The 102,586-nt window shown below is 39.3% G+C and overlaps 3 protein-coding genes across 8 annotated transcripts; 1 reads left to right on the top strand and 2 right to left on the bottom strand.

The window, feature by feature from the left end:
• Positions 1-493: 493 nt before the first annotated feature.
• grk5l (G protein-coupled receptor kinase 5 like) lies at positions 494-64,572 on the bottom strand. 5 transcript variants are annotated; one of them, XM_084388419.1, is made up of 16 exons: positions 63,882-64,572; positions 28,423-28,518; positions 27,079-27,191; positions 21,275-21,352; positions 21,071-21,168; positions 19,801-19,893; positions 18,976-19,039; positions 11,267-11,407; positions 10,811-11,001; positions 10,667-10,704; positions 10,079-10,168; positions 9,554-9,762; positions 6,063-6,200; positions 5,043-5,180; positions 4,459-4,658; positions 494-3,030 (listed from the first exon to the last, which is right to left on the bottom strand). In XM_084388419.1, the coding sequence occupies exons 1-15, from the start codon at positions 63,931-63,933 to the stop codon at positions 4,470-4,472; spliced, it is 1,728 nt and encodes a 575-aa protein (XP_084244545.1). In that variant the 5' UTR covers positions 63,934-64,572; the 3' UTR covers positions 494-3,030; positions 4,459-4,469. The 5 variants fall into 5 exon arrangements, with proteins under 5 accessions (XP_084244545.1, XP_084244544.1, XP_084244546.1 ...); XM_084388418.1 differs by having other exon boundaries at positions 4,527-4,658; XM_084388420.1 differs by lacking the exon at positions 63,882-64,572 and adding an exon at positions 60,456-60,686 and having other exon boundaries at positions 1,190-3,030; positions 4,527-4,658.
• Positions 64,573-69,204: 4,632 nt separating this feature from the next.
• Positions 69,205-87,791, top strand: bag4 (BCL2 associated athanogene 4). Of its 2 annotated transcripts, XM_084388704.1 has the most exons (6): positions 69,205-69,223; positions 72,788-73,049; positions 81,016-81,135; positions 81,224-81,415; positions 82,681-82,938; positions 85,526-87,791. In XM_084388704.1, exons 2-6 carry the CDS (start codon positions 72,912-72,914, stop codon positions 86,003-86,005), a joined length of 1,188 nt encoding a protein of 395 aa, XP_084244830.1. In that variant the 5' UTR covers positions 69,205-69,223; positions 72,788-72,911; the 3' UTR covers positions 86,006-87,791. The 2 variants fall into 2 exon arrangements, with proteins under 2 accessions (XP_084244830.1, XP_084244829.1); XM_084388703.1 differs by lacking the exon at positions 69,205-69,223 and having other exon boundaries at positions 72,674-73,049.
• On the bottom strand, positions 70,261-72,136 carry lsm1 (LSM1, U6 small nuclear RNA associated). Its single transcript, XM_084389949.1, has 4 exons — positions 71,945-72,136; positions 71,532-71,600; positions 71,023-71,138; positions 70,261-70,850 (listed from the first exon to the last, which is right to left on the bottom strand). The coding sequence occupies exons 1-4, from the start codon at positions 71,988-71,990 to the stop codon at positions 70,680-70,682; spliced, it is 402 nt and encodes a 133-aa protein (XP_084246075.1). The 5' UTR covers positions 71,991-72,136; the 3' UTR covers positions 70,261-70,679.
• Positions 87,792-102,586: the final 14,795 nt, after the last annotated feature.

The following is a 102,586-nucleotide window of genomic DNA, read 5'->3' as shown; positions in this document are numbered from 1 at the left end:
GTGTGTGTATGTATGTGTGTTTGTGCGTGTGCATGTTTACATTGTGTGAATGACTGAAGTGACAGACAAAGTGCAAACCGTATCATGAGCACTAACCTGGACTAGACTACTAAAAAGGAGGCACTTCATTGGGGTTTTCTATCTCCAGAATGACCTATACAAAAAATGAATCCAAAAGAAGCCATGTCCTCAAAACCTCATCTTCTCTAATTTCAGTTTTCACTTGCCAAATAAATATCACTTCAGTTCCCTAGTTTGGTCATTGTTTTAAAGGCAAAGTTCCCTTTTATGCAGCAATTACATGTGTCACCACCAGTTCATTCATCACATTGTTGTACATATGGAGGACATACAGGAAGTATACATAAGCAAAGCATTAACTCTTAGTCTGGGAAAAGTTCATTTTTCTAAACTTCACAGCTGTAGAAATATAAACCAGTAAGTTTGAAGTTTAAACCACCAGGTCTTCAATTTACAACCCTTTTGTTAAATAAAAAAAAAAAAAAAAAAAAGTGGCAAACCTTTCCTTTATGTTTCCATAGACCAAATCAACATTTACTTGCTGATATAGCATTTAATATCAGTTTAGATCAGTCCCTATTCATGATATAGAGTGCTAAAAACACTCAATGAACTATTACAAAAATAATATGCAGTTTATCATTGCATACTTGTGGGGAAATTCTGCTTCAAATTCACTGTAAAATGAACCAACTGTGGTAAGAAGATTCCCCAATTTAGATACGCAACAAAGTGGCAAAAGTGAAGAATATTCCCTGTAATGGTAAATAAAGTACTTCCTAATAAACTGTCAAGATTGGCCACACATTTTTTTAAATAGGAGATATGCATTAACATGAATCTTTTCTAAATTTCACCTGAAAGTGGCGTATAAAGTCTCACCACAGAGAACAACAGCATGGCACTAGTATACACACAGATCCGACCCCTAAACCATTAACCTTCTAACAGACATTGGTCCCGCTCGATGAATAGTTGATTGACCATGCAGTGTGCAGTGCAATTTATGTAACATGTCATAATACAGTGCAATAACCAGTTATTACACACACTTCAGATGAGAAGTTTGAAATGTTAGAACCTACACTAAGTATACACTTTTTCGCTTTAAACCCTTCAGAGGGAATTTCTAGCACTGTAAATTAATGGCATAACTGATGCATAATTTGGTAAACACACATCAGTTTAATGATTGGAAATTACATGGCACTTAGCATACGTACTCGTGAAACAGCTTCAAGTCATCATTTTAATACACTTGATTTGTCTTGAGATTCTCTATTGAACTTTGAGGCGTAAAAAAAAAAACCTTGGAATGGTATTGTAAATGCAAGATTATGAGGTTGAGATTCATATTCTATTCTTTCTTGAGTCGCTCCGTTTGGTTACATTCCAAAACTATCATGTATTCTCTATGCACGGGATATAAATGTATTTTTAGGGCTGTGTGTTCTGGATTCCCATGATGTCTATACAACTGAAATCCTGGACACTTTAAATGAGTAAATTTAGAGTTTGGGAAGATGAATGAAATGTCTTTCTACCAGTACATCTGATTGGAAACTGCATAAACATGAGAAAACAGCTGCTGAGGTATGAAACTTCCTGTATTGTGTGTGTGTGTGTGTGTGTGCATAAAGGCTGAAGTGAAGTGGTGCAAGTTTCAGTCTATTAGTGGTTGAAATGTGATTAAATGAAGGCATATTTACACACCGAATCTGGGAAAAAAAGCTGTTTTGTTGTCCTAAAAAGTGAAAATCCTTGACTGTGCAGATGTATTATTAAATGGTCAATTCTATCTCCTCTTGGAGCTGCCGTGATACAAATTCAGCTCATTTTTTAACTTTTTCACATCAGCAAAATCTCACAGTAGCTCAGATTGAAGAGTCCAGCAAAATCCTCTAATTCAATGTCAAATTGCCTCTGAAAATCTGAAGTATTATCATCTATTTTCTGCAAATCGGGGTAAATGAGCCACTTATGAATAATGCGTTGAAATGAGAAGAACTCCCTGACTGATTTGTTGTGCTGTGATTGGCTACCTACCCAAAGACCACGCCCACTGAGATGGCTCCGCCTTTCACTACAGTCAATGGTCTTTACGCACAAAGGAACTGATACTTTTAGCTTATGTTTGCAGACCACGTAGTGTCCGGCGAATGGAGCAGATGAGATTTTAGAGTGGACTGGAATAGGCGGAAGCTGCCAAATTGAGTTTGGTTTTCAGTGATATCACAAAATTTGCAGATGACATGGGAAGGAAAGAATATACAGCTCCAATGAGCTCCTATTTCCTTGTGCTTTTAGGCCTTTCGTCACTCTCTGCAGCGAAACATGGCAACGTTACTCAAATACGTGTCTTCCTGTAATAAGCTCTATCTTTGGCCTGAGAGGGTTGAGGTTGGAGGTGTTACATGTCGATGGAAAGATATATAGGGGTGGGTAGGCAGAACGAGAGGGATGGAGGAGGAAACGAGAGTGTGCGTGTGTTTGTGAGTGTGTGCGTAAGTCTCTTAAGTTCACTATATTAGCTTTCCTTTGCAAAAGAAAAATTAAAAAGCCCCCTTCCCATTCCCTGTGGAGGCCTCTCTTTGTCAATAAAATCCCCTGAATAATATGAGTTAATATTCTGTCATTGTCAGTGGCTCTTTAATGTTCCAGCAATCCTGAGGGAGCGTGAGGTGAAGGAATAAATGTTCTCCTTTCTGTCACAAAACGGATAAATAAAGGTCTTTAAACAGGAGTTTTATTTTGTCTCCTGGCGGGGGCCGTGGATGGATAGTGTGGGCCAAGGCAAGGAAAACGGACTCTTCCACGCTCTGTCGACTGGTCTTTAAAGGGCAGGAGGAGTTCCTCACTCTTATTCTTTCCTCTCTTAATCGCTCACTCGCTTTTGTCCCCTGCAGTCCCGCAGCGATCTGTCCACTAGGGGGCAGAGTGTGACATGGAGTCAACAGAGTTGACACTGGAAGACGAGACCCTGCTTTGAGCGATGGTCACCTCTGGATGCTGAAGGATGAGAGAAAATGACAGAAAAATAATTCATGTTAGTTATGATTTATAAATTCTCTCTCACATATAGACATGTACAATCAGGGTCCAAAATTAACACTCGCCAGCAGTGTTGGGGGGGGGGGGGGGGGGGGTTAATGCACATTACTACACTGTAAAAAAATATTTTCATGATTTGTTATGATTTGATTGATTTTAACATGATTTTGTTATCATAACTTTTGTCAAATCAACTTAGATAACTAATGTGGATCAGATAACAATATTTTGAGTTTCTACCAGGTAACTTTGTTTTTAAGTTAAACCAATGAAAATTTTTTACAGTGTAGTTATTTTTTCCTAAATCAATTGAAAAACTCTTTCTTTTCCATTTTTTCTCAAGAAATGGGTGCTAAATGAAAATAAATGAGTGTGCTTTAGTTCAGTTGTGCTTGTTTATTTGTAGGCAAAATATCAGAATGTGGGTATTGCCTCACAACATAGATCTCTGCATGTGTCGCTGTCGTTTTGAGAATCACTTGCATCTTGGGCAAGAAAACACAATACAAAAGTAACTTAATGCATTGCTTTCCATAAAAGGTGATTAGTTATCTACGACGCCTAGTTATTTTGTAGTTTATTTACAAAACACTTACACTACCATTCAAAAGTTTGGGGGCAGCAATTTTTAAAGAAATTGATCAAAAGTGACAGTAAAGACATTTATAATATAACAAAAGAAGTCTGGAGTAATTCAGCTTTGCCATTACAGGAATAAATGACCATTTAAATTGTTAAAACAGAACACTGTTCCTTTGAATTGTAATAATATATGCAAAATGCAAAAATACTTAATTTTAAATAAATTAAAAAACTTTATGATCCCAAACTTTTTGTGTAGTGCTTGTAGTGTATTTCTCACAGTAAAAAAAAAATTAAATAAAAAAATATATTGAACAAAATCATGAGGTGTTAATGTTAGCAGTTTAACAGCTAAATATTACAATGTTGATTTTGTCTCATTAAATATTGTCTATAAATGTGTGTGTGTGTGTGTGTGTGTGTGTGTGTGTAATACAGCTTCATGGCCAGTATGAAATAAAGTGAAATTTGAAAAATAACTGAAAATATAAGAATCAAAAATCTAATTTAAACCCGGAAATAAAAATAAACTTTTAGGATTTTGAAAAAAATACCACAAAGAAACATTTGAATGTATAATGAAGAAGAAACATAAAACAAAACTTCACTATTTCTAGGTCATTAATCAAATAAATAAATTTGTGAAACTGATCATGTGTTTTCCTGTGTAGAGACTGAAACCCCCCCATTACATTTTCTAAATTAATGTGGCAAAGTTATTTTTGGCCCCTGGGTACAATGCTTCAGTCTGATCCTTGCTGCTCTACGTGTGTGAGCGTGTGGTGTCCTGATGGGGTGTTTGACCTGGTCTGTAGTTAACTATTGTGTTCTCTGGGGTGTTCCTCTGTGGTGGAGGTGGAGGGGATCCTCACATGTCTCCTAAAGATCCTGTCCAGCAGGCTACGCCGAGGAGGCTCAGGAGGCTGGTTCCAATCCAGGTCAGGGGGCCGTGTCCCCTGAGGCCCGAATACATTAAGGTCGCTGAAGCACTCTGTCTCGATCATCTGCAGGACAGAAAGCAGACAAAATAGCAAGAGACAGACAGACAGATACAGATAAACAAAAAGAGAGAAAAGATGATAAGAAGGTCAAATAATCCTTATTTTCTAACATCTTTACAGAAAGGACCATTATAGTTCTGGATGCTGATTGGTCAATACAGCCTTCCAGTCATGCTAATATACATTATTAACAGCTATACATTATTAACACCTGCTATACACATAGGGGTCAGCAACCTTTTAATTTTTTTCTTGTTCATTACTGTGCCAAATGGAATATTAAAGATGATGCCAGGTTGAATGATTCATTCTCATGTTATCTGATTTATTTTTTATTTTTTGCCATATGGCATTACGTTGGCAGAAGATTTTAGCACAGCGTTATACCTCATTTTGCCATGGGATGGAGACGCTGCCAGTGGCAAACTTGGAGTAGAAATCATTGTCTGTTTGGTCCAGGTTGACACCCTTTACGGTGGAGAACTGCTCAATGTCCAGAACATCTTTACAGTAGACCGCCCTGGGCTATGAAATAAGCAAAGAAGAGAAACAAAAGTGAAAAACAGAGTAATAAGAGAATTCAACCCTATGCAAATTTCCAAAGCCTTGAAATGTTCAACATTAACTTTCTTTAAAAACCTGTTATCTGATTGATAGTTTATACTTTTTTGTAAGTAAAAATCTTTGTAGAATAATTGTAAAAACACCTCTCCCTCTTCAAGTTGTGGTTCACGTGTCTTTCTGCTGTGAAATCTTTACTGATTTTTAAATGTAAATGTAAGAATAACTTTAATAGTGTTGGTAATGTTTCAAGGTGAACATTTGATTGGTTTACTTTATTATACATGCATAATTTTTTTGAAAAATCATGTTAAAATGTGAGTATCAAATATGATACATCAGGATTTTGAGGGACGTTTATTTGAACATCTCATGTTGAACGTCATTATATTGCATTGCATCATATGTTTTGCCCTCAACAACTACAGAGCTTTAATCATAAAACAAGGCATTTTAATACCACCTTACTAAGACATATTATTGAGCGATACAGAGTGACAACTGATATGTATATGCATTTTATAGTAGTCTGCAATAATCTCACTGATTTACATCATAAGCTATCAGAATTTCATTTTACATTTTGACCATATAAATATGAGCAACTGCACTAAATTTCATTTTTGGTCAGTCTGAGCTTCTGAATAAAACTGAGGTGTTTTTACCTCCTCGAGAATGAGCTCCATACCCTCCTATATCCAACTATATGAGCCATTAAAGACTGATGTATCAATCGTGATACTCAATAAAATAAAATAAAAAGGTAAGCCAACTTTATCTAAATAAAAATGTCTAAAAGTTTGTATTTACAGTGTTAACATCAACTACATGAGAACAGGAACTCACATCAGGCACAAAGGAAGGTTCCAGAATGCCGGCCTCCAGCCTCTTGAAGTTGATGTTCTTAAAGAACGGGTGGGCTTTGACTCCAGTACCTTCATCCGCCTGGCAGCCGAGCCTCTGCTTGGGATCTTTGGCTAACAGCTGCGGGACAAGGAGAGGAGAGCAGCCAGCCAGACATTAGGAACACAGGTTTGTACATTCTTCAAGAATGGAATGTAAGAGGCAAAGCTGGTCAATGGCTTCGAAACACTAGGAAAAAGAGCTTGTGTGCCAAATTAAGACATTTAAATGGGGCAAACATCCTAAAACTAGGGTCAGCAATCACAAACCAGACATCACAAAACCACACACAGGAACGAGTTAGGCTGGGAACTTTGTGAGCTAAGATGTGGAGGCCATTTTTGCATGACGCACGCAACATAGAATTTCAAATTAAAATTGAAAATTGTAATCATTCACTTATCTTCATGTCATTCTCCAACAAAACAAGTACTCCATTCGATTCACTAGCTATTATTAAGTAATGCAAGTATGTTTTGCATGAAGACCAAAAGTCTCAAATCAGATGAGGGCCTTAGCTTCTTCAAAAAACTTTAGTTGGGTCACAGTCAGTTAACAGAAGATTTCAAGCTTCTTTTTTTTTGCCAAGGACTCCCAAAAATAATGATCCACTTTTAACACTACCGTTTAAAATGTTAGGGTCAACTCTCCCATTATCTCCACTAGGTAGGATAAACACTGTTAAAATGAACATTCTGCCAAAATTTCTTTACCTCTTTCAAGCTATTCCTCTGTTTTTACCCAAATCTTTCTTCAAGAATATAGACAAACTAATCTCTTCATTTATATGGGCAGGAAAAACTCCTAGAGTTTCCAAAATTTTGCTCCAAAAAAGTCGGCTAAGTGGAGGGCTTTCCCTGCCTAACTTTATGTATTATTACTGGGCGGCGAATATTCAGAAATTAGTGATTTGGGTACAGACCCCCTCTTTACCATGGTGCCGCTTAGAAGCTAAGTCTTGCATTTTAACATCTCTCCCTGCTATGGTATTCTCTTCTCTCCCTATGTCCCTTTCACATTACACAAAAAACCCAATAGTATGCTCTTCTCTCAAAATATTCTTTCAATTTCGGCGCCATTTTAAATTTACCTCAGCATCAACCATGGCTCCTATACGAAATAATCATCTCTTTCTTCCTCCCATTTCAGATTCTGTATACTCTCTTTGGGAAAAGAAAGGTCTGAAATGCTTTGAAGACCTTTTCATTAATGATGTGTTTGCAAGTTTTTCTGAATTATCTTCATCTTTTAATTTGCTTCCTTCTCACCTATTTCGTTATTTTCAAATTAGGCACTGTGCCTCCTCTCTGTTCTCCGGGTTTCCCTCTCTGCCTACAAAGTCTACATGGGAAGAGGCTTTTAAACTGAATCCTCACATGGGGGGGATTATCTCAAAGATATATGCAATTATCTTGTCAAAAGATAATGCTCACAACATCAAAACTATCAGGGCTTGGGAAGAGGAACTTGAATTAGAGTTTGAAGATGACTACTGGAGTAGAGTATTAGACAATGTACGTACCACTACTTCGTGTGCTAGGCTTAGTTTTATACAATTTAAAACTATTCATAGAGCTCATCTTTCGAAGACAAAACTTTCTAAAATGTATCCCAATGTTTCAGATTTGTGTGATAAATGTAAACTTTCACCATGTAACCTCAGCCATATGTTTGTATTGTGTCCCAAGTTACAAAACTTTTGGAATTCTTTCTTTAAAATAGTTTCTGATGTCCTAGGTGTCAAGTTAGCGGTTTGCCCTTTGATTGCAACCTTTGGAGTTCCTTCTCGGCGTCAGCCTTTAAGCCGTAGACAGGCCGATGCCGTAGCTTTCGCATCTCTCCTCGCTAGGCGCAGAATACTGTTATCTTGGACCTCCCCACAACCCCCTTCTATTTCAGTTTGGCTCAAAGATTTGGTCTTTTTTTTTTAAACTTGAAAAATTAAGTACAATATCAGAGGTAGGGGAGATTCTTTTGGCAAAAAATGGCAAAAATTTATTACATTCTTTAATGACTTACCAACCTTAGACGTGGATTGAATGGGGGTTTAAATATGTGTCATCTCAGTTTTGTATGTATCTTTGCCTGTATGTAGATATACATTAATGTATGCACATATGTATTTTCTTTGTTTTTTTTATTTTTTATTTTTTTTCTGATCTTCAGATGTCCTGTTTATCAGATTGGGGATTGCTTTGTTGGGGCTGGGTAGGGTTGTTTATGGCGGGTGGGGTGGTATAAAATGTAAAAATGCAGTTTGCAACAATAAAAATTCTATGACAAAAAAAAAATGTTAGGGTCTGTAAGATTTTTTACATGTTTTTGAAAGAAGATTTTTTTTGCTCACCAAGTCTGCATTTATTTGATAGTAAAAACAGCAATATTGTGAAATAATATTGCGAAATAATATTGCAATATAAAACATATATTTTCTATTTTAATATACTTAAAACACAGTTTATTCCTGTGATTTTTGCCATCATTACTCCAGTCTCTAGTGTCACATGATCCTTCAGAAATTATTTTAATATGGTGATTTGATGCTTAAGAAACATTTCTTATTATTATTAATGTTGAAAACAGTTGTGCTGCTTAATGTCTTTATGGAAACTGTGATACTTTTTTCCAGGATCCTTTGATGAATAGAAAGTTCAGAAGAACAGCATTTATTTGAAATAGAAATCATTTTAACATTACAAATGTCTTTACTGTCACTTTTGATCAAATTAATGCATCCTTGCTGAATAAAAGTATACAGTATGAATTGAAGTGTATACTTTCATGTAAAAAAAAACAACCAAAAACATTTAAATTATACAAGTATAATAAGTGTGATACTGTAAGAATTTTGTACGAAAAATTGTTAAAATATTCTCTGGACATAAGTCTTATAGAGCAAAATAAAAGTAATTGTATCAAATTTGGTGAATGTATAATATATATAAACATCTTAAGGGTACTTGCTAACTTTCAAATCCCTAAAAATTTATTTAGTAAAATCTGGTTTAAAGCAACGTAAGGATGAGTAAATTACATATTTTAGTTTTTTGGGTGAACTGTCCCTTTAAGATTAACAGAAAGCCAGTCGCATGACACAGCTCTAATAAAAGACAGCTGAGGTTCTTTACAATACATTTAGAGTATTAAACAATACTGAACTGAGCTGTTCTCAGAGAGCTCATTATCAGCTTCTTCCCCAGCCGAAAACATGCAATAGCAGCCAGAAAATGAGCCAAAAGTACAGAATGGACTCGATTTGACCAGTTTTGTGCGCTCAATCAATGGACTCTTAATCAGCTTCTATGGCGTGTTTGACTGAGGAGATAATGTAGCTTTGGATACAAGCTCTTAGTTGTACTCGACTGTGTCATCTTGGATTTTGACCAGCATAGAAACTTCATTCTTTGTGTGTGTATGTATATGTGTGGCCTCACCATCCTGCAGATGGCTTTGGTGTCTTCTGAAAACTTGTCGCTGTACTCCTCTTCCTCCTCCTGCACCCTCTTCTCCACTTCTTCCCTCTTCACTCGCTCTTTGCGAGCACGGAAAGGCGATCGGCCAGCTGTCATCTCGTAGATCAGGCAACCCAACCCCCACCAGTCTGGACTCATGCTATAGCGCTCATTATTGATCACCTCTGGAGCTGTCCATCAAAACATATTCAGTTCATCAATCAATAAAATTGTATATCTAGTAGGACTGAGTGGTGCAGCTAAAAACAAAACCTGATATTTTTCAGCCTTTTGATTATAGCTGGTATTTACACTAGCATTCAAAATTTTGGGGTCTGTAAGTTTTTGTCATGTTTTTGAAAGAAGTTTCTTAAGTTCACAGTAAAAACAGTAATATTGTGAAAATGTATTACAATATAAAATAATTTATATAATAATATGATTTATTTATAAATGCCATGCAAAATGCTATTTTGCTTAAAACAATACAGGTAAAAAGATCATTACCCATGTAGCCCACAGTCCCCACTCGACCACGGATCTGTTCTCCATCAGGCACTTTAATGGCCAGTCCCAGGTCTGAGATCCGGATATGACCTGTAGGGAAATAGAGAGGGAGTAGTAGCAAACAAACCAGAACAAAACAAGTTAATGTAAAATGTATTTATTGTCCCATTTAACAATTTATTACACTTTCACTGACTGAATATTCAATTTATTTATATATGCTTTATATTTATATATAATGTTATTTATGTATATATATTGACATTGGGGGTTTTAATTAAAGATGTATTATTATGGCAAACATAGTCCTCAAAATCAATAAATAAATATTTAAACCTGTTACAAATGCTACACATTTTTGTATGCATAGTCTTTTTTTTTTTGTCTTTTAAAATGAAGTCATGTTTAGTTTGAGCTTTTGTGTGAACTGATAAAAAACAAATAAACTTGGTTATTTAGATGGAAGCCAGTTTCAGCCAGTATCGGTACATCCCTAGACCAAATCCCAGTACATCCCTAGACCAAATTCAATTTAATGCAATGTCATATTTAGCTCATTTGAATGAAAAACTGATCTTCTTGACTTACCATTATCATCTAAAAGTATATTCTCTGGTTTTAAATCCCTAGAATGAAAGAAAGCAAGATAAAAATGTCTCAACCATAGAATTTCATTATTATTTTATGAGGATGGGTGCATTTGAGGATGGTCACACGTTGGTTCCTGCCCACCTGTAGACGATAGACTCTCTGTGCAGGTGTTCTAGACCACAGCAGATCTCGGCCCCATAGAACTGCACGCGCTCCTTCTCGAAGCCCGGGGTTCCCATGTTATAGATGTGAAATTTCAGATCACCACCGTTCATTATGGTCAGCACCAGACACAGGGCATCTTTGGTCTCATACGCGTACGCTAAACTAACCTGAGAGTCAGAGAAAAGAGGATGCCGATTCTCAAAAATACATTCTTTCCCCCTTTTAAAAGTATACAAGCTGTTAGCAAGCCTTTATTGGACAAAATATTGGACAGAGACAGAAATGTACTGAGGAATAAAGATTTGAGGCTTTACTGCCTGGACACTTGTGACTGGATCACCCAAGATGGATGTTTAAACCAGGTGTAAACATGACCAGAGTAAAGAGAGGAAAAGAGATGAAAGAACAGAATAAATTAATGAATCCACTTACCACAAACCTGCTGTTGACCTTCTCCAGAATCTGTTTCTCATTTAGAGCCATGGCCTCCCCCTTTCTCTTCTTTATCCTTTTCTTCTCAAGCTTTTTACAAGCATACATTTTACCTGTGGCTCTCACCTGGCACGCACAAACCTGGGCAGGGATATACATATATTATCACCACATATATACACACACACACACGAGAAGTTACATGTTGCCTTAAGGTTGGGTCACAAGAAAATTGTGAGTTGTCCATTGTCAATAGTGTGCACAGTTCACACAATTCACTTTAAAACCAAGAAGCTTTTGTTGGTCAAAGCGGTGAATTCGGATGACCAACTTGAACACGAGTGATATCTGTGTATAGGTTACTTATTCACCTTCACAAGAAACTTCTGCTCACACAGATTCCTTTTGAAATGACTGGATATTGCTCGTGAAATTTCGCAGAGCAACGTTAAATGACACTGCACCATTAACAAGACAGCATCTTAACTTGAAAGTGACTTTATAAATTGTTCCCTTTCGAAAGGGAACTCGCACTACATGATTAACGCATTGGGGAATGCCTCAGGCGTGACAGGTGTCTGAAATCACTATCAAATCACGGCAATCACATTGACCGGCGACAGCTGTTGACTTCATTAACGTGCAACCCTCTTCTCGAGTGAAGAGGGTTCAGCGTTTGGACCTTGTGGTTCGGGTCCCGCTCTGAGGCAGAGCGGCGACGCGCATCATGGGGCTCCCAAATGGAGCTCGCTGATCGTCTTGAGAGGGGGATAACCCTCTCAGACGATTCGGCAGCTGACGAGGGTGAGCTGCAGGTGGAGGATTTCTCTCCTCCTCTTAGTCCAGCAGCGGGTGCTCTTCAGGATCAGCAGGAGATGGCTGATGACAATCAGATAGATTCTGAACCCTCTCAGCCACTCTGCCCGTTGTATGCTGAACTGGTGGATGTTATGGATCGCGTTAGGGGAGAGATCACTCACGGTAGGCTTGACGATCGGTTTCTCCCCGGCCATAAACCACCAGCTCAGGTGAGCCTTCCATTCCTTCCTGATCTTCATACTGAGATCGAGAGGGCATGGAAGAACCCATATTCTGCCCATATCCTCCGACATCAGCAGGCTAGTTTCGCTGATGTTGAGAAGATAGGAGAACATAGTGTCAATGCCGCCCATTGACGAGACATTTGCGAACTATCTCAGGTCTGAGCGGGCATCGACACAGAGCTCCAACCCTGCCATCCAAACCTTTAAAAGCAACATCGCGTTTGAATGGCAGAGCATACACGGGTCAGGCCGGTGCTGCCCTACATACCATGGCGGTGTTGTAGACGTACCAGGCCGATCTGCAGGGTGATCTCAAACAGGGGGCAGGGATATCTCCTGAGGCGGTTGCTGCATCGCACCACGGATCTTGCTCTCCAGGCCACTAAGCAAACTGCTGCTGCTGATCGGCTGAGCGACATCTATGGTTGAACCTGGCCGATATCGGGAAGAAAGAGAAGGGCTTTCTCCTTGATTCGCTGGTTTCGACCTCCGAACTTTTCGGCACCTCCGTGGAGGCGGTAGTTGGAAAGTTCAGAGAGGCAAAGGCGCGCTAAGTTGCATTTAGGACCTGCATACCGCTGAGATCCGCTTCCAAGCCCAGACAAGCAGGAGGGCCTGGCCCATCATGGTCCGAGGACTGTAGACAGGGCCAGAGAGCCAGCGTCACCTCTCGTGCCCCCTCCATGGAAGAGTAGGTCGCAGAAGAGGCGGGACTCCCGCAAGAAAAGGTATCTGAGGGAGGTGATCCAGAACAAACGCACACAGTGTCGGTGATGGATCACCTCCCTTGAGGGCGTAATTATTTCTTAGCCCTCTCCTCTCGTCCACGACTCCCCAGGCACTTCTTACATCAGGCCTGAGGCCAGACCCATGATGAGCAGAATACGATATTCTGATGGCCCGCCTTGGCTTGGTTAGTGAGAGTGCCTCTTTCTGGCATGTAATGGTGGTAGACCCCAGGTTCAAAGAGAACTGGGTGGTGAGTCTGCACTTCGCACGCTGCAGGTGTACAGACCATCATTCCCTGTGTAGAGTTATGGGGTCATGTCACTGGTATAAGGTAAGGTATGCTATTATTAGGGCCCTGAAGTCCCCCTGTTAAGTGGCTAGAACGATAGAGAGAAGCACCAGTTATATGGGCTTCATGTGTGAGTATGTGATGGCCTTCCCTTTTTGTGAATTCACGGGGTGTGCCACCGCTCATTCTAGATGTACACTATGTTAACAGCTAGGCTTCATCTCATTATGAGAGCATTTTGAGGCCGTCCGCTCATTTCTACTGGAATGTTAGCGGAGTACTAAGTGGCAGAACGTCATTTAAAAAAAGAATGGAAATGTTGAATCCTTCTGAAGACAAAGCTTCAGATAGATCTTATGTCCGGGCCCACGGGGCCGTCTGACATTTTCCTGAGTACATCGCTCCCTTGAGCTCTGTTTGGGTTTTTCATACAGGCTTAGCGGTTTTTGCAGCCTCTCATAGGATAAATCTTTCCTTGCTCCTCCGAGCCTCAGGTAGATCTATGCTTATAGGCTGGCCCTCACTAGGGATAGTGGAGGCGGTCTGCTGAAGCATTTCTGCCTCTGGCCTTTCAATATGTGAGTTTAGGCTGTTTTAGCATCCCTAGATGACAGCCTCCTCCCAATAGGGAGTTGTTTGGCCAAGACCCGCCCCTTCTCTGCATTCGGGGGTGAGAAGAGTAATGCAGATTGGTGTAGAGGCATGATTGATAAAGACTTAGGGTTAGGCCTCCAATAAGGCCTCCCCCAGTACAATGGGTATTTTGGGGCAGGGTTAGGCCATCTTTCACTCTGTGGAGAGACTGTTTTTGGTTTGCCCTGCCATGCAGAGCTAGCATATGGACTTGGGCCTCCAGAGTAGGCTCCACTCAGCTTGCTGAGCCACTGCTCAAGCGATGGGTTGAAGGTGGTTGGCTTGCAAGCAAGTCCCACTCCCCTAGGCTGGGTGCAGAAAATTTCTGTCACCTGTAAAGTCGCACCCTGTTAAATTCTCAGGGGCAGGTGGTTGGTACTCCCCTGTTGATACAGGGTAGTTCTGAGTACTCCACTCCAGGGTTTCCGTTGTCCGGTAATTGCCGTAATATCGATGCCGCAAGCCTGCGACGTGATGCCCTCGCTGTCATGACAGCGCTCCGTGGCTATGGAGGATTGCATTTCTCCACAGCCTGCGAAGTCCTCATATGTGATTTCAACGAAATGTATCCAGAGTGGACCAAGCTCGCCAAGATAGCCTGTGTAATCCCTGTCTCGAGTGTTCCTGCAGAGAGGGGGTTCTCGCTGCAGAATCGGATCAAGACGAAGCAGCGAAGTCGCCTTGCGGAGAACAAGGTTACGCGGCTTATGCGCATTGCAAGTTGTGGAGAGACACTGGGAAGTTTTGATTTTAAGTCGGCAGCTGCACAATTCAGCACTGCAAAACAGCGTAAAAAGTAGCCTAAAATGACGCAAGACAATGTAATAGGCCTAGTCATTTGTTTGTTCCAGTTCATTTGACAAAGAGTCATTTCACGGTGGCCAATTTAAATGTTACCAGCTAAATGAGACATACTGAGAGTGTATAATTAAGTTCGCTTGAGTAAAAACAATAGGCCACTATTCAGATATTTTATGTGGGGAAGGGGGATTGGTTTGTTAAACTATGAATGTGAAACCATAGTAAAAACAATTGGCGTTTAATTGACGCCAATCGGACGTTCATGTTTCCGTCTATTTGAAAGTTAGGCTACTTTGTATAATTAAGTTCGCTTGAGTAAAAACAATAGGCCACTATTCAGATATTTTATGTGGGGAAGGGGGATTGGTTTGTTAAACTATGAATGTGAAACCATAGTAAAAACAATTGGCGTTTAATTGACGCCAATCGGACGTTCATGTTTCCGTCTATTTGAAAGTTAGGCTAATAAACATGTTGCATTCTATACGGCCTGGTTATGTCATTTTTTAAGTTACATAGCCTGCCTCCAGTTTTCATCAACTTGACTAATTAAGAGGCGATATTTGACTGGCATATCATCAAAATGTCTGGAAAACGAAACCTCTGCCGGTCACTTTGACCGGCACCATTTTTTTCTAGCGGAAACTCTGCTCCACTCTTAGCTCTGTATCATTCTACCTCACACCACTATGTCTCGGGTCGAGCGGAAAGTTCTAACCTTCACTTCATTTTGGTTTTCGAAGTACGCTCCCTTGAAGATAGAGCATTGCCATGAGCTGACGCCCATGCGTATAGATGGTAGGCCCCTCAATCTGGGGCCTCCATTGAGGCAGGGTGGCATATATTGTACTTCCCTTGCTTAAAGGGTGTTGCGTTTTTGTTGAGTACACTGCCATGGGCAATGTGGTTTGGTACCAGGATACTGTAGGCGCTCTGTAAACAGCTTACCTGCCAACGAAGGCTGCGCTGTCAAGTAGTCGGCCTCACTAGGCCTCCTTGATGGGCAGCCCCCAAAAAGGGCTCTTTAGGCCAGCTTGCCTCAAGTGGTTGGCCTTAGTAGTTTGGGCAGTAGACTCACTGACGGGTAGTAGGCCTTAACAGGCCTCTTCGGAAGAGAGTCCCAACGTTGTGAGGCATACATTAAAGCTGTGACCAGGTAGCCAGCCTCAAGAGGCCTCCTGTGGGTGGCCCCAATATTTGAGTTGGTGTAGTATGGTTCCCAACGGTGTTGTGTTCATAGCAGAATAGACTTGCCATGAGCTAGTAGGCCCCTACCAGGCCTCCCTGAAAGCGAATTACCAGCATTATGGGTAGTTGGGTGACAGCACTGGCGTGCCTCAGGCTGAGTAGGCCTCTCATGAGTTTTCGAGTGACGGGGTACACAGCCAGCAGATAGGGTGCTTGGCTGTTAAATTCACTGGCCAATCAGACAATTGGCTTTAGTGGGCCTCTCTGGAGGCGAGCCCCGATCATGATCAGCCCAATAATATTTGCCACTGTATGGTTGGCCGTTTAGGCCTCCCAGAAGGCAAACCCCCAACAGCGTGGGTAGTTTTTGCCAGCTAGTAAGACCACTATCAGGCGGTTTGCCTTATCAATTTACCATGAAGCAGTCGCCAACCTTACTGGTCCATGGCAGTCAGGTTCTTACCTAAGAAAACTTTCGGGCAGCCGGGCTTAACAGACCACTCAGAGACTAAGCCCCAGGACTGGGCAGCTGCACTCTGGGACTGACATCCGGAATCGGGGTTCATAGCAACCAGTTTTCTAGCTTGCTATCAGGTGGTAGGCCTCTCCAGGCCTCCCTGAAGGTGAGTTCCCACATATGGGCAACTGGACAGCTAGCCTGACTGGCTATCAGGTAGTAGGCCTCACCAGGCCTCCCTGAAGGAGAGTTCCCAGGTATGGGCACTAGGTAACCAGCCTACTGGTTATCAGGTAGTAGACCTCAGCGATTCCCAGCGATACTGGGTTCTGGCAGCTAGTGGGCGCTGGCTATCAGTTCAGCTGGCCTTAGCAGGCAGCTTTTTAAGGCAAGCTTGCGCCCTAGCACGATTAAAGTGTTCACTTTCTGCTACTGGTACCCTCTCTCGGAATCTCTTTTTTAGCCTACAGCCTGGTTTGCCTACCAGGCAGGACATGTGCTCCCATCACTGAGGGTCATTATGAGTACTTGGCCACCTGAGTCTGGTCAGACGGTCGTAGGCCTCTCGTGAGGCCTCCAAGTTAGATCAGTCCTTAGGCCTTTTCAGGGTTGCACGTTAATGAAGTCAGTGGCTGTCGTCAGTCAATGTGATTGCCGTGATTTGATAGTGATTTCAGACATCTGTAACGCCTGAGGCGTTCCCCAATGCATTAATCGTCGCAGTGTCTCGTGTTCCCTGTTTTCAGGGAACAAAGGTTACAGTCGTAACCTGAGACGTTACACTATTGACAATAGAACTTTTTTGTCGAAATGTCACTAATTTGACTGCAGCTCTTCATAGGCAGCAACTCACAAATAATGCTCTTTATGTGAGTTAGACAGCACACTTGACTCAAAACTGATTCCAAAAGAGTTTGATGTTTGCATGTGGCTAAGGTGATAGCAACAAGTGAATAAAAAATTTTGGTTATTGAGTGGATTACAATGATGCAATCCTTAACTATTCTGGGACTACCTATGATGAGGATACATGCACTGCTTCGCTGTTTGGCCAAAATTAGTCATCTCAAAAGGCAGTATGATGTATTATTTAGATATTTCGAAACTGCCTTTGCTGAGCACACTTGTAATGCCCAAAATTACTGTCTAGGTCAGTGTTTCCCAACCACTGTGACAGGTTGTACCATGGAAAATGATCAAATTCCAAAAAATACATAAAAATAAATGCTACAAATAAGAATATACTGTTGCTGTTGGGTGGAAACCTCGTATCTCTATATTTTGTCATTTGTTTTTTTATCTTTTTAACAAATGCATGTCATTGGTCATCCTTTACGTGGGTTTTACAAATAGTTAACCAATGAAAAGCATTTAAAAGAGGTTGTGACTAAGCCTTGTAACTGATGCGTTGTCTTACATTAAACCAGTTATCACCATATTCCACTGAAATGACACCGATTGTGTGATGCAATTCTTTGTAATGATTTGCATTTTATTACTTTTTGTTTAGTTTTTGGTGATAACTCTCACACCCACTCTAATGTTTGCTTGAGGCATTTTTTGTCAAAGCTAACATGCAGTATTATAGACACAGACACGGTAAGCTAGGCTGAGTTTACTTTTTTCCCGATGAGGGAAGGGGGTGAGAGGGCCAAGGTTCGAGAGTCACAGTTCACTACTGATATAAATACATTTAGACCACTTAACTTAGTGATTGCTATCAGGATGTGTAGAGACTTTCAACCAGAATAACACAAATTGTTCCTGGAACAAATCACCTACCTCGCCTTTAAAGAGTGGAGAATAGTCGAGTCTGGTATTTGCTGTCTAGTTGAAGCAAATATACAGTTTTAAATATCCTGTGCATAGTGCTTAATTTTTTATATCATTAGATTGCATTCAAATGTTTTCAACAACAAGAAAAACTGAGCGCCCATATAGCTACAATAAACCTTATAACCTGTAAGTTGTTGAAAACAGATACAGCGATGCACTTACTGCCTCAGATGCGGCTGTTCCAGTAACTGACAACATATCTCTGTCATTCGCTGGTCAAAAACCTCGTAACTCCATTTGAGTGATCTTCATAAAATGTTACAATTATAATGACACGTGCAAGTGTCTGACCATATATAAAGCCACAATACCGACTTTGACAACACAGTGTTTAAAAAATACGAGGTTTCCACCTGACAGGGACAATATGTACATTTGTTGTATTATTATCCTACAACAACATCATAGCTACCTATATGACCTTATTGTGTACCTACTTGACTTAAACTCAATTTTCACTTTAATTGTGAGTACTACTTTTAATATTATATTCAGTTTTAATATGGCATTTAAAGTAATGCATTTTTATGCAAATTTGTTATATTTTAGTGCTTAGTGGTGTGTCGTGGGATTATTTACTTAACAAAATTGCCGTGGCAAAAAAAAAGAAGAAAAAAAAAAGGTTGCGAAACACTGATCTAATCAGGCAGCTCGCTAGTTTTTTTTATACAGAGCAAGTGAGGAAATATTCAGTATACACAGTACAGGTCATCACTTTTTACAATACCCTTACCTCTCCAAAGCCTCCTTTCCCCAGAACTCTATACTGCCGAAATGTGTCTTTTGTGATAGACTGTCTGGAAACGAAACCACAAAATCTGATATCAAATCAGTGCAGACAGGAACCTGAGATTTTAACATTCAGATCCATTAACAAAGCTAGGTGGAGCACAAGCTACATTACAAGTTATACACAACATTACAATTATAAAACACAGTCAATAAGAAACACATTTTCCACCTCATCTATGAAAAAAAGCCTTCACAGAATTGTGTTTGCAGAAAAAAAAAAAAAAATGGGAAGGAACACTTTTTGGTAACACTTTAATTTAGGGTCCAGTTCTTACTATTAATTAGTTGCTTATTAGCATGCATATTAATAGGATATTGGATTAATAAGCAGGAATTAGGAGTTTATTGAGGCAAAAACCATAATTAATAGTTAATTAATAGAGAGAATTGGACCCTAATCTAAAGTGTGACCAATTGTTCATAACTTTTTTTTATGGGCCACTATGTTAAGTTGTTCAAAACCGTTTATATCTAGCATAGGCTTGGACACTGCAAAGTAACTTGAACGTTTCATGACCCAAAACATGACTGTTTGCTTTCATGTGTTGAGCTGTTAACAATTACACTAACAAATAATTTAAACGGATTAGTGTCTGTACTGCCATAACAGCTGAATATGATTTAGCCAAATGAAACAAAAGCAGGATGTCTAGTTTAAGCAGGGCAAAGAACTTCCTCCAGCAAACTAAAAGAATGAAATACACAACTTTAAAGTAGATTAAAAAGGTAAAAGACAGAGGAAAGGGAGATAAAGCGTGTAACCAACCTTTCCAGCATTTTCCATTGGAGGAAGCGGTCGAAGTACATGCTGTTCTGATAGTCAGAGAATGGAGCACCACTTAAGTAGTCATGAAGAGTTCTGTGAGATTTAAAACAGCATGGAGACTGTTAGACCATAAGCAGCACTGTTAGTGCAGTTGACTTACTTTAGCTAAACAATGACACTGTTTTCTTTTTGCATCACTGAATCATTTTCCTGTTTTCACTGTAAAACTGCTTAGAAACAATCTGTATTGTATAAAGTGCTATATAAATAAAGGTGACTTGACTTGACTTGACTTGACTTGTACACAAGATAAAATATGCAACGGTTCCAGAAGTATAATGTTTGCTTCTTTAGGGCCAAAAATGCGTTCAATGATTAATATCCCAGAAAAACACTACATAACCCTTAATTCTGCATACCGTCTTTTCTTTAAAGTATTTTTTGAAGTATTTTGGGCTAATTTTGCCCTAAATGATTGTTGCAGTCTGTTCCAATTATGGCAATGCTTACTACATACTATACATTTCTTACTCAAAATCATACTGACCCCCAACTTTTTAACTGTAGGGTATTAGTTAAAAAGTTTGGGGTCAGTACGATTATGAGTAAGAAATCAATAGTTTTACTAAGCAAGAACATTGAATCAAAAGTTACAGTAAAGACTTTTACAATGCTACAAAAGGTTTCCATTTCAACTAAATGCTGTTCTTTTGAACTTTCTATTCATCAAAGAATCCTGAAAAAAGAAAGCATCATGGTCTCCACAAAAATATTAAGCAGTATGACTGTTTTCAACATTGATAATAATAAGAAATGTTTCTGAATGATGATTTCTGATTTTGACACTGAAGACTGGAGTAAATATACAGCTTTCCCATCTTAGGAATTAATTGCATTTTAAAACGTATTAAAAGTAGAAAACATTTATTTTCAATTGTAATAGTATTTCATAATATTATTGTTTTAGTTGTATTGTCGATCAAATAAATGCAGCCTTGGTGAGAATTAGAAATGTCTGAAAGGTAGTGTACTTCCCATCACTGGAGGAAAACATATCTTTAGCACATAGTGCAAGTATACAAACTAATATTAAACCATAGTAAAATCTTTACTTTAAAAATAAAAAAGTATTTATTTATATAATAGTTAATAACACTTTAATACAAATTTAAAAACACCTCAATAAATGTGTAACAAGACCGGTTGAATTTGCTTAGTTTAAGAGCAACAGAAGTCCAGGTGTTTACAAGCGTATTTGCATTTGTCTTACTGGCGACAGTCACTGAAGATCTCCTTGCAGGGGCTCAGTTCTAGATTTTCTCTGCAACTTTCAGCAAGACCTTCAGCAACATCCACACACTCAGAGGACTGTCAGAGAAACAACATGCTCTGATTACTGATGCCCACTGGGACATTTAATATCCAATATTAACACACACACACACACACTCAGTAAAGTTAAACCAAATCACACCTGCTTGGTGAGAAACTTCTTGATGATCTCATCTCCTCGACTCTTCCTCTTTTCATCTGGTGCCACCTCGTAGTCCTCCTAAATGACCAGATACAAACAAATTACTACAAGTTTTAACTGAATATTGAGACAAACAAAGGTATAACATAATCCAAAATATAAATGACACCTTATGACACAATGCACTTAATTTAGAAACTTAATTTAGTAACCAGCCTCAGAAGTCAGTCTGATTTATATTGCACATAAAAATGTCAAATTGCAGTTTGCTTAGGGAGAACAGGTTTTTAAATCAGTCGTCCACTGAGAAACAAAATTTGGTTTACAAGTTCCCAGCCCTTCCTGAGTTCCCATGGTTCATACCATGCAAGGGATAGGTCACCCAAAAAAGAAAATTCTGTCATCATTTACACACCCTCAAGTTGTTCCTTTATGAATTTACTTCGTCTGCTGAACACAAAAGGTGATGTTTTGAAGAATGTCAGTAACCATACAGTTAATGGGCCCCATTGACTTCCATAGTGTGGAAATAAAAATACTATGGAAGTCAATGTAGCCCATCAACTGTGGTTACCGACATTCTTCAAAATATCTTCTTTTCTGCTTCACAGAATAAAGAAAGTCAAACAGGTTTGGAACGGCTAGTAAATGATGAGAATAAATGTAATTGGCAATCAGTTGTTCTTGTTGACTAAAGCTAAAAAAAAAAAAACTATTACAATTTGTTCCAAATGAAGCAACAGTAAAATACATTTTAGATGAAATACTTCAACTTATTTTCATTTTGGTTAGTTGCTACCAAGACAACATTTCTCATTTCTGTTAAAGTTTAAGTACTAAAATTCCTAAAGCTAAAACTGAATTAAAACTGAAACTGCAGCAACCCGATTTTTCAGGGGTATTTCTTTTCACACCGCTCTATTATTTTTGCATAATCTATTTCAGAACCCAAAGCATGTAAAAACAACTGTGGTAAGTCAAATTATAATGCCAGCGAAACAATCTCTTCCTGTCTAAGGAGGTTTTTATGGTCATTATTAGCTGCAACATGGACCAGACTTTATGTATTAGGCAAAGATCTAGTCACATGAGACTAATGTGGATCAGACTTTGTGCCGATACTCACAAACCTTGAGCCTAATGAAACAGAGACAGACAGAGAGTATTAAGTGAACTCATATCACTTGTTCAACACTTGAAAAAAGAAACTACATCCAGTGACTTCACCATTACTGATGGTATCCATTTCTATATGCTGAATGAGGAAGAGGCATCATGTAATTGAGTCTGCGAGTGATTACACAATGAATGAGCTCCACAGTCTGGCACGTCCTTTCCCTAAGGGCCGTAGGTGTGCCTGTGTATGTGTGTGTTAGGGGGATATACTTGATGACACCCTAATCAACACTCTCTCCAGCCCTCGTGCTCTGTGGATCCCATTACGCAAGACTCTCCATGACCACCTGCCCCCCTCTCGGTTCCATCCCGAATGATGTAAACACATACACACAAGATCTCGCGCCCACAACGAAGCATATGTACCCACAAATAGGTTTTCGCACAAATCACGTGTCTGCACCCGCGTCACGGCCCGGCTGTAGAGTACGAAAAGCACATACACATATGCTTCGCGACCGCACACACATGCTTCATGAAGCCCACCATGTGTGACTTCAGGTTGCTTGGTAACCAGCCAGTCAACACGGCAGGATTCCATAAGGTCCTGGAGCGCCACAGCACGGCCCAGCAGCGTCACTAAATACATTGAACGTCATTACATAGTGGGGGATGTGTGTGTGTGTGTGTGTGTGCATACTGTGCCTCGACACATACAGAATGATTTCCATTCCCCTTAACACATTTGGCAACTCATCCATTGGAAGATTGCCGTGAGTAGTGGAGGAAAAGAATGTTACATGGAATGTTCAGAGTTCAATAGAAGTCAAGTTCTTTTGAAATAATTTCAACTAGTCCCTAAGTTAAAGGGATAGTTCACCCATAAATTAAAGATCTGTCATACTCATTGTGGAAGCTCAAACATGCTTGTGTGGCATGTGAGAACAAACCTCATTGGTTCTCGTGCATCAACCAAGCAAGTTTGAGCTTCCATTGACCATATTTGATGAGCTCCATGTATAGATGTGTAACAGTATAATGGATCCGTGCGTCAGGTCTTAAAGTTACAGCAGCATAATACATGCTGCCAAATGATGAGATAATATTAAAAATATCTATATGGCAGTTTTCCCCCATGGTATCGATGACAAAATTGTGGCCAGTGAAAATGCTGAGTGGCAAGTAACTTTGGAAAACCACTAGCCACAGCAGCTGGTGAGCAAAAAAGTTAATGTCAAGCCCTGCTAATGGCTATACTTGTAAAACAATGTTTATTGTCATGTTTATTCCCTGGCTCCATGTACATCCATTGTAAGCACTTTACTGGAACAGTAATTTTTGCTGGGTACGTGCCAATGTTATTTTTTGCAGTTATCCTACCACAAATGCTGTTGATTGAAGTTCATTTGTACCGAACCCAGAAAACATCTTTTTACACTGACATGTTTTTATATTTTATACTGCTGTAGATGATAGCGACATTAGGGAAGGGGACACTGCTTTATTTAAACTTTCTCTGCCATCTTTTAAATGGGAAATGATGGAATTTGAAGGGGAATTTGCTATGCCTGTATGTTAAAGGTCACTGCATGGAAAAAAGCAGCAAATACAAACACTCGAGATCTCACACACACACACACGCATGTTGGGTTTCCATGTTTTATGGGGACTTTCCATGGACAATTATTTTTATACTGTACAAACTGTATATTCTATCCCCTAACAGAGCGAGACAGAGAGAGAGAGAGAGAGAGAGAGAGAGAGAAGAGAGAGAGAGAGAGAGAGAGAGAGAGAGAGAGAGAGAGAGAGAGACAGACAGACAGAGAGAGAGAGAGAGAGAGAGAGAGAGAGAGAGAGAGAGAGAGAGAGAGAGAGAGAGAGAGAGAGAGAGAGAGAGAGAGAGAGAGAGAGAGAGAGAGAGAGAGAGAGAGAGAGAGAGAGATCCAATCATAATAGTGGTTTGAGAACAGACCTACGTCAGCGGCTCTGAATGGTACAGTAGAGCTACCAGGCTAAAACAAATGGCGGGCTGCCTCTGACACAGAGGAACTGGGCCAATCTGATGTGTGAGATAACATCGGACTATTCCGCCTCCACTGAGATGGAAAAACAAAACCCGGACCAAGAAGGTCAGCTGCATACACATTTCATTTGTCTTTGTGTACACTCAGACATAAATAATGTGTGAGGAGGTTTCTCACAATAAAGTTCTTGCGCTTCTTTCCTTCTGTCACACACACAGAGATCTCACACAGAGTAGACACAGACAGTGCCGTCTAACTCGCCACAACAATTGAGATCCCGCTACTTTCTGACGTCAGAGCAGGCCTCAAACCCCCCCCCCGGGCTCTTTCCTTATGGTGGCCCACACAAATACGCACATGCACATTTGCTGCCGGCAGAACATATGCGGACATACATCAAACACATTCAAGTATTTTCAGTTCAATGCATATCTGTGTTTACATTCAATTCGTTATTCAAAGCTGAATCCAGAACTCATTTTGATGCATGCCAGCCAGGTCATAAAGGGCACTTTTTCTTCTTCTTCTTCTTGACTTTAGAATACAGTTTAATTGGGTGAATCTCACAAAGCCAAGAGTATGCAGAGTATTTCACCCTATAAATCAAAACACATATTAAAAATACAATGACAACTTTTTAGGAGCATTGGGATTTCTTTTTATCTGCATTATTTTCATGAGAATTAGTAGAATTTGACCCTGATTCTCCTTACCATAATGTGTCTGGGTGCTTTATTTTTGAGTTTTCATTTCTTCCCATGACCTCAGTGTAATGCAGTAATGCAAGTTATTCTGTTCTCATACAATGATTTATTTTTAATTAAAATCAGCATAATACAATACATACATGTACTATCATGAAAAAAATGTAGATGAAATTCATTACTGTTAAAAATGTTGGGGTCAGTACATTTTTTGTGAGAGTAAAGACATTTATTACGTTAAAAAAATAGTTCTATTACAAACATATGCTGTTATTTAAACTTACAATTCATCAAAGACTCCAATGACTCCCAAACTTTTGAATGATAGTGTTTATTTTATTTTTTGGCATTACAGTAATAACAATTGTGGGGTTCTATTTTATTTCCTTCCACATTAAGATGGTTTAAAATGGCATATTTTACTAGTACTATGAATGAAGGGCAGTATCACTGATATTAATACTGATACTGATGTCTTTACCAAGCTCATTGCTTCTGCCTAAATGAATACATGATTGTATCATCTCAGAACTGTGCATTTCTGACATATGGACTTTGATACACTTCTGATAACGGATTACTCTAACATGTAATGTAGAAACTTGCATTTCCTGCAAAGCAGTTTTGAAACGATGTATTGTAAAAAAGCGCTATACAAATAAAAGTGGAATGAAAATTAAATGAAATGCAGAGAAGGAGAGCAGAGCCATTTTTGTAATGGATACTTTTGTGGGAAAACAGCTTATTTAGTGAATCAACAGCCTATTGGCTAATGTTTAACAAGTTTGCTATTAAACATTTGTTTTGGATTGATCTATTTTTAGAGTTTACATAGAAAAAATGCTGTTTTATAAGAGAAGTCACAGACAATTTTGCAACATGTAGGATTCAGTTTACGACACATCTCATTAATTTCTATCGTAACCGCAGTGATTGACTGTCGCACAACTTGAAAGATATTCAATGACGTCAAGGCTGTAATGTGATTGGTTATCAAAGCACACGTGATCCTAGTCGGCCATTACACTTTCTCCAATGGTAGAGCCACTTATTTAAGTACTTATATTGAACAAATAATTACTTCACGACCCCTAAAAAAAGTAAGTTCTATGTAGTATGAATGTAATCCGGACTACATTTGCCATTTTGTCATTGTCATGTGACCTACTTTCACTTTACTATCCCATGAGGCCACAGGACAGGATTTATGAAGGGCAAAGTGTCCATCGTATGCACACTTCAGAATCTCGCCTGGAAGTAGTAGGTCATCCGGGTGCTTTTTGCATACTCTTTTATGAGTACGAGGAATTTGGGGACAGTTTTTTTTTGTCACATACTGTTTTTCGCCTACTATAGGGTAGGGAAGTACGCGATATCGGATGCAGCCCATCTCTGGTAACCCAGATTGTATGATGCTTTTATGTTTAGGACATTTGACATTCAGACATTTGCACGAGTCTCTATAACACATCAGTAAAGCTTCCGCTATTCAGCTATACAGCGACACGGCACAAAGGGTTTTTGTTAAAAAAGAGGCGAAAGTTCCAAGATGAACACCTTTTCCATGTCCTAAAAAACACAAATATACTGCCCCATGTTTTATGATGGTGACTTCCTGTCATGGGTTTAGGTTCCTGGGGTTCAGACTGTTTGGGGTCTATAGTGGTGTTAGAGACCAGACAATGTCCTCATTCAGTGACCAGATGCCGGTACTGATATTTTGGGCTTTATTCCATGCTAGGCAAGCTAGTCTTGTGGGAGGCCTGTTGTCCAGGCCAGTGGAACATTGGTGGAGGGGTTAACAAGAATCCTGAGAGAGTTTGAGCAGGCAAGAGATTTTGAGAGAACCAGCAATTAGTGACTAAAAGCGGTTTTGATGATCTTAAACTAATTTTGTTTTCATTAGAACAAAGCAGGTGCATTGAGCGTTGGATACGTGTGTATGTGTGCCCTGACATACCATGGCATCCAGAAGTTGGATGCATCGCTGCATCTCCGGTCGGGTCTCACAGTAAAGGCGGAACAGAAGTCTCCCGATGGGCTGCTTCTCACACAGGCTGAAGTAGTCCCGCTCTAAGACACCAAAGAAAAGGGAAACTTTACAAAAATGTGCTTTGGTGGCATCACGGTACAGTGATTAATGGTGACTCTCATTAAAGATTACATTTTGTCCATACAATGAAAGCTAGCAGGTTCCAGTGTTGTTTTGAACACCATTGACTTTAATTGCATGGACAAAACAGTTAATAATACTACATGCAAAAAGTCATACAGGTTTGGAACAATCTGAGGGTGAGTAAATTACATCATTTTATTTTCATTATTGGGTGAATTGTTAAGACAAGTAAGTAAGTATTGGAAAAATCACACATGGACACCGCAGATCACTTTTTCTGCCAGCATTTTCATGTTAGTGTTAGCGTCTAGCTAAATTAATTACTTACTAATTAAAATTTCTCAATACTTAACTTTATACATGTATAAAGATTTATAATATACACAACAGTTTAAAAGTTTGGGGTCAGTTATATTTTTGTTTTTGAAAGAAATGAATACCTTTATTCAGCAAGGATGCATTAAATTGATCAAAAGTGACAGTAAAGGCATTTCTAATGTCACAAAAGATTTCCATTTCAAATAAATGCTGTTCTTTTGAACTTTCTATTTATCAAAGGATCCTGAAAAAAATGTATCATGGTTTACACAAAAATATTATGCAGCACAACTGGTTTCAACATTGATTATGATCAGAATTTGTGTTTTGAACAGCAAATCAGCATGTTAGAATGATTTATGAAGGATCATGTGAGACTGAAGACTGGAGTAATGCTGAAAATTCAGCTTTGGCATCACATGAATAAATCACAATTAAACATTTTCAAAGAGAAAACTGTTCTTTTAAATTGTAATAATATTTGACAATTTTTAAAAATGTGAAAACTAAGTCTTGAATTGGTTGTTACTGTTAAACAATTGAAAAGTTGATGGATGACAGTCACTCCTCCTCATCTGTAGCTCAAGAAATTGTGCACAATAATAGATAAAAAACATGCAAGGTTGGATATTTTGCAAATCTACTGGGATTTGAGACGCACCAATGCTTATCTCACATACTATTTCTCAGATAGTAAGCAAACTTGGATTCAGACAATGACAATGTAAACTCAGAGATGACTAAACAATGCTGAACTGCAAAATGACATCACCATTAGGGAAATTTGGCCAGGAGAACACCACAGCTGACAAGGAGCATGACAATAACAGGAAGTTCATGAACAAGACAAGTTAAGTGTCAATACTTTACCGATTGTTTTGCTCAATTCTGTGCACTGACTGATATGAGGAAAACGAAGAATCTCCCTCCATTTTTTACTTCTTCCTTTCCGTTTTCCTCCTCCACCTAGATAGGGGGAAAAAAAGACAAAATTAGTCATTTAAAAAATTCTAATCAACATCAATGTAAACAAAGAAAAAAAACTTTAAATTATTAACCCTATAAAGCCTGCTGTACCATATTTGATATGCAAGTTGTTTCTAAGGCCTTTAAATTATCAACATGATCAAAACTTTGCTGAAAAACCTGTTGTACACAATCATCTTCATGCCTTCTGCCCTCTGATTGATAGTTCATACTTTTTTAGCAGGTAAAAGGTCTTTCTATATAATTGTAAAAATGTTCAAGTCATGGTTCATGTGTCTTTGCAGAGAAATATTTACTGATTTTTATAAAGTAAATTTAAGAACAACAATTTTTTTTTTTTTTTTTATATCTCAGGATGAACATTTACTAGACAGATGCAACTTACTGTAGGTTTACTCGATTATTCATATATACATTTTAACATGACTTTTCAAAAAAAAACCTTTCAATCAAATATGATCAGGATTTTGAGGAAGGTTTATTTGAACATCTCTCAGTCATCATTGTATTGCACTGCATTATGTTTTGCACCCACTATTAAAACTACTGAGCTTTGATCACAAGACTAAACATTTAAATATCATTTTAATAATAAGACATAAATATCAGTCACTCTATCTCTGAATTATACGTATAAATATATGATATATTTTAATATATAATAGTCTACTATAAACAGCTATCAGACAGCTATTACAAGCTTTCATAAGTTTATCATAATGTTTGGCCATATATAAATAACATCTGGACCAAATTGCATATCGCCTATTTCATACTATATGTCATGAGCCATAAAAGCCTGATGTGTCAAATATAATACTCAACATAAAACACAGGTTTAATAAACTGTTCCATTTTTTAGAAAAACAATCAGACTATTATTTGATTTGTCAGGCTTTACAGGGTTAATACCTGTGCATGAGAAAAGAAAAATCATATGAACCAATAATAAAATTTCACAAATTCCAATCAAATCCCATTGAATAAGATACAGTTTAACAGGACAATGCGTTGCGAATGCCGTTTCATGCTGACTTTAAATGCCAGGATACTTTATGTGACCGCTAATTAGCTTTGAACCTCATGAAATCTCCTTGTGACTTTGAACATGTGCAGTGTAATAAAACATGTCAGCATCTGGTCTCTCAGCCTGAGAGTAAGTAAGCTCTAGTTAAAACGAGTATGTCATTTCTGACGTCAACACAGGTCAAAAATATGCATTCCCTCCCAAGAGAAAAGAGGAGCTTTTACAACAAACTATGTCACGCTCTGCAATAACGGTTTCCTTTTGAAACATTCAAACTCATAGAGGCCAATAAAACAGAGCAGCTTCTGCTACAGTTAGATACTGTTAGTTACAAAAGTGCTCTTTATCACTTCGTTCACTCTGGATTTAAGGAGAATTTGCTGTATGGTGCTCTGGAATTGAAACATGAAGCATTTGACAATTCCAGCATTGTGAACAGTGCTGAATGTTTCCAAACACAAACAACCAGGGAAGGTAAAGCCCAAGGCTGGTCCTTAAAGACATTCATCTCACGTATATGACAGGCCTTGCTAATTAGCCACAAATCAAATCCTTTCCCACCAAACGGCAGAATTTTTGAAGGGATGTTAGTACTAGCCAGATTCAGCCACCTTAAATAAATATGAGAGGAATGTTACAGTAAGTTGTTCACACTTGGCAGGGTGATTTCGGTGTGTGTGTATGTGTGTGTGTGTGTGTGTGTATTAACAATTCTTTTAATGTGATAACAACTAATTTAAGACATTACAAGGAATCTGCAAATATTATAATGCATTTTAACTTTGGTTACAATTATTTATGAAAATACATAATGCATTTTAATGTACATTATGCATACATGTTTTACATTCCCTTTAAATCTTGTTTATTTGCAGGAAATTCAGTTTAGTATACGCTCCTGCAAGTTACTGGCTGTAAATACACATCAAGTGCGGCATTTGGGACAGGACACTTCAACTATGGGCACTTTTGGCCACATTGTATCACAGGACAATTCTGTACATTTTCTGTAATGTCATATTTTGGAACCAACAAATTTTATTCTTTTTATTTTATTATTGTATATTATTTCTACAATTAAAACTTTACACCAGGTTTCAGTTGGTCAATGGTGCAGTCTATTTCATTTCAGTTGCCTCAAAATAGCAAACCAATGCACCTGCACACACCTCGTTTTCAGACCAGTTTTCGTTTTCATGGGTGATATTTTTTTTGGTTATTTAAAGAGCGCGTTAGTAATATGCGCCTATAGACGGGTCCACAACGCGCGTACACTTTTGTCCTGTAGATGGTCTGCTTGCGCTCTTTAAACTCGCGTACAAGCAGATCCGTTTCCTCGCTAGAGAAGCGTTAGTTTTTTTCTGCTTGCAAATTCCGCCATGTAAATAGCGAATCCGCCATGGCGCGAGCGCAACTGGCTTTTAAAGGGAATGGGAGATGAGACTCCAATTGATTTATTGCACGTTACGCCCAAAACACACCCATTACTCATTAAGAGAATAGGGGCAACCCTTTTAGATCATGCGCCAGGCGTGCTGACCATTTTTCCCGTCGTTAAACTAGCAAAAGTGGACACGACCTAAGTGCACTTGCGCAGTGCGCTTTAGACCATGCGCACAGATCGTTAAAATAGGGCCCTAAGGGTACGGTCACCGTCAAACTGATGAAATTTTGCAAACAAAAAAGCTTTCTTTACGCAGCGAAGTTGTTTGACTAACCCAATTCTCCCTCATGCGAAATTCCCAAACACGTGGATTCTTACTGAAATGCCGGGCTTTTGGAGAAAGTTACCTTTAAAAGTAATACCTTACAATATTGCATTACTCCCTAAAAAAGTAACTAACTGCATAATTGCATTTTTATGGAAGTAAAGTGTTGCGTTACTTTTGCAATACTATTTCTCATGTGGACTGGGCTTGCTTGATTGTTTTTTAACCCCTTACCAGTCAGGGATCACTGGTGATCCCAGATTATTTTAGTTCAAAATATGTTTGAGCTTATATATGTCAATATTAATAACAGTCTGGTTAATTTTGAGTCTTGAACTATAAACTCTCAAGTGTTGGCTTTCTAAATATATGTGTGTTATGTTTCTATTCAGAATTACTTATGAGCAGTAACCTTTTTATTTTGGGCATTTCATGTATGCAGCACTTGCCAAAATTGGGGGTGACTGGGAAGGGGTTTTAATTAAAAAAATTATGTATATGATGGCAAATGTAAAAGACTTTTCCCAACAAAATTTAAATGAATAAGCCTCAGGCTGAAGGAAATGCAAATTCCTAACTTTTGTTGTAAATTTAAAAGTAATGCGTTACTTTACTAGTTACTTGAAAAAAGTTATCTGATTATGTAACTCTTTGATTACTTTTAAAGGCACACTATGCAGTTTCCGTTTTTCTCAAACAGTGACCCCTGGAGTCGCTGTGGGGTACTTGTATTTAACGTTACTGTTGTAAATACCACTCACGCAGAGCCGTCTCTGCACTCTTCAAACCGCGCTTTCTTCGTCGACTCTGCCATGATTCACGTCTGAAATGCGTGCTAGTGTCTCCATAGAGGCTGCTTCATATGTTGTTGATGTATGTGACGTCGTGCCATAAAGCGAGTCGTGATTCTCGCGAGATTTGTTGGGGCGCCACCTCTCAAACTTGAATTGCTGATTTTGCCAGTGGCAAAAGGTCGCAAATAGAGGTCGAAAATAGAACAAGACGAATACTGTAGACCAGTGGTTCCCAATTCCAGTCCTCGTGACCCACTACTCTGCACATTTTATACGTCTCTCTTATCTGACACACTCAGTTCAGTTCATGGAGTCTCACCTAATGAGCTGATGATCTGATTCAGGTGTGTCAAATAAGGGAGACATACACAATGTGCAGAGCAGTGGGTCACGAGGACTGGAATTGGGAACCACTGCTGTAGACAATCCGCAACAAACAATGATCATGAGAATTTGCCAAAAACTTGCAGCTTACATAATCCTTAATGCATGTGTGTATGTAACAGATTAAGGGAAAGTGACAGCCACAGTAAAAAAACAACAGATGCCAATCACACCAGAGAAGAATGTTTGCTTTATCTTCCTGCCAGAGGTCTGTTCAAGTCAGAGCACGCTTCACGGGCCAGCTGAAGTCAATGCATCAAACAACGTAAAACACCTGGAAGAAAGTGGGTCAAAAAAACAGAGATGTAATTAACCTCCTTCCTTTCAGTCCATCTCAGAGCCAACTAGAAGAGTCAGATTGACAGAAAAGGTCAGAAGGCTTGATGCTCACTCATCCAAGTAATATAAACAAGAATCGAATTTGCTGAGAATGATATTTAGAGAGCTTCATGGAGCTCTTGCTGATTATTACAGCTGGAAAAGTGAAGTCAAAGCACCACCCTAATGACTGAAGCGGGATAGGGATCCGGTCTCAATATTTGGAGAGGTTTAGGTGGACGCAAGGCGTACACGGCCTTATGTAAATGTATTGTACATATGTGCTCAGATCAGCTCGACATGCATCAGATCAGAGGAACTGCAGTAACCATTTACTTTGTCTTTATTTTTTAATTATTGGGTCTCTGGTGTGCTTGACATGAGATGATGAAAGAGAGCATTGGTGAAATCTGCAGTGCTTCATCCACTTGCATTCCACAGCAACAACTACTCTCATATGTCTCCCTATGGCAAAACTACTAAAAACACTGTCTGAACAAAACAAATTTAATCATTTACGAAATGACAGTGCAGATATTCAGTCTTAACAAATCAGACAGTTAGTCAAATCTTTCATCTTTATCATTCATTAGTGATGACTACAGAATTACTCCTCAAAAGTCAACAAACAGGTCACATACACATACGGCTAAGCTGAAAATATTACGAAGGAACGCAGATCCCAGCGTTTAGCAATTACGAGGTCTTGGCAAACTCACTGTGTTGTTTTCATATTCAAAATGAGTGAGGATTCAGTCCAGGAATTCCAGTCATGGCACTGTGTGTGGGCCACAGCACGGTCAGGTGCTTGTGTGTATCTTTATTTAGGAATGGTATAAGCACCGTATTGTGCATTTTTTAGTTTCTCAAAAAAAAAAACAGCTTCAGTAATAGTTTAAAATAATTCCTCTGAATGAGTGAAAACAAATCCCGTAGGACTCCAAAAATGACCCTATTGTATACAACTGAATTTATATTTTAAAATGTGTCCCATGATGGCTGACCAGCAGGGTTTTGGTGTTTTCAGAAGGTCCTGCAAATGACCAAAAATTGTACTAGGATGTGCTTGATGTCATACACATTCACAATTTAAATAAAATCTAAAGTCAAAGAGACAGTATTAACATGGAAGGTCTGGACACTGAGAGATTTCAAAACATTATTTCAATCTGTCTGGATGGATCAGTCAAAAATTTGGACACACATTTGACTAAAAAAGTTAGTCTAAAAAAGTCTCATTATCTTAAAAAAAGCATGCTCAAATGCTGAAAAAAAAAGTGTATACACTACCATTCAATACATTTACTTGGGTCGCCTTATTTCATGGTTTTTGTGACTTAACATGTGGTAACCTGTTAGTTTATTTTGACAATAGATATCACAATTTGGCCAGCATTTATAAAGTACCCTCGATGAACAGAGCGATCAATCCACTAAAACAAACACACACCATAGAGAATGACAGGAAATCAATTGTTTGTCTCTCCGTGTCCTTACACACACATTAATGTATTTCATGTCAGAGACCAGCTTTAAAAAAAAGAAGAAAAAAAAAGGAGGCCATATAATGTTGAAGAATTAGTGAGCCTGTTTTAATTTGTTCCACAAGGCTCAGACTACACCCTTTTGTTTCATGTTCGTTTTTATAGATATGACCTAATGTGCACAATATAAAAATATGCTTCACAAGGGTACGCCATGCATCTGTCAGAAACATGGAGAGCAACGGCAGACACACATGACGGTAACAAGTCGTCATTTCCTGCACTGCAACTGTAGGCCGTTTTACAGTTGATTGTTTTACTTGGTGATTCAGAGGTGTAAGTCTTTAGAGAGCACATTAACAACAGTTATACAACAATTAAAATAATGGGAAACAGAGTTGTTATAGGAACGACAACTGTAAAATAAAACACTACAATAAATTGCAGAACCTGTTCAAGTAATTATGTTCACTCGTCTCTGAGCGTCACATTAAGGATTTGTTTATTGACCGCAATCCACAAACTGAAGTACAACCCATTTACAACAATTTTACACCACCTCAGTATATAAAATCCAGGCTGCTGAAATGCCAGTGTAGTTTCAACTTAAATATATTTACCATGTATAATACAGAATCTACAATGCTCTGTATTTCATATAACGCGTCAAATTACATTCTCATTAATTCTCAAATTAATTCTATGGGGATTCGGTGCTTGGTGCACTTCAACTTCACATTACGAACAACCAGAGTGCAACCAGGCCACATTTTCTGCAACCAGTGTGCTGGTGTTTTAGATGGTGGCGTGGTATAACAGGTATTTACTCGACAAACGCGGTGTCATGGAAAAACGAGTAGCCTAAGCGATTGCATGCAACACCTAGTTGACTTGATAAACAATCCATGTTCAACATCAGTTGTTTATAATGGATTATGATCAATTATTAACCTTTAGTCTTCATAGCTTGAAATCATGCCAAAATCCATTCTGCTAGCCCTGTTTCTAATGAAAAAGATCTTTTTCCTTTAGACTGTCACTGAACTATTCCATCTCACTCACTATCATGTTGTTCCAAACCCAAGGAAAACAAAAATTCAAACATGGCAAATTGTGAAACAGAAAACGTTGTGCTCTTTATGTGGCTGATTTAATTTAGTCAAAAATGATAAAACCAAAAACTAAAATACAATTATAGATAATAAAATATGAAATATTAAAATACTATGGTTTTAATGAACATTTTAATTAAAATGCACAGTTCCAAAAGATATTAACAACATAAAAAACATTTAAAAAAATTAACAAATGCACTAACAACGTTTTAAGAACTTATGCAAAATGTTTGGATTGGTTTATTTGAATATTACTGTATAATACAATTTTCTTTTTGTTAAATAAAATTGTGTGCCACTGCCATTTTAATAAAATTTACAACAACAACAACAACAACAAAAATAAGCAAAAGTGAACATGGCAGAGCGGGATCATTACAAACATTTGGCTACACCTGTGCAAAACTAAACTAAAAGACTCGTGACTGCTTGTAAAATTCACGCAGTGAATTAAACGCCTGCCGTCAGCCATCATAGTTTTTTTCAAAACCCCCAAAAGCATTTAAAAGGTTTGATTAACCACACTTGTATCATGACAGACTCGGTTTGAAGAGCTGCTTAAGAAATATTAAGGTGTGATACAAGAGGAAAAGAAACAGCCGACCAGCCACAACCTGGTTTCACTTTCTGAGAAAAAAAAACTGCGCTTTTTTACTTACTCTGTGAATGTGTGTGCTATACCTCTGGCTAAATATACATGACTGTGAGAACCGAAGAGGAACCTGACCGCATTTTGATTGACGAGAAATCTGCAACGGAGCAGCACTGATAGTTACTGTTTCCTTGTATGGTTATAGAGTCGATCTTTTGGGGAGAGGTTTTTCAATGATGTCTTGTAGGCCAGCTCACATCTACCGCTACATCGGATATGGCGGAGGTTACAAAGCATGACAGATAAATGAAGAAGGCCTACTGACCTAAAATGACAGTTGACCCAAAAAATAAAAATTGAGTTATTTTGTAATTCGTTATGTGTCATTTACTCATCCAAATGTCATTCTGAATAATATTTTTTAAAGACTTTTAAATACTATAGATCTTTATCAGTGACAACTCATTTTGTGCTTTTTTTTTTTTTTTCATACCAGCTGCAGAGCTTAGATACACAAGTGCATGCTTTTGCTGACTGCATTCTCTTGCTTAATTGTTCATCCACACAGACTGTTCACCAGTAAACCACATCCTGAGGAAGGGAACAAATCAGATGAAAAATAGCAGGCCCATATCATCCAGACAGAAAAAAACCAACTGTACGTGCACTGTATTGTTGCAAACATGAGGTAGTAGGTATATTTTTACAGCAAGGGCGTTTTCTCTGAGGAGGCAAGAGACATAGCCTACATGAAAAAGAAAAAAACGTGAATGAAATAAAAAAAAAAAAGTAAAAAAAAATTTTTAGATGAGGAAATAATAGACAATATACAACAACAACAAAAAAAAAAGTAATAAGAGATTAAATAGGTGTAAAAAAATATTTACACTTTTTTTTGATGGTCTGCTTTAGACTTTAAATTTTGCAACTACATGTCAACTAACTCTCATCAGAGTTTTAGTAGACTTTAGTAGATTGTTAGGTTAAAGGGTTAGTTCACCCAAAAATTGAAATAATCCCATAATTTACCTCACCCTCAAGCCATCCTAGGTGTTTATGATTATTATAGCCAGTGATTATATTATAGTCTATAGATATAAATAAATATGGATATTTATTTTTCTTACAAAAATGGATCGCTCGCTTCAGAAGGCCTTTATTAACCCACTGGAGCTGTATGGATTACTTTTATGATGGATGAATGTGCTTTTTTGGCTTCAAAACCAAGGTACCTTAAAGGGATACTCCACTTTTTTCGGAAATATGCTCATTTTACAACTCCCCCAGAGTTAAACAGATGAGTTTTACCGTTTTAGAATCCATTCAGCCGAACTCCGGGTCTGACGGTACCACTTTTAGCATAGCTTAGCATAGATCATTGATTCAGACGAGTCCAGTAGCATTTCTTTCAAAATGACCAAAGAGTTTCAATATTTTTCCTATTTAAAACTTGACTCTTCTGTAGTTAAACCGTGTACTAAGATCGACGGAAAATGAAAAGTTGCGATTTTCTAAGCCTATATGGCTAGGAACTACTCTCATTCCGGCGTAATAATCAAGGAACTGTGCGGCTGTACCATGGGTGCAGCAGGCGTAGTGATATGACGCAGCGCCTGAAAATAGGTCTAATAGGTTAGACAAACTTAGTCCCGGTCACGTTGGAAGAAGTTACCGAGCTGGGGACTATTTTTAGGCGCTGCGTCATATCACTACGCCTGCTGCACCCATGGTACGGCCGCACAGTTCCTTGATTATTACGCCGGAATGAGAGCAGTTGACAAACACACCAAGTTGCTTCATTTGGCCAGAGGGGAACTGGCCCCCCGACTGAGCCTCGTTTCTCCCAAGGTTTTTCTCTCCATTCTGTCACCTGATGGAGTTTGGGTTCCCTATCACTGTCGCCTCTGGCTTGCTTAGATGGGGACACTTAATATTTAACAATATTATTGATCTAACTGCACTGACACTATTGTATGAGAACTGAACTGAGCTGGACGATGACATCACTGTTTTCTGCAGAGCTGCTTTATAGCCAAACTGAACTAATTTAATAATTGATTATTTTTACAAAGGAACTGAATAAACACTGAATTGATTTCAGATGAACAGTGACCCTTTTTTTCTTTTTCTTTTTAGAGCTCCTTTACCGCCGAATTGATCTATGTTTTCATTGTTGAATCATTATTTCCCTGTTATCACTGTAAAGCTGCTTTGAAACAATCTGTATTGTATAAAGCGCTATATAAATAAAGGTTACTTGACAATCAATTGTTAAAGGAGCTGTATGTAAGAAATGTATTTCAATGAATCATAAAATGGCCCTGATATGTCACTAGACATTAACAAATCATGTTCATTTCAAATACTTATATCACTGACAACAGTAGTCCGGCCAGGATATTGTCATTTAAAAAGTGAAGTTGCAGCCCTCAACTGATGTTAATGTTGTCATGTTGTGTTTTGGCCTGAAGCGCCACCCTCCACCTCTCTACCAATCACGAAGTCAGTAGTGTTTCGGCATTCGGGTTGCCAGCTCTGCTCTAGTTACCACAGCTGCAGCTACAAACGTTCCTGCTGGATCCTGCAGCCTATCTGGCAACCTCGAGTCAGGGGGAGGGGGAAGGGGATACACCGCTCTACAGTAATTTGAAAGTGATTGCAGTACCAGTTTTGGCCACAATCTTACATACGGCTCCTTTAAGTACTTTAGTTAGCAGATTATCTAAAATGGACCATCGAAATAAAGTGTTACCCATTTTTTTCCTGGGTAACCAGATGCGTCTCTTTTGCTTCACTTTGAACTGAGAATGTAAGGGGAGAAATACAGGTGAAAAGTCTCATATGAGAAGGCTATGGAGTGAAAACAGTCTCAAAACCTTCCACAAATGCACACCAGAGATCCACACGCAAAGCAATCCACAAATGCACGCCAGAGATCCACACACGCAAAGCAATCCACAAATGCGTGGATTGCTTTGCGTGTGTGGATCTCTCGCATGCGTTTGTGGATTGCTGCGCGCACATGTGGATCTCTCACGTGCATTTGTAGATTGCTGCGCGCGCACATGTGGATCTCTCACGTGCATTTGTAGATTGCTGCGCGCACATGTGGATCTCTCACGTGCATTTGTAGATTGCTGCGCGCACATGTGGATCTCTCACGTGCATTTGTAGATTGCTGCGCGCACATGTGGATCTCTCGCGTGCATTTGTAGATTGCTGCGCGCACATGTGGATCTCTCACGTGCATTTGTAGATTGCTGCGCGCGCACATGTGGATCTCTCACGTGCATTTGTAGATTGCTGCGCGCACATGTGGATCTCTCACGTGCATTTGTAGATTGCTGCGCGCACATGTGGATCTCTCACGTGCATTTGTAGATTGCTGCGCGCACATGTGGATCTCTCGCGTGCATTTGTGGATTGCTTTGCGTGTGTGGATCTCTCGCGTGCATTTGTGGATTGCTTTGCGTGTGTGGATCTCTCGCGTGCATTTGTGGATTGCTTTGCGTGTGTGGATCTCTCGCGTGCATTTGTGGATTGCTGCGCGCACATGTGGATCTCTCGCGTGCATTTGTGGATTGCTTTGCGTGTGTGGATCTCTCACGTGCATTTGTAGATTGCTGCGCGCACATGTGGATCTCTCGCGTGCATTTGTGGATTGCTGCGCGCACATGTGGATCTCTCGCGTGCATTTGTGGATTGCTGCGCGCACATGTGGATCTCTCGCGTGCATTTGTGGAAGGTTTTGAGACTGTTTTCAGAAGGCAGTGTTTCCATGGCACTGTGATTGGCAAATTTCTTCAACAATACGATATTGCATATCAATCATGGTTGCAAATGGTCAACAAAACGTCCCGAAAGGGTCACACTGGTGCTATGGTGATAGAAAGTTTTTCCTGATAACTGGTTCTTTAGGACAGTTAAATTTCAATTAAAATTGTAAAAAAAAAAACACAAAACTCTTATCCTGGCGGATGAAAATACATGTCAAAATGACTTTGAAATGATTTAAAAAATGAAATGATCAGTGAGTGGGGTAGTTTGGGGAACATTCAGCTCTGTAAAATTAAAACCGATTTTCATGACACCTGCAAGTGTTTACAGAGCATCTGAAGACTGTCATCAAATCTTGATGTTATTTATATTTAATTTACTTATTTATTTATTTATAAAAGCTAAAGAACAGTTAATAATAGGCTAACTAAATAGCTACACAAAATACGCTTTTTATTTTGAAGCAATTTAAACGTGTAAAAGGCTTTTACTATCTTTATAAACCATTACTAAATATTACAGTATTGGTTGCTTGCTGACAGTGTATCAAACATCACATTCTTATCTAGCATCTCTTGTGCTCTGATGGCTGACAGCAGATGTCAAACCGGAAACACTGGCAACATTCAAACACACTATACCACAATAATAAACTCCATGTCAGAGATCAACATCAAAAGCACGCATAAGCAAAATGGTGCCCGTTTGGTTTGCATGCACACAATGACAGAAAGACTACCACATAATCAATGAATTGAAAGATGACGTTGATCACCATTAAGCTGCATGCAAACGCAGAGGTGAATGAAGAGAAAACAGACTTCTCTTGTGATGGCACCATGTCAGTTTCTGGAAAGCGCTTTGCATTTACACCACACAGTCAAATAGTGCAAAATGCAAACCTCAGTGGCATGTAATCATGCAAAAGCCTAGGGTTTTAATTTGTAGTGCTTGTTTGAATGGCATTCTTTTTTTTACCTCAATGTCAACCCAGCTTCATAAAAACTAATTGAAAGCACCCAAATGCAGACAAAATCTGATAATGTAGCACAATATCAAACATTTTCAAGACTAATTCATGTTCACATGGTGACTGGACGAGACATAATGTGTAAGAATTCTGTTTTGGACTGGTATTCTGTTATACAGTAACAGTTTCTTCAATTGTTCAATAATATATATATTTATTTATTTTTATTATTTGTTCATTAAAATTATAAATATTACAATACATCTATTGGTTTTAAATTGTTCAGTGGAAATGGACTCCCTTGGTCTGGGATAAGGGAAAATAAAAACTATACATAAAAAGTATATTGAAAAAGCAGCATAACTAAATTAAGGCATGAAAAACAAAACAAAAAATCAAATAGTATGACATAAAAATGTGCTAATGGTTGAAGACAAAACCATAAATGTGTCAAAATTCCAACACTCCGTTCTGTTGCTATGTTTTTCCATTTGTGTTTATTCACTTTCATGTTTTAAGAATGAAACTACAGTCACTGAATTCACAGAGTTAGCAAAATGTTTGCAAAGCATTCACAGACTTGAACAAAAAAGGAAAGAAAGGAAAAAAAGGCCAAACCTGCCTTATATCAAGTAAAGAGGATCTTCTTGGAAGACAAGAGAGAACGCTGTTTATACTTATAATTATAGCATGCCCATTAAAGAGATTGTTTTTTTACAACGCCGTGTGTGTTTAACCGTCTGTGTAGCACTTTTACAATAATGTCAAACAACTCAAATAGCCATTATAGGTAAAACAGAGGTAAAACATAGCATCACTATATATACACCAATGTTCTCTCAATTGGTATTTTAGAAGAAAAAAAACTAAACAAAACAAAAATCTAGTTTGTAGACCCTTTTTGGGTAAGAAATGGTGGGCTGTGACCCGTGTAAGAAATTAACCAGGCCTTGGGGCAAAAATGCCCAAGAATAAGATATATAAAAATGTGGGGATGAAAATGCCCTCTCAGTGAACTTCTCTGTTTTTCATCCGCTATCAATGTTTCCTAATAATGTATACCAGGTGTATCTACCCAACTGCTGCTGGTGCTCTCGCCAGAGCCATTTGGGGGAATCTGCGAACCACTATCAAAAACGTGACTTCCCATAAATACAAATACTGCTATATCCAAAGTAATTAATTAACCAGCAAGGGCATAACTGCAGCAGAAGAAAGAAATTCATACAAGTTTGGAACAAATAATGACAGAATAAAATATTTTAGATGAACAATCACTTTAAATGTATTGTACATTTGTACATTTTAAATGTAAGTATTTGACATTTACCGTTTAAGAGTTTAGGGTAAGTATGATTAAAAATAAAATAATAATAATAATAATAATAATTAAAAGGTGATGATACACAGGGCAACGTTTTGAGCAATGTGGCTGGGCAATCTTGCCGAGCGATTGTTAATTGGGCACTTTCCCATTGAAAATGGGCAATAAATTTCTATCTGGATCATTTAGATCGGTTGTGGGCCCTGTGTGTCATCTGGTTGCCCGTTGACGGCAACACTGCCCAGCAACACTGCTCAAAAATTTGCTCTGTGTATCATCACCTTTACACTTTTATTCAGCAAAGACACATTAAGTGGATCAAAAGAGACCGTAAAGATTGTTACAGAAAAATAATTTTATTTAGAAATTTCTCGTCACAGGAATAAATTACTATTTAAAATATATTAAAATAGAAAATAGTTATTTTAAATTCTTATAATATTTAAAAAAAATTACTGTATTTTTGATCCAATAAATGCAACCTTGGTGTGCATAAGAGATTTCTTTCGAAAACATAAAAAAAATCTTACCTTTCGAACAGTAATTAAATTGACTCAAGCTGTGTGTTTTTACATGTCTAGGAAAAAATGCCCTTGAAAATCAATTTCGGGGCAAATATTGTGTATCAATAAAATAAAATAAAATACAATACATATTTGAACCTTGTTGTTACCATATATAGAGTGATATTAAGGCACCAAATTTTAAAATGTGTCATAATAAACAGCGTGAAATTATGTTTAAGTCATGGCTTTATCGGGATTTATGTCAGTCCATGTCAACATAAGTGAGAACACACAACTGGTTTTCAAAAGACACCCAACGTGTTAGAAACTACCAAACAAAACCTCAGCATAGCTGGTGTTTATTTAACTCTGCTTTGCCACGGTGCGGGCTACTAACGGTAGCCAACACAGTCTGGGTACAGAAAATAAAAGTGACACGACTACCTGTGTTAAGTGAAAACAAACCTGCTCTATACATAGTTGATCTTCAAGTCCATGTGCTTATGTGTTTAAGGACTTCTCCAAGGTGTGGCCCCTCAAACTACAACAGAAGCCTTTGTGCCACAGGATGTAAAAAAAGTGCCGCCTTTTCCAAAGGTGAAGGCCAGGACTATTGGAGGAAGAGGCCTTTTGTTGAAATGTTCCAGTGCGATGCGGTCATTTGTCTTTTTATTATCGCTTTAAAGGCACTGGCTTCAAACAGCTTTTAAAAGAACTCAAGGAGTCATGACCAAGAGAAACTTAGCAATCAGGCCATGCTCACTTTGGCTCAACTTAACAGTGCTTGCTTTGTAAAAGATTCAACATAAAGTCTGCGCCATTTAAAGGGACAGTTCACCCCAAAAATAGAAATGTTGTCATCATTTACTCACCCAGGAATTTCTTCACAAAAGGTCATTTTTGGAAGAATGTAGGATGAGGACAGTCAAGCTCCAAACATGGCAAAAATCACCATAAAAGTATTATAAAAGCAGTCTATACAATGTCTTTGCTTCCATGACTTCTGAAGTCATATGATAAGGAACAGTTACAAATTTGAAACGTTTTCACAAAGAATCTTGACATAGGTCCAACCTCTTTTTGGCACATTCATGAACTATTAGAGATGTCCGAATCATGAACAAATCTTTCTTTTGAGTCATATCTGCTTTAACAGATATTTTGATCCAATCAGCAAAACCTGTTGTAAGACGCATTTACGAATCAGACCGACCCACTTCTCGAAACTCAGTAATCCAGATTATCTGTGATTAACAAAATTTTAGTCTGTTTATTAAACAAAACATTTCTATGGCTTCAAAAGTTACAGAAATATAGAGATTTTATGGTACTGATGAGTACTTTTTGAAGGTCAGTCTTCAAAAGTGGCCAGGATATTCTTTAAAAATTATATTTTGTGTTCCACACTGATTAAATAAAATCATAATGGGTTTAAAACAATGTGAAGACAAGTAAATAAATGACAGAATTTTCCTTTTTGAGCCAATGACTGTCAAACATGAAACAGGATTCTTGCTGTACTCTGATAAATACAAATGGTGTCTTCCGTTTTCTACAGCTGTACAAAGATTTCAAATATTTGTAATATTGATTTTTGATATCTAGAGCATCCTCAATGTGTTTATTATATCAGAACATAAACAGAACAACAGAAAGGCAGTTATCTATATTACAGGGTGTTCGTCATCAAAAACGTTTTTTATTGAAAGTTCAAAAATATTCTACATAAATGACTAGCTCGGTCATAGAAATGAGGGTTATGAAGTCACTATTCTTTTGTTGTCTGCCAGTATCTCAACACATGCTCAAGACTTTAACTACAACTAAGTTAAGCATCACTATTACGATTACTTGTATTAAGGGTAAGAGGTTTAGAACAAGTTGTTGAGGATAGGTAGGCTAAAACTTTTCTAAGGGATCAAGTTTTTGCATTAAAAACCAAGCCATATCTAGGGACCAGAATATTATAGAGACCATCGCTGCTTCTGAATATGCCTACTTCCCTTCTGTTTAGCATGTCAAAAGCAGTAAGTCAAATGAATAGTATGTCAAATGGGCAGAATTCATTAAACAGCTGGTAAAAAAATTAAATAAATCCATCCCAGAATCTAATATGTGCATCTAATAGACAGTTTCACTATCCTATGAGTAAAAGCAGCACACATGTAAGCCATTATGTTAACGCCTTAGCAATGGCATTAAATAAACAACACCCAGACTATCTTAGCAACTGCATAGCAATGCCCTGCCAACCACCCATAACAATCTAGCATCATTCTGGCCTTAAAAAAGTCCTTCTGAAAAACCGAGCTGCTGTTTTGTTGCTGCAAACCTGAATGCAAACTTTCTGAATGCAAACATAATGCAAATTTTGAATTGTCTTTGTTTATATAATGCATGACTTTAACAAATTATCTTTCTTGCATTCTCATAACACACATTTGTTTAAAAGGCAGATTTATCCAGCATGAGCTAATTTCTAAATTCTAGGTCCAATATATAAGTTAAAACTGGTGTCAGAATAATTCGCTTGATTGGGCATTAATTTATTACACAACTAACATAGATGACACTACATTAGTGTTTGAAGCCATGCATACTTAATGTGACATTTGATAATTACCAGAATTAAAAATAGCTTTTGAGCTCGGGGGCAAAATCTGTTGGCGCGCGCGCACACACACACGTCAGATGGGGTCTGCTGCAAGTACGTCGAGTGGGAACACTGTCGGTCTAGTGTGTGGCCTTAGAGCAACTCAGCAGTGATTGTGAATCAGGTTTAGTCCTATTGTACAAAAGTCAAACAAAACGTTCTGCTGGCCCAATAAGACCAGTGGTTCAGACAGTACTTCCCCCATCATAGATAAATAGTACTATTCATAAACATACATTTAAAACTCTTAAATTATTCCAAATCAGCATATTACAATGATTTCTAAAGGATCATGTGACACTGAAGACTGGAGTAATGATGCTGAAAATTCAGCATTGCATCACAGGAATAAATTACACTTTTTTTTTGTAATAATATTTCACAATATTACTGTTTTTACTATATTTTTATTCAAATAAATGCAGCCTTGGTGAGCACAAGAGACTTCTTTCAAAAACATTTTTAAAAATCTTAATTCTTCCAAACTTTTTCACCAGTAGTGTATACTAATAAATAATAACTCTATAATAAAAACTCTAATCTACATAAAATATTGTACAATTAAATTAAATAAAAAATAAAAATAAGAATATATAGAAGGAAACAAGTACTATAATCTATATTCGCTTTTTGAGTTGTCTGACATTATTATTATTTTTAAATCTATTATGTGTATACGTTACATATGCAAAATATTTTAAATATATACAGTGAGGAAAATAAGTATTTGAACACCCTGCTATTTTGCAAGTTCTCCCACTTAGAAATCATGGAGGGGTCTGAAATTGTCATCGTAGGTGCATGTCCACTGTGAGAGACATAATCTAAAAAAAAAAAATCCAGAAATCACAATGTATGATTTTTTAACTATTTATTTGTATGATACAGCTGCAAATAAGTATTTGAACACCTGAGAAAATCAATGTTAATATTTGGTACAGTAGCCTTTGTTTGCAATTACAGAGGTCAAACGTTTCCTGTAGTTTTTCACCAGGTTTGCACACACTGCAGGAGGGATTTTGGCCCACTCCTCCACACAGATCTTCTCTAGATCAGTCAGGTTTCTGGGCTGTCGCTGAGAAACACGGAGTTTGAGCTCCCTCCAAAGATTCTCTATTGGGTTTAGGTCTGGAGACTGGCTAGGCCACGCCAGAACCTTGATATGCTTCTTACAGAACCACTCCTTGGTTATCCTGGCTGTGTGCTTCGGGTCATTGTCATGTTGGAAGACCCAGCCTCGACCCATCTTCAATGCTCTAACTGAGGGAAGGAGGTTGTTCCCCAAAATCTCGCAATACATGGCCCCGGTCATCCTCTCCTTAATACAGTGCAGTCGCCCTGTCCCATGTGCAGAAAAACACCCCCATGCTTCACAGTAGGGATGGTGTTCTTGGGATGGTACTCATCATTCTTCTTCCTCCAAACACGTTTAGTGGAATTATGACCAAAAAGTTCTATTTTGGTCTCATCTGACCACATGACTTTCTCCCATGACTCCTCTGGATCATCCAAATGGTCATTGGCAAACTTAAGACGGGCCTTGACGTGCTGGTTTAAGCAGGGGAACTTTCCGTGCCATGCATGATTTCAAACCATGACGTCTTAGTGTATTACCAACAGTAACTTTGGAAACGGTGGTCCCAGCTCTTTTCAGGTCATTGACCAGCTCCTCCCGTGTAGTTCTGGGCTGATTTCTCACCTTTCTTAGGATCATTGAGACCCCACGAGGTGAGATTTTGCATGGAGCCCCAGTCCGAGGGAGATTGACAGTCATGTTTAGCTTCTTCCATTTTCTAATGATTGCTCCAACAGTGGACCTTTTTTCACCAAGCTGCTTGGCAATTTCCCCGTAGCCCTTTCCAGCCTTGTGGAGGTGTACAATTTTGTCTCTAGTGTCTTTGGACAGCTTTTGGTCTTGGCCATGTCAGTAGTTGGATTCTTACTGATTGTATGGGGTGGACAGGTGTCTTTATGCAGCTAACGACCTCAAACAGGTGCATCTAATTTAGGATAATAAATGGAGTGGAGGTGGACATTTTAAAGGCAGACTAACAGGTCTTTGAGGGTCAGAATTCTAGCTGATAGACAGGTGTTCAAATACTTATTTGCAGCTGTATCATACAAATAAATAGTTAAAAAATCATATATTGTGATTTCTGGAATTTTTTTTTTTTAGATTATGTCTCTCACAGTGGACATGCACCTACGATGACAATTTCAGACCCCTCCATGATTTCCAAGTGGGAGAACTTGCAAAATAGCAGGGTGTTCAAATACTTATTTTCCTCACTGTATATATAGCATTTAAATGTACAATAAATAATTAAAATAAATTTTTGCTGGAAAATTATGCCATATGGTACAAATAATGTGCCTCATTTATCAATTTAACATAGAAAGGAGTGCAGATCAGAGCGCAGAAATCATCTTACGACAGGGTTCACGTGCGATTTATGAAACATTCGTATGCTGCCAATCCCATCGTACGTTGACAAATGTGGCGGCTGAAAACAATCGTCATTTGAATATCACTCCCCTAAAAAAAAAATTCACGGTTTAGAAGCCTTGTCTCTAGAGTTTACGGCTTGAAGAAACGTAACCCGGCCAAGAAGATGCAGTAATCTCATGAAAGAGAATACTCAAATCGACAAGTAGGATGTGACAATACAACGCCGTATCAATGTATCGAAAACAGCCCTAGTGGTGCATTCAACTCTATTTTGTAGAGCTCACGTAGCTGAACACCACTACGAACGCATCTGATTGGTCAGATCAGATGAACATAAAACCAGCATCGTTTTAGGAATTCTTGAATTTGCATCAAAGCTCAAAAATCCGTTGTATCAAAATATATAATAATAACAGAGTTTGAATTGGTTCAATAAAGAATTCAGTCTCTCTAAACCCCTCCTTCCGAAAGCCAACTCTGCTCTGAGCGGTCACATGTTCAAATCTGTTGTGATTGGTCTACCGCTTACAGCGTATATCAAAAAACTAAACGGCCATTACCATCTCTGAATTTCAGCTCTGTAGGATTTCTCAGCTTTTCTATACATAGTGATAGGTTGGTTTTACCATATAAGTCCTCATCTTTTGGAAGTGCACGCAAAAACAAAAACAAAACATCTTCTCAACATGCCGACAACGTGAACCAAACTCTTCCAGGCCTCAGCAACAACTGCATGTTTCAAAGTAGATGCCGTTCACAGGCAGCCAATGAAGAAGAGATTTGTTATAAACCATTGTAGGAAAGACTGGAATTACCGACGACTCGTTTCAGGCAGTTCAGAATTAGTTATTTCTTTTAGTTCTTTGCTACATGAAATTAATATATCTGAAAACACATAATGGGGCAGTTTAATCAACTAGTTATTCAGGCAACCCACCAAAAAGTCAATTTTGATAACGTAATTTTGCACAATCCTAATTAAAACACATTTGCAAGATAACCAAATGGTGAACCAAAAGGGGCCATTTACACAGAATGTGTTTCAGTGTTTAAAAATGCAGGGTAGAGGCCTCTAACAGTTTTTTTGTACTATATCTGTGTGTATGAAATATATGCATTTCAAATTAGCGTGTGTGAGCATGTAACTCTGTCTATGTTTAACAGGACCTGTAACACAAAGGAATCATTAAACTCTTCCTGAGACTTAAGCCAGGTGTCGTATCTCTCCTTGGCACTATATATAGCGACAGTGTGGAATGTGAGAAAGCATGCCGGTCTGACTGCCATCATGGATGCTTTGTGCTACAATTACATAACACACAAGCATCACAAAGCATTTGCACTCAAAGTGTGCCGCACAATGCTTTCACCGAGGTATCTCAAAGTCCACAGGAAAAGAATAGATAGCAATGGAGAAAAAAAAAAAGACAAAGAAAAAAGTAGGAGAGGCCAGTTACAGTACCTGCCCCAACATGAAAGATCAGGGAGAGGCATATGGCATTTGATTATCTCTTATTCTTTCTTTTACACACAGGTCATTTAGAGAAACATAAAAGGCCTGTTGTAATCAGGGATGTTGCCTTAAATGGTTGCATGGAATGCCATCAAGAAATCTGACAATGCTTTCGTTATAGAAGTTCAAAGCGGTGAAGCGGAAATACATTCGCAGTAGTTGTTTTGGACAAGGGGTCAAAGTGGTTTCGCTATTCCTCGTAGAGCCCCTAGCTTCCTCGCCAGCTGTTCTTGATTTCCTCTACACTACTGCCGCTCCCTCTCTTCCCCCTCAAGCTCCTCATATTCCACCCATGGACTCCACCTGACTGTTCTTACGAGTTCAGGGGTTTCTTGGCACATCATCACTGTCCAATAAGAAAAAAATAGCCAAGTTTAGTGCTGCATCCATTATGATCAGAGCATAAATCCAATTAGTTTCGTGCTATTGATCTTTTTCCTAACTGAAACCAAAATTGAAAAAAAGAAAAAAGAAAACGCGTTCTTCTGAATTGGAACAGCTGTTATTCAGCTCTAACCAAGCCCCACCCCTAATATGATCAGCTATTAAATATTTAGGAGAATTTGCTTGTGCTTTCAACTACTAAAAGGAGTGTGGTCCCTCTGCTCCATCTATGTTGTCCTCTATGCTAGCAGAAATGAGATAGTGGTAATATTAATACTCTTTATATGAGGTCTGTTAGCAGTTAAAATTACAAGAAAACATCAACAGTATATGGCCATAGAAATAAAATTTCTCCTCCAAAAAAGTCCCCCACATTAAGGGTAAGCTGTGTCGTCATACTTTGGGTTTTCACAGTGATGCCATAGAAAAACCATTTCAAGAACCTTATGTGCAATGGAATGATTCCATGGATGTTAAAGGACATTAAAAATATTCCAATGTCTTATTTTGCTGCACATTATTAAGTCTGTAAAACCTGACATATGAAATAAGTCTGAAAATTCAAATTTCTTGAAATGCAAGTTTATTGAACCATTTTCACAATTATACTAAAGGGTATACTAAACTATCAATCCGACGACAGAAGGCATGTAGACGATTATGTACAACAGGTTTTTCAGCGAAGTTGGTCATGTTGATCATTTAGAGGCATATCATATATGATACAGCGGGCTTATAGGCTTATTATCTGTTATTATCAACCAGCCAAGAAAACATTCATTGTCCGACATATTTTAGTGTAGTAAAAACTTTTCAACATTTTGGTAAATTATGTCATACATTTAAAGGCAAAGCTCACAATTACTATTGGTAGAGCCACTGGCACAGCTTACCCCAAGGTATCTGGCACACACTTTACCCCCACTGCTTAATTGATTAAATTATAACATATTTTTAGCAATGGATTTATACAGTCAATTTATAACAATTATTTTACCTGCCATGTAAAAACTTTACTTTGAAAGGAGAAAAAAAAAAAAGAAAAAAAAAAGAGCCTTAATACTTTTCATTTTTCTCATGTGCATCTTTCAGTCACGTACTGCTCAGTATGATGAAATACAGCAGGAAATAAACAGTGTGCAAGATTAAGGATGCCACATCTTATCCTACTTTTCTCTATACTGTAATATTAGAGGTTATTCAAATTTTGCATCAATAGGACACACTGTATTTGTTCGGACAAAGCGATATGCAAAGAATGGCTGCATGTTCTCATGGTTTGTAATATGCAAAGCAGAATTTCAGACATGTGATGAGATATTCTACCAGTCATCTGTCCTAAATAACATTCAAGGTTGACGCCATGGTACAGGGGTAAATCATATCGTTCCCACTTTTACCTCCAAAAGTAAAAGGCAAAAAAGCTTTTTGGTGATGCATGGTATTTGGTGACGCATGGTATTTTTTACCATGATGCAGGTGATGCATGGTATTTTTTACAGCCAGTCGAAATTAAGACTAAATATTTCACAGTTGGCTCTGTTCTCACTCTCACATAAACACAAGCAGGCTCTCATGGAGAGTGAGTGGGCTGAAGGCGAGGTTAAGACTTCATGATGATGGACCTTCCCTTCCATTAGAGTCTCTCCACTCAGAAGAGCTTTTAAAACTTTACTGCATTACGTCACACACAAAAATGAGAGCAAGAGACTGCATTTAAGGACAGGTAATAAAGCCTGTAAAAAACTTTTAGAGGAAAATGTGGCAGATGAAAATGAAAGAAAACTCCCCTGCATTTCAGCAGGACAGAATGTGGTTGAAAGTTTAGCTGTTCTGACTCCAGCATTCTTAGCTTCATGTCAATGCCCTCACTGATGATGCAACCGCTGAGCTGTTCTTCATGGTGGAACATCAACTACAAGCACCCAAAACCTGTTGCGACATGCTTTAGTTTTATCAAAAGTTGTTCATTCTTTATTTTGATGTGAAAATGCAATGGAACTCTATTTTACACCTTTACAAGCCACCATCTAACATTCTAAAGTCTCAAGTCCAAATTCTCTCCACTGTAGCACTAACCTTTACGGGAGACATTATTTAGCTTTTCTCTACAATGACAGGCAAGTAAACAGCAGGTGATACTCAAATATCACTATATTAATTTCTTAGAATTAAAAAATGAGAAAATGATTGAGCAAATCAATGTCTAAATTTCACCATTATTTGTCTTATTTATTTAAATAATTTCAAAGGACCATTCAGTGAATGGTTTATAAGAGAACCTTTTTTCTTAGTGTGAAGAACAATTTTAAATGTAACAAATCTTTTTTTCCACTATCATAACCTTTTGTGCAATGGAAAGGTTCCATGGATGTTAAAGGTTCTTCATAGAACCATAGATGCCAATAAATAGACATTATTTTTAAGAGTGTACATTCATTAATATAGTCCTTAAATTGAGATCAGATGGATTATTTTCCCCCTATTTTCCCCGATTGCACCTTGGCCAAGTACTTCTAGGGCTGTCAAAACCCAGTTCATGCCAACAATTATCGAATCATTCAGCAATGTATTCTATGAGTACCAAGACAGCTCAAGGTCACACTATCTTGACCTTTCCTTATGTTGGAACTCTGTTCTAACACCTCTTCACCACTTCAGTGAGCAGTTCATAAAGTTCTTATTTACTTACATTGACATGACTTATTTCTATACAATAACTGTTTGTAGTAACCATGTCAATCAATATCCAAAAAAAGACCACAAAGCTATTCCGACTACTTTGAAGCCATATAGCTTCATGAAAGGCTTCAGAACTATGTCTTAAATACTGGTTTAGGGGAGGGGTGTAATTATGACATTTACAGGAATTAAACAAAGGATTTAAGGGATTTAAGGGAAGAAAAATATATATATTTTACTATATACGTATGGAAGACAATGGGGCCCCATCAACTTTTTGGATGAACTATCCCTTTAACCAAATTCCTAATATGTTGAAAACAGCTGTTAATGTTTATTGCCTTGTGACAGAATGTTAAATTATGAATAACATGAATCACTTCAATTCAAAATGGCAAAATTACACAAAAAGTCAAGTAGTTTGCCTGACTGGATATTACTGTTGTTGGTCAGTTAATATTTCTATCATAAAACAGTTGTCAAATATGACATGTTTAGCTAAATGTCTACAGTAGCTGATCTTCACATTCTTTCACTGCTAAAACTGAAGCGTCACACTGGAATTCATGTTTGCCTTCTGTGAACAATAAAGCCCGCCTTCAAACATTTTAACATTGAGCATGTTTACATACACACCGATATGAAGAAAAACTCCTAAAAATCATCTTATTGAATTAACCCGTTGTCCCGGTTCACAAGCAAACAGATAATCCATCAACACAAGTAAACTGTGTTTCCAACACATGTTTATAATATCTTGGGTCAAGAATTTCTTGGGTCGGAGCTTGCCATTTATTTCCTCCTCCCCTACATTGACCCACTCACACTGTGTGGAGGTTACATATCACACATGCGCACTTCAATAAGCCGATAGATGGCAGGTTAATGTGTTTACAAGCCGGGCAAAATCAGGGTAAGAGGCAAAAATGTCGATTTGTTTATGCTTAAGCCATTTATGACCTTGAGGGTTTATGTTTTTATATAACCACATGCATTATTAGATTACTCAGATTATTAAGCATAATCAGGTTAAGTGTATGCAAACGCTCATTGACGAACGCAGTTAGACCACTGAAGTAGACCATCCTAAAAATGAACTTTTAAAACTTTCTGTCATTCTAACAATATACAGAGCAGCATCAAGAATATCAAATATTGTGGAGGGACAATTTGGCCCATATCTAATAACTAGGAAAGGGACACGTCCTTGACAGTGGAGGTCATACTTTTTCTAGATTTTAACATGTGGATACATTTCCCAAACACCCTGCTCTCTTCTCTTGATACATCCACATTTGAATAAAAAACATTGAAGTCTGACTTCAAACATAACCCAGCCATTTCAGTAGCACACGCAACTTTCCCCTCGACCACTTCTAAATGTGACCAACGCCACAAGTCAGTCAACAAGTTAGGATGGATATTGACCGTGTGGAATTAGATCAGACAGAAATGACATCAGCTAAGGCAACAGACGTCCGCTCGCAAACCAACTGGCCATTTACAGCAAGTCAAATTCAATTTTCACGCCTATCAGTCTCGGCCCAACACAAGCTTCAGCACTTCTGCTACATATCTGTGCTGCTTGTACCACAACACATCTATCTAATGCGGCACTCACTGCTAGACTGGGTGTGGATAAACAATGGTTCAGCAAAATGTTATGTGAGAATTATGTATGCCTGGCCTACTCAAAGTAGCAATAGTAAAAAAATGACAAATTTTTGCATTTAGAAGACGGTTAATAAAATATATCCCATTGTCATATTCATATAACATTGCTATGAACCAACATGAAACGATTGTTTTTTTTTATTTAGAAAAATTTAAGATTTGTTTGATCAAGCAGTACAGTAAATACATTATCTATTTTGATCAAAAATCTAATTTAGTCTAAAATAATCATGGTAGATTTACAGTTTTTCACTGAATGAACACTGCCAAGAATTATGTTTAATAATTTCAGTTATGCTATATGCACCAATATATCAATAGGGCCTACATAGTACTTGGTAGTACTAACTAAAAGTAATGAAATATTTTCATTAACTACAAATAAATGGCACACTGACATTTCTATGATTCATTTCTGTGAATTAATTAGAATTATTCAAAAGAATAATGGATTCACACAAAAACTTCAGCTTGCTGCAGCAAATGAAGATCAAATCATAAATTTGCATTCACATTTACGCATTTGACAGACATTTTGATCGAAAGCAACTAACACAGTATTCAAAGTATTATAGTATATAGTATTATAGTATTATAGTATTATATATATATATATATATATATATATATATATATATATATATATATATATATATATATATATATATATATACACACACACACACATACACACACACACACTCACCTAAAGGATTATTAGGAACACCATACTAATACTGTGTTTGACCCCCTTTCGCCTTCAGAACTGCCTTAATTCTACGTGGCATTGATTCAACAAGGTGCTGAAAGCATTCTTTAGAAATGTTGGCCCATATTGATAGGATAGCATCTTGCAGTTGATGGAGATTTGTGGGATGCACATCCAGGGCACGAAGCTCCCGTTCCACCACATCCCAAAGATGCTCTATTGGGTTGAGATCTGGTGACTGTGGGGGCCATTTTAGTACAGTGAACTCATTGTCATGTTCAAGAAACCAATTTGAAATGATTCGAGCTTTGTGACATGGTGCATTATCCTGCTGGAAGTAGCCATCAGAGGATGGGTACATGGTGGTCATAAAGGGATGGACATGGTCAGAAACAATGCTCAGGTAGGCCATGGCATTTAAACGATGCCCAATTGGCACTAAGGGGCCTAAAGTGTGCCAAGAAAACATCCCCCACACCATTTCACCACCACCACCAGCCTGCACAGTGGTAACAAGGCATGATGGATCCATGTTCTCATTCTGTTTACGCCAAATTCTGACTCTACCATCTGAATGTCTCAACAGAAATCGAGACTCATCAGACCAGGCAACATTTTTCCAGTCTTCAACTGTCCAATTTTGGTGAGCTCGTGCAAATTGTAGCCTCTTTTTTCCTATTTGTAGTGGAGATGAGTGGTACCCGGTGGGGTCTTCCGCTGTTGTAGCCCATCCGCCTCAAGGTTGTGCGTGTTGTGGCTTCACAAATGCTTTGCTGCATACCTCGGTTGTAACGAGTGGTTATTTCAGTCAAAGTTGCTCTTCTATCAGCTTGAATCAGTCGGCCCATTCTCCTCTGACCTCTAGCATCAACAAGGCATTTTCGCCCACAGGACTGCCGCATACTAGATGTTTTTCCCTTTTCACACCATTCTTTGTAAACCCTAGAAATAGTTGTGCGTGAAAATCCCAGTAACTGAGCAGATTGTGGAATACTCAGACCGGCCCGTCTGGCACCAACAACCATGCCACTCTCAAAATTGCTTAAATCACCTTTCTTTCCCATTCTGACATTCAGTTTGGAGTTCAGGAGATTGTCTTGACCAGGACCACACCCCTAAATTTATTGAAGCAACTGCCATGTGATTGGTTGATTAGATAATTGCATTAATGAGAAATTATGAGGTGTTCCTAATAATCCTTTAGGTGAGTGTATATATATATTAAAAAAAATACTATTACTATTAGATACTATTAAATGAGCTGTTTTATCGTAAAAAAAAAAAAACAGCAACATTCAGTAGCTTAACTGTATACAACCAGCAAAATCATTGCCCATGCCTAGTAGATCCTTCCTTTAGCAAGAATCACCTATGATAGTGTAAAACTACGTAAGACGACGCTTCTACGACAAGAGTGCATTTTAACACTGGAAGCTGTGTATTAACAACACAAGAATGTAATTTCTCAACGCAGTGGCGCAACTTTTTAGCATCTGGCCAAAGCAGCAGCAGCAGCAGATTTCCCGCTTGTTATGTGTGTGACACAATATTTCTTCTTAGTTCTTTCTCCTTTCGTTCATTGCCTTGCATTCTCTATCACTCTTTTTTTGCTCTCTGTACTTCAGTCTCCTCATTTGCCTCTGACTACCTCTTTACATGGGTCTGGATGGTGTTGTTTATTCTTCAGGATTTCACACGGCAGTTTCCAGCAAAGAGGAGCAGTCTGCCAGATCCAGAGTTCTTGAATGGGAAGGAGAGCCCCCTCCGCCGTCGTCATGGGTTACGACGTGCACTCCACATCGCCTATGCTGTCTTTGGAGGCCAGGGTCAGATTACAGCCTTGCTTAGGAATTCACCCCCCACCATCTCTCAGACACAGTCACTCACTCACTCATTCTTTGAAAAGAAACCAATACAATGGTACTTCCATGAGAGAATGCCAAAGGAATTTTTTTTTACCTAAAGTCCTGGTTAAAAGGGCTGCTCTTAGTTATTGCTCCATGGTACATTTACTGTAATTCTGTCAGCTTAATAATGGAACAATCTACAAATTGGGATGGGTCAGGATTAGTGTTGCCAAAAGTACCGACTTTGGTACCAAGCCGGTACTGACATTTTAAACATATAAGCATTTTTCGATACCAGCATTTTCCTCTAGCATTTTGAGTGATGCTGAACGGATTTTTTTAAACACCTCTGGGTGGCTATTGTGTCCACACACTCAAAATATATGTCTCTGAATGGCCATTGTGTTTACACACTCAACATATATGTCACTGATTGGTCGTTGTGTTCACGTGCTCAACATCTGTGATTGGCTACAATGATCAACGCTTCAAAAACATGTTGTCTTCACCAAGTGCTTAAACAGTTACACAGGGGAGCATTTGAAAGCTTCTTGAAAGTTTATCAGTGGATTTATTAGGGATCCACTGCTTTCAAACGCTATAGTATATAGGATATGTTTAAGATACATTTGTACCATTTTTGCCTTCATAGTTCATGCATATTTTCTGCAAAGATATTTAACAAACAAGTCATTTGTTTTACATTTACACCATGTTGATCACTTCAGGTGTGGTGCACTTATATATAACTTATATATAATATAACTTTTTTGAAAAGATGGTTAATAAAGAGAATGTTACTTGAATCACATTGTAGTTATGTTTTTAAGTTTACTAGTTAAACATTTAAAAATAAAATCGAAATCATGAAATCAACCCAAACAAACACACCCCTCGATTCATTGCTCAGCCCCCAAAATGCACAAACATGCAATGCAAGAGTGGATGTCTCTTTATTATAGCTGAAGCAAAGCAAAATAAGGCTTCACAAAAAATAAAGAAAAGATGACGAACAAACTACAAGGAAAAATAAAATCCTTTCTAATATTAACTTGGGTCTTAAAGCTCGTAAGCCTTCTTTTTCCAGTGATATTTCTCTGACCATTTCTCTTTTGTAATGTCTCTCAGCCATCTCTCTTTCTGTAGTCTTTCTTCAAATCTCCCTCGTTCACTCTCTTTCCTCCCTAGACATGTGCCAACAACGATGTATCACAGTAATGAATATGCACAATATTGTTATTGTGGGCCCTTCAAAATACCGTGAATAATTATTTATTATGAATTATTCCGATTTTTTAGATTGCATTTTAAGAATACTTTTTCAACACAGCTGTATGCTGCGTCAAAGAAGCATGCACACACACTTGTTTAAACAAGCCAAACACGCATGTGCAGCATGACGGAACAGTGGCTGAATGAAAATGCACATTCACTGACATCAGATGGAGCTGATGGAACAGCATAAATGCCTCCTACTGCTGATTGGCTACAAGTGTGTTGTGCTTGGTCCGATTCACTTTCAACAGAGTTTCTCAGAAATCGCTTACTGCACCTTTAAGACTGACCAGTTGTCCAGAAAATGCACTGACAACAATCAATTGTCAAAGTTATGAAAACATGGGAATACTTTTTACACTGCATCACAATGCAGGTGTGAACAATTCTGCATAAAAATGAAATAATCTTATATTTTAAAAATGAAATAGGCCAATCATACATATTAATGTAATGTTTTGTTGTGAAATAAAGTACTCTTACCATACATTAATAAAAAAATAAAAAAATGCATATGTCCTTCGCCTATGCACTATGCACCTGCATCTGATGTTCGCAGATAATGACTTCTTGAAAGCAGATATTTGGGCACATTTCGTTTTTTACGAAAAGAACATGCATTAAAAGAGAAAATAAAGTGCGGGACATGATTTTATGATAAAAAGAGCCACAAAAATAATCTTGCACTGCCTGACACACATCCGAAGCGCGTGCACAGAAAGACACCTCTCTCAGACACAATTTGATCCCGAATTCAGTTCTCTTTAGCAGCGTATTGTGCTTGACCTGTCAGATTACACAGAATTATTTCAGAATTTCGAGTATTCGCGTAAACATAGTCAGTTATGTCTTAAGTGAACAAACAGTTGGGGGGGGGGGATCTGATGTGTAACATTAAATTAGATCCATGCATTAGGTCTTAATATAACAAACCTGCTACTATCTGCATCATTATTGTTAATCAAAAAAGAAAAGAAAAGAGGGAATCACTCACTGCTCTTAACAGAATAACTTTTCAGCTTTATATAATAACTTTATATAAGTAATTTATATAGTTTATTTGTAATTAATGTAATTGTAATTATTTCTACAATTAATTATTCAATTTCTGTATTATTTCATACTTGAAAGCTTCAGTTAAATAGATATAAAAAGAAAAAAAAATGTAAAGCACTTACACACGTTTCACACATTAAAGTACACGTTTCTTTCTTGTATTTGTTCTACTGGTTGTTATTTGCAGCTTTGTTCTTATTTTTAATAGCAAAGAGTTAAAAAAATATATATATTGTGATTATTAATGTAGAAATTATTATTTAAAAAAGAATTGGATGAAGCTCCATCGTGATATATTGAGCATCATTTTATAATCAAATCATTACCCTCTGAATTGTGATCAAATAGAATGGTGAGGCAGGATAAGATTCAAACCTATATTGAGATTTGATACTACAAATGATAGTAATTATTTTCCTCATAGATCTTTTACTATTATTTGATTTACTGTTTATTCCACCTCCAAACCATAATTAATCAAACTGTTCACGAGGAAAAAGTAGGGGTTGGATGGTAAAAAGTGGGTGATGATCCATAATAGAATAAAACCAAATCAAATGAAAGATTGCTAAAATAATGCCTAAATAATAAGTGTCATCAGTGACATCAGCTGAAAAGGAAAGTTGTTTCAGAGGAAGAGCACCTTAATACATTTAAGGATTATGAAGAAAAACATATTTCTTTGGAATAACATCCACCAATGAATCATTCACGTTGCATAAAAAAAAACTAAACGGGGTCAGATTTGATTTAATGTTGACTTTACATCCTACTCTGAGCTGACCCTGGACTGAAGACAATGAGGCTATTTTTTATGACCTATCTGCCTGTATTGTCTGTCTATAATAATCACACCTGATATCTGAGGTCATGAACTTGACTGTTAAGTTTCCCTTATGTCATCTTGATATTTCTCCATTTGCGAATTAACTTCCCTCATAAATCTAATCAATTCTTTCAGCTCATATTTGTGGAAATTTACTAGGCTTAAAGATCTGCATAATGTAGGCATATGTGCATTGGGACTTACTATAACAATGGATCGCTTCACTTGATGCAGAAAGTTGCGGCGCAACAGCAAGAGGCTGTCTGTGTCTACACTGGACATGTCGCAACCATTGCAAATCTATTTGTTTGGAATATGGAATATGTCAGAAATAGAACCAGGCATCAGTTTACTGTTGGGAGTCGCGTCGCATCCAGTGTGGACAGCATCACTGATTATAATGGGTTCTATTGTATTTTGTCAAGTCACGCCGCTTGCGTCCGGTGTAAACACGGTGTTACCGTAGGAAATTATGTCACTAGTGGTGGCAGGAAAGGGTGAGCATGCCCAAAACATACTGCAATGCTAGCTCAATTTAATGTGTCTGCATTCCAAAATGTTAGAGCGCAGTTCATGATGTGACACAAGAAGTCCCTATAATATAGAACCCCATGCCTTTACATCTCACAGTTGAGTGGAGTGAGAAATTTATTTTTGTAAACTCTTTATCTTTCACTGGGCTTCAATATTATAATGTGCATTAGTGCAACATGTTTTCCGAGCTCTGACTACGTCAAAGTGGACTGACAGATCAAAGAGAAAGTTAGTCAAACTGTCATAGGCTTATGGCAGGCTACATGAATAATTAAGAATTCAGTACAAACTAAGACTACACACAAGGGGCCTACCTTTTTCAATGTCTGCTCCTGAATATCTCCAAGCAGAATATCATAGCAGACGTAGATGGGATTTCTGTTTAGTTTGGGACTGCCTGGCTCTGGCCGGACTCTCTAATGATTTCGGAAGCGTGGCTTCAGCCATGTAAACAGACTGTGTGGCCTGTAAACTCTGCTTTTCCTGTTATCTGCTGCTAGTCGAACATTTGGACGAGAGTCTGCGTGCCTTGCGCTTCATTTTCTGCTCCAAACACAGCGTGATAAACAAATGGGGGGGGGGGGGGGGGGGGGGGGTCACACATATGGATACAGAACAAACAAAGCAGACCCTCACTGAACAAGTGCCCTCTCACACACATAGACAACTGCACACATCAATACACACAAGCCCACTTTAAAAAGCCCACTTTTGATTTCCTGATGTTCACTGTATGTTCAGAAGGGTTTCAACATGAATAAGAGCAGTAGCATGACGAGAAACATGTTTGTAAAAAGGCTTTTTTCAATATTTGTACTAAGTGTTGTGAAATGTTCCTTTAACTATTAAACTATGTACACTCACCCACATTACCGTCCACACAAACACTCTGCAAACTAGGGCTGAACGATTTTGGAAAATAATCTAATTGCGATTTTTTTTACCAATATTGCGATTTAATATGCGATTATTTTTTAAGCTCTTTATCTTTTCTATTATTCAACAAAAACAAGCAATAAATCATTGTAAAATAGGGAAGGGAATCTTTAGGCACCTCGTGAGCCGATCAATTAAAAAAAATTGATCATATTAATAAAACTTAAAATATTTAATTACATAATTATAAGTAGGCCTACTTATAATAATTACACATTAAAAAACTAAATTAATACAATTACATGTTAATAATTTTAACAAATATAGCTTCAAAACAAATAACAAAGGGAAAAAAATATTACAAGCAATAAACAAAGAGTGCTTTCAGTATTTAAGAGTAGGCTGTCTGAACGTTTTCATCTCTTTTGAAATTATAAGATGTGGTTTGTCCTGTCTGTTTAATAACTGACTGTGTCACATTAATTTCGCGTCATAAAAGCATTTTGAGATGCAAGTAGCCTACATTTAACCACGTAGACAGAGTCGCTCACAGCCGCATGCTCAAACGCTCTTCGCAAAGCGCACGTGAGTATTTGAAATTGAAAGCAGCTTCTGTCGGTGATTTTCATATTTTTAATATATAAGCCAACTGCATTCCAAGACATATGATGCCTTCTTAGAACATTTGTAAGTAAAATACCGGCGGGCGAGACCGCGCACTACAAAAGTAACATCACGCAGACCGCGCATCTCTCATATTTTGTGCAATGAAGCCCGCGAATGTCCTTGTAATTCGCTTAAACTTTTCCGAACTTTATTAACTTATTTCTCGTAAGGTTCGAGTGGTGTCGTGTGTGTGTGTGTGTGTGTGTGTGTGAGAGAGAGAGAGACAGAGGAATTAGAAGCAAGCAGAATACGGTTGTTATGCACACGCGTCATCACGTATGTGTTTAAAACTAAGCTCAGATATAAATCTGAAATTATCTTAATCGATACAGAATCGTTGGAGAGAATCTATAACACAATATCACATAAATTAAACATAAACTGTTATTTCCTGTAGCCAGGTCTGTATGTGTCGCGTGCCAAGTTGATGCTTCATCTGCAATACCTACAGACTTGTTTACTCTCGCGTGTCACGTGACCAGACTATAATCGCAGCTTTGCGGTTAAAAAAATCGCATTTCATCATATCGCGATATTATCGCAAATGCAATTAATCGTTCAGCCCTACTGCAAACCCTGCTGTCTATTGAGAGAAACTCTTTAGTCTACTATCTGAAGTGTGGAAAAGCAAAATAAACTCAGCTTCATCATTTAAAAAAAAAATTCTATACATTATTTGTCTATAGATCAGCTAACATCACTGGCCTAGGCTAGTGCTTCTCTGTTCAACAACATAGTGAGGGTACACTGTAAATCTAACACTTGTCAAAACCTGGTCATTTATGGTAAACTCTGGGCTAAGGGCAACAATGAGCACAGGAATTGAATGTCTGGGCTTGTGCCTTCAGTCCACAAGAGAATTTGGGTAATTAATGGAGCCAGTGGTGCAAGACGTTTGTGGAAGCTATGGTTAACAAGGTTCACCAGCTCCATATTTTGCAATTTTTGCTGAACAATGTCATAACTGAGCTCTGAAGTATCACGACAGATGGCAAGAAGCACAAGATGAATGGCAGCACTGAGATGTAACTGGAGATCACAACAAACTGCAAGCAGCAAAATCTGAATGAATGTTTGAATTGTAACTATAGATTGGGATTCAAGAGTTAGCAATTCACTTCAGATTCACCTTCTAAACAAAAAAGAGAAGTGTAAAATGTAAATGGAATTTACATTTTAATTATGTTCCTTTTGAAACAGACAGCCTGTTCCATATCTAAAACAGGTTCCCAAGACCCATCAGGACTCCGTTATAGTTTTCCATGATGCACACAGGTTCAAGAGAGCAGCTTAGCTAAAATCATTTCTCACACTGATTGTCAAAATGGGGAATATGTAAAACTAAAAACGTTGCTTTGTTTTATGCTAGCCTTTATCACCTGTCCTATGGTAATTCAATTCGAGGCCTGACAAAAACACAACACATACTAAAACTCTTTCTACCCTAGGATTGTGGACCAGGTTTACATTTGATTCACTTTGAATCTAAATCAATTCAAGCTCCAGTGTAACAACGGTCGTCTGGCTAAGACGTAACGTTATATCAAAACACGAGCAAAGGAAGGAAGTTAGCGGTTATTGTGGTATTCGCGGTAACGTCGTAGACAGTAGTTCGCTTCGCCTTATCGACTGCTGACCTGGTTTGGCGGACCTACCGAGATAACATCAGTAGTGCGTGTTTTTGTGGAAAAAAACATTAAAAAGGTGGCAGCTGTAGCATACCATTTCCTTACACAATGACACAGCTCACGTTATAGCCTACCTCACTGGAAATGAATTGTAGCCTATAGAAAATACCACCAAAACGGGCTATTCAACGCGAGAAGTTTGTAGTATCTCCACACTTCACTTGCATTTTTAAAAATCACATAATCACGTTCAGCTCGTTAAACGGATGCGGGAAGCTTATGTTTTCGGGCGTTCAACCCGTAAACACGTACCAACTGTCAAAAGATACAATGTTATAGCATTATGACGCTGGCGTCATGACGTCGATAACAGATGAAAGAACCGCTGGAGGTGTTCGAAACAATGTTGCATGTCGTACTAGATAAATTCACACAGCATCTGTTTGAGATTACATCATCACAAAAGCTGCACGAGCAGCGGTTTGAGGGTTTTTCCTGGCTGTAAAAACTAGCAAACTACATACGATTAAAATAATTATAATATATCACATTTTCATTTTCCGTACTCACCCTCTCTTGCCTTTAAGAGTACCGTGTTTGCAACAATATTCTCCAGCTCCATCAAAAAAACACCGTGATATTGCCGTGGAAGCCGAAGAGTAGATAGAGCTCCTTATTGCTCCTCCCAGCAGAATACGCTATTTTCCGTCCTTATAAAAGTATTTAAATCAAAACCTAGGCATTTTAAATTATCAACACACGTATACACACGTAAAACAACGAATCGCTGACACACGCGTGTGGTTGTTGTAGTTTGCGCCACAAAAGGCGTAAGGAAGGCATTGCCTGTTGAAACACAGCGTTGTCGAGCCACTGGCGACAAGTCACGTTAAAACGTACATGCCAAAGACAGCAGGCCAAGGTCTACATCCTTTGAGGGTGCACGGCAGAAAACGGATCAAGTAGAGTACGGTCGATCATACACAGGAGTTGTTGAAGTGCCGCTGTCACTATCAGCGTGCTCCCTCTCTCGGTGCGTAATCGAAGCAGGGTTGGGTTTCTGCTTTCAGTTGTAATTTTTGGCTGGGTCCCAAGCGGCTTTCCCCGTGGCTCCGTTCAGATTTACAGCGGTAGAGCGGTGTTCAAATGGCGAAGCGATGCGAAAGGTTGAGGACGCACGCAGTTATAACGGTGTACAAGATTCATCTTTAGCGCTTGTCATGTTTCCTTGTCATTCCTATTCAACAAGCGTTTGAAAGGGGCGTGTTTAAATGCAGCTGTGACGCACGAGCCTTGAAGAACAAGCATGCATGGCTGTCAAAGGATATTTGATAGCAGCACATTCAAGCCGCTCCCGCTCTTTCAGTCGGCACTGAGCGCAATAATAGAAAGTGGGATAGCCCGGGATTGAAAGTCAAGGCCAATAATTAGCAAAGACGAATTACACTTTTTTTATTTTTTTTAAGTGGGGCCATTTCAAGTCCATTTCCTAAGAACACGAGTTTTGTGTTCAGGCTAATGGACCATTTTGATGATGACTTATCAATTTGATTCAAGATGACATGAACAAGAATTCTTTTGAACACATGTTATTCAGCTGCTTGGTTAATCACAGCCATGCTGATCATTAGACCGACCAACACAAAAGTGCATTGTGTTAGGCTATTGCTTTTCTAAAACAATTCAAGATATTAAAGGGATAGTTCACCCAAAAATGAAAATTAGCCCATGATTTACTCACCCTCAAGTTATCCTAGGTGTATATGACATTCTTTTTTCAGACGAGTACAGTCGGAGTTATATTAAAAAATGTCCTGGCTCTTCCAAACTTTATAATGGCAGGGAATGGCAGTTTCTGTTTTGAAGTCCACAAAAGTGCATCTATCCATCATAAAAGTGCTCCACATGGTTCTGGGGGGTTAATAAAGGCCTTCTGAAGGGAAGCGATGAGTTTGTGTAAGAAAAATATTTATATTTAATACGTTACAAAATAAAATTCTAGTTCCCGGCCAAACGCATGCTACTTGCGCCTGATGATGGATAGATGCACTTTTATGGACTTCAAAACAGAAACTGCCATTATAAAGCTTGGAAGAGCCAGGACATTTTTTTATGTATTCATCTGAAAGAAGAATGTCATATACACCTAGGACAGTGGTTCTCAATTGCAGTCCTCGGGACCCCTTGCTCTGCACATTTAGTACACTGTAAAAACGAACTTTTTGGTATAGTAATATATATTAAATTAACCATCATAATTTTTACTTTATAAAATTAAAATTCAATGAGAACTAGAATTTTCTAAGTAAAATTTGAAATATCTACACATTTAATTCAAGTAATAAATTAACTGGTTGGAAAGAGTAAATCTTATTATATATTTGCTTGTAATATTTAAACATTTTATAGTCACTTCACATAAACATAGTAATTTTAAGTAAATTTTAATCGAAAAAGTATAGCGCGTTTGAATCCGCACATGCGTGTTTGGACAAGACAGTCTAACTGCCACTTTGGGTCAGACGGATTGACGAGCTGCTGCGTGGCTGCTTTTTGTCGTGTTTGAGGTAAGTTTGTCTTTCTGTTTTACATTTAATAAAAGATGGGTCTGTGAGGATTTTGATTGATGATTCTTGTTTACTTGACTCAATAGACATTATCGTATAACTGCCCGCGGTCTTATAACATGGATCTTAACATGGCCTCGTAACGGGTCTGGGTTATCCATATTACATTAACGTTATAACCCCGCCTTTACATTTCACTTCCTACATTAGTTAACGGATATTTAATCGGAAAAGTTTTCAATAGTTTTATAGATTCACAAAGCACTGTTTTTCGTGTAAAAAATTCAAACTGATTGGATACCGTTGTAACTGCTAACGTTAGCTTGCTAACATTAGGCCTTAAAATTAACATTAACCGCTTTCCTGCTGTAACGTTAAATAACGTTAACGTTATACTGTTGACTATGGAAAAGTTTGAATTTTCTTAATGAATATTGCCCAGGAAGGTCTACACATAAAGCTACAATTTTTCAATTGCACTAAATCGTGCATAAATGAGGTCTCAAAATAAGGTCTGTGTTTCTAAAAGCATCGTGCGCTAAGTTGATCATAGAGATAATACTTTTTTTAGTAAGTGTATGTGTTCATTCTGTTGTGATAATGAAGTCACTTTCTATTTTTGTTTCTCAAAAGATTTATATTTTTTCTTCTAAACTGTATGCAGGAGGACAGCTGCAGTGACATCACTCAGCACATCATTCAAATACTGGTCGTCCATCCATGGTGCTGATGGAGAAGATCCAATTGATGCATCCATCCTTCTTAAAGGAGAACTCCGGTCAATTTTAATATTTTTTTGTAAATTTGAAGTGCTGTCAGTACAGAGAACAACGACAAAAATCGGTGTTGCCTACACGTGTTATCCTTTTTTTTTTTTGCTGCCCTGTTTGCACCCTGTTGACTTAAAGGGATACTTCACCTCTGGGAAGATGAATGTGTATTTAAAATAGGTCATTTATGTAGAAGAAATGTGAAGAAATTTTTTAATTTGGAGCTTTCTAGACTGAGAAAAGCCAGAAAATGTATTTTTGGCTTATGTGGATGAAAGACAACAACTCCCAGAATGCACTTGCTTCGCTGCCCTAGGAGGCCACGCCTACCGGTAAGACAGCGCAGTTGAAAAAAAGGTTAGGCTACTAGTGAGTCTCCGTGAGGAGTCTGCCTGGGATTTCGGGATCGCCCAAAATGTCCGGGATTCGGCTTTTGCGTTCTACAGTCGCCATTCATTATGTTTACTGTGGCAAGCAGGACGAGGCTGACGGCCGCGGGAGAACGACGCGAGGCCGGTGGCGTGATTACTGAGACGCGCCGGTCTCGCAACGGAGGTGCGGGAATTTTCTTAGCAATGTTAAAACGCACATCAACCGATCACTTGTTTAGCGTTCATGTAAACACTACATTCAGATTCACCGATCGGAATGAATTCAGTTAGATTGAAACATGAGGTGTGCATGTAAACAATGAATGGCGACCGCAGAAAGCAAAAGCCGAATCCCGGACATTTTGAACGATCCTCGCCCGCCGGACATGTCCGGGAAAAGGAGGATGGTTACCCATACTTACTCAGCTTTCTCCTACTATTCAGCTTTCTCCACAGAACAAGAGCCTGATAGCTTAGCTTCCAAAGAAAGACGGCTGACTGTGTGTACATTCTGTGAGTGAGATCCCACCCTCTATGGGCGGGCTGAAAACATGCGGAACAACACCATCTACTGGCTGTAGTCTTTAGCCTCTGGCCAGAAAATCCTCCGATGACGCAAAATGACGATTTTTGCGTCATCGGAGGATTTTTTCCAGACAAAAAATACATAAATCTCTCCTCTCAGGGGGATATGAGGGTGGAAAGCATGGTAATTCGAAAATACTACAGGTTTTCTACTAATACAAAGCTTAATGCTAAATCCTGAAGTAACCCTTTAAATGGGGCACGTTTTAAACCTGCTTTTAGCCTCTTAACATCCTTGATGTGTCATTACAAGTGCACAGCTAATGTGAGTGATTCCTTCAGAGTGAACACGGGTGAATCTGACTGCAGTAGATCATAGGTAACTCAGCAACAGTGGAGAACTCGACAATCGTCTACTGTGGACTTCGAACCGAAAACAGGAAGTAAATACAGGTATGTGCACTGGCTGAATTAACATCACTTTTATCCATATCTTTCACATCTACTGCAGTCAGATTCACCCGTGTTCACTCTGAAGGAATCACTCACATGGCTGTGCACTTGTAATGACACATCAAGGATGTTACGAGGCTAAAAGCAGGTTTAGTACTTGCCCCATTGAAGTCAACAGGGTGCAAATTTTTAAAAAGAGGATAACACGGTGTAGGCAACACCGATTTTTGTCGTTGTTCTCTGTACTGACAGCACTCCAAATTTACCAAAAAATGACCGGAGTTCTCCTTTAATCTTTACCCAAAAGTTCAAAGATTAAGGATGAAGTTGTATTAAATGCTATGGTATGATGTAACTGTTTAAACATTCAGCTGTTCATGTTTTAATACATTAAAGTTGTAATGGTATTCTTTAAAAGTTCACTATTTCAGAGTGCTGTTTTGAATGTTGAATGTTTTGCATATATATATTTTTTTTTATACATTTGTTATGTTTAAAACAAGGGTTACAGTATAATTCTGAAGTTTTACTGAATTCACCTGTGTCAAGAGATGACTGTGAATGTTCATTTTTGTATGAAGAACATTTTTTGATGACTGAAAAATAAACTGTTTAATTGTATTTTAATTGTGTGATTCGTGAAAAATATAGAGAAAATGTTAATTTATTTATGTTCATGATTATAAAAAAGAAATTAGCAATGTTTACATAATTATAGGAGTATTATAATTTCATAAAACTAAGTAAATGAAAACAAAAAAACTTAAATAAAATCTACTTATTTACTTCATTAAATGGTAAGATTTACTTAATAATTTCATAAAAGCAAGCTTCCTAATTATAAAACAATAAATAAACTTTACTTAATTACTTTAAATAAATATAACTTCTAAATGAAATGTAAATAGGTAATTTTTACTTAATTTCTTCATGAGCGTTACATTCAATACTAAGTAAATTTTACTTGATAATGACACGTAAGTTGTACTTGATATTATAGCAGTAAAATTTACTTAAAATATACTTGTGCAAATTGTTACGAGGATTTTATTAAGTAAATCTTACAAGTAGTTTTTTTCAGTGTATGTCTCTCTTATCTGACACACTCAGTTCAGTTCATGGAGTCTCTCCTAATGAGCTGATGATCTGGTTCAGGTGTGCTAAATAAGGGAGACATACAAAATGTGCAGAGCAGTGGCCAACCACTGACCTAGGATGACTTGAGGGTGAGTAAATAATGGGCAAATTTTCATTTTTGGGTTAACTATCCCTTTAATAGCCTACTCAAATTATGTTTCAGACAAAAATTGACAAGCTAGTTTGTATATTTTTGCTTCTTTTTCGTCAAAGCAACAAACAAAGCATCAAGTTTGGTGTCACCTAGGCTACTGAAATCCAGACTGGAAATTTCAAAAGAAGATTTTACCTCCCAAAGGTTTTTCAATCTCTCTGTTCCACTCCGGGTTTTCTGTTTCTCATTTACACTTATTGTAGTGAAACTTTCTGGGAGATTGAAACTCGACAAACATTAGCTGTTGTACAGTCCCCTGTATCATTGTGCTTTGTTATAGTTATTATTTTAAGTAATATATTAATAATAAACACATTTAAACCCATTATAGTGAAATTTAGGGCCTTTCTTCCCTTTTGTACATTTGAGGTATTCTCAAATAGCCTACTCTGAGCATATTAATATGAAACAATCATTAAGAGCGTATACACTTCAACATCAAGATTTGGCATCAAGATAAAATTATTATACTCACTGTAATAAATTTAGTCTAATATAGTCACTGTAGCCATGACATGTCCTCTTCTCACTATGTGATAAAGTATTGTTGTCTAACACAAGCTTTAAACTGTCCTTCTCTCCATGAACTAAACAGAACAAATGCAAAACCACCCCCTAGCTACCGATTGATGCAAGGACATGTTTCACATGAAAAGCCTTATATCCCTATTGAGGGCACAATAGAAGCATATAATAAACTTCTGTAATTGTGGAGATTTTAAAATTAATTATAAAATACATTTAAATAATTATATTATTCATATATAAAAAATATAGTTTTTATATAATAATTCTACTCTGTGTTCTAATCTACAGTAGTGTAAATAGTTACACCCTAATGTTTTAAAACACCATCCCTCTGTGTTGATTGGCTACTAAGAACATTTCTGGAGATTAATCCAAAAACAATACATCAAAATTATATTTGGTTTCTCAGAATCAAATAGAGTGACAATTAATTAAAAGCCTGTCATCAGTATAAAACAGGTTTAATAGAACAAAAATATTTTCAGTGTTGTTGCCTTTACATTATACAGTACACCAACTTAACCATAGCGTCATTCCATAACATAGTGAACACTGAAATAAACTTTTCTTGTATACATTTACAGTTGTTTAATTTTAAACTAAACGTCAACAAGTGCTTCAGTTTGGTCCATCCTTCATTTCACTATGGCATCAGCCATTAAAAAACAAAGATGGTAGGCAATTCTCAAAACGTGCCTTTACAAGCAACTAGTGAAACAAAATCTTGAAGTCAGAATCTTGTCAGACTCACTCTATCAATGGACAGAATGATTTCAAAGTCAAGACAGACTGTCGTCTCATACCAAACAAAACCATCCAATAAAACAGAAATAAAATCATCCAAAAAAGAACTAAATGTTGTTTCAGAAATCATCTAACGTGTCAGCTTTAGGAATCGATAAACCTCGCTCTTTCACAGCCTGTAGCTTCAATCTCTCGGACTCCTGCTTGGCTTGTTGTTCTGTCCGCTGTTCCTCCAGAATTTCCTCAATGGAAACTCGCTGGAGGATTTGATCACATTCTCTATCCAGATCCTGGAAGGGGAAAATAGCGTATTATTCTATTATTAAATTATAAAATAAGCTACATTTCTGATTTGTTACCCTCATGAAATGTTGTCTCATCATACGCCACATGGCTTGCAAATATTACACAAAGTCATAAAATCATCCCAAGGGTAGCAGGACGATGAAAACATGTACTTACTACTTCCCCAAGCAAGACGACATTTTCTCCTCTCACGACAAATATTCCACGAGGTATGTCACCAAATTTTTTACCTACGTGGATTCGTTCAACTGTTTGATGCAAAACTAAATTGGCTGTGGAAGAAAAAAAGAAATTACGCAGGTTCAAATATAATGGCACATTTTACAATGAAAAGAAACATTCATACTGAGCGATGCCAGTTTTTCTTTTCACATTACTACAAGTCTTAAAGACATAATTCAACCAATAATGTATATTCTGTCACTCTCATGTCATTCCAAACCTGCATGACTTTCTTTAGTGGAACACACATTTTAAAACCCTATTTTAAAAAACGTGGGGGTCCAAATAACATTGACTTTACGGTGTGGACAAAATAAAGAGACATTTTTCTACATTTTAAGTGTGGTCATTAAATTGCATACAAGTATGGACCCTCATGAGAGAGCGTAAATGATGAAAAATATATTGGGGAAAAAAAGATGCTTGCAAAATAATATACATACCAAACTGATCTATGCTTCTAAGGATCCCAATCAATGTTCTTCCATCGCGAAGGAGAACAAGGTGTTTTTCTATAATAATAAAAAAGGAGGAAATTAAAGCATCGTGAGTCACATGTACACTGTTGAACTTTGAGATTTCTGTCATTAATTCATGTTATCACACGAACACCTGTATGGAGGCAATTATTATTCACGTGAACTCTGGATTATTTGATTCTTCAGACTAGCTCAGTTTGCGGAACAGTAGCAAAGATCAGCACTAGATTTACATTTTTAGCTAAAACATGTAACACCAACGTGACTTTTATAAATGCTTTTTATAAAAGCGTCTAAGCGAACATCATTACACAACGTCGAGTGTGTGTCTCGCCGGGGTGAATCCAATATAATGAATCATTTCCCAATTGACTTACTATCAATGTCCTCGATGAGGCTCGCAGTCCCTGGCATGTAATTCATTTTGCTAACATTTGGGAGTTTTTAAACGTAAAGTATCAAGCCATGGACCATTTCAAAAGTGTCTCCTTATTCCACAGGATCAGGATGTAACACAGAAACAAGTGCTTCCGGTTCAATTTAACCCTTTAAACCCCACTCCCTACTGCTCGTTCCAAAGGTCCCAAGCTTTGCTTTAACTTATTTCTTTAACTAAAATGACAACCAAATGGCGCTAAAGTCATTTCTCTGTGTTTTTAGTTAGATTCACAGATGATCAGTGGTTAGATTACAAAATCTAACAGTTGCGATATCCGAGTTATGGAAAAAAAGCTTTCGTTAGAGTCGTATCTTGTTAATGAATGAATGATTAGGACTGAAACCTAAAACATTTTCAGTCAAGAGATGTAAATGGAGTATTATTTAATGTAACTGAAACGTATATTTAGGTTCTAAATTATTGATGTTTTCATGAGTTCAACCATTTGAACCTGTGACGTGAAATTACAATAAAAACACTTTTTTTAATGAATGAATCAAGTACATGTTGACGTTATTACGTTGTGAAGTAAAATAATCACTGAAACACTCGTTTAATATTTTAGAAAGAACCGATTAGCAATGGACTTCCCATAGAAACTTTTAACTTTGTCACATGGGTGTGTCGTCACCATTGTACTCGTCTCCTATTGGCCAGTTGAGTTGTCACTCAAGGCGCGTCTGCTGGCGAGTTGAACTGAATGACAGCGCCGTGCCTCAGCAGTGAATGTACCAAACAAAATGGGAAATATATCCAATTGACGCTCTCTCTCTTGCTACAGCATTTTGTGAAACGTGGTGGCAGATAATTGAAGGCCAGTTCTGAGAAGACCTGTTTCATTCTAAACCAAGCTGTGATAGACAGAAGTGAACTTAAGACAAAAAGAGTTCGTGGTTTAGTCACGAATGGCTTTCGATTCAGTTGGCAGCGACAGAGTCGGAGGTGAGGCTGCGTGGATCATGCATCAGCAGATGCAGTCTGATCCCAAGTCATCTTGGCCTTCCAGCTACAACTCGGAGAACAATAACTGGAACAACGGAATGGTGAGTCTTTTGTCATCTGATACTGGTAGAGGTCGCAAGGAGAAATAACATTGAAGCCGTTCTGACGATTTCTATCGCTCACACTGCAAAGCAACGAGCTGTACGCCGCTGATCAACAGTACGGCCCGCGGGGTTTGTTACTAACGTTAAATCATCAGACAAAACCACACGCTTTCTGTCTTGCATGCTCTGGTCTGGTTTGAATGGACACTGGATATTATTGTTTACCAGCGCAAATAAGTATGGCTGCTATAGAAACGCTCATTTAACGTGAAACTGTTGCAACGTGGATTTCATTCACAGCTTGTGTAATCCCTCTTTAAGTAACCGGGGTTTAAATACCTTAAAAAGACACTGTTCATAAAGCTGGACTGTGTTCTCGGTAACTCTTGTTTGTTCCCTTGATAACTTCTACTTGGGCCAGAGCATAAACAGTTACCAGTTACCACTCACTGGTTCGGACAAAATGTGGATCATTCTCATCAGAGGGTAATAAAATGACGTGTCAAAAACAGTGACCCCGGCATCTACTTCGAATGAATGAATTTAGACTACAGGGTGGTTTCAAAATTATTTTAAATGTATTTTCCATCAGACTGCATGATTCTGCACATCACACGTGTTAAATGTAGCTATTTGTTGTCTGTTTCTTTTTTTTCTTTCTTTTTTTTTTTTTTTCTGGTGTTGCTATAGTTACTCAGGGGTGGAAAGAGTACTAAAAAAAGTGAAAACAAGTAACTAAGTAACATTACTTTCCAAAAAATGTAGTCTGAATAAAGTTAAAAGTACTTGAATAAGCGTAAAAGAGTAGCTTATGTAAAAGTACTCATGAGTAGTGAATGCTAAGCTGTGGATTCGACCCCTTATAATAAACACTGTTCACTGCAATTAAAAAATGTAGAAAACACTGATACTGTAATTCACATTATCTTTTGCTGTTTGTCAGAAAGAATGAAGAATATCTATATCCTCGAACTGCTTTAATTTGGACTTTTTCAAATACATCTCAAAATTGATCTTTTTCCCAAACAATACGGAAATACCATTACAGAGATGAAAAGATTAAAAAGTTATTTTCAGTACACTCATCACCATTTTGAATCGTAATGCATGAAAAGATTAGATTTAAAATCAGCTGAAAGGCCTTGATGAACACAGAGCAAGCTATTGTTCCTCATAAAATACCAATGTTCAGAACAGTGCAAATGATACAAAAACCCTCATGTGAGTTCAACATCACACACCAGAGATGGGTTAAAAAAGAGAGAGATAGGCAATTTCTCTCCAGAACAGCGTCAGTTTTAGCATTTTGTGGAAAAGAAATGAGAATCACTAATATTATCAAACAGTTAACTTCACCTAATGCACTAAAATAGGCAAAGATAGTGAGATAACACTAATTCTATTGTAATTCCATATAGTATACAAATACTAACATTGCTTAAGCAGCAGCCCAATAATATCAGTGATGATGACCAGGGGTTCGCTGGGAGTTTGGAGTCAGGGTAATGCTAAAATCCACAAAAATAATGCTTGTATTTTTGATTACATTGTTTATGAATAGTATTGTCATTAGAACATCCCTTTGGTATCTAAATATCTATTAATTGGCCTGTATAATTAATAAACAAAATAATTATTTCATATGAATCTCTTGAACTGATACATCACAAACTTTTAATATGATTTATGATAAATGCTGATATCTGTATTGATTTTATGTTTGAAGGATGTGCTTCCACAGCAGCCATGATTAATAGCAGTTAGCACCATCTACTGTGTTGTGGTAAATATTTTTCTATGCGCGATTTTAATTTGACAGGAGTCACGAGACCGATTACTCTCTCCCTAACCAATTACGTTGATGGATAAAAAAAAATTAAAACAAGCATGTGACTGCCACAAAAGGTCTGCAAAGTTTTAACCCTTTCATGCATGAATTATGATAACCTCAGTCAGGATTTTTTTTTCCCTATGTGTTTTTATTGCTCTTAGGGCATGAAAAACAAGATAAATTATATTATCATTATTTTTTATACATATTTTTCAAAGACATTTTCAGATGTCCACTTGAGTGGACAGCATGCATTTATTGTTTAAACTGAAGAGATGCTGTATTAAACATAATACAGTAATAACTCAAACTAATCAATACAATTATCTAAAATCATAGCAAAAGTAAGTATAAAATGTATACAAAAAATATAAATGCGAAATATTGCAAAGGCAATTGAACTTCATACAAGTTGAACTCTTTGATATCATAACATGAGGACATGATTCCATCAGAAATTTCTACAGCTTGTCATGGTACAACTGTGGAAACCACTCAGATGCTCCCTCCAGTGTACCAGAGTATATCAATTTACCCTTATTAGCTGATAATTCTGATTATGTTCAAGATGGACACATTTTTAGCATAGCTCTCCTCTAAGAAAACCTAGCGATCAGGGGTGCGTTCTCCGAAACTACCTTAACGCTACGTCGTTCTTAAGTTGTACCTTAAGAAGTACCTTATCGTTAATACGTGTTTTCCGAAACCTTCTTAGTTAAGTATACCTTCTGTAAGTCATACGTTCGTAAGGTTGGTCTGGAGCGCTCTTAGCTATACCTTATCGCTGCTGACGGTTCATACCGCTAGTGGCCACCACTACGCAAAAAGCTTTTTTACATCGCAGTTTAATTACACATAGAAAATTTTATATGAATATTTAATATAAAATCTGATTTAGTATTAAAATTACATTTTTACTTTACTTTAAAATTTTACACATAAAATACTTAAGTTGTTATAGCCTACCCACTAAACATTGGACGTCGGATAGACGTGCAGATCATGTCTATATTGGGTCCGTCGGTCCATGACCAATTCTGGACATGTATTCGACGTCCAAACTAGGTCCACTATTTGGACGTCCAACCATGACCCAACTTGGACGTCATATTTACGTTCAACATTGGACCTGAACTGGGTAATTTTCTTGGACGTCATTTGGACGTCTATGACAGGTGCAGGAAATTTACATGATTATTAATATTTTTTTTAATTTACAAATGAAGAGCTCTTTTCCAAAACGCGAGTTTGTCATGTCATTTTGCGGTGTACTGAACCTATTCACTGCTCCATCCACGTTTCCAAACCGCTATATTTAAAATGTACTGCAAGATGCAGTTTCTTTCCAAACCGCGATAAGCGCCGAACCTATTTTTAGCCTAAACGCGATAATCAGAAATTATCTCACTCTCTCACCCTCAAATCACTCGCGCCAGACGCTCAATTCGCCTCATTCGTGCCACACCCAGTGTATGGAAGTGTTTTCATTAAAAAAGTTTCCATACACTAATGGTTGTTAGCTTTTTTAATTACTATCCTAAGGCACATCAGCTGGCGAACCATTTGACAGAAAAGGCTTAGGAGTCTATATAAAGAAAGATGAGTTTACACAAACTTTATAGCTATGGCAGCGAGGCAGCGAGTACTTGTTTTAAATCAAAGACGGCGCCGTCCGCGGAGCCAGTTAGTGTATGTCAACTACATGGCTGGTGGATAATCAGCATACGTTGTGGAGAACATTAACACACTTATGGCCATGAGGGTTTGGGATTGCACACTTGCTAAATTAAAAACACATACTCATATTTATTTCTGCATTTGCATATTTCAATGAGCCCCGATAAATGCAGTTTGTACTATTTCTAAAACGCTTCTTTATAAAGAACATTGTTTTCTCAATACTTTACCTATACCGCTGTGAAGGAAAGAGCGCACAATCGATCATCGAGGCATCGATATCAACCTATTCAGCGCCTCCACCATGGACAGCGCCTGCTAAGGTTGAACTTAAGAAGGTTTACCTTAAGCAACATCCTAAGGTATAGTTCGGAGAACACACGTAGGAAAGGTATACCTGTAGTTAAGGTGTACCTTTTGAGTCTTCGTAGCGCGCTAAGAGACAACGTTATCGGAGAACGCACCCCAGGTGTTTTCAATCTCATCTAAAATGAGCAGTGTTGGGAGTAACGCATTGCAAGTAACATGCATAACACGATCAGATTACTTTTTGTTGTGACGAGTAAAGTAACGGATTACAAGTAACGTGCATTACGTAATCAGATTACTTTTTATGTTACTAGTAAAGTAATGCATTAAAAGTAATGTGCATTACTCGTAACATCAAAAAGTAATCTGATTACGTAAAGTAATGCATTAAAAGTAATGTGCATTACGTAATCAGATTACTTTTTTGATGTAATGAGTAAAGTAATACATTACAAGTCACATACATTATGTAATCACATTATTTTTTTTGATGTTAATGCAAATTACATTCTAATAACACAAATACATTTATTTACAGTCAAAAAAGTTACTGCAGATTAAGTATTTTCAAAAACAACAGTCACAGTAATAGTATGAATTATAGCTGAAATATAGCCATGATGCATGAGGTCCACTGTAGTGGACAGATAATTAATCAGAATTTTCTCCCAATCTAAAATCAATACTTGGAAAATGTAACTGTGATGACTCATTAGATATTGCTTGACGCTACAAAAAATGTTTTGCCTGCAAGAGTCTCCTAGGATAGAAGGAATGTGTGGATATTCCGGAGCAATTTGGCATTTCTTACTGGCCTTTGGCCATCTTGGTTTGGAGGGAAGTCACAGCGTGTACAAATAACAAGGTCACATGTTCTAACCGTATACATACTGGGGACTATATTCTCAGAAGGCGAAGCACTGCTACTTGGGCGGAGTGATTTGCTCGCAACACCTGAGAAGCCCCGGGGTGAGCCGAGGAGCAGAGAGTTCACTCAGAGTTAGCAGAAGTAGCAGTGCTTCGCCTTCTGAGAATATAGTTCCCAGTATGTATATGGTTAGAAGATGGCTATGTGACCTTGTTATTTGTACACGCTGTGACTATACAAATCACAACATGTAAATAGGAAAATGTTGCCGTTATTTTGTCACTTATTGGGAGCAGTATGCTAGCTGGAGCCGTTTACCTCCAGTCTTTGTGCTAAGCTAGGCTAGCGGTGGGTGCGTCAGACAGAGTTACAGCATGCAGAAGATGAGAAGGGTATGTTTGGACTTATCTAACTCTGGGGGATATGATGAATAAGCTAAAGTCCCAAAAAGTCGGCGTGTTCCTTTAATAAAGTACGTAGGTTTGTTACAAATTTGCATAATACCAGCCTTTGGTCTTCATTGATTGCTCGCAAACAACTACTTCGACCTGTAAGCTGAAGTGTACAACTACTCCGACACTGTAATGCCGGGTTCAGACTACACAATATCATCCCGATTTTGGCTCGACCCGTTTGACATAGGGTGTCGTGGTGATTCATAAACGATAATGGCCTACGGGATGCAAGAATTGTTCGTTTCATCTTGTATGTAGGGTGTCATAGTGGACAACAACTGATGCCGCGTCTGCCATACCTTTTATTCCGGGTCCTACGCGACGGGTTCTGTCACATCTGTAAAGTTGACCAATAGTAACACAGAAGCTCTTCCGTACACCGCTTTCAAACATGACGAAACGAAAGAGAAGCGACGGTATTGGTGCTGTTAGGTGGAATTATGCAATGGAGGAAAGGTTCGTGGAGCTATGACAACAATACTCCTGCTTTTATGACATTTCCTCAAGTGACTACCAAAACAGAGTGAAATAACATATGCTGGCGAATGACAGTGGAGGCGCTTCAGCAACCCGGTAAGTACTGGATTTAGCCTTAAGTTAACATGCCGCTTCTGTAGTTTGTTTACACTCTTGTTTCTGGAAGTTAGTCACTAGTTCCGCCTACTCAATGACGTCATGCACGTTATTAAAGACGGTAAACGATGATTAGTTGTGAAGCAACGTGTAGTCTGACATGTTTCTTGTCCATGACACAAGAATTTAGAAGTCAAAATCGCATAATCTTGACACAGTGACTATCGTAATAAGACAAAAATATTGTGTAGTTTGATTCTGAACCTGGCATAAGACTGCGCTTTTAGACATATACTCGCAAACGTCCCCTTGGGAAAATCCCCACTACCGTTTTAAAATGGACAGACCCTAGACACCTTGATTTTGACCGATGGAGCAAGTCGACTCATATGTACACTTCAGCCAGATCCAAAGACCACAATGTAACACGATCGTGACGTCACAACAGCAACTCGCATTAAAGGTAAAGTAGTGTACAGCTGTTTATTAAGTTAAGTAAATTAATCAGTTAAGAAGAGTAATATTGAGAGAAAACAGCATGGCTCCATTGCAGATTCCAAGTGATCAAGGGTTTAAGGCATTCCATTTTAACCCATTGCAAGGATTTATTTAGCTATTTAAAAAAAAATGCAATTTGTTCCAAAATAATTTGAATACACTTCTTCTGTGTAGTGGTGTGCACAAATAGTCAAATTTACGAATATTTGATCTGTAATAATTATTCGAAAAATAAAAATACTTTTCAAATGTTGCTGCACGTTGCTTTGCTGGCCATAAATGCAGTGAATCAATGATATATCCGAAGCACTTTATTAGCTTTTTTTTTTTTTTTTTTTGCTCTGCTTGAGCTTAAATGCTTTTGTTCTGTATATTTTTTTTATTTACACACATTGTTTAATGTTTTCAGCTAAAATAAAACCTCAAGATATAATGTAAGCTTGTTGTGTATATGGCCAAATTATAAACTTGGTGACAATGGGCTTCCACACAATCTAAAGAACAATGCAGATTTTTACAGCTTCTCACGGGCAGTTAAAGACTGGCTTTTAGACCACCAGTCCTGTTCACACTAAAAGTACCAGACGGGTATCTGGCCATCAGATGATACCCTTGTGGGTACCATAATTTGATGGCTTTTACACTGTATTGTGTTTTGTGTGTTATAAAAAAAAATAAAAACTGTTGCACTCCATATATCTAGCACCTTATAACATTGCAACTAGCTAATTTTGCACACAATGTGGTAATTTGCACTTTATATTTGTATATTGTACCTTCACTGTAAACTGCCTTTTTATATTGTATTAACTGTCTTTGTTATATAAAAAAAAAATTTTATATACATACATACATATATATATATATATATATATAGGTTAATTGCCTTTACTATGTAATTTTAACTCTGTTATGTAATTTTAACTGTGTAGGACTACAGATGGAAATTAGCATAGTGCTAAATCTGGTGCAGCCATCTTTTTAATGTAACTGCACATTGTCCTGATATAAATAAACTAAACTAAACTAAAACTTAATTAACTTCATTTAAATAAACATAAAAATTGAATATTTGTTTTTGTTTTGTTTTTAGCCCAAATATTGGAATACAATATGTGGAAAAATGCCAATCCCTAGTTCCGTCAGTAGTGGGCACTTGTGGAATGTAAGCAATGACATACATCCGAATGAATGAGACGGAGGGAAGTTAGCGAGGGAAGGGGATAAAAAAGTGGACTCGGCAGCTTGAGGCCTGGCAGAGTTTGTTTTGTGTTGTCGACGACATATCAAGAAGTTGCTGTTTTCTGCGCTGCGAATCCACCTTGCATGCACTTCAAAAGGATTAGGACTTGATACGGTAGAACTGACGCCAACGTTACTGTTTGCATCACTGTGTATAAAAGTGCTGAGGAAGCTCCGGAGCTGAAATTCAGAAATGGTAATAGGCGGTAAGTGGTAGACCAATCAAAACAGACTGGGCCATCAGAGCAGAGTAGGCTCGCAGAAAGGATGGATTTAGAGAGAACGAATTTTGAATGTTTTCAGACTCTTTGAGAAATGAAATGATGTGCAATGTATATTATGAGAGAATTGTGTTCTTTTATGTTAGATGCATGCAAACCTATTGTAGGAGATCTCCAAAACAAAATAAAATAATTTTAATAAATAATTAAAATAGCATAATAGGGGCACACTAATATTTTGTCTGACCACATCTATAACTGTATCTGCATGTACTCATTTTTATTTTAGGAATCTCAGTTTCCTGGCTACTCAAATTATTGGTACCCCCAGTCACACACAGCCGGACCTTACAGCAACTCGTACCCCCCTGGAACAGAGGTCAACGGACAGGCATCATATAATCACCAGGTACTGCCACTTCATTCTTATGCAACACCCTCTGTCAGTCGAATACACAGCAGACTTATCCCACTTCACTCTGCTGTGCCCTTTTCAGGCAATGTCAGCCTATCCCAATGGGGTGTACAATCCAGGGCAATACTCCACGAGTATGCTACATCCTTCCAACCCATTCTACTGCAGTGACCAGGTTCCTTCAAGACCACCTCAGTATCACAGCCAGACCTGCCCTGAACAAAATGCGAGGGGCTCGGCTCCTCCCCCTTACTCTGTACCTCACTGCCAAGGGGTAAATTCAGTTAAATATAAACATAATATATGAACGTAAGTTTGGTTTTGCACCAAGTGCATTTCTGAATCGATTGCAAATAATAGTTTCCATGATAAAGAAAAATCTCGTAAAGGGAACATGTGTGCAAAGTTCTTAGCATTTAAAATACACAAATAAAATTTTTAAATTAAATAAAAATCACTTTATTTAGAAACAGATGTAGTTATAACTGGCCTAAGGAGAACTCGGAACTTGAAGACAAAAAGAAAAATAATTTCTTGCTCAATTTGTTTTTAATCCCTGATTTTAGACATGCATGACAAATACCAAATGCATAATAGCATAAAGCTTAAAGACATCTTTATAAATTAAGGAAATTAAACTTCTCAGAACGAAATGTCTACTCAGGCGATAATGCCAAAAAGAATGAGAAACATCAGACCTTGTGAACAAAATAAGCCTATTTTATTCAAGACATTTTCTTCAACAGTTCTCCTCACGAAACAAATTTCATTTCAAACACAAATTCAATTAGAACAGTGGAAATTATTAGCAACACCAACATAACAGCAAAGCTAATGTTTTCTGTTAGTTTAAGCACAAGCTAATAAAAGAAAAACAAACCTTTAACGTTTCAATAATTAAAATGAAATAAGAGAATCACAAGCTATCATTAGATAAAGTTCAGTCAAACTGAACATGGTGTGTGTTTATGGTGTATATTGGCGGTGTTGTCTCCACTTGGGTAGATGAAATAATCGGATATCGCAGTATTTTTGTAAGGTTGACTAAAACTATTAAAAATGCATTTTTGGTATTATTTGGTATTATTATTATAAATTAGAAATGTTGCCTTGGTAAATAACTGAAAATCTGAAATAAAAATAAATGAAAGATAAATAGAAATATTAAAAAACACATTACTAAAACTTAAACTTACACTAAAATTAAAATGAAAAAAGCTAAATTCAAAATATTGATAAATACTATAATAGTAAATACAGTAAATAAAACTAAAATAACACGGGTGTACACATTTTGATCATCATTTTCAAATTGTTTTTAAATATATTTTTTTTAACAAATATTGTGAATTAATTCATAAATGTCATTTAAGTTTTTGGGAGTCACACCAATTTTACAAAATGAAATAACCATCTCATATTATCTAATATTTTAAGAGACTTATTGACCTCTGCAGAAAATCTCACAGTTTGGATTGCACCACCTGAAAAATTCTCTCTCTTTCTCATAGTTCTTTCTGGTCTTCTTTTTCCTCTTAGGCTCCTGGCTACCCAGCGGGATCTTACCCACACTATGGAGAAGGATGCCCTCCGAATGCCCCCTACCCCAACCAGCAGCCCATGCTCTCAAGAGCCCAGCATGAGGCCTGGACCCACTCTGGAGGGTATGGGCCTACACCGCCCCAACAGCAGTGGCCGTCCAATACCCAGACACCCCATGGCCCCTATGGCAACCATGTACGACCACCTCACCCCCCACCGTGGCAAGGACCCGCACCGCCTCCATATGAACACAAGGTATTTGTGATGTTTTACAAACATGTATTCATGTTCACTTTAGTAGTAGTATAAAAGTTATATCACAAATTTTCTGCCGCTGAATAAGGTTTCCAAATTTGGACAGCCAAAGTAAATGTAATAATATTTGATGCTTTTTCCTTAAGATGATTGTGACTCTTTTAAGTAAAATGAAATAGAGCACCTCCTCCTGCTTTTCCCTTTGTTGTTTCTAGGCAACTAGCACTGGTGTTAAAGGTCATAAGTCAAAAGAAATTAAACTTTGACGTGGGGGTGTTGAGGAAAAATGATTAAAGTGTTTTAAAGCTGCATTCAGTAACTTCGGGATTTCTTCGCTGTATTCTCGCTTTTTGCTCGCAGGTTTCTCTCTAGAGCTCCCCCCACAGCTTCGGAATAGATATTTGACAACACTGTTGTAAAAACTCGTTGGCTATTCTCAGACACCAGAGGCTAGCAGCGCCATCGACATGATGTCAAAGCAGATGGGATATTCTTTAAAACGTCTTCTTCATTCGGGTTCGAACAGCGTGAGGGAGCGCAATAATGACGGCATTTTAGCAGATTTCTTTTGGCCGTAAAGCAATTGTTTACATCGCGAAACCTGATATCATGCGATACTTCCTGACGCGGTGGCCGGCGGCCCGCCGCCCCAAAGTTGCAAGTGCGTATTTTCCGCTTACGGGCACCAGGGGGGTGCGAAACGACCACCATTCAACCCGAAATAAGTAATATAACCATTCCAATGACTCTTAGTTCACCTTTAAATATAGCTGGTCTGAAATGTGCTTTACATAAATCATCATGGAATCAGTATTATAGAAAAATTACTATGGTGGTATAAACAATGGTAAATTGAGTCCTGGGAGTGATGTAGTCACTGTAATTTTTTTAAATCATCATGAAATGGAAATTCATCCAATCTATATTTTCTTTACCTCATTATTTTTTATGATAATGTCATGACTCAAATTTCCAGTGACAAAGACTTCTCCAGTCATTTAGCCTGCTTACTCCTGCCCGTTTTGTTGTTTTTGTTGTTGTTGCTTTTACAATTGACTGCAAGGTCGCATTCAGATCTTTTTCTTTTTGCATTTATCCGTTAAACTCCGATGTACGTCACAGAGCAGGACAAAAGACATCTTGCTATTTCCGCTCCATAACATCTTTAAATCATAGGATTATTCTTTATTTAGGAATAGGTCACCCAAAAATGGAAATTGTGTTTCACTGGAAAAATAAAAGGGCATGCAGGCTGGGAACAACATGAGGGTTAGTAATGACTAATTTAGTAATGACTAATAATTCATAATTAGTAATAATTTTTGGTGAACTATTAAAAACTATGGTAGGTCATAGAAATTACAATATTTCAGGTTGGCATCTTAATGTTTGTCTTCTGAATCATGCTGAATTTAAAGACATTAAGTTCTATTACATGCGAGGTTATAATCGAGCCAAAGCAAGTTTTTGCGTTGTTGAGCTGCAGTGTTCATCTATATGTCCTAGTGTACATGATAGTGTGTATTTGAATATTGAATGATTAATACACATAGCACGTCAGTTCTGTCTTTCAGAGCAAGCGCAACACCAAGGCCATGGCGAGGCCAAAATTGCATCTAAATTTGTTACTCAGATTGTAGTTGGACAAAAACACTTACATGATATTTTAAAAAGACAAATTATTGCTTCAGCCTGCCAGATATACTTCTAAAGTGCAGGTAAATGTACTGACTGGCACTTTGGCAAACACGAAGTGGGAAGGCTTATTTAACAGTTAAGAGACTGCTGGGTTCACCTCATGTAACCCCTCCTTCTCTCCCAAAGCCGATTACATAAGACAGCTCAACTCTCCCACTTTCAGAATGTGTTTCTGTACATCACAACACTTTGATTTTCTGTTTTCAACTCACAAACACAGACGGTAGCATGTTTAATACTCGTTGCGGGGGACTATATTTGTTGTGTAGTCTTATTTTAAAAGCAATTGCCTTTTTCCTGCAAGGAATGAAAGTGTACAAATCATGGGAATCTTAATTTCAGACTTTTTAGTTGTTCAAAAAAGACTACCTCTTGAATTTCCTGACCAAAAACCCAAAGTATACTTCAGTTTTGAAGCGAATGCTTAACTTATGTGGACAGCGAAAGTCTTAGACACGTGTGCTATAGGTTTTATCCTTGTCCAGGGTCTGTGCTATTTCTCTCCAGAAGTTATAAGTAATAAAAATGTCTTTCTGCTTATTTAAACTGGATTTGCAGGTTTCTCTTAACCCCCTCAAAATGCTTGCCAACTCAGGAGTCTATTGTTGTTGTCCAATAAGTTGTTTGTTGTTCCATCCCTTTTTCGACAGTAAAACAACGCCCCAGGCCAGAGTGTTGCCACTTTGTAGACCAACTGAGTGAAAAAAAAAAAAAAGAAGAATAATCAATGTGCATGTGTGAGTTGAGCATTCAGAGTACGCACGGTTAGAAAAAAACGGGTTGTGATTTTCAGACTTGACACGTACAAAACCCGCTTTGTGGTTTTGGAATTGGTATATTGTGTAATATTGAGAATTTCTTTATATCTAAATGAATATCTGTCTTTTAGGATCCACCATATCACAGCCAGCCTCATATGCACCCTCGAAACCAGCCTCCAGGCTCCAAACCACGTGCCAGCACTCCAAACCCAACTCCACCGCCGCCCAAACCAGCCCAGTTCAGCGCTCCACCTCAAATCTACAACAAGGGTCCCTCTGGAGGTGGAGGACCTGAGACCAAACCAGCCCAGAATGAACAACCTCCAACGTCTTCCCGCCCCACCCCAGCCCCGTTCAGTGATAATCCCGGCCTGGCTCGAGTTCAACTGGTTATGGCCAGAGTTCAGCTCCTCCAAGAGGACGTGGACGAGTTTGTGGGGAAAAAGACGGAAAAGAGCTACCGGTTCCTGGAGGAACTTTTGACAAAAGAGCTGCTGGAATTGGACTCGGTAGAGACCAACGGGCAGGAAGTCATTCGACAGGCTCGCAAAGAGGCCGTTAAGAGGATCCAGGCCATCTTAGACCGCCTTGAGAGAAAGGCTTTTTAATAACAGGGTGGATTGATGATGGTTCTGGATGTTCTTTTGTTGCTTTTTCTTTTTAATGATCTTTTCTCATGATCAGAGAATATGATTTTCACAGTTTGCCAGTTAGTTGCATTAAATTTGTGGTGTTTTCGGGTCATGAATACTAATGACGGTAATGTATTAGTCGAAATATAGGCGCAAAATGTCCTAATCATTGCAGTGCCATACTCGAACCAGCCTTCTGCCATCCAGCAGTCTTAACATCTGCTCATGTCAGATTAAGCTCAATTAAACACAAGTCTCATTGCATAACACGGACTTAAGATTTTTCTTTTCTTTTTTTTCTTTTTTGAGTCTATTTGGATAGAAAGGATAAAACAGCTAATTCAACCACTTTTTCTGGGCTTTTTGGTAGCACAACTTTTCATTAAAAAAAGAAAAAGCCTCCATTGCTCATTTTGTACTTGAAATATTGTTTAGCACTGCTATTATACCAATACATTCATGATTTTATTGTAATATAATTGTTTAATAAATAAAGGAAGGTCAGTTTTTGGTAACTCGCTCTTAATCCATGTAATTTCACCCATTTTCTTTTTCTTTTGTATTAGTTTCTTCGTTTCATTGTCACCTTCTTCGTGAAAATGTGTTCTTCAGCAAAAAAGGTCCATTTTCAATTGTTAAAAGTGTAGCGATTTACGAAACACCACTCGCACCGAAGTCAACCTGGTAAATTTGTGTGAAAAATGTTGCGGGGGGAAATGTTCCGCTCTCATGCAAAACTCACGATTGTGTGGATTCCAATTGAAATGGTTTGATGTCACTGGCAAAATTTTGCAGAGCAACTGTAAATGTGACCTTATCTGATTACACACGCTAGTTTTTCGTACACAATCATTGGTCTATCTTGTCCAAACTGAGTGTTACAAACCCGCAACCTGGATGGATTTTAGACCAGCTTTCACTGCCATCACTGCATAGCTCCCCGCTACTATTTTTCCAGGCCTACGTCTGAAGTTTAAAGAGACTTTTAAATTAAAATGGCTATTTTGTGGGTTTTACACCAATGTCAGTTAGCTTTGAAACCATCTACATGCTAATGTACTGCTAAAATTTGACAACCCTTCAGTACCACCTGCCTCTAACAAGCAATATCGAGTAGCAAATCATGATGTTCCAAGGATGTGATGCAAACTAGGCCATTTTATAAAAAGACGAGCCCTTTGAACTTGTTTTAGTACGATAAAAAAAATGCATTCATCAAACCATTTCATGGGGTTTCTAAAATGTTCAATGGACCTGCATCTCAATGCACCTGTTCGACGCACCTGCATTTTAGTACTGGCTGTGTTAACATTATTGCTTACATCCTGCAGTTCGGAGGACTTTTGGGTATTGATTGTTTCTTTTTCTTTGTGAGACTATTGATTTGTGACTGATTCAATGGATACATCTGCGTCAGTGTTCAGGTGGCAGCAGCCATTGACATGGCTGATCTACAGGCCTGTTTACAGTCAAACAGAAGACCTTTTTTTAAAAGACAAAGGAATAATATACAGTTTCTATTTGAAAGACTGGAGTGGGGATGCGGACTATGGACAGACAGCACTTCTCTATGGAATAAAAGTTCCCTTTAAATTCACTACATTTAATACTTTGCACCAAAGTCACTGACATCACGGACCGTCCAACAGGTCTTCCTCCTACCACAAGGATCTTATGTCTGTTTTGTAACCAGGAAAAACAGTGCCATAATATCAGCAGGTGCTTTTTCATACAACAGCAGAGAAGTATCTCAAATACACACAAAAAAAAAAAAGCAAATCAACTGAGCTCTGCATGAAGTCTCGGATTCCATGTTTATCTCTATTGTATGTGTTTTCTGTTCTCTCTCTCTGTAAATGACCTCATATATACCTGAAATTGGTTATTAGATTAATCTTTACATAAAAAAAAAAAAAAAAAGTATATTTGTATAACGAAGATATTGAAAACTCAGTTCCCAAATAAGGACCAAAAACCTGCCTGCTCAAGTCCCCAATGTAATGCATGTTTTTGAACACAAGCAGGGGCTGTTACTCCATAATGTTGTAGGACTGAATAAAGGTCAACTGACAGTAGGGTCTCTCATATTAAAAATCAGGACATTCATATTATTGTGTATTATTGTTTCATTGGCTCATGACTACTTTACAGTAAACAATATGAATTTATTAACATTTATAAAAAGCTTCACTATAGTAGCTCAATTGAACAAAATATTCTCACCGCACCTTTAGAGCCGCTTTTACCACATGCTGATTCTATACAGAACTGGAAGACCAATCACAATTCAGTATGCAAATAATTGTAAGAAGACCAATAGCAGTTCAGTATATATCACTGATCACTCAAATATTCACTCAAATATCACTCAAACATTCAAATATTACAATAATGACATTTTGAATGGTGAACATTTTAACAATGTAAGTCAGTTTACTTTATATTTCTTAATTGAAAAAGTACTCTATAATCTTTATATTTCTTGCAGTGGCCCATTTTAATAACCAACTTATGTGATGTGTCCACAATTTATTAATTCATGTCAATGTTGAAATTAGTTATATTTTTCTGCAGCACCTTAAAATGGTTTTGTGTACTGTTGATTAAAGCAATTAAAATCTGTCGGTAAATCATGGAGAAGATACAGTATATTGTTACACTGCATGAGTAGGCTATGTTCTGGTGTGAATGTGCAGGCCCAATTTGAAAGATATGCTCCCTAGTCCTAAAATAACCACCTGCACTGAAATTCAAAAGACGGCTTTTATTCATGCAGAAAATGAATTGACAGTTTGAATAACTTTAACAGGCGTAATTGTCGTGCACTTAACTTAGATCAAAAGGAACAATGTCGAGAGGCTAATATTACCAAAAGCAGTGGACAACTAATAACACTTTACGTGCTATCGGAATTATCGTAAATAGCCTACTAGTTTCCTAGTTAAAAAATTGGACATGAACCTATGGGATTAAATTCCCGCCGAAAGTATTGCGGTCATGGATCAAAAAATAATAAGCAATGAATAAAAAATGTAAAAACACATGTAAAATTATATATTGCACAAACTGAAAAAAATGTAAAAAATGATCAGAATAGTAAACAACATGGTCAGGAAAAAAATTAAAAGCGCATTTAAAAGAATAAGCATGAACCAAAACTTTAAGGTACACTGTGTAGTTTTTTTATTAGCTAAAATCAATGTCTTTATTCATAAATATGTCATCATTGGTGTAAAATTACCTCTGCCAATGAAGGTAGAGTGACTTATCCCCGTAAGCGAAGAATTTCTTATCTTTATTTACATTGGACGGGTAAGTCCATGGAGGCTTCCATGTTGTTCCGCCATTTTGAAAAACTAATTGAACTAAACTAATGCAGGATCATACTTATGCCAAGCCACAGGAGAAGGAATCCTCGTCGCCAAAAAAGCAAAGTAGAGTCGGATTCAAATGCGAGTGAAACAAGTTTATTGAAATATAATCCAAGAAACAGAGTTCAAGTCCGAAGAAAGGTTGGCCCGCCTTACAGAGTGGCGCAGGGACGCAATGGGCAACAATCCACCGTGGAACGCCTCTGGGACGAGCAGGGATCCAGGAATAGATACTCCAAACAGGAAACACGGACCGGGGCAGGTGGGTTAATAATTGAATGAAAAACTGGCTTCAATTTGGAAATTCTCCTGTACGCAGGAGGGAGTTTCAGGCAGACTGCCTAAGAATCTAAGACACTAAGAATCTTGGCGAACGGGCCGATGAATTTGGGGGCTAACTTGTTACAAAGAAAGCCACACTTTTTGACCCACAACGTATACGGGAGGCTTCGACCGGTGGCTATCGGCCTGAGCCTTGGTGCACGCTCCCACCCGGAGGAGAGTCTCGCGGGCCCTTCTCCAAGTGTGCTGCACCTCTGGACAAACGCGTGAGCAGAGGGGACCGCGACTTTGGATTCCAGACTGGGAAAAATAGGTGGCTGGTACCCTACGCTACACTCAAACAGAGATAGGCCCGTGGATGACACTGGTGACACAGTTATGTGCATGCTCAACCCATGAGAGTTTCTGGCTCCAGGAGGAAGGATTCTGCGAATCTAAACATTGCAGCATTCTCTCTAAGTCTTGGTTGGCACGCTCGGTCTGGCCGTTGCTCGAGGGATGAAACCCTGAAGACACTCGCCCCCAGTACGTAACAAAATCTAGAGCAATGTGGGACCAGGGTCTCGAAAGGACAGACAGCGGTTGGAGTAACCCATCTGGAGGACGATTGGAAGTCTTACCATGAGCACAGACAGAACATGCCAAAACAAAATTTTTAACGTTGCGAGCCATGGAAGGCCACCAGAATCGTTGTTTGACCAAAAAACTGGTGCGATTTACTCCTGGATGACACACCACGTTGGAGCTATGACCCCACTGAATAACGTCGGACCGTAATTCCTCCGGCACACATAAACGACTCGGTGGACACTCGAGCGGAGGCATTACCCCTTCTAAGGCCGAATGGACCTTTGATTCCATCTCCCATATGAGTGTGGAGACAATGAGTCTCTCAGGAAAAATGCACTCGGGAGTGAACGGCGCTCGGAACGATCAAAAATACGAGACAAAGCATCGGGCTTGATGTTTTTAGAACCCGGACGATACAAAAGGGACAACTCAAAACGACCGAAAAAAAGTGCCCACCGAGCCTGCCTGGACTTGAGTCATTTAGCTGATCTGATATATTTGAGGTTCTTATGATCGGTCCAGACGATAAAAAGTACCCGGGTCAATGACATGGCGTGTCAATTCTGGTGTCCAAAGCATATTCATAATATTAAAATGTTAACATTTTTAAATGCACTTCATTAAGTGACTCAACTTCCCCCTCTTTAATTACTCATGTGAGAATTCATTATAAATAATTCATCTTTAAGGAACTTTTGAGCTCAAAAATGTAATTCCGGGTAACAGTCCCGGCTTAAAATCTGAATACAAAAATATGACAAAAATGTAAAAAATATAAATAAAAGTATTTAAAATCTACTTGGGCATAACTGTATTAATGTTTTCAATGATACCTACAAATATAGTGATAATACTAAGCTTATTTAAATTTTTATGACAGAAAGACTTTTGTCTCCAAAATGATTTCTCTAATGTCATTCCTGGATAACAGACATCAATGACTATTTTGGACCATAATGCATTTTGGTATGTCATAATATTTAATAAAAAAGAAGACTCTGAAGGAGCACCAGAACAAAAGGTCAGTAAGTGTCTCTTAAAATGTTGATATTTTTACCTTTTCGGTCACTGGTGCACTTTGTAGCAATATCATGTGTCCTTATGGATAACACTAATAAAGCATTTATAATGTTTTTTATATTAAAAAATGATCTATTTGATGTAAAAGATTACCTTAAGTGATGACAGCTAAGTTATAGTTTTCCATAGGTGGTTAAGTTAGTGCCTGATTATAAAGAAAAAATATTTGTTTTGTCATTCCTGGATAACAGCATGTCATTCTTGGATAACAAAAAACGTACTCGGTTACTAACGTAACCTCTGTTCTCTCTAGAGAGGGAACGAGTATTGCGTAAGCTAGCTTACGCTGCGGGAAAGTCTCCTTTCTCGAGATACTGAAGCCAAAAATTATCCTTAATTTTTTAAAACTTGTCAACGCAGTGCGGCAGCCTGCAGACCTAGGGCAAGCGAATCGCGTGCCCATTGGCTGCTCTGCGGCAACTGCAGCAGCCTATGGCTGAGCCTTGCGCGTGACGTCACGTCCAATGAGCGCGCTTGGCGCGCTTAATGCGTCACAGCCCGTCATGAGGGGTGTGGCTTAGCGTATATAAGCAAGGAACAGAGGCTGCTTCGCTGGTTTCTGTCGCATGAAGCGAAATGAGCTCGTGGCGAGAGCACGGCGGGTTACGCAATACTCGTTCCCTCTCTAGAGAGAACAGAGGTTACGTTAGTAACCGAGTACGTTCTCTTACGAGAGGTTCTCTCGTATTGCGTAAGCTAGCTTACGCTGCGGGAACACCTTTGTCAACGCCGTGCGCGCGCCCAGCATCCTGAATGAATCCCATGGGGAGCCCAGGGAACGCGAAGCGGAGCTGGGCGGCCAAGATACCACAGTACACAAGCACATAATATGGGGCAGGGAGCGGCACAGCCGGTCCAACTAACACTTCCATATAGTGTAGCTCAACCAGTAGAGCTAAATCAGCAGCGTAGCCCGCGCACAGACAGTGGGCTGGCTTACGCGAGACTTAGACTGATAACACTTTGGCCTGCAAAGCGGGAACTTCCAGGTTGTAAAACCTAACAAATGTGGAGGGGGAGGCCCAGCCTGCCGCCGCACAAATGTCATGAATGGGAATCCCACTGGACCACGCCCACGATGAGGCCATGCCTCTGGTGGAGTGTGCCCGAATGCCCAAGGGGCACTGCAGGTTTTTAGATGCGTAAGCAGCTGCGAAAGCATCAACTATCCATCTGGACAGGGTGTGTTTCGAGGCGGCGAGACCCTTGGTGCGCCCACCAAACGAAACAAAGAGCTGCTCTGAGCGCCTGAAGGCGGCGGAGCGTGAAATATAGCTTCTCAGCGCCCTAACTGGGCAGAGGAGATGACTATCTGCCTCGCAGCCGGCATTCGGCAGGGCTGAAAGGGAAATGACCTGCGCTCTGAAGGGAGTGCCCAAAATTTTTGGGACGTACCCATGCCTCGGTCTGAGAATAACTTTAGAGTCATTGGGTCCGAACTCGAGGCACGCAGCGTTAGTGGATAACGCGTGAAGGTCTCCCACACGTTTTACTGAAGACAGTGCTATCAGAAAAACGGTTTTGAGCGTGAGGTATTTCATATCCACAGTTTCTAAGGGTTCAAAGGGATGTGCTTTCAGTGCGTCTAAGACCAGTGAAAGATCCCACATAGGAACCGAAGGGGGTCGCGGGGGGTTCATCCTCCTCGCTCCTCTAAGGAAGCGGATGACAAACTCGTTCCTTCCTAATGCGCGGCCCGGCTCTGAGACAGAGAGCGCTGAGATGGCCGCGACATAGACTTTGAGCGTGGAGGGGGACCTGCCCGCGTCCAGTAGCTCTTGAAGGAAGCACAATACTTGCGAGACCCCACATGTCTGTGGATTGAGCCCTCTGGTAGTGCACCATTTGTTAAACACAGACCATTTAGACGTGTAGAGCCGCCTTGTGGAGGGGGCTCTAGATTGTATGATCGTGTTCATCACCCCTTCTGGTAGATCAGCATGTAATTGTTGAGGCTCCACGCATGCAGAGACCAGTGCTCTGGGTGGGGATGCCAAATCGAGCCGCGGGCTTGAGAGAGAAGGTCTCTCCGCACCGGAATCGGCCAAGGGGCTGAGTCTGCCAATTGTATGAGTTCCGGGAACCAAGCTTGGTTCTCCCAGAACGGGGCTATGAGGAGCACTGTGTGGCGCGCTTTCCTGACTCTCTCGATGACCTGAGGCAGCAGAGAGACTGGTGGAAACGCATATAGCGGGCCGCTGGGCCAAGGCTGGGCCAGCGCGTCCTCGCTCTTTGAAAAGAATGCTGGGCAGTGTGCGTTGTCTTTTGACGCAAAGAGGTCGACTTTCGCTCTGCCAAAGCGGCGCCACAGCGACTGGACTGTTTGGGGGTGTAGAGACCACTCCCCAGGGGGAACGTTGTCCCTGGACAGTCTGTCGGGGCCCTCGTTCAGATGGCCAGGCACATGCGATGCTCTCAGAGAGCGCAGAGAGTGCTGAGCCCATACGAGGAGGCGTTCCGTCAGGGCACAGAGTTGCTTTGATCTGACACCGCCCTGGCGGTTCACATAGGCCACTACTGAAGTGTTGTCCGTGCGGACTAGAACATGGTGACCATGGAGGAAAGGGAGGAAGTGCATGAGCGCTTTCTCGACCGCGAGCATCTCTAGACAGTTTATGTGTAGGAGATTCTCCTGGTCTGACCAGTGGCCATAGACCGGTCTGCCTTCGAAGAGCGCTCCCCAACCTAGGTTGGACGCGTCTGTTGAGACAACTTTCCGGTGTGAAACCACTCCCATATTCACTCCCGTGTGATACCATTCGGCTGCTAGCCAGGGCTGCAGGGCTGAGACACAGACCTGAGTCACTCTGATTAGCGAGCCGCCGGTCGCCCAGGCTCGATGGGATACGCGCGTTCTCAGCCAGCGTTGAAGCGGGCGCATGCGCAGTAAACCCAGCTGAAGCACTGCTGCAGCTGAGGCCATATGCCCCAGAATGCGCTGAAATGCCTTCAGGGGAACCCGGTTGCCTTCTTTGAAGGATGCAGCGAGGCGCTGGATGCGGCGCGCGCGCTGCTCCGACAATCTGGCCGTCATCGCCACCGAGTCTAGTTCTATTCCGAGAAAGGAAATCGACTGCCGGGGCGAGAGCGAGCTCTTGGTCCAGTTGACCGCTAGACCCAGACCCTCCAGGTGGTCGAGTAGCGCTGTTCTGTGAGACACAAGTTCTGTCTCTGACTGCGCTAGAACGAGCCAATCGTCCAAATAGTTCAGAATTCGCATTCCCTGACTCCTCAGGGGAGCGAGAGCCATGTCCATGCATTTCGTAAATGTACGGGGTGCTAAAGACAGGCCGAACGGCAGGACTGTGTATTGATAAGCTCGACCGTCGAAGGCGAATCTCAAGAATGGCCTGTGACGGGGAGTTATCTGGATCTGGAAATACGCGTCTTTCAGATCGAGAGAGATAAACCAGTCTCCTGGGCGAATTTGCGCGAGGATCTGTCTGGTTGTAATCATCCTGAACGGCCGTCTCATGAGAGCCTTGTTCAGATGTCTCAGATCTAAAATAGGTCTTAATGCTCCGTCCTTCTTGGGAACGAGGAAGTAACGGCTGTAAAAGCCTGACTCGCTCAGGGAAGGATGAACCTGTTCTATGGCCCCTTTTCGCAGCAGCTTTGCTATTTCTGCTTGAAGCAGATGTGCTGTTTCCAAACTCACTTTCGTTTCCGTCTGCGCTAGAAAGCGCGGAGGGCGACGAGCAAATTGGAGCGAATAACCGTGTCTTATGGTGTTGAGCACCCATTCTGACGCGCCCTGAATAGCCTCCCATGCTTTTGCATGCATAGCTAGGGGTCGAATGGTCTCTGGGTTCAGATCGCCGCGTTGCGCGGGATGGGGAACCTGTATCAGAGAAGACGGGGCGGCGCGCGCGCCGCCGATGCTCGGACACGAGGGCAGAAGAACAGGGCTGGCCGACTGTGCAGAATTTAGTAGCTCGATCTCGGACGATGGAGCGTGAACTGCTGTCAAATAACCCAGGCGCGAGAGCGGCGTGGGGATTATGGTGTCTGAAAGTGGGTGCGCGTGCTCGTGAGCTGGCGCGGGATTTGCACTTATGACACGGCCAGTGTTTGGGGGCTTTATGAGGTTTGCAACCTGTCTGGCAGAGCGGGCAGTGGGCAGGTGTGAGCACAAGGCTGTGGGCACATTTCCTACACTTGATGCTCGAGCGGAAAGTTTCCGCTTTAAGAGACAGCGCTCTGGACGCGTTGCCATGGGAACCTGGTCTGTGTGAGGCAGTGAGCACACGGGAGTGGGCACTTTTTCTACACTTAATACCCCTGCGGCTTGAGCCGTAGCAACTTGAGGTAACTGAGTGACAGAGCGAGCAGCGAGTAGGTGTGAGCACGGAAGTGTGGGCACATTTACTACATTTAGTACTCGAGCGGTGTGAGGCCGCTTTATGAGAGAGCGCTCTGGGCGCGTTACCATGGGGATTGTACTTGTGTGAAGCAGTGAGCACATGGGTGTGGGCACATTTTCTACACTTAAAGCACTTATACTCTTTTTGAGATTTATCTGGGTCGCCGTGAAAACGGCGTTTGTGTGCAGGCGAGCGAGTGTTAATACTGGCTCGTTGGCTGCGGTGTGTGCTGCTGCAGTAGCCTGAACATAGGGGACTGACAGAGCTGTGCGTTTTGATGGCGGTCCGGCCGTAGCGGGACTCAACCATCTTTTCCTCCTTGCGGATGCTAGGAGGACTTCGCGGGCTCGGGCTTCAACGCGATCTTGGGCCGCGGGCCCCGGGGGGGCGGCGGTCTGTGACGGCTGGTCGAGCGCGACCTGGGGCGATTGCCCTGGCGTCGCTGCGAAGCGCTGGGAGGCCTGGAAGAGCGCTGGTTAGAGCTGCGCACAGGAGGCTGAGTTTGAGGGCGGCCTGTGGCTGGGCTCGAACGGCGGGGCAGGAAGAGGTCCATCGCCTGCAACGCCTTCTGTACTTCAGAGAACCGATCCACAATTCCGCTGACCGCAGGGCCAAAGAGGCCGGTGGGCGAGAGTGGTGCGTTCAGAAATACAGCGCGCTCTGACTCACTCATGTCCGCGAGCGTCAACCAAAGGTGTCTGTCGATGACGGTGAGCGCGGCCATGGATCTGCCGATGGCTTGAGCAGCGGTCTTGGTAGCGCGTAGCGCGAGATCCGTAGCGCTGCGCAGATCGGTTAAGGCAGACTGATCCGAGCCCTTCTCGTCCAGTTCACGGAGGAGGTCGGCTTGAAGGATCTGAAGAATGGCCATTGAGTGCAGGGCGGAAGCAGCCTGGCCGGAGGCGGCGAAAGCGCGGCCGGCGAGAGCTGAGGTGGTCCTGCAGGCTTTAGACGGCAGGGCAGACTTTGAGCGCCATCTAGCAGACGGCGGGCAAAGGTGTGTTGCCACAGCATCCTCAACGGCGGGGATGGCGTTATAGCCGTTCTCGGCGGCTCCGTCCACCTGGGAGAGAGCCGAGGAGACTGGCGAGCGGAGTCTGGTGGAGAACGGAGCGTTCCAGGATTTAGAGAGCTCGGCGTGGAGCTCAGGCAGGAAGGGTGCTGACCTAGAGGCAGGCGCAGGGCGGCGGCTAGGTAGAAAACACCCGTCAAGGCGATTGGGCTCCGGCTCCTTAGGTGGGGACCAATCCAGTCCCATTCTCTCGACCGCTAGAGTGAGGAGGCGGAGAAGCTCTGCGTCAACACTAGCGCGGGTTCTGGAAGACTCCAAAGTCGAGGGGGCGGAGCGGTGAGAGCCCGACCACTCCTCGCTGTCAGACGCGAGCAGAGAGCAGCTGTCAGCGGCATCATCTGCATCATCCCCCAGGACGACGGCAGTGCGGGCAGAGGCCGGCCGCTGCGCGTCGGTGAAGGGTGGGGGGGAAGGAGAGAGCGAGGCTCGCGGGAGAGGTTCCGGCGAGCACTCAGCTGTAGCGTCCAGTTCCGGCGGCCTTTGGGAGCGACGTTTCTTCTTAGTGGCCTGGAAGAAGTGGCCGGAGAAGGTGGAGGTTCTTCAAACTTAGCGAGTCGAGCCCGTAGGGTCGACATCGGTAACTCCTCACACTGTTTGCAGCCGCCCTCGGAGAGAGCGCGAACCGCGTGGTCGAAGCCCAGGCAGAGAGCGCACACCACGTGGCGGTCTCCGTCGCTGAGCGCGGCTCTGCACGAGCCACAGGATGTGCGAGGCATTTGCAACAACGCCTCGCGCTCTTTTAGATGCAAGTGTGTCGCGGCGGACACACAAACACACAACACAGAGCAGAAAAAGGATATATATGCCGGATGGCGCAGCAGGCAGGGAAGGCTGAAGGCGGCGAGCGGCCGGCGTCCTCAGGCTGAATTCCTCGGCATGCTGGTCGCTTGATTCGACGGCGGCTTCCTCGGAGATCAGCGATGCGAAGAGCTTCGCTGAAGAGACAGAAATCAGCGAAGCAGCCTCTGTTCCTTGCTTATATACGCTAAGCCACACCCCTCATGACGGGCTGTGACGCATTAAGCGCGCCAAGCGCGCTCATTGGACGTGACGTCACGCGCAAGGCTCAGCCATAGGCTGCTGCGTTGACAAGTTTTAAAAAATTAAGGATAATTTTTGGCTTCAGTATCTCGAGAAAGGAGACTTTCCCGCAGCGTAAGCTAGCTTACGCAATACGAGAGAACCTCTCGTAAGAGAACCTCTGTTAGCCAGGACGTGTCATCCGTTATCCAGAATTACATATGCATAATAATCTAGTTTTTAATTAACATTTGTAAACTTTTAGGCATAGTTATTATAGTTATATTATTAACATTAACATTATTTACATAATTGTATGTTTTTTGCCATAAATTTGCTGTCATTCATCTTGATTTCACATGATTCAATGAGTCACATGGTCATTATCATTGAATTGAGTTTTGTAATGTTAATGGTCAAATCATGAATAATGTAATCATATTTATTAACATATCAACATTTTATTAAAGCTTTAGTATAGCTTCTGGTGTTTTAAGGTCAATTCTGTCCTTCCAGATACCTTTGTCTAATAAAGAGAGGCAGAGATGGTTCAGAGCCAGGATAAACGCAGATGCAGAAGCTACTAGGGCTGAGTATGTAAAAAAGAGAGCAAGGTATTATAGTGACGACTCAGTGGAATGATATTGTGTCAGTAACAAGCAAATTTGAAATATTAATCGAAATAGGTTCACAGTCATTTGCAATAAGCCTATGTTTTAGCTGTATAATGTGTTGGCCTATACCCTTGGCCATTGTTTATGAAGCATTATAATTTTACAGATTTACTGTAAATTTTACAGATTTTTAAACCATTAAAAACTTGTCAGTGTCTCTTACTTTGTTTCAAGTTTGAGTGTTGGAAAGAAAATTATACTGAGGATGGTTTTTAATGGTAATCCTGAAAAATATTGCAGAATATCCTTCCGTCTAACAGTATGTCATTATGGCTAACAATGACACAGGCAATTCATTTAACCCATATTTGTTTGTTAGATTACACAATTTAGTTTTTTGTTTTATTTATTTTATTGGAAAAAGTTTTTGAACATTTCCCAGCTTTTTATTTTATTTGGTTCTGAATTTTGAGTTATCAGCAGCCAAAAATGAGCCCATGTCTATATGAAATCCCAAATTGATTATATTAATTGTGATTAAAATGTAGTTTTCCGAGCACTAATTGTTTGTTGAGCTCCAATTATGGATATCAGTACATTTGTATGCCAACAATAGTAGAAATGTCATTAATAAAAAAATACATTACGTTACCCAGGAATGACATTTTCATGGGGAAAAAATGGTTAATTACATTCTTGAAATGTGTACATGTCATTGCATTACATACACAACACTCTAAGAAGTATAGAAAGTTTTTCACATTTTAAATCCTTATCCGTCATTCACTTCTGTAGGGCCTTAAGGGAATCTGGGGTTGGCCAATCCACCACAACCTTAACCTTGTCGGGATCCATGCGCACTCCCTTGGAGGAGTTGATATAACCCAGAAATGGAACTGACTGTGCATTGAACGAGCATTTTTCCACATTGACAAAAAGCCCATTCTCTAGCAGCCTCTGGAGCACTCGTCTGACGTGCTGAACGTGTTCCTGGAGAGAAGAGGAAAATATCAATCTGTCATCCAGGTAGACATATATGAACTGATCTACCATATCTCTCAGCACGTCATTCACGAGTGCCTGGAAAACCGCAGTGGAGTTAGACAGCATACCTGGCAGGAGATCTATGGCACAGTCATAGGGACGTTGCGGAGGAAGAGAAGCAGCCCAGGACTTACTGAACACTTCCTTCAGGTCGAGATACTCTTCAGGCACGTTTGACAGATTCACTGGCTCATCCTGCAACAAAGAACAAGACACTGATGAACAAGCGGACACAAGACAGGAAGCATAACATTGATCACTCCAGGCCGAGATGGAACCGTGGCCCCAGTCAATTCGGGGATTGTGCCGAAGCAACCAGGGGTGGCCTAGAACTATGGAAGCCGATGGAGACTCAGTGAGTAGAAACGATAGTAATGTAAATCGCATGCAAATACACTGATGAGCCTAGGGGCAGTATAAAATGCGGAGGAGCGACAATTGCGTCAGAATCTTTTACTCCACTCTGCCATCACTGAAGACACAACAGAAGAAGACGACAACATATACTTCTTCACCGCATCCGATGGCTTCCTTCTGCCTACTTTGCGCGGGCCCCATTGACCCGCCGGACCCACACGAGTACTGCATCGCCTGCCTGGGCCTGGCCCACACTGAAGCTGCTTTCACCAAGTCCAACTGTGGGCACTGAGCCGACCTACCGCATCGCGTCCTGAGGACTCGGAGGAACATTGCTCGTGGCCTGACAGGGACGAGGTCCGAGGCCCGAGGCCGTCCACGCCTCTACGCAGGCCATCTTCTCCCATGTGTACGGAGCAGAAGCCCATGACTACATGTGCATTCCCCCCATCAAGGAGACCATCGCCATGCATCTGTGCCCTTCCTCGGCCACGCTTGCGGCGGACCTCAGCCTGTCGTTCAAGCCGTGCAGACTGACCCCCCATCTTGTTCACAAGGCCTACACCTCCACGGGTGAAGTGAGATCCATGGTGCGCAAGATGACAGTGCTGCAGGTCTTTCAAGCTAAGATCCTGCAGTCCCTGGACAGCGGCTGTGTAGACGCGGATGCCATGAAAGACTGACTTCGCGCTGATGACAACAAAGCACTCAGTTCAAGCCATTGGTCGATCCATGGGATTCATGGTGGTCCTTCACCGGCCCTAGCTGACCAACTCCTTAAAGGATTAGTTCACTTCAGAAAAATCCTGATAATTTACTCACCCCCATGTCATCCAAGATGCTCATATCTTTCTTTCTTCAGTTGAAAAGAAATTAAGGTTTGTGAGGAAAACATTCCAGAATTTTTCTCCATATAGTGGACCGGTCTGTTAATTCTGAGGGAATTTCAAAGTGTCATCAGCCAAGGGGGCATTCATGAGGTTTGTTCTTGCACTTGAGGCACGCACGTTTGAGCTTCCGTTACCCATATAAGATGTGCTTTATGTGTTTATATGTAAAAAATGGCAAAATTTTTATTTGTTTATCATATAAAGTGGCCAATCACGTCTCGTTAGAAGACTTGGACTGAACCTGCTCGCTCCGTGTAACACTTAAGGTGAAGTTTCCTAAACCTTATGTTATACTTAGGAAGATGACAGTTAAGGGGCTTTATGCAACACTTATCGTTTTTTTAGAGATTACTTAAGGGAAAAATGTATACTTAAGGGAAATTCTTAGGGTGTATGATGTTTCACCTAAAGAAAATCTTGAGTAACACTTTATTTTTTGCAACACCCTTAAGTTTAAGGGAAACCTAAGGGCGTTCTTCAGGGAAAATTACATTTAAGGTGCTTTATGCAACCAGGCACTGGGACTTATGGCGTCGCCCTCATCAGTTTGCCACCTGGGTCTTCTGCAGCGACTGCTGCAGTTATGGCTGAAAACTCGAGTCCTGTGGAAAGTTTGGACCTCTGGTCATATGCACATCTTGGTCACACACAGCTGCACCAACGCTCTGAGACCATGTCACAAAGCAAGTGGCACATAAACCGCTTGGAACTGAAAGCGGTGTCCTTAGCCCTGGAGGCTTTTCTGCCGCAGCTGGAACAGCGACATGTTGATTGGCACCGACAATATGTCTGTGGTTTTGTACATAAATCCTATTGTGGGGGGATCAACATCTATTTGCAACACTCGCGTCGGCCGAGAACCAGACTTTAAGTGTTCCCTCCTGTGAAGATTTTGCCTCTGGTGTTATGCAAAATCAGGGAGGAGAGAGCGTCAGTGATCCTCGTCGCCCCGAGCTGGCCGAATCAGCCTTGGTTCCCGGACCTGAGAGAGATGCTGGTGGATCTCCCTTGCGGATTCCCCTCAGGAGAGACCTGCTATCTCAAGCAAACGGTACGATATGGCACCCCAGCCCGAAGTTGTAGTGCCTTCATGCATGGCTGCTTCAGGGGTCTTAGAGGAGCTAGGTACCCTGCCTGCTGGTGTGCTTGACATTGTGGTAGATTTTCTCCCTAAAACCTAACTACCTGGGTCTCGTCTACAAATCGACGTCCCCGAACATCTACTGTCAACGTTTAGTCTGTCTGGGTCTTGTCTACAAATCGACGTCCCCTGGGTCTCGTCTACAATCGACGTCCCCTAACGTCTACGACGTTTAGTATAACTACCTGGGTCTCCTAACTGACTTGCTTCCCTAACTTCTCTGCTGTGCAGCATAAATGACAGACAAACTTCAGCAAATGTCCTTTAAATGCTTTAATCACGGCCGGGAGTCCACATATCTCAGCCACATAGAATAATACATCAGGTTTTATAGGATAAAGACATGACACATAAAAACACAATCATAGTGCCTAACTCATGACTTTAACATTGTCACCTTCTATTAATATGAAGCAAGCCCCCCCCCCCCATCCTCTGTTAGTGGCCTAAGTAAAAATATCGTTTTAGTACAATGTGTTTCAAAGTGTTAGGATGTTATCCCTAAAAGGGGAAGTAAAGTTTATGTGTTATTATTGTTAGAATAATGGTTAGTTTAAAAAACAGTTTACTATCTTATTCATTAAAAATCCATCACATTTCCCCTCTCTGGTCACAATCACCACGACCACTATACCTGGATTTTTTAATTCGGAACATTACAGTAATGACTCTCCAGTCGGTCGATCGGGCGCAACTGTCCTTGGTTGACCGGTTGCAACTGCTCCTATTGGTGGTCTTCTTCTTCTTCTTCT

Source organism: Rutilus rutilus (genome assembly GCF_951802725.1).
Source record: "Rutilus rutilus genome assembly, chromosome: 19".
Classification (NCBI taxonomy): domain Eukaryota; kingdom Metazoa; phylum Chordata; class Actinopteri; order Cypriniformes; family Leuciscidae; genus Rutilus; species Rutilus rutilus.
The sequence above is the reverse complement of the archived record's forward strand: the minus strand, read 5'-3'. Positions and strand labels throughout refer to the sequence as shown.

Bases quoted from the DNA above. Each gene is read 5' to 3' on its own strand.
- bag4 (XM_084388704.1), top strand. From the start codon at position 72,912: ATGGCTTTCGATTCAGTTGGCAGCGACAGAGTCGGAGGTGAGGCTGCG. The intron at 81,416-82,680 runs GTAAATTCAGTT...TTTTCCTCTTAG, and splicing joins CTGTACCTCACTGCCAAGGG to GCTCCTGGCTACCCAGCGGG. The intron at 82,939-85,525 runs GTATTTGTGATG...TCTGTCTTTTAG, and splicing joins CGCCTCCATATGAACACAAG to GATCCACCATATCACAGCCA.
- grk5l (XM_084388422.1), bottom strand. From the start codon at position 63,933: ATGGAGCTGGAGAATATTGTTGCAAACACGGTACTCTTAAAGGCAAGA. The intron at 11,002-11,266 runs GTAAGTGGATTC...TCTGACTCTCAG, and splicing joins AGGTCAACAGCAGGTTTGTG to GTTAGTTTAGCGTACGCGTA. The intron at 10,705-10,810 runs GTGGGCAGGAAC...CTTTCATTCTAG, and splicing joins AGAGAGTCTATCGTCTACAG to GGATTTAAAACCAGAGAATA.
- lsm1 (XM_084389949.1), bottom strand. From the start codon at position 71,990: ATGAATTACATGCCAGGGACTGCGAGCCTCATCGAGGACATTGATA. The intron at 71,601-71,944 runs GTAAGTCAATTG...TTATTATTATAG, and splicing joins CCTCATCGAGGACATTGATA to AAAAACACCTTGTTCTCCTT. The intron at 70,851-71,022 runs GTAAGTACATGT...TTCCCCTTCCAG, and splicing joins TCGTCTTGCTTGGGGAAGTA to GATCTGGATAGAGAATGTGA.